Source organism: Homalodisca vitripennis, chromosome 4 (genome assembly GCF_021130785.1).
Source record: "Homalodisca vitripennis isolate AUS2020 chromosome 4, UT_GWSS_2.1, whole genome shotgun sequence".
Taxonomy (NCBI): Eukaryota; Metazoa; Arthropoda; class Insecta; order Hemiptera; family Cicadellidae; genus Homalodisca; species Homalodisca vitripennis.
The window spans coordinates 104,185,707-104,313,236 of record NC_060210.1 but is presented as its reverse complement, the minus strand read 5'-3'; the positions used below and the strand labels follow the sequence as shown (position 1 = coordinate 104,313,236).

The 127,530-nt window shown below is 34.8% G+C and overlaps 1 protein-coding gene across 1 annotated transcript; it reads right to left on the bottom strand.

Moving 5' to 3' along the window:
- Nucleotides 1–25,266: 25,266 nt before the first annotated feature.
- LOC124359865 (zinc finger protein ZIC 4) lies at nucleotides 25,267–112,688 on the bottom strand. Its single transcript, XM_046812971.1, has 3 exons — nucleotides 111,573–112,688; nucleotides 32,844–33,013; nucleotides 25,267–30,887 (listed from the first exon to the last, which is right to left on the bottom strand). The coding sequence occupies exons 1-3, from the start codon at nucleotides 112,330–112,332 to the stop codon at nucleotides 30,606–30,608; spliced, it is 1,212 nt and encodes a 403-aa protein (XP_046668927.1). The 5' UTR covers nucleotides 112,333–112,688; the 3' UTR covers nucleotides 25,267–30,605.
- Between the last annotated feature and the right edge of the window lie 14,842 nt (nucleotides 112,689–127,530).

Below are 127,530 nucleotides of genomic sequence, written 5' to 3'. Positions count from 1 at the left end.
CATACTAAATGATTAAGCGTGATAACAATTACTTGTAACTATAATTCGCTGGATTTTAATCATTCTATTATAATATTATAATAATTTACATTTTGCTATTAAATATTAATTGTAAGGTAGGCATAATAATAATTATATAATTTACAAATAATAACAATACATTATTTCCCAAATAACAATAATTAAATTCTAATCAGTTCACGCTACTATAAAGGCAATAATTAAATAATAAAATTGAAATCATGGATGTTGCCACCCAAATTTGCACGCAACACAAAACACGAGGTAACAAAAATTTGCAAAGTCTGTACCGTCTCGCTTACACTAAAAAAACAAGGTGTGTATACGGAATAAATAATTTCCGTTCGCCGAACGGATCAGTTAGAAAGCACTAGAGCAAAAATATAAACTTAACTTGCATAGTAAATAAATTAACAAATTTTAGAACGTACGAAAAACAGGAACGAACACTTTGCGACACGAACACGTACACGAGGAACACAAGTTACAAAATAAATATATATAAATTACTTATAACTAATCTACGATAATATATGTCTGGGTGGGAGAGAAAAACCGCCAACTAAATAAGTTAAGAGAGTGAAAAAGACAATTACCTGCCGAAAGTCGGTGAATTAGCCAGCCATGGAGAAACGGGAAGAACAGAGAACAGCCAGAACACAGTAAGCTTCTCCGAACGTGTCTGACCGCTCCGAACAGTAGCCAGAGCCAGTGCCGGTGCCGGTGAACAGCTGGTCGGTAAACTAGTCAAGGTCAACCAGCTGACCTCAACCAGGCAGAAAATCGATACTCTGACGGAGTGACTCCCCCACCGACTGACAAGAGTGGCCGAGGTGGGCAAAATAAAAGACAAAAATAAATTGTCCAAACTGAGCCCCGGCTCAATGCCGATCGGTGCATTTATCCTGTGACCAGTCTCAAAACCCGTTTCTGGTCAGGAGGAAAGTTCTTGAAGAGTTTCCACCTTCCATGCTAAGCCCCCGCATATCCTGGATCTGATTCTCCTAATAAGATCTCGAGGTTTAGATGGAGTTTCATAAAAGCCACTAGTGGGGGCTTAATATGAGTATTCAATCTTCCTATTATTATGTCTGACCAAGAAGGATAGTTTTTTTTCATATTAAGTATTAAAAAGTGCAATACCATAGTTAAATGGAAAGTACGGGATTCAGTGAAAGAAATACTAAGTATAAGTACGACAGACCACGTGTCGCGTTATAGTGTGCGCAAAATATAGTGTGAGTTAGATGCACCATCATCAAACAAACAAATAAAAAGCAAGTCTATTATAGCTGTGTATGTTCTCCAAATATCCAGTGCAAAAACAGAAAACACCAAGATACACAGTAACATTTCACCAGCCCTTCGCAAATACTCAGCAAATAACCCGTGTCAGGTCTTTATCGCAAACATTACTGTGGGAGTTTGTAGAGGACAATGGCTCAGTTGTTTTGATTGTTTCTTGGTATTACAAGACCTACATGTCTGCAAGAGTTCTTTTAACAGTCGAAGGCGCTTGTAAAATTTTTAAGGTTAGTATACCTTATTAGATTGTTGTATCTAATTATCGAATCATCAATGCAGTGCAGTTAACGATTTACTCTCGTAAAACATTCGCTATACAAATTTATATGGAGTAAATAAAGGATTGATGCTGATTCCACCGTAAGTAGTAGCTCTGACTACTGCTTGCGTGTCCTTACGACTGTTTACAGGAAACACTGATAATGGCTTCTAGTTCATTTTACCACTACACTCTCTAATGAATCCCTGTCAGGTCTGAATTCGGCAAATCAGCATATCGTGTGTAGAGAGCTACCGCACAATTGCCCTTCTAACTGTCTGTCATAACCTACCAGAGAGATTCATTTATAGTTGTACTGTCACTGAGGATTACATAAATCTGGAACTTAGCCTCGAACGCAGTTTCTACGCTAATCCGAGCTAGTATGCACATATGTTCTATTACATTTTTAAAATATCCTTAGCTTCGATTTTATTTTTTTTTCAATTTCATTACACTAAAAGTATGACAATGGAAAAATATCATTGGGTTATGGGTTTCTTCAAATACTCAGTGAAACAAGAACTCATAAGAATTTCTTTACTGGCAGAAATATTTTACTATAATGTTGTTATCGTACATATATATTCGATTATGAAAAATTAAGTCGAGAAATACTGCAATATGTAAGTAAACCTTTAAAGTAAATTAAAATAAAAACGTAACAATTGGATTTAAAATTAACTAAAAGCAATAAAATAAAATAACATTTTATAGTGGCAAGTTACAAAAATGGAATATAAATAATCAAATTAAATCCTAATCCTAATAATATTATGAATGAAAAAGTGCCTTTGTTTTTGTGTTTTGCTTTCGCGAGTAAATTATTAAACTGAAACTTTACATGGGCATACTTATGATCCATGGCAGGTATATTGGCATATTCTTATTTCGAAAATCCATCCGGACTACGTTTCACTAGTCTCTAAGGTGGCGAAAAATCCAATTTTTGTTTTTAAAGTTGTGAAATACTAATTGAAGAGCCTTTTAAATGTCTAAACTGAAGACATAGAGCAAGCTTGACAATAACAACATTTCTTATTTAAACTTTTCTATAAACAGTACATAGTAAGAAAAGATTCAGACAGTTTTGAGTAAAAATGTACTTTCAACTGTACATTTTATCAAATGTTAAGTATGCAGTGCTTGGCCAGTATTGCAATGCAGATACCAAAGACAAAATTTGTGTCTAACTATTACTATAAAATTAAAGACTGTTATGAAACCTATATTAGTTGTCTTCTGACAGAAGTATGTTTCTCATAAGTGTGTATGTATTTATATATGTTGTACATCGGGAAGCGAGACAAAATCAGCTGTATGACAAAACATACTAAGACAGATGTAAATTATGATGCCCATAAATGTACACTTTTCAACAGACTTTCGCGATCGTGGAAACAAGGTAAACTCAAACTCAACATTAGTGTCGGAAATATAATACACTCGAACGAAAAGTCCTCAGACACGTGCAATGCCTATGAAATTGTGTGCGGAGCCGCGGGTAACTGCTAGTTATTTTTGTAATAAAAATAATGACTCTACCAATGATAGCCATAAATAATGAATTTCCGCCGCGGAAAACTGCTAGTAATATTATGGATACGAGAGTGCCTTAGTTTGTTTGTTTTGTTTTCACACGTAAGATATTCAACCGATTTTTCTGAAATTTTACATGGGCAGTCTTAATTATATTATATAAGCTTATTCATATTTCAAAAATCCCTCCGGGCTACGCCTCTCTGTTATCTTAAGTAGCGAAAAATCCCATCTTGGTCATTAATGCATTGCAGCAAACAAATGTTATTAACTTATAGCCTGTTATATGTAATACTGTTATATGTTAACATTTTTGTATGTCGACAAAACCATATGTTTACTTAATTTAACCACTAGTTCAATTTGTTTACATTTATAGCCCTAAAAAAGTAAGCTTGATAGTAACAACATTTCTTATTTGATCCCATTCTGTAACCGCTGCTGAGCTCGTATTTAGAAATTCTTCAGATAAGAAAATTAAAAGTTTTTAGTAAAATCAAACCTATAAGTTCTCTTTTTTAAATAATAACCATGCAATGTTATTATGTTCGGCCAGTGCTGTAATGTATATATCAAAACAAAGTTACTATCTACCTTTTAATAATAAAAGTTAATAACACAATTAAAAAATTAAAGGCTGTAAAATCTTAGTTGTATTTTGACAGAAGTAGGCATTTCAGACCAGTGTTTCAAGTAAATTTTCTTGAACGGGAAACAAGGTAACACAACTATGGAACAAAAATACCAATACCGCCGCTGGTAACTGCTAGTAAAGGTATAAAGTTTACAAAAACATTAAGCAAAACCTTTCAGCTCAGGCGGAAAAAAGTAGGCACATTTTGGAACAGCAGAAGTAGTAATAATTTATTTCTTATCGGATTTGTATGTAAACATTATAAAAAAGAGCCGTTCGGTATAAACAAAAATAAATTTTAATCCAAAGAATGTTGGAAATGTTATAAATTATGTCCATAAATAATCACCATTTTCCAACAATCTAATATAAAGCCAAAGTTTGAATACAGTTAGTACTATAGTTTTTAAGAGTTATTTATAGGTGTACTCGAAGTCATAACTATTTGAATTTTTAGGTCTTACGAGTTTTAAATATCCTAAATGGCTATTTTAAACAAAATTGGAAATGTGCTGAAAAGTGACGACAACTGTATCATATTTTTAGAAAGAGTTCTTCCTTGGTAACCTCGGATAAACATTTGGATTTGCTAAACATTTGAACTAGGTAAGAGTAAAAAGACTGACATTTTGGGCACCCTGTATACAAGAATCGAAATCAATTAAAACTTCTTCAAAATTGTCAGTTAATAAACCCCTTTAAAATGAGGTACGGCTCGACCTAATTTTACATTTGTCAGTCTTTTAAAAACCACCCATGCTACCCCCCCCCCCTTCCCCAAGTGCCTTTTCGGTATTTTTGCTAGCTAAAACTATTTTCCCATATTAGAGTAATTTCTCGGTTCAGTCGCTATACATCGTGGACGGGTGGTTTGCCTCATCCTGTACATATTGCTCTCCAGTGCTCTACTTCACCTTTATGAATGGGAAACTGATGAAGAAGACTAGAAGAAAAACAGTCTCAGTGATGCCCATTTTATGACGTTTCTCAACGATTTTTTATTTTATTAAATCATTTTCTCAGCTCAAACAATCTTTTATCACTGCACCAATGTTTTTAGTTATAATTTTCACTATACCTTATTGTAAAACATACAATGAGAATGGTGTAAAGTACGGGGTGCTAGCATTTCTAAAATCTTTGTAAGAGATTTTAAACTACAAAATGAAAGAATTGCCAAGAATAATGAAACTTCTGAAAATAAGTCGATCTTTCTAACGCCAAGAAGAACATTCAGACGACAAAATAGATCCTCAAAACGATTTCCACTTCAAAATGAAACATAAAATCAGTTTTCTTCTTTGGACAGAGAAAATTCCCTAGCGCAAAAGGATCGCCAGGACTGTAAGGTTACTACCAAAGCGCAAGTCCATCGATCAGAAAATGCCCCACCACCATCTATGTGATCTAAAACACTGTAAAAACATCGTAGTGTTGACGGACAGCCAGGGAAGGATATACATTCAAGACCTTGTTGGAGACCTTGTTATGATGTTTTCGTCCGCTAAGTTAAAGGAAATCATCTCTGAGAGTAAGCCTTCTGTCAAAGACTTGTGCAAAGATGACTTTGAGATATTGTTAGCCGGCACAAACAACATTAGTGACCATGAAAAACTCATCCGAGAATACAAGGGTAAACTCAGCGTATGGTGCGCTGAACTGCATTCTCTACAGAAACCACTACACACGCAACGGACTCCATCTACACAAGCGTGGAAAGAACCTGTACATAGTGCTCTCCAGTGCTCTACTTCACCTTTATGAATAGAAACTGATGAAGAAGGCTAGAAGAAAAACAGTCTCAGTGATTCCCATTCTATGACGTTTCTCAACGATTTTTTATTTTATTAAATCATTTTCTCAGCTCAAAAAATCTTTTATCACTGCATTGGAAATATGCATTAGAAACTGTCTCCTCTGCACCAATGTTTTTAGTTATAATTTTCACTATACCTTATTGTAAAACATACAATGAGAATGGTGTAAAGTACGGGGTGCTAGCATTTCTAAAATCTTTGTAAGAGATTTTAAACTACAAAATGAAAGAATTGCCAAGAATAATGAAACTTCTGAAAATAAGTCGATCTTTCTAACGCCAAGAAGAACATTCAGACGACAAAATAGATCCTCAAAACGATTTCCACTTCAAAATGAAACATAAAATCAGTTTTCTTCTTTGGACAGAGAAAATTCCCTAGCGCAAAAGGATCGCCAGGACTGTAAGGTTACTACCAAAGCGCAAGTCCATCGATCAGAAAATGCCCCACCACCATCTATGTGATCTAAAACACTGTAAAAACATCGTAGTGTTGACGGACAGCCAGGGGAAGGATATACATCCCTACATTCAAGACCTTGTTGGAGACCTTGTTATGATGTTTTCGTGCACTCTAAGCCGGAAGCTAAGTTAAAGGAAATCATCTCTGAGAGTAAACCTTCTGTCAAAGACTTGTGCAAAGATGACTTTGAGATATTGTTAGCCGGCACAAACAACATTAGTGACCATGAAAAACTCATCCGAGAATACAAAGGTAAACTCAGCTTGACGTATGGTGCGCTGAACTGCATTCTCTACAGAAACCACTACACACGCAACGGTCTCCATCTACACAAGCGTGGAAAGAAGGTTCTGAGCTGTGCGATTGCTAAAAGTGTCCAGTCACAAGTCCAGTCTTCTGTGCACTCATCTTCAGGACTTTTTCCAGCCTTGCCTGCTGAGGCTTCAAAATCTACAAGCACGGCCACCTGCCGCGGAGAGACTGTGGCTCTCCACCGCATAGAGCCCTGCCCCGGCCCCAACCCAGTGAGATCGCCCGTTGCAACCCTGCCGCTGCCGATGGTCTCCGACTCTTCCGCTACGGTGTCAATAGATTCGCTTGTGGACTTTCCTCCTCTTGGCCTAAGTCCTGTACATGTGAATAGCTCTTTTACTCTAACAAAAAATACTCATCGTGTAACCAGCTTAATAATGAAAAAACTCATCTTTTTTAGACAATCTGTACCTAACAATATAACTTGACTTCATAAAAAAATGTATTTCTTATAAAAATCAGAATGATAATTTTAGCTTAATCCATTTCAATTCTTGGAGTATTTGTAATAAAATTTATCAAATAAATGTTTTTTTAACCGACACGAATCCCGATATAGTTTGCATCTCTGAAACATGGTTATATGACGATAACTTAAATAATGCTTTTTTCATAATTATAAATTAATTTCTTTTGAAAATAGAAGGAACCATGTATGTGGAGGCGTTGCAATTTTTTTTAAAACTTGCCTGTATGCACTGAAATAATGGAAAATGTAAAAAGCTTGAGTATGGAATCACATAAATAGATTTAACAGGTGTATCAATCTCTTTCCTTAGAATTAATGTTGTTGTTATCTACAGACCTCCAACTAGTAATTTTTCAATTTTTATAAATGAATTGAATTATTTCATTAAATAATATTAATTAATTCAATAATAAAGAAATGAATTATTTCTTTGTTTCGAGTCTTCTAGTTATAGCACAATAGTATGTGGAGATTTTAATATACCCTTTCACAATCTGACTAATCAAGAGTGTGTAACTGTTAATGACATGTTTCATTTATATAGATTTGTAGCTCTTATAAATGATTTCACAAGAATAACATCCACTGGTAACAGTATTATTGACAATATTGTGACTAATATGGACTCTAATCAAATCTTGCTGATAAAAAGTCTTGACGTATATGTTTCAGACCATAGAGCTCAAGTAGTTATATTTCAATATTTCACTAGGTGTGCCTTTTAAAAAAACACATCCGAATAAAAAAGCGTTATTTTACAGACAATGCTTTTGCTAAATTTTCAAATTTATTGCAGGTGGAGAGATGGGACAAAGTTTATAATGCTACTGACACAAATGAAAAATTTCCTATTTTCACAAGAATATTTAGGTATTATTTTGATATAGCTTTCCTGCTTAAAAAATCAATGTTAGAAAGAAACAGCCACAGAGATGGATAACTCCGGATTTAAAACGAGACCATGAGAACATTCGTTTTTTACCCTCCTTATCACGGACACCTGAAATAGAACAAACAATTACTGAGAGGAAACGTGAGTACAAAATTGAGGTTGACAAACCAAATCATAGATTAAAAAAATATTTCAAAATCAATCTGGAAAATAGTCAATGATACCTTTAAATTGAAACCACAAAAAAATAAGGAAAAAGTTTTAACTAAGTGTCGATGACAAACGAATAAGGAATTGTACTGATGTTGCTGAGTATTTTAACACTTTTTTCAGGACCGGGGCTGCAACCCCTATCACAGCCTAGCGGGGCTTACAACCCTGTGGATGCTATCGCCGCACGCTTGAATAGTATGTATCTTTCCGAGGTGTCAGTTTCAGAGGTTGAGACGGCGGTAGGGCGGTAGGGCAGCTGAGGAGTACAAATGCTGCTGGAGTGGATGAGATTCCTTGCGCCGTGTTAAAGAAAGATTTTCCTTCTTTATAGAATACTACACTTATGTGCAGTATTCTCTCACATTTATTTTTTATTTATTTATTAGTAATTCCAGTTTATCTTCTTAAAAATCAGTAAAATCATTCCAGTCTGCAAATCTCAGAGTAAACAACTACCTGAAAACTATAGATCGATTTCAATTCTATCGTCATTCTCAAAGATTCTTGAATCAATAGTCTGTCAAAAACTTGTGGCTTTTCTAGAAATCAACAACATTCTCAGCAGCCATGAGGGAAATCCACTATATCAGCCTTCTTCAATTTTATAAATGAACTATCGCTTTCTTTGGACAATAGACTTCATTCTCTTGGTGTTTTCTGTGATTTAAGAACAAAGCGTTCGATTCCGTTGATCATAATATTCTCCTTGGAAAACTAGAAAAATATGGAGTTAGAGGTCACTCTTTTCAATTCATAAAGTCGTATTTGTTTGATAGGAATCAAACCGTCCAAATCCACGATGGTCAAAATAAAGTTTCCTCATCGTATAGAGCCATGACTTGTGGTGTTCCTCAAGGCTCTACTCTTGGTCCTGTATTATTTCTCATTTATGTAAATGATCTTCCAAAAATTTCAACAGACCTCAAAGTTACGATGTTTGCTGACGATTGTTAATTTCTTGTGTCCAATAAATCCCCCACATTTGACCATATCGAATTCAAACATACAGTTGCAAAGTTTAAATCAGTGGTTCATTATAAATAAACTAAATTTAAACATCAGCAAAACTGATATCATCCAGTTTCATCTAGGGAACACAAACCAGTTTAATATTCAGAGTTTTATCAAACTAGGAAGCGAGGAAGTCAAGCAAGAAACCTCAGTTTGGGTATATATAGCGATAATAGGCTCAAATGGAGCGGCCACGTGTCCATAACCTAACCTAACCTAACCCTAACCTTTTGTCTGCAAAAGGCTTCGAACCATGGGATTTGCTCTCAACCGTCTTGCCAAGGCCTGTAGCCAAGATGTTCTACGGACAGTATATTTTTATTACGTTGAATCGATTTTGAGGTACGGGTTGATATTCTGGGGTCACCCAGCGTGGTAAATTTCAATAGAGTATTTGTCCTCCATAAATGGTGTCTGCAGATCATTTCACGACATATGAGATTCGAGACTTGTGAACCTCTTTTCGGTGAATTAAAAATACTGACTCTGGCGGGTCTGGTGAGGTACAAGCTATGCTCTTCTGTTAAGGGCAATCCAAAGCTTTTTGTAAGCAATGGATACTACTATCAGTATCCGACCAGATCAAGAGAGCTGATATATGTAGCTGCACATAGTACCAGCTCATTTGAGAGGGGTCCTTACCACTTGGGTGCAAAAGCTTTCAATGCATTGCCATAGGATATTAAAAATGAGCAAAATCTACGTTTATTTAAACAAAAACTAAAGACACACTTTCTTGATAAGTGTTGTTACTGCGTAAAAGATTTTTTTGGTTAGATATAGTTCTTAGTATTTGACGTGTAATGTAAATATGTATTTTCCATTTACGAATAAAGATCTCGAATCTTGAGATGTTCTTTTAATACTATACGAGTAACAACAGATACTCGTAGACAGGGCCTCGCAAGATTACGTAAATTAGTTATGTAACCACTTTTTCTATCCCTGCCTGTAAACTTATAATGGTTTTGAAACTTGCGTATCATTATAAATTACTGTGAATCATATCATAAAGACTGTAATAGTTAGCATGCTCAACTGCCGAGGATATACAATACTAGACAGAGACGTATCACAAGTGAGTCATATAAAGTTATAGATAAAATTATACGAGATCTCTGCATATTTACGTGCAATTATTCATGTAGTATTAACAATATCCGTATTTTCATTTGAGTAAATAGCATTTCTGGTTATCTTTGGTTTAAAAACTTCAGCTAAGTTTTTTAATAGTTTTGCAGTAACAGCCCTGATAAGTCCTAAAAGAACTAACTACCAAAGTTTAGTGTAGTAAAAAGCTTTAAACTGTGTTTATTAAATCAGACAGCAAAAGTCATTTCAATTATTAATCTGGTGGTTCACAGTCACATTGGAATATAAAGTTACTCAACACGATACATTGCTATCGAATTAGAACTTATAGAACTCTATTGGAACTAATAGAGGTAGTAACAAAATGTAACAAAAAAGCAAAAAATACAGTGCCTGAATACCGTATTTTGGTTCTAGAGAAACATGTGTGAGAAATGTTGTAGTGAACACTTGGCACCCCTAAATCGGCCAAAAATTATTGTTTGCGTGTTTTTAGGTTTTTACAGATTATCGTTCTCTGGAACTTCCTCTTTCCAATGATATATAACACATAATATGAAAAAATAGGAGGTTACTTTAAAAAAAAATATGTAACATCTTTAACCTTATTTCAGACGATTTTTGGGAGAATGTGTGGCTTGTGGCACCTGTACTGTTTATATAGTACAAGTGTATGTACTAGTTTATATAGTACTCCATGTACCAGAAGTAATAATAATGAAGATAAAACCTATATTCCGGAGCCTTGCTGACCCTCAGTTGTTTGGGAAATGCCTCAAATGGAAATCACACAACCAAACGAGTCCTTCAATACTCTTATTTGGGCTCGCATTCCCAAAAGGTCTTTTGTCACTCTTTCAAAATTAACATTTGGTACATTTGAAGCAGTATACCAATATTTAAAATAAAAATAATAAACCGTTAAATGGAACTCGGGGTGCCCTTAAAATTTAACAACTCTTGTTTGTATCTGAAGAGTTTTTATACCAAATTAATTTTTTGTGACTGGGTATGATTAGTTCACACACCGGGAGCATGGCGTATAGTATACATTTGCTTACATCATTCGTTGGAAGCTAAATAATTCAAATCTAGTCATCATATTGGAAATCAATTATCTTTAAACCTCGTAATCTAAAATGATTTTGTCGTTGAGTTTGCCAGTGGATCAATACCAGTATCGTTGCATGCCGCCTTATGAAAGACATTAACACGAGATGTAAGAGATTAACGAAATTATTAATAATTTGTCAGCAAACAATTGAATGACAAGCATGTGATATATAGGTGACTAGAATGAAGTAATAAGATCACTCGCTGATGCACATGCGGGGAGGAGGGGGCATTCATGATTACGATATAATCCTTTCCCGTCAAGAAGTTTGCACAAACAATCAGATTAAACACTATCTTTGAAAAACACTTTGAAACGCATATCTTTAAAGTATTCACTGATTGTATTGAAAAATCCTACTTGATGGACACGGCTGTTGAAAGTTATGAAACTGATTAAACAAGTCGGCTGACATTATGTATCACAGAGCAACTGTCTCCTAAATACATTTTAAACCAATATTCTGACCCATTAAAACAATTCTAAAGACTTCCCTAAACTTCAAACCATAATTTCTTCAAACCATTACGAGTAAAAGATATACATTTTCACCTCGATCCAAAGTATTAAATAGCATTATGTGCATTGCAGTTTATTATAGAGCAGTATTGTTTAGACATTCCAGACCAGTTCATCTGATTTAAAACTGTTTTGATTAAAAGCAGTAGAATAACAATTGCAACCGAAACTTTACACAAACCTTTCATGTGGAAAAGTTCTTTCACTAAAATTTAAGTCAAATCACATTGCTCATTAAACCAGTAAACCGCTGAAAAAGTCAAATAGGTACTTATTTTTATTACAAGGTAGACTTGTAAAAGTGGAAGTAGTGAATGGTAAAACATAAAAAGGCTAAAACTATCTCACGTGTTAAACACAACCAACCAAATAATTTTTTTTTAAATTTTGATTAGAATAAAAGTGCCTCCCTTTTCCTTCCCTTAGTTATGCCACCGAGGACTGAATAAGGGTTTACCGAGCTTAACAATAACACATAAGAGTAAGACCGTTTTAAGTGATGGTTAAGTGATAGCTGTGGCTGCGAAATGCTGTTGCTATTATTACTAGCCTTGAATTGTGCTTAACAATACCAACTTTCAAAGGCCTCCCTGTTTCGTTTATCTGATCCGTGCCGGTAGCATTGGAAACCAAATCGGCAACATTATTTTACAAGTTTTAGTGAAACTGAGAACTAACTGGCTAATCTGACACATAAGTCTTGTATTATAAATACGAGACTACTCGTACCTCGGTGGTAATCCTATATTATCATACTTAAGAAAGTTTTCAGTGTCTTCCCCAAACACCATATATTGTCTTTTTTGGTTGGGGGGACGAATCTAGAGAGCATACCATACCGGGTGTATGGAATTATTAAATTTCAATCAATTATTTCAAGATTCAAACAAAATATTTAACTGCAGTATTTCAAACAAGTTGAACTGCTGATTTACGTATATTGTTTTATATTAGAGCTTTTAGGGGGTTTCTACCTCCCTCACCCCGCCCTTACCTCTCCCTCACCCTCTCTCAGTTATGCCACCGAGGACTGAACAGTTTTCCCGAGTCTCACAATACCCCTACTAACGGTAAGATAGTGATGGTTAAGTGATAGCTGTGGCTGTCCAAAAGGGTGGCTACTGTCTTTCTCCACGCAACAGGGCGCGTCGTGGTGATGAATCAGTTAACCCCTATTTGGCACATTACCTTTGATTTGATGCTTAGCAGTCTGCAAATCAAAAGTTTTAATTTCCATTAATTTAACAGTTTTTCCTCCCAATTGGGTTAGTAGCAAATAGCTTTGGGCTCGAAATACTGGACAATGGAGGGCGGGTATTTACCGAGTACCTGCAGAAGAAGTGGTGGACCAGACAACTTCGACGTAAGGTCTTGGACTTAAGAACTGTCCACCTCTACAGCCTAACGTTAAGATTGTCCTGGATGAAATGAATTACACCCTAGAAGAATATTAACTACGAGGAAACATTCGAGATTTAAATGTCCAGAATCGTGCCTGTTGTCATTTGGATAAGACTGCTGCGAGTTTCCTCAGTGATTTCATTAAGCATCATGAATCTGTGGTAGCGGTAGTAGCAGCTTTCTTCGAAACACCGTCCTATGCTTTTGAGCACGGTAGCTCTCTCTGCCTCTAGTTTCATCTGAATGAATGTCACCCACTACCCTATATAAGAACTCATTTTGATCTATGATAAATGCAACTTCCAATAGATAGATGTAGAGCAGAGTCAAACAATTCAAGCTCCCTGAAAGCATCCCTACACGACTGTCTGATGTTTAGTTGGGAAATTGTTCTGTCTGCAGATTTTTTTAGTCTAAATACTCTTTCTAAATTCTTTTAGCACAGCTTTCCCAAGGTCTTAACCCTTACGTCAAGTATGGATAAATCAGGCTAAAACAAGACATCCTTAAGACTTTTTGTGAACAATAACGGACAAGATTACGCATGGATGTCTATAGTAACAAGAGCACAGCTAATTGCAACATGATTGTTTAAGGTTACAACTTTGTCGAGGTACATCTTTAGGAACTTGGTGGAGTCAGTATTCTCTAAGAGCTCATCTTCCACAAAAACTGCTGGTCTTCTTCAATCTTCATATTGTCAGAGATAAAAGTTGAAGATATTAGATTTTGTACTGTCTGTTCTTAAAATTATCTCAAAAAAATTTCGAATGCAGCAGTTAACAGCAATGAAGGATTCAATTTCAAGATTTATTTTCGAAGTTGGTTTTTTCAGAGAGTCGTATCATTGGAATATTGGAATTCCATAAGCTAATTCAATTACACTCGAGATCTGCACACACTGGTATCGGCCTTTGAAATAAGACGAGATCCATTTATGAGGAAGACCCTGAATGTCACAGAGCTCTAACTGGTGAACGCAGTCAATTGCCTTAGTCTGGTCTAAAATAGTCTGAGCATGTGTTCTCCCCTCTCCAATCCATCGACAACCTTTTTCCAACAAGCGAGTCAATTGCATCGTTTGTGGATTTGCTTTTTGCATCCAAACTAATTTGGACTTAGAATCTCTAGACGTTCCAAAAATGTATTTAGCCGTGAACTCATTAGTTCACAATATTTTCTGGCAGTGTAAAAAGGTTTGTCTCCAATAACAATTTCCGAATATTTTAAACTTAATTTGGTGGTTTGGTTAGTAATTTTTCTAGCGGTTTCTTAAAGGTTACCACAGTTCATTAGTTGTTCATCAATTTTGTAAGCATTAGCCGCTCTAATTACTTTTTTTGTAGATTCTTTTATAATTTCTAAAAACATTTCAACTCCTCACCACAAAATTTGAATGATAACATTTCATACACATTGCAATAGTTACATTATGACAGTTCTCGCCCCTATGTAAAGATACCGTACATGATACAGTAAGATATATGTTCTTGCTCCCCAATATCATACCATTGTTCGCAATATGATACTATTTCCTCAATTCAGTGTAGGAATTATACATACCTGATCAATACTACAAACTCTACCTCGTCAGTGAGTAATGGATGCGATGTCCCCTCGACGTTTTTCTGTCATAAAAATTGCATTTATTGTTTCGAGTATTACTTTGTGATTCCACTTACTATAATCACGGTCTCACTGCGCTCGCTCGTTTCCTTAAATAGTAATCACGAAGGAAATTGTATTTTGAATCAAGCTAATGCCCAGTCCTCGGTTTTAGTGTCCTTGAGGTACTGAAATGTGCCGTACCACAATGTCTTTGGAAACCAAATTCAATACATTATATGTACACATTCTCAATTTAGTTCATTAATTAAAATGAATAAAAAAAATAAATACATTGGTTTGCATGTTGCCAAGATGATTAAAAGAAGTGTTGCTATTTCTGTTATACTCTCACACTATAAATGTAAAAAATTAACATGTTGGTTACATCAATTAACACATGATTGTGCTCTCGAGATGCATAGTTTACACAGAACAGTTGATTACATTTAAGAGGCTCGATTTATATTACACAGCTTTACAGACTAATATTGGATTTTATGCTGCTATAGAGATCAATACAGATGAACAATACAGTAACCTAGGTGTTTTAAATAGGAATTGGCATATATTCGTCCCAGGAGCCCTGAGAATGTCCATGTAAAATTGTAGTATATTCCGTTGAATAGTTTGTGCGTAAAAGAAACCAAAAAAGCGAAGGCACTTTTTCATTTACAATATTAATAGGAGTAGGATTGTCAAAAAGGGTATGTGACAGGGTATTAATGTTATTGTGCTATGTAAAAGAATGTTTTAAAAACAATTTTAGACAGTGAGAGATAAAAAATATCACAAGATTCTTTTAATGTTCATTCACAAAGCCGTTCCCCATCCTTAAAATCGTTTTAAGACTCTTTTAAACAATAACTACAGCATGTACAACGGAACCGTAATTGTGAAACTTTATTAATGTTCACTTAAATTATTATTTTATTTTTATAACACGTGTTATCAGACAACAATTTTTATCAGAGTTGTCAATTTTTTTAAATAATAATTTCTTTGTAATAATAATGAGATTTACAACGTAGTGTGATTCTACTGGATTACATTTTTGTATAAGATCGAAATTGCTCACTTATTCTAAAAACATTTTCACCCGGTTCAGGAGGTGAACAGTTTTAGTACAGAACAACAATGAAACTGTTGAGACATGAAGTGGGCAAAAGGTAGTCATTTATAAACTAAGCCGTCATGGCGTGATGGACAATCATAAATTTGAGTTCTTTAATTGGAGATGATAAAAATGTATTACAAGATGATCAAGCTTGGTGAACTGTAATGGTCTTAGGTGACGTAACGTTGTTAGCACTCGAGAACTTTATCGAGCACACGTTCGGCTAATCCGTACTCTTAATCTTATCTGCCGGCCTCCTGACTATGACAACTCTAGATGTACCCTTCAGGTTCTTGAGGTTTACCCTACATCTCCTCAGTCTTACTTGTCATCTAGTGAGATACTAATTTGTTGTGACCTACTTCGTTTCTTACTACGAGATGAATGGTTTGTGTAGGGCCTAAAACAAGTTCGTAATTAATCTTTTGAACCATAGATTAAAATCTATTGAGCTTCTCCTTTCCTAACCTCGATCAAAACCCTTATTCCACATTATGCTTAACTACAGTTACTTTTGATGTAACAAAATAATAGGTAATCACGTTACCTAACAATTCAAAATATATGTTACATTTTAAATTTGTATGTGATTTTACACAAGGTTATTAACCCTCCCACTGATGACCGACGCCACAGACTTTCATCAATACCGCTTGTGAACTGATAAAAACGCCACAGCTGTCGGTCAACTTTCCGCTATTATTACGCGAAAACCGTTTAAGTTATAAAGACTTGCCTCAATCGAATCCTCTACTCATAAATACCAATTCATTTTATATATTTTATATTCGTAATATTACTCGTTGTCATCTGATAACGATCCAAATGCCGTATGGCATACAGCTGGTGACGCGCTGCACGGCCTTGACGTTCTTTGTTACTACCGATGCTAGTTATTATGGAGGCTAGTTGTTTATAATTGATTGTTATGTTGTGAAATGGGTGATCCTCGTAGTTCAAATTATTTACGTGAACTATTGGATAATGAAAATTTTAGTTCTGATATAAAGTATAGAATATAAGTATCTTACTATCTCATACATTAAAGTTAAATGGAGTAAAACTTAGAAAATAAAAAAAATTACAATGCACATTTTTCAATTTATGTACAAATAAAAAAACAATGCTCTAGTAAGTGCATATTTGTATTATTTTACGTTTTTCTCTGGTTTATAATAAAAAATTATTTATAACCCTTATCAATTAGCATTTAACATATATATTTTTTATATCAGAAAAAATATACTGCGCAAAGACAAAAATCGGTGTATTATTCTGGGAGTTTCTTATTATCAGTCGGAAGGATAAATTTACACCGTGTTTCTGTGTTTAAGGTAACAGCAAGACTCTGTAAGAACTGTAAGGGCTTTCAATAAATAACATCATGAGTTATGAAATAACATAGACGGCCGCAACAAGCAATGTTGATTTGGCTGTTGACGGTGCTTTTAGAGCACAGAGGACTTCAGCCTGTCCTCTGTACAGGACCAATAACCCGTGCCGCAGCGATGCTTCCCTCCCTGACGCCTCGGGCGTCAATAAAGCACAAATCCGCTAAGCCGACTGCTTAATAAAACACTCATAATGACTGCGACACGCGCCCCGCCACGATCATTGAGATTTGTGCCCTCTGCCACACTGTCACTGCCGCTGACTCAACTCTGATCTGTGACTCAACACTGGCTGCATTAAATGGGTATTGTAACCGACCTTCGTTGTGGTTTAGGTTGTGGTCAAAAAACTGTACAGGTCCCAAATCCTATTTAAATAAATATATAACTCCGTTCATTTGCACGACACGACGTCGGCACACTCTTGTAAGATGTACTCTAGAAAGATCGCCTCTTTTTTGTAATGAAGTTTAGCCTACTACTAAAGAGAGGAAATCTAGAGACGTGGGTCTCTAGGATTTAAGTTAATACATGTACTCTTAAGTCAAACAATAGCTGATAAGATTGGAGATCCTCGTTTGTCGAGGCAGGCCGGGTTAGGAATTTTATTCAGGGGTTTGCTCACCGTTAACGATAAATATTGATATTTATTACTTTTCTGATAAAAATATTTTAAATTTAAATCAGCGCCCATTTTCTCCTGACTTGAGATAGCAACTTCTAATTATAACTGGTAATTTTTCGTTATTGTGGGTTTAGATCACATTCAAACAATAAATATTGATATTTATTACTTCTCCAATATAAATTGATATTTCCTTCGTAAAACCTTTAAAACGACGTGTAACTAACTTGACGGTGATTTACTTTTTAAATCTTTAAGATAGCTAAAAACTTGGTATTTTGGGAGCAGGGGCAATCTTGTGATACTAATCGAAAAGTGCAAGTTTTTGTCCTATAGAGATATGTCGAGTTTGGTATTTCTAGGTGCGGTCGTTAAAAATTTAATGTGGGCCTATCCATACTTTTTATTCCCTCTCTCCTTCTTTATTTTTCCTTTATAATACAATTTGTTAAGTATTGTAAGACTTTTACTGCTTTATATTACAATTATATAATTAACACAGAATATACTCTAATGAAATAGTAATTAATTTAACGAATTATTAATTAAATCTAATTGTTGATTGTTTTCTTCCGTTTTATAATGTAGAATACTATCATGACTCTATGAGTTTTCAAATTAATATAGAGTAGTAGTTATGGACAAATTCGTAACAAAGTCACATGTTGCAGAGATCTTCTGTCCAATAAATTGTTTTACACACTTGAGAATTCCTTTTTGAGAAATAAAATCTATTACGTTATCAATATATTTACAATAGAATGAAGTTTGTACGTTCATAGAGACTGTTTACAGTAAACCCGGTATTTCCATTTCGTTACTTTCTAAAAATGCTAAATAAAAATAAGTAAAACATGATATTTGGATGTACATACATTTTATGAACGAGTGCTGTACAGTAGTAATATCAATTTTGGTACTGTTAAATCTCTGTATATATCAGAACACCTAAAAATTTCAATTTCACAATTTTTTATTTTTTTATTATTTAAGTGTTAAGGATTTAGGACGTAATAATGCAACGTTTCAGCTTAGACCTTCACACGTCACAACTTTATAATGGACGAGAGCTTTTGAGCACTAAACTGCCGAAAATTCAAAGAGATTTACGCCTAATGTAGAGTAATGGCATTTAAGTTATGTGCCATCGTTATAAGGTACACAAATGTATAACGCTACGTTTCGAGTATTGACATACACCCTCTTCTTCAGGAGTATAAAAGATCCTAAGACATTAAAAACTAAAACATGCGGATCTGCAAAGTTTTAAATATGTATTAAGTGGTACCAGACGAACTACACAAAGTCTAGACTGGACGGCAATGGGCAGCTGCCTCCGTCTTTATAATTATCATGGTGTGTGAATTTAGTTGGTTGAGGTTTGTTTGGTTGTTAAAATCTTTTAAAGCTTCCTAGTTAATTCTTTTTATTATATTAGTCGCGTATTTTTAGATTTATTGCGTTGGCTTCACCTATTGCATGTGATGATTTTCAGACCAGCAGTGTTGAGCAATTTTAAACTTTTCCATCCATTTTCTTTAATTTTTACATTTATAGGTCTTTTTATCTTGCCTATGTATTCCCTATTATGAAAACATAAAATAAAAAATGTTAAACAAAGGTTCTTGAGTAATATGTAGCTTTTTTGCTTTGGTAAGAGTTTTTGTGTAAGAGTGTTTTGTGTTCTAAAGGCGATTTTGTTTCCATTTCCTGAATCCGCAGGACATCTCAAGAATAAACGAGCTACATACTATAAGTTTTACATACAACCTCAGCGAAGCCTGTTACGGAACAAGCGATATGGCGTCACATTATGTAACACTGATTAGGATAGTCACTTCTCGTTCCAAAGTAAAAATTTAGGTAGAATTCTAAATTAAATGGCTTTATTGACACAAATCAAGGAATTCAATGTTTTACTGAAAGCAATCCCAAAGATCACTGTGCCGTGTTTACTTCGGTTTATGTCAGTAGGTGGATTATCTACTTGATTGATGGATGGATGGCGTCTTCCTAAGAGATAGTGTTATTCCACTCAATGCTTTGGGTCTAGCCTGAGACTTGATCGTGGTTGTTTAAAGATTTCATTCTGAATTTATGTCAATAGTGACATAACTAAACATGTGGCTTGAGAATAGTCTATTACCTACACATAAACAATCTAACTCTGAGATTTCTGTGCCAATTAAATCTCTTAAATGCCTTAGACGAGCTCACGAATTGTGGACATAATTTATCGCCATCCTATACAGATTATACCATTTAAGTACATGTTTAAACATTCACATTCAACGCCCAAAAATGGGCATAAACATTGTACAAGTATACATAATAAGATGATTGCATAATTTTTAAACACCCTTTATATGAGTAGGATTTAATTACCTTCCGTAAATTATACACCACCCACAAGACGGCAATCAAAATCAGGGTGTTAAAATGCTGGAGTATAAAAAAGATTTTTGCAGTGGAAAAACTCAAGGCCATTTCCCTAAGCTAGGTCTTAAGCCATAAGTTTACCTTAAAACAACTGTACTTACAAAATTGGTATTGTACACTTTCTAGGAAGTTCTAAAAAATCTATAAATAAAATCAATAAAATTTTACTATTTAAGCTAGTAACACAAATAAAATGTATAGGAATAAAAAATTTGTAATGTTTAGTTTAGTACCACCAGCATACCTTAATATAGCTAGTCTACACATAAACTACAATAAAGCAATAAAAATGTATTAACAATATACACCAAAATACGACTAGTTATAGCAATAATAAAACAACTAATCATATATACATTTAATTATAAACATAGTATACTCAAGTTACAGCACAATTAATTGCAAAATAGTCTTATTTGACCAATTATTCCAAGCGCTCAAACGCCTGATGGAAACTGAAGATGACGGAAGGTCTGGCAAGTATTGCAATGGCGATGGATATATTGTAGGCGCAGTCATAACCAGCTATAGTGGATTTAAAGCCTACCAGTAGTTTTCATTTAGACAGTAATTATTACAGTTACTTACCGGTTCATGATGAAAAGTTATAAACTTTTTTGGGTGTGCGGGGGGAATCATATTTGACCAGCTTAAGAATTTAATCAACTCATTCAAATAACAATCTCGAGCATAAAAAAGACACATTTATTACAATAAAAAAAGCATTCGAACAAAAATGTGTCTTTTTGCCTGCTGAAAAGCCCTAAATATCTGGCTAAGTAAAACGATTACTTCGACAAATAAATTTTGAGACGAAAAAAATTAAGACAGCATTGTATAAATTAATATCCCGTTCTGTTCTAGTTTATCAATATATAAAATGAATTTAGAAATGCCATCAATTATGGATGTTATGTCGTTTGCGGTAAACGTCGTCCTAAAACTAGCATGTTGGTGCCTCGCTTACATCGAGCACGCCGATCACTGCACTTTCAGGGTTAATTGTTTTTGGATTTAAAAACCCTGTACAAGTAGCTATGGCAACAATATCGGAAATTCGAGCAAGAAATATGCTGTGATCGTGTATCAATTAGTAAAATAGGGTACTATAAAATATTAATAGTACTGAGCAATTAAAAGCCTCTAACAACGGATGCGGTATAACAAAATAGCCTGGCAGGGATTTGAAACAAATCTGTAGCAATTTAGTACTGAATATATGAAAGAGAAAACATAAAAAAACGATATATCCTGATTGACAGTGATTTGTCAACAGCGGTTGCCTTAACTCTTATTAGTAATATCGTAATACAACCTATTTATAAGAATCCTTATTCAGAATAATGCTGTAATACAGAAAATTATTAGGCGATCCATAATTAATACTAGAATGTACTCATACCTGTTATTGGTACAGAAAACAGCTTCAGAGTCGACCTCTTATTTCCTACCAAGTACGAAGGAATTATTACCCACACTCCACCTGATTCCAAACAAGACTTCATGGATCACTCGCTGATTTCTCTCGTTGTCGATGAGAAAGCTAGTACTAAACAAGTACTTCTCATGAAATCCTGTATGTTGTCGCTGGAATAATCTAGCTTCTGGAATCCCACAGTAACTGCTACCTTATCGTTATTAAGACTAAATCAAAAGTATTGCTCCTCATGTGCTTTAACACCGTATATGTGCTAGAGGCTGGAGGGACCGAATCATTCGGTGAATCGAAGAGCTACTTAATAATTGCATAACTGTGACAAATGTCTAGGAATATCTATGTGGTTCAACAAGGTCTCATCAACTTTCACAATTTCCAATGCATATCTTCTAGCAAATCAATGAATCTGGTACTAAAAGCTCCCGAACTTTTGGGAACCAGTGGGTATTGAGGAATCAACCACTGGAGGATACCAGCCTCTGTGTTACTGCTAGCTCCTGCCTCTTCTCTCTCTCTCTCTCTCTCTCTCTCTCTCTCTCTCTCTCTCTCTCTCTCTCTCTCTCTCTCCTCTCTCTCTCTCTCTCTCTCTCTCTCTCTCTCTCTCTCTCTCTCTCTCTCTCTCTCTCTCTCTCTCTCTCTCTCTCTCTCTCTCTCCCTCTCTCTCTCTCTCTCTCTCTCTCTCTCTCCCCTCCTCTCTCTCTCTCTCTCTCTCATGGGATTCCCCATGCAAATCAAAAATTGCATAAAAAAATGCATGAGTCATGAATAAATACGCTGAACTTTTTTGTATATTGAATCTGATACAGACCATTTCTACGACTGCAGTAAAGAAATATTTAAAAGGGGTTTCGTCCTTTCTGCTTTAATCAGTTCAATAACGATTATCAGCTAAGAATATTATATTAATATTATATTATATTTCTCATTATGTCTCATATATAATTTGTCTTTCATTTCTGAGCTTCTTATTCCATTTTCTGTTTCTTGTTTTATTCATCTCGATTCGAAGTTTACATGTAATCAATTACATTAATTACTTGTTTAAGTTTGTTATATTTTGGAAAACGGCATTACCGTTGGGACAATAAATAAATAAATTCTTCGTAGTTCTTTTCTTACAAAATATTCAACTTTTATTTTTTAGTCACTTTTAATATTTATATTATTCCTTATTAAAAAATTACGCTTCTTTATGGAATGTTAACAGTTTTGTTTTTAAGTACTATCATTTTCTACTTTTTATATCAATTGTGTATAATTCGTGTTCATAACTTCTTATTAAGCGTATTTCTCTGAATGTCTCTTGAACTCAAATCAAAATAATATTTTAAAGTTTTTATTTCTTGTTTTTTATGAGAAATGTCTACATTTTACACGATTTTTTACTCCGAAGGTTATTAAAATAGAGTGAAAAACACTAAAGCAAACACCGCACCTGTCGCATCATGTCCGGAATAAAAAAACGAGCTTGAAAGTGTCAGGAATCCTCCCAGAACTGGACAACTATTCCTATTGTGGTATATTTGAGTTTAAATAGTACAATATATTTTAGCCTATAAATGAAAGTAAAAATACTCAAGATAATTTACGCTGGTTATGAATTATTACATTGAGTTCTTAAAACGTTTGAAAAACACAAGTTATATTGACACATGATTTTATTTGCCATATCATTGTTTGCTAGCTTATCGAAAATACGGGAAATATAGGTCTTTATAAATCAAAAGAACATTCGTACTTACCTTATAAACTGGTTTACTTATTCTGTATTTAAAGTATTTGAAAATTTTGGACTGTGCAAATTTAATTATTACTCTACATTATTCTTTGTTGAAACTTTCTTTTGACCATCGATGGTTGAAAAGAACAATAGGAACTGTACGTTTGACCTCGCTATTGTTATAAAAAAGTATAACACTTTTTGTTGTAGAGAGGAATATTTTTTGTTGATTTGAGTTTTTAAAGTTTAAATATTTTCTTTAATTCTACCTAAATCTGAAATTTTTTACATCTACTTTGTATACTGTGAAAAATGTAGTCAAATTCGTGTTATACTTTTCTGAAACACATAAAAAAAAGTAAAGTAAAGTAAAGAATGTCTTATTTTACCAGGCGAAGTTAGGGCTAAGAAGCCTTCTCTAACACTTAACCTGGGGACCAACGGCTTAAAGGTGACTTCCGAACCACCATAACGATGACAAACGTCTAAAAGCCTATTGCATTGTTACTAAATGTTGTAAACTGTTCAACTATTTGGTATTCTGGGAAAGCTCTCCCGAATGTATTTGACTTACTCAATGGAAAGTTAGCATTCACTGTTGTAAATTAGTTGTAGTTTCACGGAGAAAAATTATTCTTACATCTTTAGCACATATAACATATTTATTATTAAACTATAAAAAAATTATTTAAATGAGTGTAAATATATTAAACTAACATTAATTATTTTAAATTAACATTATATATATATATATATATATATATATATATATATATATATAAAAACATATAAAACAGTGTTTTTTATGGATTAAAATTCATTTTATGGAACAGTAAACATTAGTACCAATTTAAATTTCACCCTGTATTTAACGCAACTAACCGAACTCACATTTAGTAGCACGAATACAGAGGAGAACTGGTGGTTAAAGGAAGTAATAAAAGACAAAGTATTCATTTACCGCTTTATTTTCGATCAGCAGAGCAGAGTAAATTACGAGAGATACAGAGGAAGACAGAAGGCACTCATGTCTGATAGGAGGTGTGTGGGAGAGAGCAGATATAGAGATAACAGTTTGTGTCAAAAGAATACAGACAGTAGCAGGCAGTAGTGACAGGATTGTTACAGTATCAGCTTCACACTTGAGCCGAGTTACAGTCTTGGAGCTGAGCTTTCAATTTTATAAGCACACAACCTGGGTTTTCTTGAAATGGTAGAGAAATTACCGCTAACAAAAACATGCAATACAATATACCTTTATTGCCAGAAACAATTTTAACATTGCATAGCATGAGTCATATAATAATAATTTTATATTCATTAAAATAATAAAATGTCTTATGCTAACGATTTAATTATTAAAATATCGCAAACATTATTGTTTTTAGTTAACAATAAAAGTTGTCAAGCAGTAAAATTAATATATAATAAAAAATAACTTTGGATGTCAACGCCCCCGTACTATCTATCGCACATTGAAGCTAGTGAGATGGTCCATGAAATCACCAACTGTATAAAATGAATGAGACACTAAAAGGTGTCGCAATGCACTTTTGAGCCGATTTACATCATTTATTGAATTTATTTCTTCAGGGAGCCCATTTAAAAACTTTATGCCTGCTTGAGAAGGAAGTTGCTCGTATCTTCGTATTGGAAAAATGTTTAAATAGTACTAAATATTAATGAAACAATACTTTTCAAGTAGTTTATTTTTTGGACAAGACCTTTCGAAACCAAAGGTTTCATCATCAGGTGACTCCACAAATAAACATTTACATTATTATTTTTATTATAATTAACTAATTAACATTAATATAATATATAATATAAATATGGAACATAATATAAATACACCAAGCATTTAAGTTCATTGGTTTTGTTACTCCTTTTAGATTTTTAATTGATGTACTGTGTCCTGATTCAATTCAGTGCTTGGCTACAGCATGTTTTTTCAACTCTACCATTATTTATTTGTGGAGTCGCCTGATGATGAAACCTTTGGCTTCGAAAGGCCTCTTCCAAAAAATAAACCATTTGGAAAAGTATTGTTTTGTTAACACTTAGAGATGTGTAACTTAAAAAATCTGGTGTGAAAAGAATGTTGTTTAGAATTTTTAACTCATTTTATACTCTCACATTTCGACCTCTGCCAAAAATAGAGCGGCTGAAGATCGATTTCTTTCTGGGAAGAAATTCCTTATCGAGTTTGAGAAAAATCAGGTTGTGTGATTATGTACTACAAGTTGCTTCTCGACTCCTAGACTATTTATCAGCTTATATTCAATTATAAGCTATAGGAAAATTGTGTATTTTTGACTTGTTTTCGAGATTATCGCCATTCAAACACAATATATATATCTTAAATATAATTTAATAAAACAGTTAATCTAGTTTACAGTTTTATACGATAAAAGGTCTACATGCTTAAAAATGGTAATTTAACTGGTAACATGCAATTTACTTCTTCTTAAAAGCTTCTTTATACATACTACATTGGAATTAATTGACCGATACGGACGAGTGAGTCCCAACAATTCTGTCAGTAGTCCCTGCTTCCTAGCGTGGTCTATTGCAAATTGGCAGAACACGGACAATTGATACAAGCTATGCGGTGGCTGTATTAGTGGTATGTTCGGCACATTAAGTAATAGATACTCAATCACTATATTCCACACGCTTAAACAAAAATGTTTTTTCTGAACAATATTAAATCCAGATTCCGAGTTGATAAATAGTTTCCGACATTTATGAAAACTGGTTACAATTTAATGGTATACATAATTTAGTACTGATTTGTCTTTTTGAAAAAATTGTGCATTCCAATCTAAACAGAGTGATAAATTGTTGAGTTCTAGGACCGCTCTTCAAGAAACCATCAATTTTAAGATTTAAGAGGCTACTGTAAAATGCAATAAAAACTATCTTTAGATACGCCATTTAATTTTTAATTTTTTGAAGTACTGCAATGAAAAGCCAAATATTTTTTAGTATTTATGACAGAATTTGCATTGTAGATTTTAAAACTGAGCTGAGATGCAGTTACAATCTTAGTAAAGCTTAATTTTTTTAAATATTACAAAATATTTTTTACATACACTATGAAGTACTGTTTAAAAAGCCTTTTAGAGAAAATGAAAAAATGGGTTAGGAATAGACAAAAACCGACCCATTTAAGTAGTACACATTTTCCTCTACTAATTATCTTCTAATGCTATATCTTCAGTTTTTATTTAAGTGTTCCACTAATTCCGTTATTCGCTAATTATTTTGAATTAAAATTCCATTGTAAGAACTAAACCATTAATACATCCACCGCTTCAGTTAACACGACATTTGTAGATAGTAGTTAGATTATCCAACAATTGTAAAAGTTGTGGTGTCACAAATTACTGTACATAAAGCTTATAATCGTTTCTTATATTTAAATGATGTTTAAAAATATATAACTTACATAATATAATACAATAATGTAGGTACGTTTAAAGCTCATCAGTTTCAGTAACAAAGTAAGTTGACTACACTTAAAATTATCTACAATTACTGTAAAGATTTCACATTAGAAGAACAAATATTTGTTCCCTTAATTCTAAAGAGAAAACCTAGCAGCAACTGTATACAATCCAGGGTTTTGTTAATTAACGTTTCATTAAAAACTACAAAAATATATATTTTTTAATTTACAAACAATTATAATATTATAAAAATACAATAAATAAAAGAGGTATATTTCTCGGTTTTTTTAGTTCAGAAGATCTGATCTAGAAGTTGTCCCTTAAAGTGACTAAGTCGAGGTTCATATATATATGGAGGCAGAGCCTTTTTTTGCATTTACATGATTCCTTTTCCAAGTATACTACAATGTCTTCCATATTTTCCTAGAAACGTTGATAGTAAAATGACTTTATGATGTAACATCTTGATGGTTGGTGCCTTTAGTAATCTAGGAATACTAGATAGTATTTTCTTCAACTAGTTATGGATTATTTAAAAATCTGGTCGAACACCATTGCGGTTAGGGGATCCTTGACCTTATCCTTAATCACTGCGATCAAGTTAAGTTTTGACATGGCAGCACCTTTCAGGTAAACAAGGTCTATCCTCCTCTTGAGATCTGTATCCATTTTGTTAATCAACTGAAGTGTTTTTGTGACGTCTTCATTACCCATCCCGTAGCCAAATACAGCCATATTTGTATTATCTACTGTACTGATATGTTCTTCCCCTTTTCCTTAACAGTGCAACTGAAGCTTTTAACTCAACGACTATTCCTTCTATGTTAATAAACAAATTAAAAGAAAGAATATAGCTGCCCTTCTTGTGCATTCTACTTACAGTCAGAAAAAATGGGGGGTCCAGACAACTGATATTTTCTCTTAGTGGAGTGAGAGTAAGGCCCCATTTATTTCCTTTAAAAGTTCTTGACCCGTTTCTTTGTTGAGAACGATCTTTCAGCATTACATAACATTAATACTGAATTATTTGAATAATAATAATCGTTTACTAAAAACGTAATTCAAAAGTTGGGAGGGTCCCCGGACCCCCTAGTCTCCCCCGCTAGCTACGTCCTTGCTTGCAGAACATTTAAGTGGGCTGGAATTATAGATTACAGTGCAATTAATTGACTGAGAAGAGTTGAGAAAGTGGAACTGGACCAGCGCAGAAGGATTTTTAGGAATGTCGAAAACGGCTTGAAGACTAAACTGGTAACATTTTAGAAATACACTAAAAGTTTCAGGGATTGTCTATTTGTTCCAGGCGTTTATGACAATGTCATAAATGATTGAGCTGTTTTCAAACAATGTTTAGAGTATTTTAATACCTTACATAGATCTTTTGATGAAGAACAGTTGCGAGATGGATCTGAGATGGTGAAAATATTTGATTAAAGCGTGAAATTGTAGCGTGTCGATTGATGAAGAATAAACAATATATTTACTCATCCTGTTGTATTGACGGTATTTCTGTGTTCATTAACAAAGGTACAGTATACTGTTGCTCCTGTTGTTATTTTGTACACAATCCTTGCTTGAGATTAGAGACAGTATGACTGAGAGAAAGCACATCGTTCAGGGTTTTGGTATTCTCATAGATACTTAATCGTTCCTTCCATGAGTGGCCTGGAAGTTTCCTGAGCTGGTCAGAGGAAATGTACAAAAGGAGCTAGGACTTCCTAATCTTTCTCTTCATCACACTGTGGTACACTTGTCTTCTATTGAGTTCTCCATAGTCATGATCTATCAGATGAAATATAGATATGAGTTTCGGTGTGTATATCCTTCGTCTGAGACCACCGTTTTTTCACTGCTTTGGAGTATGTCTTCCGATAAATAGATTCACTGGGTCGTCAAAATCTTTTTTTCGATAGTAATTTCGACAATTATTTTCTTAAAGTGAAAATGACTGAACTGTACTCTTTACTTAGCCTACTTATCGCTTTCAGCTTGTTTTCATTAAGGCCTTATTTCCTCAAAGTTTTCATGATTGAGCTTCAGAGCTGTTTCGAAATTTTTTTTAGTTCCACTGATTGGGTGTCCTAGACCAGCGGAAGTATCGGTGGGAGGTTGAGATAAGTGAGAGCCTCACTTTTAAGCAAACCAACCATCTCCTAACCAATTTATAAGCTTCTTTTCCTAATAGAACAAAACAAAACCAACCCCTAGGAACCCCTAAAAGAAAGAATATTCTTACAGACAGAATATTGTATTAATTTATCATAGTCATTACAAGTTAACATCCATTATACACCTCACTCAGGAACAACAGAAAGACAAAAAGTAAGTCGCCTGGCCAGTGTAGAATATATTAGAAGAACATTACAAACGTTCTTGAATAACCTTAACATTCTTAACTCAGAGAATCACTATACTACTGTATGTACTAGTAATTTGTGAGACCCGTGAAAACAAACATAGGAAAATAAACTACTTTGCTTCAGTTTTGTATCAATGTCTTGAAACCTATAAATAGTGTGAAGGAATACTTGAAGCGTCACATTTAAGTCTACAATACTCAAACTAGCTATTTACTGTATATTACAAACTAGCAATTTACATTGTATCGCTATTAAAGTTAATTTTGATCAAACCAATCATCGGAGCAGTAAGTTTAGCACTGAATGAGCAACGATGACAGACAGTCATTGCTGAGCTGTATTTGTTGTATAAACAAGTTTTGTCAGGAGTGTATGGAAAATTGTGCCATTATAATCATCTTTTGCTACTAATTAATACATCTTCCAAGTATGGCCTGGGTTAATACTGAGTAGACATTATTACTTGAAACTGACACCCTAAGTGAGTGCAGGTTACGGATACTAGAACTTTTAATCACCACTCCAATTTTAAAATTACATTTTAATCTACAAAAAAATTTTAATGTTATGAGTTCAATTATGTTATTATTAGGAATTGTACTTTTTCAAATACCACAGTATTATACTTTGTTCATTATTATAACATAATATTACAAATTTTTCCAAACATAGTTTTGAATCTTAATATTTCGCTTTTAAGGAAGGTTTGACTATAATGTGTTCATAATACAACATCGTTTCACATAGTTGTGGTTTTACCTTTCGCTTTTCTCTGAAATATTATTTTTGAACAACACACAATTAAAACACCTGTTTTGCAACAGACTACCCGTTTAACAGAGGAACACTTTTAAACGATTCTGATCAAACGTACACAAAACAAAATGGACTAGTAAACCACAAAAAGCAGCAGACGTTGAAACTCTATACACACACAAATAGACATTAAATTCGATAAGTTTACATATATACATTTAATTCGATACATAACTACACTATTAGAGTCCCCCACTTCGGCTATTGGGTCCAGCCAGCTTTTTAGACCTCGACAGCCGTATCGATAGACACTAACTTGGGCGCTTCGGACAAGAATACGCGGTGCAATTTGGCAATTCTCTGCTGTCAGTGCTGCTCCCTTCCGTTTGTGACATTTGAATGAAATAAATACCACTTTTGCATATCGTCCGGGGAAAAAAAGTGACTAATACTAAAACGTTTTTGAAGATCCGAAATAAAATGAGCGAGGGTGGTCAGCACCACTCGGGCGAGTCTCGGAACGAACGCAGTCCTGACTAGATTACGAAGGCAGCTCCCGGGGACGAGGGGGCCGAGCCCGAGGTGCCGAGGTCATAGCGGCAACCACGGCAACCCGAGGATGTGCGAAGTGGGGGGTTGCTCTCAGTAGGCGGCCTGGTGGTTGAGATGGTGGTGGTGATGGTGCGGGTGGTGGTGATGGTTGAAGTGGTTGACGGGAGAGTGGTCGTTGCTGGGCGGAGTGGGCATGCCCCCACTGGCCACGTACCACTCGGACAGATTGCCGGACAAGAGAGTGGTGCCCCCGCCGTGGTGAGGGGAGGCCGCCGTAGTCGTGTGCTCTGTCACACTGATGGACTCGGCAGAGGAACTGTTGCTCTCCTCACTGTCGTAGCCGGGCGGCGGGCTCTTGCCGTTCCCGTGGACCTGTGGACAGTGAAGACGTGATGATCACAGGAATTGAAGTGACCTCTGACGGTAATGTTAGTTATTTGCAGACTTTAACACGCTAAGCAATTAACGCCGATAAGGAAATTTAAGAGTACATATTACTAATACTGGTCCTTTATGGTGGTTCAATCAATTTTTTCATGGGAAAGTATTTTTGTATTAAAGTAATAGCCCTTTGAGACAATTTCACTGGTAACACAAAAGGTCAAAACACTTTTCGATCACCCAAGAGGAATTAAAGGCATTTAAAGTAGGAAATAAGAGTCAATTTTGTAACCAAGCATCAAAACTTACTAGAGGTAAATAAAAATGTGAATTGTACCGTATGCACATACATATAGAAAGAGACATGTGTATTTTTTTTTAAGGAGAGGCAGGCCGATACCCGTTTAAGCCTTATTCTGTCCGTCCTCATGGGCCACTGGCCTGTGCGAGGTTATATCCTGGCTTCAATAATTTTTATTTGGGTCTGATTATAATATACTCATAAATTATGCTTCAAATGCTTCCCACTCCTCTTAGATTCATCACACAACTTTTTCTTCTTGTGTTGTCTTCAGAAAGGGTATGTTAAAGGGCTGTGACCAAAAATGTCTTTAAAAATTCAAATTATCTAACCGAGAACCGATAGAACCACCTCAACACCATTTCTTCAATATAGTAACGCTTGCTTTTTATTTTTAACTAAATTTCTTGAGATAAATGAAAGGTAAATTCTATCAAAATTCAAAACTGAAGGAATTCACTTATTAGGAAAGAGTGTAAAGAAAAGGTTAGAGGTGATAAATACAGCAATATATTCACATTTTAAAAGTCTGCGTTACTTGTATTAGAAACATTGTTATTGCTAAGCAAGTATGGTTATGAGTAACACTAATGGTGCTGGACAAGTCTGGTTACGATCAACATTGTTATTGCTAAGTCTGTCTGGCGTACTAGTTTGACCAGTGTCTCGACCTGTGATTGTTACGGCACTGGACTAAACCCCAGTCGCACAATAACCCGACAATTTTCGATATAAACTAAAATACTGCTCGACATTGCTATTTTGTCAGCCCACAAAAACACCTTGCAGAATGTTAAATAAGAATCCATTATAATTTTATCGTTATTAATAAGCTTTAATATTCTGCGGAAATATGCCTTGTGAAGGAAACAGGATTTTTCCAGACATTTGCCATCATTCAGTGAAACAAAAAATCAGTAACACTACGATTCGAGACCTGCAATCTGATCTATTCTTCAGGTAAATAACTAACCTAATACACAATTACAACTAATGATTAGTGTTGTGTATAGTTCTTTATTAAGTGCATGTTTAGAGTTAGTGAAGTTGACACACAACATGCTGGTTGTGATTCCTGACTTAAGCGTCTCACAACGACTTGTCAACGTGGTATGATTTGTTTATTTTAACCAGTTAGGTTATGTATTAACAGGTAATGTAATTATGTATTAGGTTAATTATTTACCTGAAGAAGAGATCAGATTGCAGATCTCGAAACGTAGTGTTACTGATTATTTGTTTCACTGAACGATGGCAAATGTCTGGAAAAAATCCTGTTTCCTTCACAATCCTTCCATCGTCAAAAATAAACTTCAAACAAAGAATAAAATACCTTGTTTTACAAGAATTTACTAATGCCTCTGGAGGTGAAAGTAAAAAAACATCCCTTGAGATACTCCCTACCACAATAGAATAAAATTCTAGGCGATATTATCTGATAGAGAAATATAATATCAGATTGTATAGATACACACTTACAGGAAAGTTTGAGTGTGAACTAACAAAAAATAATCATGAATTTCAATAAGTTTTTCAGGGAGATTTACCAGAATGTTGTCATCTCCTTCCTGTTGTCAAGAAGTTGTGTAGATCTGTAAACAAGAACATACTCTAGATAGATACTGGCTGTTTAAGTAAGTAAGAACCTTCATGTGTTTCCGGAGCGAGCTGGGGTGGGTGTAGGATTTGTCGCAGCCAGACACTCGACAGTTGTAGGGCTTGTCCGAGGTGTGGACGTGTGAGTGTTTCTTGCGGTCCGAGCTGTTGGCAAACCTGCGATCACAGCCCGCGTACTCGCACTTGAACGGCTTCTCGCCTGCAACAGAACAGCCCGAACACTATTATTTATTTATTTATTATGAATTTTGAACGTATGATTGTAGTTATTAATGTTCACTTCATGTACACACATTTTAAAAATGATTGAGGTAATATCCATAACTGCGTATGAAATGAAATGAAAAATGCCTTTATTGAATACAACGAAAACATACTGAATTGGCGAGGTTAGAGCTATCAAGTCCTCTCTTACGCCTAACCATAAATTAATAAACTATACTATTAGTGTAAAACAAGAGCCACAATATAGTCTACATTACTGTTTTACATTCAAAAATGACAATCTATATTTATATAAAATAATAAAATAAAAAGAAGGACATTCACCTATCACTATTCATAGAAAGTCATCGTCCCATACCCTATGCCACGATATTGTCAACCCGACGAGGCCCGAAACAGATGGTCCTTAGGCACCTCCCGAAACCGCTCCCGACTAAGAATACCTCTGATATGATCCGGGAGATTATTCCAGAGTCGACAAGCGGAGACTGTAAATGATTTACTGTAAGTAGAAGATCTATGAACAGGAATAGACAACAAAAGAGGCTCCACGTCGAGTATTCCAACTACTTGTTTCAGAAATGAAAGAAAAGCGTTCAGACAAATAATAAGGGGAATAATCGTTATACAAAATAGAATGTAGCATGCTAAGAAATAATTCAAATTTCATTTATGTATCCAAGCTGACTGTATTTTTATCCATTTACTTGATCACATCGAACTAAAATGTATGAGGAAGTTAACAATTAAAACTAGGTTTAGTTGAAAAAATATTCATTTGTTGCCTATTATAAATGTACTATATGGTATGTTACGTTGACGTTTTCACTAATCACTATGTGAAACGCATAACAGTGACAACCTGTTTGAAATGAAGTATTGTCATGGATAGGCCAAATAAGACGATACTAGACTTTCGAGAAGATGTAACCATAAATTTCCTTTCTACAACATGACATCAAAAGAACAAATAATGACCGAGCTCGGCCGCTCTTTAATTCGATTCAAACAACATAATCGCACGACACGAAGCAAAAGCTCAGGTAAGAACTGCAGTTTTTCCTCAATAACAGTTAATGACAAATAGGGTAGTGACCACTTCAGAGCCACTGTCCGATTACGTGACATTCCACCTGTTGCCTCGACACCTTTATAGGAATTCCTAAGCAATATATCTTAACCTTATGAGGAGTCTACGATGAACAAGGCTCGGAAAAAAGATTGCAGTCATTGCTTATTCTTGTACGATAAGCCATTATCTGCGGACAATAGTGCACATTAAACAGGTGCTTGTGGACGATGTGCGGAGCTTGCACCGATTGAACGACTCTTCCGTGAGTTACCAATCCTCGATAGTTGATCAGATTCATTCATTAGATGCCGATTCTTTACAACTGCGTGCAACAGTTTTAGTGTCTGCATGCATGACGTCACGGCACACTCCTCTTATTGTAACTAATCTTAACATAGGCGGCATAGAGACTACAGTCGTTTGCAAGAACTTATAGGGTTAGAAACAAAAAGCCAATTTAAATTTTATACACTCCCACGTTGGTTTTTCTGGAAAGCAATGGAAAGCAAGCTAAGATAAAAACCGATTGCTTTCCGGCTAGTTTTTGTGAAGATACTAATGAAATGATAAGCCAATGGAAACGACTAAAGATATTAAACGATAATTTTGTTCTGAGATCATATTTGTATTAATTTGATATCTTTTTATCTGTCCATCATATACAATAGTCATATCACCGTCAAATATGTGACACATAAAACTGTCACCACTTTCAGCCAAATAATATAGTATACGCTTATCTAATATTTATTAACGAGTTTGACGGTTGCTTTTATGTGTCAATCTGAAAAAAGGGATCTGAGGATCAATTATTATTTCTTATTTTTACCCTTTCGACACACTCCTATCTTAATTGCAACCAAAACTATCGCGCTGACAATTAATTACTTTTCTTGGGGAACTTCCTCTGTCGGTTTCAAGAAAAATCAACCAGATCGTGTGCTTATAATAAGGCAAATTGGCTATTCGCTCCTGGACTAATATTTCATACGTTCGATGAACTGATTACAAACAAAGGTCCATATCAATCAACCATTGTCTTTCAAACATGTGTGATTAAATTAATCAGTGAAAACACTATCACTTTTGGATCTGAATAAAAAAAGTTAGGAAATGACTCTGACTTGTGCTCGGGTAGCGGGAGCGGTTTGACACCTTCAATCCAATTTGGAGGGTAGCGCGGTCCAGCAGATTTAGATGACTGCGAGATAGTGAGGCCACACTGACACCCGGATTAGTGGCTGGGACAAATGTAGATGTCGCGATAGTCGAGATGTTATCTTGACACCTCCGACCCTAGACGTCGCTTCGCTCTCGCTTACACTGCACTCTTGTGGGGTAATGTTTGCATCCAAGATAGAGTTACCAGCTGTGGAATCACGTAGGGCCTTGTAGATTTCCTGTATACGTAACAAAATTTAAAATTTATTGTGAGTAAAAATTAATTTGTTGGATCATTATGATTGTTAAGAAAATGTACATACTTTGTTAAATACGAAATAAAACTACAATTATTATTCACAGCGAAAAAGTAAAAGATATGAATTATGTCGAATGATAAAAGAGATGAAACTTTTAGGAAGGCTTTTTTGATCAATTGAATTGTCTATTGTACTTACATTGTAAAATTAAATCGGAAAGTGGTGAATTGTAATACATATACTCTTGACAATAAACCATATGCATGACCAAGTAGTTAGTAATAAATTACGATTTAAATCGACAAAGCTGGTTAATATCACCTCTGTTTGTCTTTTTCGGAGAGAGTTAATAATAAATGTGTTAATTACTTTGACATCGTAATCTGTAATATTTTTTTGATAATGAAATGTTGGAAACAACATTTATTAATTGCACAGTGAACTACTCAGGGAACCAAGGTCAAGCGAGTCATTATTGTACCGATGCCAGAGTGCAGTAACATATTTTGCAGGTTAGATAAGACTTGCAGTAGCCGAACTTTACGATTATTTATCATCTGTTGTGTCCTTTGACAGTTAAAATATATGGGAAACAGATATTGCCGAAACCGACCAAATTAGGATGGCGCCGTAGTTAGTGCTGAGGCACGGTTTGGTCGTTAGTCACCGGGTCGTATCCTATGTTGTGTGCAAGATGACATTTCATTTCAGCCCATAATCGCAAACCACAATCTTCAGATCGACACCACTCTGTTTTTTTTATCAGGATTTGGCTATTTAAAAGATAAAGAACAAATCTAGATTACTTTCTTGATTCCTATACGTGGAAATTATATTTCATTTCAGCCCATAATCGCAAACCACAATCTTCAGATCACTCTACTACTCTCATCATGATTTGACCATTTAAATAAACGATAAAGAACAAATCTAGATTACTTTCTTGATTCCTAGACGTGGAAATTATATTTCATTTCAGCCCATAATCGCAAACCACAATCTTCAGATCACTCTACTACTCTCATCATGATTTGACCATTTAAATAAACGATAAAGAATAAATATAGATTATCTTCTTGATTCCTATACGTGGAAATTATATTTCATTTCAGCCCATAATCGCAAACCACTATCTTCAGATCACTCTACTACTCTCATCAGGATTTGACCATTTAAATAAACGATAAAGAACAAATCTAGATTACTTTCTTGATTCCTATACGTGGAAATTATATTTCATTTCAGCCTATAATCGCAAACCACAGTGTTTAGATCAACACCATTCTAATACTCTTATCAGGATTTGGCCATTTAAAGGATAAAGAACAAATCTAGATTATATTCCTGATTCCTGACGAAGAAATGACATTTCATTTTCAACCAGTAGATGTCTACAACTTAAAAGTACATTCCGGACTCAAATTCTGTTCTTTCATTTCTCGCCTGAGCATGCAACCATCACATTACATCACCGTACTTTTAATATTTAAGCTACCTGATTCTTTGATGCTCATAAGAGCTCTAAAAATTCTAAATTGATTGCAGTTCGATGTAAACATTAAGATTTCTTTCACGAGTACTGTTATATACTCTTGTATGATGGAGCTATTATCGAAGAAAAACAACTGAAACACTGCGTTTAAATTTTAGCCGCCTTTGAAAAATGGATTTTTTATTACAGAATAATCCCAGTATAATGGTAAAGCTACCGATAACTTACTATACTGATTATAGATGTATGTCCCGGGATGAGCGGTGCCGCCGGTCCCTTATATTCCGCTTGGAACGAACAGTTTTTTAGCAAATGGTCTGGTTTGTTGAAGTACGACCACTCCGGCCTAATGGCCACTTACGGCGTTGAGCTGAATAAGAAACGAACTTGTACTTCCATTATAAGGGGTCGAGACTATTAATGTCAGATCAGCCGACTTTTTATCAAGTAAGAAGCGCTCCTCAAAAACATCCTAGGCTGGTAAAAAGCTGCGGTTTTTGCGCGCGGTCACAGACAGACGGACCAATAAATCAATAACAATTAAGGTGTAAAAAAGTAGACAATTAGATTTGTAAAGAGTGAGTGATGGGGGACGTGTAGCGCTGTCAGAGGAGTGAGCGGCTCTGCTGCTGACCGCTTGAGCTGCCCAGGTCACACTACAGCCTCACTACTTGTCCGAACCAGTTGCTGTTATATAAACAAACCGAAATGTGTTTGTACTTCGTTTTGAGAAACTTCATTTTCTTGCAGGGTTTAATTACATTCTGTTATGCGATCACATATTCTGACTCATGTATAATCGTTTTAAAATTCAAATAGCTATAACTACTGAATGAATCCACCTTTTTAAGTCCGGTTTGCGGAATTGTACTCTGCTAAGTAAGACCTTTAATTTGATACCAAACTTGACCTATGCTGCTATTTAAGAATTTTGTCTGACTCCTTGTGGACCGTCCCCCAAAGGGATTGTCTGGTCGGTAATTGGGCAGATATGTGCGTTACTATCACCAGTAAGCACGTGTGAACTTTGGAATTTCTTTCTATTATGGTTCAAAAATTAAAAAAGAGGTTCCAGACTTAATTGACCACCCTGTTTTATATATATATATATATATATATATATATATATATATATATATATATATATATATATATATATATATATATAACTCGGCTTATGTCAACAAAGACTGTCCCACAAAAAGGCCCAAATAATTTGACACATGGTAAAAGATTGATCTTACGAATATCTCGGCTAAGTTCGTTGGTCAGCTTGGTACACCACTTCATTTCAATATGGTGGCCTCGTTTAAAATGTAATAGAATTCACACCTCCGTTACTTATGAGCCTAGAGAAAAAACAAAGGATGTTTCTAGAGAATACATATAAAATTTACTAAACATATTATTGTGAAAACCTAAACGATTTTCTAGATATTGATTATAAACAAATCCCAAAAGAACATTTCTATCACCAAGGACTTGGCTATAGGAATGTTGGAAATAATTCAAACTTGGTACAAAAATTGACCTTTTAAATGCCTCTACTGAGTTAATTGTCAGTTTGGTACTCAATTTCTTTTCATTGTGGCAGCACTTTAAACATTTTAAATACTTCACTCCGTTATCTGCTAACCCATAAAAACAAAAACTGTTCTGGAATGCTTATAACATGTCTATACTTTGTGTTATAATATTTTTTAACGTTTTTTTTTAGATATTGAGTACGTGTAAATCCCATGAGAATACAATTTAATAATCAGCTGCAACAAAATCTACCGACTCCCCCGACTGAACCGCCAGGATTGTTTTAATGAACAACTGCAGATTTTACATAGACAATAGATTGTATTCGAAACAGTAAAACAAAATAAGATTTTAATTAAACCGGTGTCCCGACTACGGTCCAGATTACATTTCACAGCAACTAATCCGGCGCTGATCCGGTGCGGCGCGGGTGACGGGCGTGTGTCGTGATTGCGGCCATCCGTCAACCCGGTCAATCAGCGTATGTTTTGGCCGGATTACAACGGGCAGTCGGTAATTATGATTTGTTGGCGAGGGGTGCGATGATCCCCGTCTTGGGACTGGGACCTTCCACATCACGCCCTATTATCATATTATTGGATCAGTGCACACATTCACATTGATTATCTCCTCCGGTCTTCCATAATGGTATTTACTATTTGGATCATTGAGCACATGTCGTTTCTAAGCGGGGGTTGCTTATTAATCAATGTTGGCCTTACTTAAAGAATTTATTAAACTAGTTCTATTCGGCAGTAACAACTCTTTTCAATTTGGAATGTTGAATTTAGCTCCAGTTCACCTTCCTTTTTTGCAGCGGCTGCTATCTCTAACTCTTAGAATCTGGAGTCATGTTCGTCTGAAGAGATCCAAAGAAAGTCGGCGACGAAGATACCAGACAGAGAAAGGTGAACTGGAGCTAAATTCAACATTGCTCTTCCTACCATAGCTACGTTATTTGTGGTAAACTCGGTTGCTCTTTTCCAATATTATTTTGGGACGACGCCTTTTCACACTTTATGGAGTCACCTGACAATGAAACATTTGGTTTCGAAAGGCCTGTTCCAAAAAAGTGGCTACAACCAGTTATAAATTATTTTCTTTCACTCCAATAGTCTTGAAATCCAGTAGACTGGTGTGTTCGTAAGGAAAAATCAGTCCTTTCTTGAAATCGTGTCCTATGTGCGATAATAAAAGTGCTAGAGGCTTGAAACTTTTCAGGTTGATCGTTTAAATTATGCACAAACAATTTGTAGTAAATAACTGATATCTGATGGGGACACAAGTAATGAGAAGAATGTTATGTTAAATTACCGACTGCCACTATACAATCCTGGGATGAACACTACTAGAATAGGTTTGTACAATGAAAGGTTCCTCTTCACGCAATAGAAACCCTCACAATTGATAACAAAGACGGTGAGGGTCGAGGGAGGACCGCGGCTAGACTCACCTGGACAGACTCTCCAGCTCTCCAGCCCTCCAGTGTTCCACGCTTCCAGGAGACTGCGTCCATTCTGCGGACAGCCGCCCGTGATAATGTTATCCTAATAAACCACTGGGCTCAGTCCGCTGGCATCCAGGCGGCAAATCTGACATAACCGCGGGATTGGCAGTCAGATATGGGCCGGACTCACGGTCCAGGGCCCTGCATTCCGCTATATTATGGCTGACCTACAGAAGGGTCTGACCTCCTTGTTAGACCACTCTGCCACTCTGCCCTTCGATATTACTTTTTCATTAGTGGTCAAAGAATAAGATTCTTACAGGATGCTCCAATTCACAATACCCCAGATTTTACAAACTGCCAATCATCATCCAAATAGGAGAAGCTCTCAAAGATTCTTCTGTCTAATACATTTACGTACTAACATAGAATATAGGACGCAACAAGCTCGATGTATACAGACCTGACATGTGTTTAAAATAATTGACATGTGTTTAAGAACGTACAAAGTTGCAGTTACCAGGATGCTTGTGAAACAGTTGAAATATTTTGTTTAGATTTTTCAGTAGGATGTTAAAAGATATATTCCTTTTGATTCTGGAAATGTTTACAGTTTAATGAAACGCTATTCAGTATGATATTGCCACTGTAATGATCTGCCGTACAAATTATGCCTAATAGTAGTGAAAAATCAAATGATTAATGGGTTATGATTTAAAGTCATTCTGAAAGTTTTGGATTTTGAAAACGTAACATGATGTAAAAGTAAAGCAGAGTCTTCAATTGTAAAAGTATCGTGAATGAATTTAACTTCTGCAATATTCTCTTGTATCTAGATAAAAACTACTGATTTTGAGTTATCAATAACGCAGCAAAATAAAATTTTACCATTTTAGAGTAAAAAAATGTTATTATTAGAAATAACAACACAAAACTGGGTATTAAAACTTTTTTTATAAAATTGATCATTAATTAGTAGTAGTAAATTGCTTTGAAATTAGGTCATGTACGAAGCTTCCTAGACTCGTGATAACGCAATTTTCTGACCATATTGAATTATATGCAGTCCTAACTTTTGTTTTCAGCTAAAGATTTATACTAATCAAGCTAAAATATAGTGGCATTATTTATCGGTGACCCTAAAAAAAATAAAGTTGAAACCGTTAAGAGAGTAATTACATGTACTGAGCGTTAACAAATCCCACAACAAACATTAAACACACAAATATTTTTTTGAACAATTTACATAACTGTGTAGGTTTATGAGTGTAGATTGTGCGTCATACCTGTGACGTGTATTGCCAATAAATTAAGGAATTAAATTGAAACAACAGAAATTTTATAGAGGAATTGGTTCGATATGTATGTCACTGTTACTGAAATAGTCTACAGTTATTAGACTACAGTACGAAATTATGTACATTCATGTTCAGGGAGGGCGAACGGTAAATATGTACATGAACCCGGATAAATAGTACAAATGAAATGTGACGATAAAGATTGTATAAACATAAATTGATAGACATTTGTAATTGATTACAATTAAATACATTATTATTGGTATTACTGGTTGACTTACAACGTAACTATATTAGTGAAAAGATCATTAGCTTACTAAAAAATAGTATACTTACTGTTGTCTTATCCAAAAGTAAAACTTTAATTCGTCAAGATTAAAAATGTAGAGTAATTAATATCTAATTATTATTCTCATAATAAAAAGTAATGACTCTATCAATGATGGCCATACATAATGGGTTGTTTTGTTCCCTAATCACTATTAAACAAGCTAATAGAGGTAATCAGTAGGGTTCCCGGGTTTTAGTTTCCAGATACAATAGACCCATGACTCGCTCGGAAACTTCAATGACTTGCTCCTTTACCTCCCAATAAAGGCCTTGTTGTTGGCAAACAATCAGCGCCTACATGATGAAATTAGACGCGGCTCCTCAAGCTGATTGTGTGCGATAAAGATCGTGAAATCGGGGCGCAAAACGATTATTCTTACAAGTTAATACAAATTGTAGCATTCTTATTTAGCCAGTAACTGTAATAAATACAACGTTTTTTTATATTACTAAATATAGATATAAATAAATCAAATCTCTTCAGGTAGATAGAAAACCAAATATGGTTGAACTATTTATACAATGAACGTGTACATAGAGTACCATAAATTATGCTATCAATCTTGACCAATATATTTATTACGTCAAAATAAGTAAGAAATGTAATGTAAAATGTATAGTCTTATACTGCATCGTTTATTTACCATACGTCTGTGTGGTTGTATTTTTAGGAACAAATATATACTTTAACTGAATAAAGTTATAAAGTTCAAACTTTGTAGAATTTTTATTATGATCTTTTTAAAGTCCTGTTTTCAAAAAGATGGTTACAAGAAACAAAGAAATGAATTCGGAAAACAACGTGTAATGCATAAAAAAGGTTGTACCTAAATAGATTTTATAGTCTTAATTAAAGTAATAAATATTTTGTAAATGTTAACGTTATACTTTTATTCAATACAAATATATTTTTCTTACAGACACAGACATACAGACACACAATAAACTATGCAAGATAGCACTTATACTTTATATACTTCTGAATTATTTTGACCTTACAATTTAAATAGTGAAGCTTTATAGAACAATTTATGAACACCATTTATATTAAATGGTGGTTTTGTAAAATAAGAATTGAATGAGTCATAAAAGTAATGTGTCTTTTGTCAGATCTTTCGAGCACATGTTAGTTTGTTTATTTTATCAGTAAAAGAAACAGCCAAATAAAATGCTCGAATCACAAAATGTGAAGGCTCGTTTAAGTTATCTATTACACGATTGGAATGCTATCGGACATAATATAAGTATATAAGAAAATACAGGGAAGACAGGTAGTATAAGTGAAAACAATTTGCCGATTTATTATAAAATACAGAAGCATAAGATAAACAACGATATTACAACAGTTTTACTTGGTGTATGCTTAGTTTGATTTTAATGTGTAGTAGCTATTATAATTTTAAATTACTAATACACTTAATATCAAGTACAAAAATGTTGTAAATTACTGGCAAAATTTAAATGTTAAAATATTGCTACATAATGAAACACTAACAGATGGATTGGACACATAACAGATCAGTGCGTCATACGTGTCCCGGTTTAAATATTACACGTTGTGACGTAGTTAACAACTAATTATTGTATACGATCAGATTTTGTAACAGATTATAAATAGTGGCAGCAGGGTCGATTTGCAGACAGTCACACAAAGAAGGGGTAACCTCGCCTTAAATGCTTGATTCGATTATTTTTAATAACCCCCATTCCAATATTCTATTAATATTATGTAGTACGTATTAATTCATCAATAGCGTGTTATACCAGACAATGAGAATTTAACTTAAATTTATGTTTTCTTTATATTTGTAGATGGGTTATTTATAGAAGTGCTAACAGCTTCTTATCAAATAAGGCTTACATTTCAGTTTTTATTCTGTTTTAAGTATTCCAGAACTAGTTTGGCACGATGATAACTCCACTGGTAATTACTTTAAATTAGCATGAATCCTTTGTCCTACAACTAATAACTTTTGTTGATTTTGAGATAATCCTCTTACTCCACTATTAATTCCACTATTATAATCCGCCATGTAATTACACCAATTATATTATACACATTTAAGTAATTATGTAATAACGTTTTCACACCAAGATTTAGCATAATAATTTACGATGAAAAGGTGTTACTACCACGTTAAAATAATTTTGGTTTATGAGATAAATGCTTTCCTACATTCAAAGAATCGTGTTAATGAGGATTTAATTTGTCTGGTACGGAAACTTAAAGTTATGGAAACTCGAGATAGACAAAAGGCTTTTCGTTCACCATCGTTTAGACCGAAGAGCTCGTTTCAAAATAACTCGCTTTCAGATTCATAGCAGACATAAAATGAGAGCATAAATCAAGAAGGGATCTATCTCCACATCCGTTCGCTCGGTGCAGCCTCAGACTCAGTCCTGGGAATGTGTTTGTGAAGTGTATTTTCAGATGTTTTTATTCCCACACACTTAGTGTCTTATTATCAGGCTACATCGACTTTGATACTCCAGAATCGTGATGAGGGGTCTACGTGTATCACAAAAACTTTCGCTCTAGTTTATAATTTGTATATAGTCTTTATGGCAGGGTGTTAACATATAATACGAGAGTGTTAATACGGTGTAAACTTTATATATACATGGACGTTACGAACACTTTAATTTTTCTCCACAAGAAAATAAAATAAAGCATTTTGATGAAGTAAGGTTTCCTTAACAGACATTAGTTTGTGGATAATTGTTATGAAATAACTCCTTCTTTGTTAAGTGAATTAGGTACTCTAGTTTTTCATTACCTAACAATCTTTGGCTGCCACGGAATATTTTACTGAACAGAAAGTGTAGTTTTATTTACAATAGATAATGTATTAAGAAAGATCTTAAGCAAATAATAAGAGCTAACTAAAGATATACATTTAATGCAGGCAGTTAGCAACGAAAAACAACTTTTGTATATTTATGTACATTACAGAGAATATACAGTACATGAAAGCATACATTCCGAGTGGAATGCAAACTGAAACAAAATTTTTGTCAGCAATCAGAATAACACAGTTGATTCTTTGTTTGAAACTTGTTTTGTTTTTAACGATGGAAGGATTGTGAAGAAAGCAGGATTTTTTTCCGGACATAGGTCCAGTGATACAAAAAATAAGTAATACTACATTTCAAGATCTACAAACAAAACACAACACCAATTACAAAAATTATCAGTCGTAGGTGGTTGGTTGGCGAATACAGACTTATTTTAAGCTGCATTCTGTAGTTCAGTTTTAATAATTAGTGTTGTGTTTTGTTTTTTATTAAGCGCAGTTTTAGAGTTGGTGAGGTTAACATACAAGAAGGCAAGAAGGTGGTTGTGATTTCTGACACGCGTGTCACAACGCTCTGGTATGAATTGTTTATTTTAACCTAGTTTGTAACTATGTGTTAGATTAGTTATTTACCTGAAGAAGAGATCACATTGTGGATCTCAAAACGTAGTGTTATTGATATTTTTGTATCACTGAACGATGGCAAATGTTTCCTTAACACAGTCGATAATGTTTTCCAGATGTACAAATTGAGTACGTTATAATCAACTAATATCGAGTATACAACAATGTCCTTCAACAACAACAAACAACACACTGCGAACACCGGGTCCACAAAGGGATGAGTATTTCCAATTTGGACCGGACCACATTAATCATTTCCCTGTGAAAGCTCTGATTGATAGAGAAACTGTCTCGCTCGCCGCAGAGATAATGATGAAGCGCATTTTTCTAACTTTTCGCCACTGTGGGAAACGATTTGGTAAGGCCGAGCTTAGTTTGTGGGGGAATAACAAATTACACGGAGGCATCTTGACCCTGGGTCTCCTCACAAAGCTCGGGGCCAGGTAGCGCTGCGCAGGGGCGACAATTTTTTCTGGCTCGAGTTGTTGTGATATGTGGGTATTTGCCCCACAAAGCCTCCCCTCTCTCCCCTCCACCCAATAATCGCTTGCCATTTTTTCTATAGCCTCTACCGTTTCTAAGAAGGATGATTATCGCCTTCAAGAATTTATTACACAATATTCCACACCACTGTCGCGAGTTCTTTGCGTGATAAATCGGAGTTTGATGTGTTATAAGATAGCTGTTGATAGGATCACTCACCTACAAGATTGAAACCGTTTGCTGGAATGTCTCTTCTCAAACAAGGAATAAATTAATAATTATGAACGTAGCTCAACGAAAGTGCAATCTATAATGCAGAAATAATCTTATAAAGTGTATTCAAAGTATAAAGTGAATAAGAATAATTAAATATTGAGATCAGTAAAACAAAAATAATGAATTAAGCTAATTATAAGCTACAATACTCAAAGTAAATAAAACGAGTTTATTCCATAGTAAGTTGTTTTGTACAAAAGATGTTATCAAAATATAAAGTGACGTTTCAAACGAAACTTTTGAATCATGTTTGATAAAATGTACTACAAAACCCAAAAGTTTAAGCGGCTATGCACTGCAAAGACACTAGCACACAAGTACACCTATAAATTTTAATTACACTTGTGTTGTTTTGTCTCCAAATTGTGCCAGCGAGAAAAGTCTTAGAAATCTATTAAATTTTAAAACTAATATACTGTAATACAATAATCAGGTAGGGTACGATAAGCGGACCCGGTTTTTTATATCGTAGAATGTAATCATCGATATCTAATATTCGTATCTCAAATCCTAGACTATCAATCGATATAAAAGTATCTATAGTCCTCAATAACAATCATAGTTTTAAATTGAAATATGAATTTAATATTTACAGTGATCAAACAAACTATTATAACCAAAATTAGGAAAACTGAAGTCGACCATATTTTTGCTCCTCTCACTGTTACAGTTGTTTCTATCCGACAAATTTCACATAATGGGTTTTTTCTGTACTAGTCCAACATGTTGAAGCCACGAAAAACGTGTCTTATCATCTTTCAAAGCAATGTCGATTAGTTTTCTAAAATAGACTACCATATTTAATAATCAAAATGTTATTTATGTAAAATTGAAATATTACCCTGCGTTATTTGAAAGTATTTACAGCTGTTGATATATATATATATATATATATATATATATATATATATATATATAAGTTAATTGTTCAATATAATTAATCACTATCGATTGGTTATATCGATGGTTATGAATAAGTAATATCGTTTGCCAATTGCGATATAAAAAACCGGGTCGGCTTATCGTACCCTACCCCAATAATCATAAAACTTGTCTTTGATGTGACATACAATGTTATTCCAAACTTAGATTTAAAAAATTAATGGTCCAACACTTTTACTATATAAAATGTTAGTAAGGTATTTTTGGATAGGTTTGGATTAGCAATCTTAAAAACGTGAGGAAAACGACAAAAATAACTCGTGTTCTATGTATGTGTCTTTCAATAATATTGAATATATTTCTTGTATGGTTTACATCTTTTACCATATTATATCTTAAAGTCCGAAATGGATTGACCATAAATATAATTTCCAATTCGATGAGAGTACACTCGAGTATTTATTTTGGAAGGCTCTCCCTAAATGTGTATTGCATTTATTTATCAATCTCCTTTTCTACTTCCTTTTTCTGATAAACTGATTGTTGTAAAGCTAGTATAACTTCCATCATTGTTTACGCTTGACTTCCTAGTCTTTTACCTGCAATACCTGTAATAATAGATAATAAAATGTAATTTAGACCATTTTAGTTGTGAACTTGCTGGATTTACTGTACACAATGTCTGATATTATCAAATTGGCTTTAGATAAAAAAGCAGTCATCATATTGTTTCAACCCGAATGTCAGCATTATTAGCAATACAAAATTAAATGTATAAACGAATAAATGAATGGTCAGTTCGTAAATTGAAAAAACAATAAATACACATTTATGAGAGTCTAGCATCTTAGATTACTTTAAGCTACCATTTGGGTATCTACTAAAGTTTTTATGCAATATTAGAATTCAGAAAATAAGTTATATACAATAAACAAATATACAAAATAAATAAATAATACACCACAAATACATACACAAATATAAATAACAATAAATGTTAATAAATATCAATAAATACCAATAAACAATGATAAGAAGCAATCAATATACAAGATATACTAACTAAGACCATGAAACTTTATCAAAGTACCTTACACCTTATGACATCACAGTTCTTAAATAGCCTTAAATGTCTTAAATGTCTTGCCGCAAAGTAAGCCAAATAATTATTTGTTGACAACTTTTTTTAATTTGGAATATTTTTAATGTGTAATGGAATATGATTAAAAAACTGTGGTCCCAAATACTGAAAAGAATAGCGAAAAATAGATTTATTTACCTTGGGTAGTCTAAAAAGATTTCTATTTATATATCTAGTAACATGTATAGAAATAAAAATCTAGAAATGTATAGAACTATTTTATGTTTATTCACAATTTAACTAATTCAAAAGATTTTAGGCTATATAAAACCAAAAGTGGTAAAATGTAATTAATTTGACAAAATACAATTAATCATTTTCAGTATCTTTCTAATCTCCATACCTTTCCCGTGATGGGATTTCATGAGTTTTCATGATTTGTAGCACGTTATATGTATTCTTTTGGTCTCTCGTTCACAGTTAACACTAGTTTCCCGTGGAAAGAGTGACCGCGCAGCCCCTGTAGCTCTGAGGCAACCACGATGTGACGCCTATGACACGCTATCTCGAGGCCGTGGCCTGATAATCTGATCGGTTCCGCCGAGCCAAGAGCCTCTCTCCTAACTGTCACCCACCCCTTAAATCAACTCCCTATCTGCCATTTGTCAAGTATTGTCCGCACCGCACCCATTGTACCGTCTGGCCTTTGTACTAATAGAAAGTTAATGCTTTTGGAAAATAGTTTGGGGCTCGCGCCGTAAATATTTTGTTAGCTCTCGTTCCGTTTTTTATGGGTTCTCTTAATCTTGCCTTCTCACCCCACGCAATTTTCAGGATCGAAACGCGAATGAATTGTGGTAAGATTTCAATGGAAAGTTATTATGGAAATTATTTGTTATCATGTTATGAATTTTAAAAGTCTACATTCAAGTGTTTCTCAGTTTGAGGCGTTACAACAAGCAAAACAAATAAGAAACTCCGTTGAGAAGCAAACTAATAATACCTTAATATATTAGGTTAAAATTACCAATTATTCAGTTTTAATCACGAAAGTTCATAAATACATTTACAGTAAAGAAGATACAAAAACTGTAAAGCATTAATTTGACAGTTAAATATTCAACATTATTAGTAAATCAAGTACGAATAATGAAAATCAAAACATTTACAGCAAAGTTAAATATACCCAACAATAGTCCACATGTGAAAATACTCATCGTGACATCGGATTCGGAGTCGGCTTAAAACAATATTTTGGGTAGAAATCTGTACGAAAAATAGAAATAAAAATATAAAAAAATATTGACGAATTATAAAAATCATAACAATTTCATTGTAAATGCTAACTTGCATCAATGCTTCCATGTACTTCTTCATTTCACTCAGTAAAACAACATATCAGTTTAAAAATGTCATATTTTTAATAAATTTTTGCTAGAACATTATTTTCTACAATAAATACAATCAAAATGAACAATACATGTGGAGTTTGAATGAACCGTGAAATTGCCGTTTCAACTACTAGAAATTGTATTTTCGTCCGCCCAACTCGAGTAAGCGTAAAATTGCCGAATTAGTTCACAAAAAAGTTGCCAATACTTGACAAAGTTCGAGAGTAACTCAACTTTCAAAGTGTTGACTGAGCCAGGCCTCACTGAGACGAGCGTGAGAATAATTAGTAAGCAAGTTCGGGCCTGGACTGTACAAAGGGCCTGCCAAGCACAAAGCTGGCGGTCGGCAATGATCAGAAAGAACTCAAAGGGTTGTGCTGGCAGTCTGGCAGGTGGATCCACACTCTCTTCTGTCACACTCGCCACCATACAACTAATTCAATTTATCTCTATCGTTACCGTAGCCTGTGCATTTATTCAGTATTTTACGATAATTGAAGTAATTGTTTAAATTAAAGTATAATATATCCAAATACTAAACTACTCAGTATTAATCTTTAAATTGACACCATCCTATCTGGTTAACCACAGTAATATTAAAAACTCTATTTTTAAAGATCTTCAAGATCTTTTAATTTTTAATTTAATTTAAACTGTAATGGACAACTTCATTACGATAACAAATAAATTTAGTAAATGTGTTAATCGTTTAACTTTTAAGAAACATAAAAAGGTCCTGATACTACCTAAAAGTTGAGTTGTCTGCTTGTGTTAAGTGGTGCGTATATTGTTATATTCACCCTCTCACGCACAGCTGGCCGACGCACGCGTCTCTCTTTGTGTACATAAAGTACTTTTTAATGCTTTAAAATCGTTTAAAGAAATATGTAACCCCCATTTGAAAATCAATAATATGGTCTAAACTCGCAATAAATGTATTACATTAAAGTCGCGAATTTACACAGCACACTATACATTTAAATGTCAAATTTACTATTTCTCAATGCACATCTAACCTTTGACCTGTAACACCACTTTGGTGGAAAAACGTCCGTAATACATCAGGGGCCACGGCCCTCTGGCCAGATTGTTGCAGTTTATACACGATGTTGTATGCCAGCTAAAGGTAAATCTGATCAACCAATATTAATTTTAAGATTTAAATATATATGAAAATCCCTTTAAATTGTACATTCTAAAAAAAATAAAAGATGAAATAACCGTAACTAGCAAAGAGGCATATTGTCGCTAGTAACGCGACCTTTGATGTTATAATGCAGTTTCTTCATATTTTTAGCGTATAGTTTTCCACCAAACAGGTTTCACGATCCGATACATGGATAGACCAAGCAAGTATAACCATATCAAATTTGAACAATTTATTGACGTGACAACGTCTAATTAGGTTGCGGCTCGGAGTCACTCATGAAAAAGTGTAACGCCCGGTAACGTTACGATGCCCGTCCAGTGGGTCCGCCGCACGGGATCCGCACGGGATAAAGCAGATAACTGTGGGTCCGCCGCACGGGATAAAGCAGATAACTATGTTTATTCGTGAAAATGTGGAGTGCTTAGATTCGTCATTTACAACAACTACAACAATAAAATAAAGGTAAATAATTGTACACTGATATTTCATTATCGTAAACTATGATTGATTGATTAATTGTTAGATTAACACAAAAGTTGAGAAACTGAGTTTATAGGTTATGTCATACTATTGACAAATGTTGATAGTGTTAAGTAAATTATTAGTTTAAATCACTCTGCAATCAATCGTAATTCAGTCGATTGAGAAGAAACAGCGCGTATTGCTAGTCAAACATTTAAAATAACAAATTATAACCTCTAACCTGTCATAACAGTGCGACCAAACAAACGAACTAAACCGACCAATCACCACGCGCGGAGTTAGAATTTAACTGTGTTTAGCAAGAATTTCAAATTCCAATTTTAGTAAATGTTTTTATTCAACTTTACCATTTACAATAACAAATTTTAATTAATTTCAAATTATGTACAATGTTTTAGTAAACAAAATATATTTCTATAGTTAAAATTTGTGCAATTCTTATTTTCATTCAATTCCTTGTTCCTATTGTGCAATTTAATAATATTCATATCAATAAATATTCTACCGAGAAAAAGACGTTGTCACGTAAAATCTTCGCCCGTAAAACCGACTTTACAGGCAACCATAATGTTTTTTTTTAACTCTCGTCATTAAATGGTGAGTTCTTACTATAAGCGGTACAATCGGGCTCAGTGACAAGTCAATGTTTTGGTTACGACGTATGTTTCTACTCCACCCCCCCCCCCCACCACCACCACCACTATACGACCGTGCTAGTTAGAGTGAGGTAGGCCAAACAGTGCCATTTACTGTAGAAGTTTACATCTAGAGCATCAGTCACTGCCAGGAGATAGTTGTATACGTTTTTTTAAATAAACTTATAATTAGACATAGTTTACATTATAGATATTCTAGTTATTTTTTAAAATAATGTACATAAATAATCTACGACATTATAATGCGACCTTTTATAGTTGTATTGTTAACAAAATTGTATTTTAATATATTACTCACTCTTTACTATTTCCTACTATTACCTACTATTTCCCGGCATATTTCTGAATAAAAGCAACTGATAATTTAAAGTTCTAAAACGTATAAATAGTTGAGCGGTCAGAAAGAATTATCTGAGCTCGGAGAGCAGAGCAGAAAGTCGACAAACGATGGCGAGGGCGCGGGGGACAGGCATGCTGGAGGGACTAGCAATAAAGGATTCATTGGATTTAGAAGACAAACGTTTAGTCCTGAGACAGGCGAGGCAAAAACCGCCTCTGTGTGGCGTATATGGTTCTCTACGGAGAAAAAACACCTTCCCAGCCACACTGTGACGGACACGGGACTCGCCGGACGCCTTCGCGGAACTCGCGGCTGCCGTGCCTTACGGCTTTTGTCCAGTCGTTGTTTTCAAAAGTCGACCGAAACTGACGATTCCTGCCCTGACAGGGACATCATTAGTTGTCCGCTCTGAAAGGGAGCCAATAACAAAAACGTAATAAATTCTCTCCCTCCCGAACAATACCGAACTAGAGCACATAAACGACTTTTCTTTCGGCTTTTTGAGGGCACCTATTATAAGATACTAATAGATGTTTAAGACGCTTTTGTTCAGTACCGATATATTAGACGGTCGATTTCATCTCGGTCAATTTGCAAGAGAAAACTATTTCTCATTTTAAATTTTTCGCTTAATTAGCTTTATTGTATAATTTAAATGTAATGCCGACAATGACTGATTTGAAGAGTAGGATTTCGGACATTTACCATTGTTACACATGATTCAAAAATAGAACACTATACGCTTTTGTATGAACGTAGTAGTTCTTTATTTTTGTGAAACATAACAATGGGAAATGTCCGAAATTCTATTATACTTTCGAGTGATTTTAATGACTGAGATTCATATACCTGTATGTTTCGAATCTGTTCTTTCGTCGTATTCGTCTTCAGTCCCTTTTTCATAGATATCTTTATATGGCAATCATCTGATTTTCTACTATTTCAACGTGTGTTCACTCTTATATTTATTACAGTTGTGATGTATAAACAGAGTAGCGGCATGATTGTTCGCCACACTTGACGCATTGTAAGAGTACGTTAATTTTGTCAACTAACTTAAGATTCATTTTGTTATTTATTTGAGTTCCTACAGTGTCATCGTCACCTGTTGATACTACACAGAAAACGTTTGTGTTAGTTTTCCCAGCAAATAAACAAGTAGTAGTGGTTGTTTTTGTTTGGTACTTTCGTATAGTCATGTAGTTATTTAATGCCGTGCTTCTACTTGATTATACTTTCATGTCTACGTTGTGTGCAAGCAGTCTGTGGTCTGTAGATTGTAGTGAACACAAGTGAAAGATTCCAAAAATATACATTTTGTATTATTTGATTTAGGTGTAAACTATAATACTATATGTTTTACTATTGAAATATTATCTGGCAATTACTATATATCAAACATGATTAATTTTATATGTTTCATTTAATTTACGATTGAATTATTATCGGTAGATAAATTTAGACTTAACTATAAATTGTTTTGGTCTTATTTTCAGGCAAATTTTATCATCAACTGAGTACTACATATTTCAAAAAAAAATAAGTAGAAGCTTCCTAACATTTTTCATGTAATAGTTAACTAAATTTGCTTCTTCGTAGTTACTGTATAATTCAGTTTTGCTTTATATTTCTAATAGAAACAATTCGTATATTATTGAAGCTTTCATATTTAAAACGAATCGAAATAATGCACTCATGAAATTGAAAAATGAATCTGAAAATGCGTAGAATTGATAAGCTTGTGTGTGACAACGATGGCTAACAAGATTTCGGACATTTACCATCGTTAGAGGTTATAAAAGATATACACAACCTTTCGAAAATTGGGATCCATGCTCTTCGTGAGGTGGGGAAGATATTGATACATACAAATGTTTTTATGTATAAATACTTCCCCACCTGACGAAGAGGATAGATTGCAATCTTCGAAACGTTGTGTTATACCTTTTATAACCTATAACGATGGCAAATGTCCGAAATCCTGTTATCCTTTTAACCCTTCTATCGTCAATAACAAACATTAAACAAATAACGATGGCTAAATGTGACAATTATTAAATGCTGTGAATTGGTGTATCACATAAGCAAAATGTCGGTTAAAGATGTTCCCTGTAAATGCGAGGTAGAGTAGACCTATCGTGACGCAGGGTGCAACATGTGGCTGAAGGACAATAACCAATTAGAGGGTAGTTATGTAAATGTTGGCACCCTCACCGATAGAGATATACAAGGAGGGGTTCGCTCATTTCTATGCAGGCTGCCAGATGTAAGCCCCCATCCTAGCGCGCTGTGTTTGGTGATATTTGATACTATAATGTTGGCAATAAATAATACCCTTTATAGTTCACATTAGCATTTAAACCCGCTTGTTTTGGTTTATTTTTCAAATGTCAGCGCTTTATCGGCGCTTGTCACGGCAGCTGCCGGTCGGACGGTAACAAGAATGGATGGTAGCAAGTAGTGCACTTGGTAGCACTGACTACAATCATACCAACCTTACAACATACGAGTACCTTCGAGAAATATAGCTGACCTACCCTGGCCAATATACACGAAACTAAAAGCTTGAATTATAATGAAACATTTGGAAACACTTTTATGTTACAATGTCAAAAAAACTTTACATTATTAAACCGAATTATATATTTCATAGCAAAAGTGAGATATGAGAAGCTTCTTACGCCCGAACATGAAATTGAAATAACTCCTCCTTTAATTGATTAATCATCAAATGTCTATAAATTTAAATATACTTCTCCCCATTTGTTTCTGTTTGTCAAAGACCTTTTAGCTTAAAATATAATTATGTTTTTGCGTTGGATGTTTTTAAATGAATATTTATTTGTGGTTAAAATATTAGCACTGTAAAACTTTTAATAACAATTGTATTCCGGTGCCCACGAATGTTATCTTTTTGAAAATCATATTAAACAAATATGTTATTGGCAAATTTAATGTGTTTATATGTATAATATGTACTCTAAATTTTGTTTACAAGTCAATATTTGCAATAGTTATATAATTCGACACACTTTTCAATTATTTATATCCACTACTCTGAACTGATAAATGAACGAGCTACTGATTGATTAATAGCAGCGCGTCTATTGGGCTACAAGCCTCAAATACGTTTAAATCTAATCAACATTATCAGTCTTACTGCTCGATTACATAGCAAACAAGTAATGTCCATCTAATTTTAGGGACAGCCGATCACATATTTAGCTGTAGACTTTGTTTACAATATAAGTTTCATGTTATGTTATGTTCACATCAATTTATGTTACATTACATTTTTCAATGCAAGGAAACCATAATGGTCCAATTATTTATTTACTATTGGTCCATGTATGTGCCATTAGAAAAGCAAAAATAAATATGCATTGTTTGCCAATTATGTTGTGTTTTTTTGCCATTTCTTAATAACAATGTTTTATTATTTCAGTACATTACCTGACTGGTCTGTCATATAATCAAGGCTGGTAGCCTACATCTAAAACTGACGCCTACCGCAACAAAGGGTCACGTTACTCAACTCGAATTCGACATATTATATTCATATATATATATATATATATATATATATATATATATATATATATATATATATATGAATATATATATATGTGTGTGTGTGTGTGTGTGTGTGTGTGTGTGTGTGTGTGTGTGTGTGTGTGTGTGTGTGTGTGTGTGTGTGTGTGTGTGTGTGTGTGTGTGTGTGTGTGTGTGTGTGTGTGTGTGTGTGTGTGTGTGTGTGTGTGTGTGTGTGTGTGTGTGAATAAAAAATAAAATAAAAAAGTATTTCTTTTTACAAGTAAAATATCATTAAACTATATAAATGTATTTATTTAAATACGACTTTATATTGCTGATGATAAAGTTAATATATATTACATTGTTTGTTAATTTGGACGTTAAAATATAGCCTACATATCCGCTCAGAAAGGGTGGTTAGCTTGTTCTGGAACACTACAAGTACTGTCTGGTAGACGGCCACTATGGACCTAGACCTGTGCTTTACCTGAGGTATTGACCACTACACTAGTAGGTAGAAATTTCTGTTATTATTTTATTTATGTTTTTACTACGATTTCTTCTTGAGATTTTACTGAAAATAACTTCAGGCAGGATACAATTACACGTTTTGTTACATAATTAATGCAAGTATGATAACTGAACTTAATAAAGTTTAAATTAATATTAGTCTTATTTCTGTTAGAAAACAGAGGTAGCTCCGTTCTGATTAGCCGTATTCTATAAAATACTATAAAATGGTAATGCCTTATCCACAACGGAATGCCAGGACTCGATGTTTACGCCACATCTGCAGGCGAGATCGGTTAGCTGGCCGTAACGAGCCTATAATATATATGACAGTGAGGCTGGAAGGGCGAGTAGCTAGGGGTGAGTGAGTGACAAAGCCAGTACACCTGGCCACCCCTGTCACGGAGATAAACGACGATGACCTCTGGGTGGCCACCCCCACCCACCCTATTGTCTCCTCCTTCTAAGAACCGGAGCATAACTCCTACAGGACCCGGGGTGGGCGGGACTGTCATTTCCATAAAAGGTAAATGGCAAAAGGCCACTCACGGACTGCAGATGAACAGTCACCTTTAACTGTGAACCTGTCAGTTACTTCGCTCCTGGTAATCTCTATAATTAGATTTAACGATTTTGGCACCCTTCCGCGTTCTATATATGGATATGTAGTTAAATTGTTAATTTTCAAAATGTAAAGTATAGATGATGCTAATTTACAACGCATACCCAACAAGCATTAGTGTTTCGGTATCTCCAAAATAACGTAACTTAATTATTTTATATTTAACAAGGACTACATCATCTTCAATAGTTACTGGTACCCATATTAATGAATCTTTCCCATTATATTCCCATTCTCTTTTTGAACGTAAAATCACTTTTAGTATAAAATAAAAGATAAATATTTGTAACCACCTATGATCAAAAGTGCTGAATTGAGCGTTAAAAAGAACTAAAATGCATGTTTACAAACTTTAATTGGGTATGTAATTTGAGGTAACTTTTCTTTGGATTTGAAAGGCTTTATAAATTAGTTATCCTGTGCCAAAATGTTTTGAAGTATTTTGGAAAAAGTCCATGTATTTTATATTTTACAAAGTCAGGGTATCAAATTACTCTTTAAAAGCAAGTGTCCTTTTTTAATTAAAAAATCTTTACGTTTGACGAAAAATCTAAAGTTTTGGGTAGAAGACTCTCAATAATCTAAAATACGTGCAATGTTTCTGAAAATTTAAAGTATTTACCAATGTTCTTTCAATGTAGTATTAAATTATACGCATGTTTTTTCTAAATCTGAAAAACTATTTTTCTGTAAAATTCGTAAAACATGATTCGATTACTGGTAACCAAAAGAGTTACACGAAGGTAAAACATTTTGAATGCTTATTTTATAAGTAAGCACATGCAGCACTTGCACGTTATGTGAAGTTGACGTTATTTTTATTAAACGTGAACAAGATCTTAAAACGTATAATACTATCAATACGACAGATTTTTTTACTATGTCATGCTTTTCTGAAATTTACTTAAGAATAATGCACTTTACGAAGGACAATACGTATCTGAAGCCTCGAGTGTGTCTGGTACCACCATTTTATCAGTTGCTAAATATTGTATCACTCTAAGTACCATTTTCACAACGACAGGCCCTTACATTGGTCAATAAACTTTTCGGGTTTTTTTAAACTCAAAAGCCACTTAATATTCGTCACGCACAGCATTAACCAAGTAATCGCTTAAAAACCAGTATAACGAATTCCTACCCATGTTTTTTGGACGGGTAGTACACGTTTTCGTTGAATTATGTTAAAACATGTCTTACAAACCTTTTTTCCACTGTCAAAATTTACGAGTGACTCTGAGGAATGTGGGAGAAGAGGAGGAGGAGGAGGGGGGAGCGCCACAAACAGGTAGCACCGTCTATCCTTGTCGTATCTCCGTCTCTGTCTCACACACGGCAGATGGCTATCTGCGCTCTTCGTCCCACCCACAGGCTTCACACAACAATCTCGGGAATCTGTCAGGGCGTTTAACGATTTTCTAATTATTTCTGGTCCTCGTCCAACTCAAGCGTCAGTGAGCGGCATGAGTGTGGTGGTGGTGAGGGAGGAGGATGAGGGGAGGGGGGGGGTGATCACTCCAAGACCGTCCCAGATAAGCTAATTCCCTGAGAACGGCTCCTATCTTGTATCTGAGTAGATTTGAGACACGCGCGAGGGATAAGCCGCTGATGTCTCATAGTTAAGAGGCTATTATGGAGCTCTGCTCACCTCACGAGTGTTTAGATTATATTGATGACTTTCATTATAATATCTGATTACTTAATTACTGCATTGTTATAGCCTGCCTTCAAACATAATTAATTAGTTTCAATAAAAACGTGCAACGCCTACTAAATTGTGTGCAAAGGAACGGGTAACTCGTAGCAGTGCAGATATAAGAGACAATGTAGTCTAACTTTTACTGTACATTTAAGGACTGTTATGAAACCTATCTAAATTGTTTTTTCACAAAAGTAGGCTTCTCAGAGCTGTGTATGTATATATATCTTCTTGATCGGGAGAGAGTCAAAATCAACTTTGGAGCAAAGAATACTACGTAAGATTGGAGTAGGTTAAAATGACATAAATATACACGTTTTAACATGCATTCTTGATCGTGTCAACAAGGCAAACTAATCGGATATTAATTAACTTGAACCAGAAGTGCTCATACAGGTGCAAACCCTACGAAATTACGAGCGAAGCCGCGGTTAACTGCTACTTTTAATTTTCAAAACTACTTTAATTTTTGGATTGTCCTTCGAAATCAATAATTTCAATTTGTGGAGTCGTCTGATGAAGTGATTGATTCCACCAGCTCTCGTCCAAATCACGCTATACAGAGTGTCCCATAACTCTCTGGCTGGACAAAAGGTATGTAACATTATTGCTCAGGTCAAGACAAACATATTTCATCATATGCATAAGGATCTCTCCAATGCTTAGGGTCCCATCTGGCTGTCTGTATATGTTTTTGTTTACAAAAGATAAATGTACAGGTGGTTTTTTATCTTAAAACGTATTAAATTAAATGCGACCAAATGTTGGTCTAATTTGTATGATAATGAGGAAAGTTACTACAAAAACTATTATGATATTATATTTAATACTTACAAAGTGGCAACCAGTAAATCTTTTATCACCCCGTGTACATATTTCGGACATACAGGTAATAGAAAGTATTAGACCGATCAGTTATCAATTCAAATAATTTGTTAAAATTTCAAGAAATTTAAGAATTAAATTGGCCTATTTCAATAGCCCCTTCATAGTTATCCGGGCGTTTGCAACTATAATTGACAATCACATTATAGTCATTTAAAGCGAACATTGTATTTGGAATTAAAGCCTGTATAGGAAGATAATTATTTTATAGAAAGAAGTGCACATTATGTGCGTAAATAGAGAACAGTGATCACACCAAGTGCTACCATCTTCATTCTTGTTACATGTTAGCACTTTTGACTTGTAAATATATTAATAATTATTTGAAAGAACTTGTATTTTTTGTGTTCTGAGAAGTATATTTTTATTGTATAAATGTTCAAGACTAAACTATCTTAAAAATGGAGGGTTTGTGTGTATGCGAGTTTCCGAATTTGTATTTATGAATTATAAGGAATGGCTAGTAAAAATGTAACGTGACTTATAAATGTATAACTTTTAAATAAACTGTACTAGCTTATTTTTCTGTTTTGAGTTTGATAAGAACATTTTTAGTTTATCCATTCGCAAGACAATAAATCATTTACAAGACGTCGTAAAAACTGTCATTGAAACATTATTATAAATATATCTACACGGTAGTTTTTATTAGTTCAGATATAGATTGTGTACCTACCTATAGACTAATTGTGGATTCAGTATTCTTTTAGATGTAAAAATAACAAAAAGTAATAAATTTAAAATATAAATGTAATGCCAGTTTTTTTATGTATTTCTCAAGTTATAACTTAAAACATTTTATACTAATTTAGTAATACTGGTGTTTTGTAGATAAAAGTCGACGCAAATTCTAGTTTTATAGTTATCAATGGTCATTAATAAAGACGATTTATTGTGAAAAATTTCTAAAACTATGGTGAAATGCTGGGCAGTTTTGAAACGTGCTGATCAAATCACATTGCATCAGAAGAGTTAGAATTGGATTTGCGACGGCCAAAGTAGCGGTGTGTTCGATGCGCCGGAATACTGTATTACTCGTACAACTTGAGATGAGGGTTGCAGCAGACAGGTGTATCAGAGACTGTGGCTGAGGCAGCCTTTGAGCCGTCAACCCCAGCAGACTGCTGTCCGGGCCTTCTTGTCTTTGATGGCACGGCACATAATTAAACCCGTTCGCCATTCAGCCTCTCTATGGACACGTCTCGGCTCGGGCACCGGGACGGTTCCGGGGCGTTCAGTTTTAAATTTTGATTTAATTATGAAGTTTATATTTAAGTGGAATGTTAAATCCGGAATACAAATGTCTAAGATACTGACTACACGTTTGCACCTTGACTTTACGATTACAAAATTCGGCCCTTCTTTGCTGACCTTACCGATTCACTCTCTTCCTTATCCTTATCCTGAAAAAATAAAATAGCAACCCCTTTCATGAAATCTTCTGAATTTCTACAATTCTGTAGAGTAATCATTTAGCTTTATATAAAATATATTATTTAATACACTTTAACCACAGAGTATTTGGTCCTAGGGTATGTACTTCACCAATACCTGACAGTACTAAAACACAATTGTATTGTTTGGTCAGCCGGAGATAGATAAATTGTGTTACAGTAAAACCTATGATATTCTGACAAATGTCCTAGGGTATGTACTTCACCAATACTTGACAGTACTAAAACAATATTGTATTGTTTGGTCAGCCGGAGATAGATAAATTGTGTTACAGTAAAACCTATGATATTCTGACAAATGTCCTAGGGTATGTACTTCACCAATACCTGACAGTACTAAAACAATATTGTATTGTTTGGTCAGCCGGAGATAGATAAATTGTGTTACAGTAAAACCTATGATATTCTGACAAATGTCCTAGGGTATGTACTTCACCAATACCTGACAGTACTAAAACACAATTGTATTGTTTGGTCAGCCGGAGATAGATAAATTGTGTTACAGTAAAACCTATGATATTCTGACAAATGTCCTAGGGTATGTACTTCACCAATACTTGACAGTACTAAAACAAAATTGTATTGTTTGGTCAGCCGGAGATAGATAAATTGTGTTACAGTAAAACCTATGATATTCTGACAAATGTCCTAGGGTATGTACTTCACCAATACCTGACAGTACTAAAACACAATTGTATTGTTTGGTCAGCCGGAGATAGATAAATTGTGTTACAGTAAAACCTATGATATTCTGACAAATGTCCTAGGGTATGTACTTCACCAATACCTGACAGTACTAAAACAATATTGTATTGTTTGGTCAGCCGGAGATAGATAAATTGTGTTACAGTAAAACCTATGATATTCTGACAAATGTCCTAGGGTATGTACTTCACCAATACCTGACAGTACTAAAACACAAATTGTATTGTTTGGTCAGCCGGAGATAGATGAATTGTGTTACAGTAAAACCTATGATATTCTGACAAATGTCCTAGGGTATGTACTTCACCAATACCTGACAGTACTAAAACAATATTGTATTGTTTGGTCAGCCGGAGATAGATAAATTGTGTTACAGTAAAACCTATGATATTCTGACAAATGTCCTAGGGTATGTACTTCACCAATACCTGACAGTACTAAAACAATATTGTATTGTTTGGTCAGCCGGAGATAGATGAATTGTGTTACAGTAAAACCTATGATATTCTGACAAATGTCCTAGGGTATGTACTTCACCAATACCTGACAGTACTAAAACAATATTGCAGCCGGAGATAGATGAATTGTGTTACAGTAAAACCTATGATATTCTGACAAATGTCCTAGGGTATGTACTTCACCAATACCTGACAGTACTAAAACAATATTGTATTGTTTGGTCAGCCGGAGATAGATAAATTGTGTTAAAGTAAAACCTATGATATTCTGACAAATGTCCTAGGGTATGTACTTCACCAATACCTGACAGTACTAAAACAAAATTGTATTGTTTGGTCAGCCGGAGATAGATGAATTGTGTTACAGTAAAACCTATGATATTCTGACAAATGTCCTAGGGTATGTACTTCACCAATACTTGACAGTACTAAAACAATATTGTATTGTTTGGTCAGCCGGAGATAGATAAATTGTGTTAAAGTAAAACCTATGATATTCTGACAAATGTCCTAGGGTATGTACTTCACCAATACCTGACAGTACTAAAACAATATTGTATTGTTTGGTCAGCCGGAGATAGATGAAATTGTGTTACAGTAAAACCTATGATATTCTGACAAATGTCCTAGGGTATGTACTTCACCAATACTGACAGTACTAAAACAAAATATTGTATTGTTTGGTCAGCCGGAGATAGATAAATTGTGTTAAAGTAAAACCTATGATATTCTGACAAATGTCCTAGGGTATGTACTTCACCAATACTTGACAGTACTAAAACAAAATTGTATTGTTTGGTCAGCCGGAGATAGATAAATTGTGTTACAGTAAAACCTATGATATTCTGACAAATGTCCTAGGGTATGTACTTCACCAATACTTGACAGTACTAAAACAAAATTGTATTGTTTGGTCAGCCGGAGATAGATAAATTGTGTTACAGTAAAACCTATGATATTCTGACAAATGTCCTAGGGTATGTACTTCACCAATACCTTGACAGTACTAAAACAAAATTGTATTGTTTGGTCAGCCGGAGATAGATAAATTGTGTTACAGTAAAACCTATGATATTCTGACAAATGTCCTAGGGTATGTACTTCACCAATACCTGACAGTACTAAAACAAAATTGTATTGTTTGGTCAGCCGGAGATAGATAAATTGTGTTACAGTAAAACCTATGATATTCTGACAAATGTCCTAGGGTATGTACTTCACCAATACCTGACAGTACTAAAACACAATTGTATTGTTTGGTCAGCCGGAGATAGATAAATTGTGTTACAGTAAAACCTATGATATTCTGACAAATGTCCTAGGGTATGTACTTCACCAATACCTGACAGTACTAAAACAAAATTGTATTGTTTGGTCAGCCGGAGATAGATAAATTGTGTTACAGTAAAACCTATGATATTCTGACAAATGTCCTAGGGTATGTACTTCACCAATACCTGACAGTACTAAAACACAATTGTATTGTTTGGTCAGCCGGAGATAGATAAATTGTGTTACAGTAAAACCTATGATATTCTGACAAATGTCCTAGGGTATGTACTTCACCAATACCTGACAGTACTAAAACACAATTGTATTGTTTGGTCAGCCGGAGATAGATAAATTGTGTTACAGTAAAACCTATGATATTCTGACAAATGTCCTAGGGTATGTACTTCACCAATACCTGACAGTACTAAAACACAATTGTATTGTTTGGTCAGCCGGAGATAGATAAATTGTGTTACAGTAAAACCTATGATATTCTGACAAATGTCCTAGGGTATGTACTTCACCAATACCTGACAGTACTAAAACACAATTGTATTGTTTGGTCAGCCGGAGATAGATAAATTGTGTTACAGTAAAACCTATGATATTCTGATATACAGCGGAGATAAACAGGGTATGTACTTCACCAATACTTGACAGTACTAAAACACAATTGTATTGTTTGGTCATAGTACAGTAAATCCTATGATATTCTGACAAATGTCTAGGGTATGTACTTCACCAATACTTGACAGTACTAAAACACAATTGTATTGTTTGGTCAGCCGGGAGATGTGTTACAGTAAAACCTATGATATTCTGACAAATGCCTAGGGTATGTACTTCACCAATATTGACAGTACTAAAACACAATTGTATTGTTTGGTCAGCCGGAGATAGATAAATTGTGTTACAGTAAAACCTATGATATTCTGACAAATGTCCTAGGGTAATGTACTTCACCAATACTTGACAGTACTAAAACACAATTGTATTGTTTGGTCAGCGGAGATAGATAAATTGTGTTACAGTAAAACCTATGATATTCTGACAAATGTCCTAGGGTATGTACTTCACCAATACTTGACAGTACTAAAACACAATTGTATTGTTTGGTCAGCCGGAGATAGATAAATTGTGTTACAGTAAAACCTATGATATTCTGACAAATGTCCTAGGGTATGTACTTCACAATACTTGACAGTACTAAAACACAATTGTATTGTTTGGTCAGCCGGAGATAGATAAATTGTGTTACAGTAAAACCTATGATATTCTGACAAATGTCCTAGGGTATGTACTTCACCAATACTTGACAGTACTAAAACACAATTGTATTGTTTGGTCAGCCGGAGATAGATAAATTGTGTTAAAGTAAAACCTATGATATTCTGACAAATGTCCTAGGGTATGTACTTCACCAATACCTGACAGTACTAAAACAATATTGTATTGTTTGGTCAGCCGGAGATAGATAAATTGTGTTACAGTAAAACCTATGATATTCTGACAAATGTCCTAGGGTATGTAGGTACTCCACCAATACTTGACAGTACTAAAACAATATTGTATTGTTTGGTCAGCCGGAGATAGATGAATTGTGTTACAGTAAAAACCCATGATATTCTGACAAAATGTCCTAGGATATGGACTCCACCAATACTTGACAGTACTAAAACAATATTGTATTGTTTGGTCAGCCGGAGATAGATAAATTGTGTTACAGTAAAACCTATGATATTCTGACAAATGTCCTAGGATATGGACTCCACCAATACCTGACAGTACTAAAACAATATTGTATTGTTTGGTCAGCCGGAGATAGATAAATTGTGTTACAGTAAAACCTATGATATTCTGACAAATGTCCTAGGGTATGTAGGTACTCCACCAATACTTGACAGTACTAAAACAATATTGTATTGTTTGGTCTGCCGGAGATAGATGAATTGTGTTACAGTAAAACCCATGATATTCTGACAAATGTCCTAGGATATGGACTCCACCAATACTTGACAGTACTAAAACAATATTGTATTGTTTGGTCAGCCGGAGATAGATAAATTGTGTTACAGTAAAAACCTATGATATTCTGACAAATGTCCTAGGATATGGACTCCACCAATACCTGACAGTACTAAAACAATATTGTATTGTTTTGGTCAGCCGGAGATAGATAAATTGTGTTACAGTAAAACCTATGATATTCTGACAAATGTCCTAGGGTATGTAGGTACTCCACCAATACTTGACAGTACTAAAACAATATTGTATTGTTTGGTCAGCCGGAGATAGATGAATTGTGTTACAGTAAAAACCCATGATATTCTGACAAATGTCTCCTAGGATATGGACTCCACCAATACTTGACAGTACTAAAACAATATTGTATTGTTTGGTCAGCCGGAGATAGATAAATTGTGTTACAGTAAAACCTATGATATTCTGACAAATGTCCTAGGGTATGTAGGTACTCCACCAATACTTGACAGTACTAAAACAATATTGTATTGTTTGGTCAGCCGGAGATAGATGAATTGTGTTACAGTAAAACCCATGATATTCTGACAAATGTCCTAGGATATGGACTCCACCAATACCTGACAGTACTAAAACAATATTGTATTGTTTGGTCAGCCGGAGATAGATGAATTGTGTTACAGTAAAACCGATGGTATGCTGACAAATGTCCTGGAGTGTGTACAGTAATTCTCCCCATTTAAACTTGACAACAATAGAACAATATTGTATTGTTTGTATTGTATCTACATATCAGTGTAGGTTTGTAAGTGGCTAGTAAAAATGTCAAAACGATGATATCATATTAAATTTTGTTGAATTTATTTCATATTAAATACAGGAGATCGTGTAAATACTGAATACAATGCCATCGGCTATTTGTAGTAAAATAAATGGTAGGAACGTAATTAACTACATTTGCTGCAAACCTAGAGGATGATTATTTGGGCCCAACACGAACTATAATGTTGTTAATTACCCTGTATTGTCTGGACCGTACGATCTTAGTAGCCCTCACCTCTGACCCCAATATCCCGCTGCATTATCCTCTCCACGCCATTGTTCTCTCCCCCGAATCTGTCTACACATCACCCACTCTCGCTCGCATCCAGTCCACCACTTCACAGCTCATCGCGTCCCGGCCCTCTAGTTAGGTTTATTTATCGGTTAGACGGCTCCATAACAACAGACAGTTCTGCGTGGAAAATTATTTCTAAAGTTATACTGACTTACTAAGAAAGTAAACATGGAATAGTAGTATTAAAATTAAGATGTGCTGGCTTCTACAGTAAACAAAAATTGTGATTTAATTAATAACATCAAATTAGAGATGTGTACACAGTAACAGATGGATTCTCCTTCGAAGTAATAATAAAAAATTACATAGTGTAATAGTAATAATAACTAATGACGTCATCGATCATAGTACTGAGTCATACGTCCTTTACACACCATATACCGTGGTTTGAGACTACCATAGGTATAAGTTAGAATGTCCCGCGTCGAGAAAGGAGGAATAGTGACAGGCGGCGACTAAAATGTAGAGAGTTGCTCCGTGAAATTAATACAATAATTCTGAATATGAATTCTCTAAATTTGAAATGTACACAGCACGACTAAAAAGTATAAAAGTGTTATAGGTGGTTTATATTTCGTCAATTTTGGAGGCTACACTACTAATAAAATGTTGGTTGACCAAAACCAATTAATGTACATACCGCATCGCAGGATGTCTATACATTAATCAATCAATATGTCTTACATTTACATTATATCAATTTTAAAATCACAGTATTAAAAAAATAAATAATACTTCGGACAACAGGAATGGGTTAGACTATGATATAGTCGAAAGGAATGAAATCAAAACTAAGAGCGGGCATGTACAAGTGTTAATCTAACATATTCAAGTCACGGAAAGGTAAATTTATCGTTACAAATATCGTACGACAGACGACTGTCAGGCTGTGTCAAAATAACTATCAGAAAGAGGTGATAAAGCCGGAAGGCAGTCGTGTTTCCGGCGTCGCCACCCGCATGTCCCTGCCAGAATACCAATCACTCGCGCCGTAAATTACCAGGGCTCGCCACATATGTGTGTCGGCATTCAGGTACTATCGCGGTAATTAGAGTCCGCCACACCGGCAATCTGACATCGTTCGTCTATTGAGGAATTTCTTTACGTTATAAATAATACGCTGACGAGTCCAGTCACTTGAGGAGTACCGAGAATAAACACCTTTTAGATAAAATGTTGCTTGAGACAGAACGCTAGTCAGCTGTCAGCAGAGTATCTGCAGACAATTTAAATCTACGTTATAAATAAATAACTCGTAAATGTTTCACTTCAGACACTTGGATATTTGTGTCTCAATGATAATGAATTGTTAAAGATACAATTACGTGCCAGACTATTCGTTTACAATTTACTTTCAATCACATTTGAATTCAATTATCCAACATTTATTATTCTTAGTGGAAAATCCATACTGAATTCATAAAACAATTAATATTAAAAGACGGTATTTTTAGCATCGAGATACTAAAAGTTCTCATTTAAAAACATTATGGGGTTGGTTGAGACGAAGACGAGAAGTTTGAGATTTATAACGCAGTGTGTACTTCATACGTAGTCTCAAACGTGGAGGGGAGGGGGGTGGCAGCTCGTAAACGTATCCCCTCTATAGTGGAGCTACTCTTTACCTTTACCCCATAAGAACAGTGATGTAAAAGTGTTAAATTGAAACACTTTTACATCACTTTTTGGTCGTAGTACTATCGGAGATGTATTATTTTAAAATCTTATTAATACGCATGCACTCGCTTTTTAATTTTTCTTGTTAAGTTTATACTTTTAGAATATCAGTGATGTATACAATAAACGTTTATAGTTTTGTTCTAAATAACCAATTAAAAAACTAAAATGCGTTTGGATGCGTGTTTTATCTTTTAAACGAATTATTTCCCACAATTCTACGACAAACAATAAGGGGATAAAAGTATGTTAGGTTTAATATTGTTCTCGAGGGGTTGTGAAGAACATGGCCACAGTTATCTCTTAAAATTAAAGTAATGAACATTAAAAATGCCATAAAATACCAAAAATTAATTTCTGAATTTCCATATTCTTTTGTATATGTGTTCATAATATCTGATAAAAATATGAGTAGCCATACTCGGTACGTTTTACTTTATAAACGTAAAAATGTAAAATAACAACGGAATATTGCTAAACGAATATAACCTTGGAAAGTGCAAGTAATTACAATTAATTAACTGCAAAAGCCTGGACACTCGCATATATAACAGTTTCGCTACAATGTTGTACATTTAGATCTAATTACAACGTGTGCTGCTGCTCGTAATAAGAAAAGTCAATTTGAAATGTTAATTCTGATAATGCATTTCACTATTTTATGCGCTCAAATACTACTCGTAATTAATTAAAAACAAACAAGACGGTGTAATTAGTACGTAAAATACAGAACAGAGCTGGTATAAAACACTAGCGTAATTAGACAGTTGTAAAAACAAACTGAGATAATGTTTTGAGACAGGCATAATTTTTCGATAATGAGCTCAGATATACTTGAGGAATAAGGCCGCTACGGCAAGGAGGAGGTGGAGCGAGAAACAAAGGATGCTCCTGACCATGATCATAGCGACGTTGTTTATCGTTGTACCCCAAGACGCGGTCTGTTTATCCCTACAATACGAGGGAAGGCTAAGTGGCTGTCACGTCGCGGTGTATACGAGCCACTGGTAGCTCGCGTGACCGTGTCCATTCACCCCCCCCCCCCCACCCACTCGGCCGAGTTCTACAATAAAACCCACCATTACGTTTCCAATTTAAAATTAATTTTTAGCTCACTGCGAAGTACGCTCTGCATTGTTCTCTGTCGAGCCGTGTTCAGTACACATCGACGCCGGTAAGGACCTGTGCAGGACATTCCTCTGTGCCACGGAGGAAGGGAGAGTCTCGTGCCCTCCAACATTGTGGACACTGCTAGATCCTATCGGACTGGCAGCTTAATAAACCTGAGCAGGGCAGGATGAATAGCGGACGAAACCTGACACCGCGGTGGTAGCACCTTTATTGTGCCTCTGCTACTGCTCGCGCTCGCACTCGCACTTACGACCAGATAAATCTTTCCCTTTATTTATTTCAGAGGGTTTATTTCGGTAAAGGACATGTCTCGTCATTGTTATTCTTCACTGTACGCCTTTGCGCGTCTTCATGGGAAAGGATTGATAATATAAGCTAGCAGATAATAGCATATTTTTAAAGCATGAAAATATTGTAAAAATCAACTCTGTAAAAATCTATGATTGGAGACACGGCAAGTTTTGAGACAACGTATTTTATAAACCCAAGTCGTGGTTTTAACAAGTTACCTCACTGTCAATATTACCGTTAGCCCCGCAGCAAAGCTGTTAACAACCTAATTATTATACAACACAGTTATTATAATTTAAAGCTTTGGTTATGGTAGCAGTACCACCTAGTTACTACTGTCTCACCCTCTTAAAGGCGGTACAATACTGGAATACAAATGTTACAAAACTGCAGAAAAACTGTTGATAACAATCAGATCGAGTGTAGACAACAATCAGATTACACGGTACTACACGTAACAGTGTAACTTAAAGCTAGGTTTGAACGTGTGCTGTTTAGAGCTGGATTGAAAGCAGGTGCTTCGCTACAGCCCACATAGCATATCTGCTACCTCACATTTAAATGTAAGTAAGCTGATTTCATTATTCACTTTTCTCTAAATGATGTTTAAAGGCTGGTATTTATAGTTTCGTTACTTTTGCAACTTTTTTGGTTTTGGCCCATTTTGAACAGAATTAAAACCAACGCTCGTTTAACACGTGTGTCCACAACAATCATTTTTCAATTTTTACGGTAATAGGGTAATAATTTGTTGAGGACGTGTCAATTATACATTAATAGTGAAACATAGAAAATGGCGAATGGGTAAACTGAGTAGCATATCAAAACTAAAATCAAACTATATGTAAAATCTGAATATTTGCAACCACAACGTTTGTTTGCAGTCAGTACATGCTCATTTTTATTCTACTACAGCTTTGTTGTCATTATGTTGTAGTATTAAGAATGTAGGAAATAATAGGATAACATAAAAAGTTTAGTATTTGACAGTAAAAAAAATTATTCAATCATAAATATTTGAATTAATGAATGTGCTCTACGACATTGAAATATTCATTATTAAATACATTGAGATTAATAATGTGTGCGCTATAACCATATTTATCTCCATAGACGAAATGTATCAAGCAGATCTTTAATGTACTCAGACACAGAAAGTGACAGAACATAATGGGATCATAAGAGAGATCTGTTGTAGACCGGCTAAGGACGAAAATTTTAATTACCTTCTGCTCGGCGGCCACGAGACGGACAACAATGCAGGGGACAATATCGAGGAGGCCGCGGCTCAGGTTACCCTGACCCCGTGACCCTCCGTGATGAACGGCCATGAGAACGCACCGGCAACCACATATTTTTAAAAGCAAAATTAAATTCCACATGGTCCATAAAAATAATTAAAAATCGTTAATATCAATCGCAACTTGTGAGTAGGTCTGACCCGGGTCGCTTCGCTCGCCCGTATGTCTGCCCATACATCACCGGTATGTACTACAAGACTAACTGTGGAGTTCCGCCATGGTAGGAACTGTACAAGATTAAATGCTCCATAAAACAAGATAAACAAGATACTGTTAGCTTGATCGTGCAGGATGTCACGCATGAAAGAGTTCACTGTCCAATTTCACTTCATAACAATCAAGAGCCGGTTGTACTGGAGAACACCTCGGTGTTAACCCCATAAGAACAGTTTTAAACCCCACTCAATCTAAGCCCATAAAATGTATGACAGAAATTTGGATATGATCCGTTCAAAAGATGTAATTGATACGCATAGAAATTGTTCTGTACTTGAATTTTCAAAAAATATAAAACATAACAGGCCAAACAAAAATCGTTTGCACGCGTATTAATATGACCTTTAAATGAGATATCTCCAATAATTCTGCGCTCAGACATAAGGGCGTCAAATTGATTGAAGTTTAACATGGTTCTTATGGGTAAACCCGAGGTTGTTTTACTGCAGCCGGCAAGTTTTAAATCATATGACAAAATTAGTTACACTATAATGTAAAATGAACACTAATGAGAAAACACATGACTCACTGGATCGACTTTGACAGCGCACTCCGACGTGACGGTAATGTACTAGCGTTGGACGCGAGTCTGAGTCCGGAGTGTCGTCACTGGTGATGGCGGGGGACAACTGTTTATAAGTATCTGGGGAAGGGTGATGCCGATGGTGAGAATCTCAATGCTGCCGCCTCAACTGCATACGTGCACTCTAATTCCGTAGGATCACGGCTTGACCTAATTAACACAAATGTGACAGAAAATAAGCTGAGAGAGGGTTTATGTTTGGTACTGATCGATCAAAAGAAAGGGGTGACACTGACTATCCTTTCCCTTGGTTACAAAATACGAATCCATCGTTCGAATCTCATGATTTCTTTCTTCTCAATTCTCAGTATTTTCATTTTTGTTGTTTGCTGATAACGTTAAACATTTATAATGAGAAACTATTACGCAAGAGAAGCAGTATGACTATTTCATACTGATACCTGTTATCATTTCTACTTTTACATAAAAAATACCCCAATCAAAACATATCTTTCGTTGGGAAGTGAAGAGTTTTAATTTTTCTTTGAATACCTTTTAAAAGTTCAGTAATTACTTAAACGAGTAATACAAATAAAATAATATGCACAAAATACTAGCCTTCAACTGGATGAAAATGTGACTTCGATGTGCCCAATTATACTTTGACAAATCATTCAAGTAAGATCAAGTTTAACTTTTTATTTGCTTTTCATCTTAATGAAACACATACAAAAGTAAACGAGTAGCTAAAGAGTTTATTTTAATACTGAACTATTACTATATTATAATACGTTACAGTGCATATATAGTAAAACGCTGTGCAATAGTTTTAACATTAAAATATACCTTCCGACACATACTAATTTTATTTCTAGGTTATTACCTTTCACGTTTACTACTAGCCGAATATAATCCATAAAATGTTGTAATCTAACTTGTAATAAAGTCTCAGACGTGCGTTAATATAGTGTAATCAATTATCTCAATTAATCAAGTTAAGCTACCATGAAATTCCGCAGTAATACATAGAACCTGACACTTAATATTCGATTTAATACTGTTGGGCTAATTTATTAGGAAAAGGAGTAGCGTCTTGTTAATAAAATTACAAATATTTATAAGACACACACAACTGCTTTATATTAACAGTTAACAAACAAATTGCCACTAACAATTGAATTAGGACCACAATAAAACAGAAACGACATTTTAACGAGGTGATAATAAAACTGACAAATATCACGATCTGAGATAGCCACTAGGAAGGAATTTTAAGAACTCGGTTTCTAATCTGTTTTCGGAACGAAACTAGACTGAATTTCATGGCAAACGATTTAGTCACTAAAGTGCCCCTATAAATCAGAACGGCCAGTTGAGATCGTTTCATACCGGGGCAGTTTCATAATTTGTCTCGAACCCGGGCTCAGTTAGCTACCTAACAAATAGTCCAGGTGAATCGGACAGACGAAAATTCCATAAAAGTGGTGCCAGACCCAGCGCCCACTACGTTTATTTAATTTATGACGGTAAAAAAACAAAATATGTATATTAGATGTTTATGCTGGAGCCGGACAATAAAAAGGCTTGTGTCAGAGTACGCTTATTAATGAGGCCCGGCCAGCGCCATTACTTCCTTGCTTTTATTTGTCAGCTGATATAGTGACGTCATCATAGTCCTGATGTGTGAGCTGGGGACCACAAGGTTCCGTCTTTGGACCTTTTCATTTTCGTTGTCGTTGCTCAGTGTGTACGGTTTTAGTTTGATTGCAAGTCTATGAATGCGAGATGTAGTTTTGGTTTTAACTCACGTTACATGGCTTGGACATTTTGTTATTATATTTTAATCTTTGGCTAGTCTAAAACTGCCTCTTACTGATTAATTTTCCTAACTATCAAAGATCGCTAACTACTATAGCTACTACAGCTACTATAGAATGCGGTATAAAATATTGACTGTAAGACATTAGACCATACCAGCCATCTCCAGACCTAATGTACCTATTATATAGTTGGTATTATGGGTAACTAAAATGTATGTTAATCTTTTATTCATTTAATTTAAACAAACTAGTTCTAAAAAAATTGTTAAAAGGGCGTAAGTCAAATGTTTGTAGAAATTAAGTTATATATGAATTTATTGTGGAAGATGATAGACTCATTGATTTGTGATAAAAGGGAGTAAGTCAATCATTGATTTTTGTTGAAACGGCGTGAGTCAGCTGGAAATGCCACACCAGTTCGGCTGTTGACTCCCGCCATTTTAACAAAAAAATAGGGTTGCTCTAATGCAGTCCTGTACTAGATTCTGATTGTGGAATTAAGTAACATAACCTCACTTTGTTGTTTAATTTGTGTTGTTTGTAAGCGTGTTATTTTATTAAATTTAGTGAACACCTTGAAGAAGTGAAAAACTGAAAAGGTAATTGGAAGTCATCGAAAGAGAAAAGGACGCAACTACTTTGATTAGGCGAAGTCTATAATCTTAGAGGCTAGGCCAAAAGGACAGGCCTATGTAAGCCATCGCAGTAATCTAGTAGGCTACCAGCAAAAAATCTAGGATTTTACTGCAAGATTGTTTTTAATTTAATATATATCTTCTACTACTATTAATTTTTTCCAAAAGCTCTTTGAGCATGCATAAATAAATATTATAGTCATTTTCAAACAAACTATACCATTTTAAAGTGTTTATTATCTCATTTAGACTTTAACGAATTTGACAAAAGCTTAAACTGGCTGGTAATAATATATCTTGGCAGTATTAAACCTAAAAATAGCTGATTTAAAACACAATAATTAACTACATTGTGCGAATAAGGTCAATGCCGTCTTGCTTCGACACAATTGCGTTTCTGTAGTGTCAAAGGGCTTCTAATAGCCGTGGTTTATTTTCAGATGTCCCAAGAAGTGCCTACAATCAATGGGGGAAGTAAATTGCTTTGCCATATTCACCGGGTTTCACAATATGACATAAAAATTAATTTATTCTTACAAGGATTTATTTATTGGCGTTATCCATGTTCAACAACGGCGGTCCACAGATAGCGTGGACAAACGCTGTCTCTTTCAGATAACAAGTGTTGGTGGTAACTGACAGAAATGAGGTATGTTCCAGTGATTTTTGTTTGTATGTTCAATAAGAGAAAATTTATTATCTATTCCTTGCCACATGAGATTTGTAAATTGAGTAAGTGAACACATAAAGTCATTTTCCCTGAAGTGGAAAACAGCGTATTATTAAATTTATCAACAAGGCTCAATCTGTAGCGGATGTGAAAACTGTTATGACGTAATTTCCACCCTCAAAGTCAGAAAACTCTTTTATCGGAAGTTAAGACAATTTTAACTACAGATTGTTCCACAAATAAAGTAGCTATGGTGAAAAGGGCTCCAACGTGCTTTGGGATCGTGTCAGTCAACAACGTAGTGCGCTCAATTGTGCACCTGATGAGACAAAGAGAATACTTCTTCACCTAGATTGCACTACTTTTTGCAGTCTGGGTGTCTGTGATATCGAAACGATTGGGGGAAGTTTGTGTTGAATGTCTTCGTTCTTAGTCACCGACAATTTTGTGTTCCAGACGAACATGACTCCAAATTTCAGGAGTCAAGTCTGCAACAGCATCAGATTTCAGATGCAGCACATAAGAGGAAGAGGGACTGGGGCTAAATTCAACATTCATATAGATTATTACACCCACAGGTGAGGCTTTAAAAAATAAAATTTGACTCCTCGCCTCAAGCCGGTTGCTAAACGAGCCGCTGAAGCTTAGCTTGCTGCTCACAACAGAAAAAGCTAAAAGGTCTACGCAGCTCTAAGGTATAGTATAGTCATCCAAAGATGCTAAAGCAGAAACTCATGTTTTATCGTTAGCATTTGATTATACGAAAACAAGTCGCTGTTAAGAATGTCCGTACAAGGGCTTTACCATGTACAGCAGCTGTCTGTTTTGTGTATACACAACATTAAAGCTAACGCTTCCAATCTTTATTTGTATCACGAGAGAGTAGTTAAAAAATACTCAGTAAGGATTGCTCAATGTGGTACAGTATTTAAATACAGTAATTGAAGGAGATTATGCAGACTGATAATAGTATATATTATTTTATTACAAACAATAACAGTGCTATTCACAGAGTTTTAATATATGTACTCATACAATTATTTGAACTGGATATAAATTTCTCATAAGATATAAAAGGAGTTTTCTCTTTTTCGAACTACAATCATTAATGCCTGCATGACAAACCTTAGACTAACTAGAAGTCCTCTACAGTAATCAAATTTATTTTCTGAAAGATACTTTGTCATTTTCTCAGAATCACTTTCACGCGCATCGAAAATATAGAGCTGACCATTGCTCGCCTGATAAAGATTTACAGTCGAACTCATGGTAGACACATCGAAGTTCTGTATGCTCACGGAGGCTTCAGTTCTTTTTGAACTGGGAGGCTTCAAGCGTAGTAGTTGACGCTGAAAAAATATTTCGTAAATTAATATTATCTATAAAAGAGGCGATTATTTTTGTAACATAAACAAGTAGTAAGTGGACCGTAGAGTATTGTAGAGTGTTCACATGCAATGCAAGTGGCTGAGTACAAAGATAATCAGCTCCTCTGTCTTAGAAGTACAATGTTGAGGTAAACAAAACCGTCGTTTCATCGTGCACGGACACAGAGCGTTGAATACGTTCATTGATACGTTCGAGTGTCATTGCCTAGAGGTATCACCACAACGAGATTCCGAGACAACATCGTGAAGTTTTAGATGTATGAAGATGACCCCTAGACCAATACATCGGGGTTCAATAAATGTGGGAGTTGGAGAACTAAAAGGGGACAGTAACATAGGTGCTCTTCTTACCAACCCTTTCGTCTTCTATTGTTCTCCCTTTCATTTATGTTTAATGTATTTTGAACTCAATAATTGACGTCATCCATGCATAAACTAATCATACGTGTACTCTTGTATGTCCAATTTAAAAATGAAAAAGACAGAATGACTAAAAAAACATTTACGATACCTATATTTATTAAATTTCCTACAATTTTATTTTACTATTTTTACAATTTTTAATCCCAAAAGCTCTTTCCCGTTACCAAAAAAGAAAGTTTTTTTAATGGTTTTTAAATATAATTCCATATTTATATCTAATGTGCTTTATTACATTAAATAAAAAGGATGTTGGAATTTAAAAACTATTCATATACTAGCCATATCTCCAGTCCTACATGTCAAATTTAGAAATGGAAAATGTGGGGAAAAGGTATAAAAGCTGTAAATCTTACACAATTTTCAAAAGTTTAATCGATTACAGTAGCTCATTTTCTCAAAGAAAAAAAGAATGATTTTCAAGGCGTTTTAATTATTTCTTACTTACACCTAATGAGATCTACTAGATTTAATAAAAGATGTTTGAATCTCCAAACCAACATATGCCTACTCAAGAGTACGTGGTTGAAAACTAGTTTTTAAAGCAATCGTTAGCAACAAAAGGAGAAGCTGGCGCTCACGAAACCAGTAATTCTCGGCGGCGCGGCGGTGCGGTGCGGTGCGGCTCAGCTGCGGTAAAGGAAAGTTCAGAGCCATCAGCGTCTAGCGTGAAGAAGAAGCGGCCGCCGTCCGCGCTGCAACTTGAAGGCCCAGGTACGTTTTGAAATACAGGAACCTCACGACCCCGCGAGATCGTGAGCTCTGTGAGAAATCAATTATAATCACAAAAATGGCTGCCGCTCTGGTAGCGGCCGGTTTCAAAATGGATGAATTGTCTTAGCAACATGATTGGAGCGAGATTCAGTATAGTAGCGAGAACCTGCCTTCCGGCAAGCACTACTGTGCTTGTCCGAGGCTCTCGTCTAGAGTTTAGAATGCTATTATGACATCTGAAAAAAGATAAGACGTTGTTGAAAATTCTTCCTTCTGCTACTCCTTCCAACCGAGTTGTCTTCACGAATCTTGTTGTAAATATTACTGCAAGGTTATTAATGTGTTACAAATATCACGGGAGACAGAACAATATATTTTCTTTCATAAACTGTGTCTGAGGCAATCCAATTTTGGCAGTTCAGCTAGAAGAAATCTAGTGTAAAAAGTATTCTCCTAATGATTCTCACTGATCTCAGAAATGCTTCATGATATTACACTGCCCGAGAAAAAGCATCCAAGAATAAACCTCCTAAGGTTTCCAAATCTTTTATAGTGAAACAGAATACTCACCTCACATTAACAATCTCCTACATCATGAATAGTTTTAAAGTCTCCCTTGAAATATCATCGTTCAGGCCTTGAACTTTTAAACAATGCAGTAAAGACTACAGAGATACAGTAGGCATTTACCAATATTAATCAGTGATATTTGAGATCAGGTTCCAGAACTGTTTGGACCTGTTCAAGGTCATAAGATCCAGGACATGCTACTGAACGGGTTTTCGATAATAAATAGTTTACAACAATAACTTATATTAAATACCTGAGCATTGTTATACTATGATTATTCTTTACATCATTTGTTGTCCTAATTGTACCTCTTTTCTGTAAATAACACGAGTTGAATGAGCGCGAAAATATGATATGGTAAATTATATATATATATATATATATCTCAAATTTCTATCTATATGCTTTTGGACCGTATTACAAAAATTAAGTCTCTCTTCCAGTAACGTTAGAGTATAGCCCAGAGTTATAGTTTTCCAAAGTCAAAGTACATTGATATCTTTTCTCATGAACTCCAAACCAAAGCATTTGCAAATGCTTCTCGCAGAACGATAAATTTACTAGGTTATCAGCAAGGTTAACTGAACGATACATTGAAGCCTCATATCATCGAAACAAAGATCGGTCGGTTTACTAGCCATTAATAACTTTAACTGAACAATACTTTGATGCCTCAAATCATCGACTCCCAGAACGGTCGGTTAGCTAGCCTCAGCAAGGTTAATTGAACAATACTTTGATGCCTCAGATAATTGACTCCCAGAACGGTCGGTTTACTATCCATCAGCTAGGTTAACTGAGCAATACTTTGATGCCTCAGATTCTTGTCTCCCTGAACGGTCGGTTTACTAGCCTCAACAAGGTTAATTTAACAATACTTTGATGCCTCAGATAATTGACTCCAGAACTGTCGGTTTACTAGTCATCTGTTAGGTTAACTGAGCGATACATTGAAGCCTCAGATCATCGACACGCAGAACGGTCAGTTAGCTAGCCTCAGCAAGGTTAACTGATGATATAATTTTGATGCCTCAGATTCTTGTCTCCCTGAACGGTCGGTTAGCTAGCCTCAGCAAGGTTAATTGAACAATACTTTGATGCCTCAGATAATTGACTCCAGAACTGTCGGTTTACTAGTCATCTGTTAGGTTAACTGAGCGATACATTGAAGCCTCAGATCATCGACACGCAGAACGGTCAGTTAGCTAGCCTCAGCTAGGTTAACTGAGCAATACTTTGATGCCTCAGATTCTTGTCTCCCTGAACGGTCGGTTAGCTAGCCTCAGCAAGGTTAATTGAACAATACTTTGATGCCTCAGATAATTGACTCCAGAACTGACGGTTTACTAGTCATCTGTTAGGTTAACTGAGCGATACATTGAAGCCTCAGATCATCGACACGCAGAACGGTCGGTTTGCCTGCCATCAACAAGGTTACCTGAACGATACTTGATAACCACCAATTTGGAAGATTCAGATCGCGGTTTGCAGCGATGAAAGGCTGGGAACGATTGGGTGTATCAGTGGGCAGACCGCAAGAGCCGCAGCCACCCCAGTAGCCCGCTGTCAATCACACCCGCCCCGCCCATCCCTGCCCTGCCTGCCCTACGAGTGTGAGGGATTACAAGCTCTCAACCGCTAGCCAAATATTGCTCCAGGCTCTCTTCAAACACTGTCAGTTGTCTGCCGTTACTGAACAGCTGGATTAGCCTGTTGAACACCAACACTCGGAGATAGAGTCATCGGAAATCGTTACTCCATTGGTGAATGCAGAAGGTACCGAGTAGATGTTGACTATTATGGCATCATTGATATAAAAAGGGGCTTGTTTAGTTACGATAAGTCTCAAAGAGGCCACTATTGGTGGTGGAGGTCAGTGTTTGTAGTGGAGGTCAATATTGGTGGTGGAGGCCAGTGTTGGTGGTGGAGGTCGGTGATGGTGTATTAACGTTCTGCCCATATGGAAATCTTCTGTTTCCAATATCTGAAACTGAACTTCCCACTACAGTCGACTCTCGATAACTCGAATTTCAAGGGAACGGATTTTTTCTTCGAGTTACGTATAGTTCGACTTAAGAATAGTTCGAGTTATAGAGGTAATATTTCACTAAATTCGACTTACAGAGGTAATTCGACTTACAGAGGTAAACAAAATAAAATTCGAGTTATAGAGGTACAAATAAACTATGTTTTTTATTCCCTACATCCTTTACAAAACTAATGTATGTACTGTAACTACATACATCATTTGTACTTACTGTCACACTGCAATGTGTGCCTACAATTCATACGTACTTACAATTCAAATTTGAAAATAATCCGTAATCTTCGTCTGCCTAAGGCTTTTTTCAGAATTTAAGTCTATAATGTTCTCAATAACAACAACAGCAGAGAACACGTTGTCTGGTACGTCACTTGATTGTTCTAAGTAGCTACGTAAAGTGTTCACTGCGGCCTTGGCTTCCTTGGTTGTGATGTCCGGTGGCTGCTCCATGCCGTCGTCATTGTCATCATCAGAGAGGACGTCTTCACTTGTTACAGTTGCGATGATGTCTTGGTCCGATAATGATCCGTAGACTGAAACACCCTCGTCGACATTTGCAAAATCATCAAAGTCTAAATTCGGGAGCTCGTTATTTATCACGGTCCACTCAGCTTCAGCGTTAGGAAGTCTTGGTTCTAGTTCATGGGTTAGTTCTAGTTCAGCTTCGAGTTAGCGAGGGTTGATCTGAAAATTTCGAGTTGTAGAGGTAATGTATTTAAAGATTTCATGAATAGTACCCACTTATGATATCATCATAAGCATGATACTTATCATGTAGTGATAAGTATCTACTGAACTTCGAGTTATAGAGGTAATTTTTCTATTACTTCGAGTTATTGAGGTAAAATTCGGGTGCAAAATTAATTCGAGTTACGCATGGTTTTTTTTCGACTTAGGCAGGTTTTCTCAAGGGAACGGAAAAAAATTCGAGTTATCAAAGAATTCGACTTATTGAGGTTCGAGTTATCGAGAGTCGACTGTATTTTGACATTGAACAATCGTTGTTATCATAATGATGATATTGTTATTGTAATATTAAATATAATGTGTGGCTACACCATGCAAAAGCTACACAGCCGCAGTTAATTGCACCTATATGTGGTATCAAGATTAGAGTTTTCTGCCATAGAATGTTACAAAGACCCATATTAAGAGGTCAGGATTTCGGCTTTGGGACCAAGGGACTTAAAATTACCCGGAGTTACGGGGCTTCCCAAATGATTATGACAGGTACGGCTAGGAACATGTTGTTCATGTATGTTCTAAAAACCTTCCTAAGTCTCTAAGTATGGCCCAGTGAGGCGGGTAGCGTACGGAGACCAGGTGCCTGGCACAGTAACACGTTTTTGGGGTGAGAGAATTGGGATTTCCCCAAATAAACAACAAAATTGTAATCTCAGCGGTGTTTGCAGACATCGTGCTCACCCGAAAAGGATTTGTGTCGTCGAGTTTGGATTTGGCATTTTTTTTTTTTTTTTTTTTTTTTTTTTTTTTTTTTGAAGGAACGACTAAAAGGAATGCAAATTTCTACTTCTTGGCCATAATTGATCATGTATGTATCGTCTTTTGTTGAATGCATTATAGTGAGGTTAAGTGAGGTGGACCTTCAAACCTAACTTACCTCTCAATGAACTAATTTTTCATTTCAACTTTGAGGCACTATACAGCCAAAGCATAAAATGTAGTGTTTACTTTCTTGGTAAAAATGTTATGAAATTTTACACTTACTGTATTTAAATAAAAAAATCCAAAGCCGCGAGTAGTAAATGGTATTCTGCAACATTTATTACAGTGCTTGCTTTGAACAAGCATTGATGGCTTTCTACATTATTAATATTGTGAGGCACAAACTATGGTATGGAAAAAAGAGGATATTACAATACGAGAAGAGTACAAAAACTGTTGAATTGCGGTAATTTGAATTATGTACAAACATTATCAATAATTGAAAATAACTGGGACACAAACAGATGATTTGAAACAGTTCACATATGGAATAGAAATGTTACTGACGCAATCAAATCAACCCTCTACTGAGAATAGACAACAAATCGATGCACTGTGCGGTTTTTCACTAGACTGTAGATTTGATAGCGTTGCCGTATCGTGATTGATCAGAGGATAGGGGCGATGTCGGACACAATGCAGATTGATGACCGCTTCCCTTACAGCTGCTTTGTGCAGCTTTCGTCCAATCTCACCAGCGATTTGATAAGATCTGTGCGAACAGAGGTGTCACTTTAGCCGGAACAATTCGTTGCTAATGAGAATCATATGAGAATATCATAAGTTCAATTCTTTGTAATTGTTGTAAAAAAGTTTTTTATGAATAGACACTGAGACACCGTTACAGGAAGCCTCTCACCCCTCGACATCCAGAGTCCGTCCTAAGCCTCCTGACAATGTGTCCGTGGCTCAAGCAAGCCATTGGGCACCGACAATAGGAGACCTTGTCATAACAACATGGCGGTCGATGTCAAAGAGGAGGAAGTGGTAACACCTGGGAGAGCTTAGGGCTCGAGTGCTGCCTCTTGTCCACAATTAGGCCGACTCTGGCCATTCATGCCGCCACAAGAGGTTGTTATTTACTCACCTACAGAATGTTCCCACTTTCCTCAATGGGAACCTCCAGCTCCTGTTGAAGTAGGCCATCTACGCTCTAACAGTTCAGAGTCTACAGGTACAAGCATCCAGAGAGTTAATAATAGCATTTAACCGGTTCGAAGTAAATACTGGATTCATTACTCTATGTGAGAAAATGTTATAAAAATAACTATAGTAATTTTCTTAACATACTATATATTATACAACTTTAATTCCGGGTACATTGTACGTAATTATTCACACAAAGTTAACTCAACCAACGAATCATTTGATAAATAAATAAATAAAAACATGGTAACTAATATATAGCTACTAAATGTATAGTTATTAAATAAATATTTAATTTGCAGAGGACATAAAATCAGCCACTAACTGTATTCTTTTTGTTAATTGAATATAAAATCATAAACTTGTATTTTTTAGATGACTTGATAGACATATGAGGGAATCTGGCTTAAAATTTAAAAAAATATTGACTTTAAAGTTCAACATTCATTTGATATGTAACTAACTATTGTGGTTAGAAACTTTTCGTATATTTTACTCATTAATTGACTTTGTTATGGACAAGTGGCTTGTATTCGACAGTAATAGTACACAGGCGATAACCTCACAGTTGACTGGAACTGGTTTCACATTAAAATATAAGAATTTTAATAAAATGTTTTAGTGGCATTTATGTTGTAATTTAGCCATAGTTTATACAACACTCGACACGTAAAAAGGAACACCACTTCACCGGAGACACTGAATCGATATTGAGTGAACACAAAACCTATTCTTCGGCATCCACAAGGGGCGTTATTGTGGACGAGAGCGGCGTTCATTCATACCAAAACTGTGCGAAACCAATATCTAGCACATTCCTGGCTGTTTCCGGATAGATTGTATCAGGGGTGTCTCCGCCCCCCCCCCCTTTCAACCCCGAGACTGCGCCAACCGACAGTGGTTATGGGACAAGAGTGGAATTGGTCTCACAAACTTTATCTTTGACGGATAGTCACTTCAAAGGGTTAATTTGTAGTTGTTACTAAATATATTCCAATAGCTCAGATACTTAAAAATAACACTATAACGAGAACCATAATCACATTGTTACTTTATTTGTTACATACATTCTACTGATTGATAGATGTGTAATGATTCTCACTATGCTTAAAATCTCATCAATAAATAACTGGAAATAGCATGGTGCATAAACTGATTAATTTTAAACACAGCTCAATAATAAAGACGTTTTAGTGACATGAGCTAAATGGCCATATACCAAGAATAGGCAAGAAATAGGAAAAAAGGGTTCGATCATTTCACAAGGAATGAAAAATATTACATTTTAAGTAATAATTTTGGGTTGTCTTTAAATAAGGCGAATAGCAAATCAGGTGTAGATATGGACGAGATGTACGTAAATGTAAAATAATTGTTTGTATGACAATTCGTAATTTCTTCAAGTCATATTTCTTAAAATAATCTAATTTTCTTCAGACTCGTTTAATTTAAAACGGTAATTCCTAAAGTCATATATGTAATGTAAAATATGATGTTTTGCTAATCAATTCCTTTTCCTTGATTTTGGTTACCAGAAACCATGTAAACTCATAAAATAGAATATATCGGACATACATAAGGGACTCATACTTATGGACATATACGCAGCAAAAATACAGAAGAAAATCAGAAATTGCAATTTTACGACTTCTTAGCTAATTTGTGGTTTTTAATTAATTAATGATTTGTAACCTTTTTACAACTAATCTCTAACCATTCCCCCCACATCTCTCTCTCTCTCTCTCTCTCTCTCTCTCTCTCTCTTCTCTCTCTCTCTCTCTCTCTCTCTCTCACCTCTCTCTGTCTCCCCCTCAGAACTCCCATATTCCATCCTCCATGGCCAATGGAATGGGATGTAGAATACAGAAAACTGTCTAAGACAAAATGGACCAATTTTAATCCCTTCAGTTCACACATGCAAATAATGATGACTCGTCTACATCCTCTTATGTATTTTGGTGGCTTCCTTGAGATAGCTACAGATAGGGTAACATATTTTGAATGTTTGGATCATAACCCTCTAGTTGGACAGCTTCTGGAGGGTTATATTGCCACATGTTTACACTGATCGCTAGTAGACGACGCTGGGTCTACAGTGTGGTGATGGATACGATGCAGGTCTCGTCGACCTCACCTCTTACGACCCTAACCTCAACCTCTTTCATCATAACAATAGATGTAGTCTGTTAAGTGACAGTTATCATCTAATGTTAATACGTAAACAAATGGCAATTCTATAGAATAACCCAATGGTCCAGTTGACGTTGATGTTACTTCTAATGCAGTACCACTAAGTCGAGCGTGTGTTGATGATAGGTCGATACTCAAATGATTTGGAAAAAATTAAAAGAGGAAGCTGTAATAGCGGCATTGGTTTTGTTACAGATATCTCTGTTATGTTTGTAATTCTGTCAAATGACAGCTTTGATGCCGGTGAAATAACATTTACCTCTCAGCGGACTCTCAGCTGTTTACTGTATCACCTGTTTCCCGCCTCTGATCAGCTGTCAATCATCTGCTCTAGAGTCAACATGTTCCCGCCATGTGCTGTCTGTCAGTCACACTCACACACACTGCTGCTGCGCCTGGCGCGGTGCGGCGTCCCGCCACGGCGCGGCGCGCGGCGCTCACTCGAATCGTCCAATTGCATTCACAAACCGTGACTGATAAACACAATTCGAATAATGATAATTCTCATGACTTTATTAATAACTGGTTAAATGCATTTCATACAGTAAATCTTTAATAGCAAGTTCACACTGTTCCATAATAAACTGTGTTTTATCTTCTGCACTATATTCATTTCTTAGTACAGTTGGAGGCTTTGAGATGTCAATTTACCAGTTTCAATAACTGCATTATCGTATCTAGTTTTTTCTCGTAGTTAATCCGGAATGCTAGAGTCATAGCTTTGACCGTGTCACCGTCCATAAAGATAAACATCTATCTTTTCTTGTTGCAGAAGTTGTAATCAGAACAAGAAATGTAACCCACGTATACAATGACGGCATATTATTTTACAAATTACTTTGTTATAAAACTTGAACACCATTACAACCCCACACAGTTCTTTGAATTTATAAATTGATGTAATAGTTTGACAAACTTAGATGTGTTACTAATAAATATGAATTAGAGCACGTTCATAAAGAGTTTTTGAACTAGTAGACTATTGTTGAACAATTGCTTTTTATTAAGTGTATAGCTTAATTATATTCTTATCCATTATGAGTGTATCATCAGCTCATAAGAACTGACAATTTTAGCGATATATTGCTACAATAAGAAATAGTTTTCAACTTACTAAACTGGCCGAATAGAAACCAATCAGAGCTCATACCTGAAATTGAAAATTACATTAGTGAACAACAGGAGATAATTTTCAATAAAAATCATTAAAAATAATATTATACTAACTCTTAGTCAAAATACTCAAGTATGATATTGAACGTTTTGTATATTACCATTCAACTAATATTAATATCTAAAAATAAACTTAACTGAACGCAAAATGTAGAATTTTGTGATATATTACAAATGTTAGACAAATCGCATGGTGTTTACTTTTTATTGTTTATGAAGGTAATTTATTTTTGATGATAAACGCATTCATCGATTTTGATTGAAAATGAAACGAAAAGTACGTTTCTCAAGTAAAAGTTTTATTCACATGTAATGCAATAATTAATAAACCGATGATACTATTTAAAATTAAGTCACGAATTATTTCTGATAGTCTTTTTAACAATGTCTACTCGAATCACAGGGGGTGTTGTTGCTTCCCCCATGGCGGACATTCATATTTGTGCATGTTTTCATGACCTACAAAACATTTATAATTTTATATTACATAGTTTTTGAATGAGTGTAACTAATTTCTTAAATAACCCTTCAGCAATTTATTTGATAACTAAATCTGAAATTCCACACGGTGGGCAAGGTTTGAAACAACTAAATGTTAAAAGGTTTCAATATGGAGCAAATTAATTCTGTTGAATCACATATTCCATTCAATCTCCTCTCGACTTGCTACTTCCCACTTACTGTCAGAATACTCAATTCCTCAATGACCTTTGACCGATGCCACTAATAAAACTCGTATTGTCCATTCATTATACGGACCAAAACAATAGTTCAGTATTTCTGAATAGCAACCATATGCATTTTAAAGTGAAACACTAAATACTCACGCATTGTAAATTAAGTATTTGTTTTAATAAATTAATTTGAAATATCTCCAGATATACCATTCCATTTCTAAACATTACTAACATTACATACTGAAATAGTAATGAGACACAAAATTAGAATTTCCCTGATAGTTTATGGGTCAAGTGCTAAATGAGGGCCACTTTCATGTGTAATTGGAAACATTAATTAATTGCCATAACTTAGATCTTTTGTATGGCGTTTTGAGTGTAACTTATTAGAGAATTAACTAGCTTAGTTTTAAACTGTCTTGGACTAAAGCTTTTTGTTGTTAATGCTTATTTCGTACAATTTACTCTGGATTAAGGAAATCCTTACACCAACCTACAACCCATGGGGATGGACAAAATAAATCTAAAAATATTATTAAATTTCTGGTCCGCCGAGCAGTTCTTCAATACTGTAACAGTCACAAATATACTTTGTCAATCAATGAGTTTGTGATAGGTGTTGTGAAACTTTATAACATATGATTAAGATCCCCGGCTTGATACCTTTGGGACAGGCATTAATATATCATATTTATTAATTTATCTTTGATTGCGAAGAATGATTTGGAGAAGTCATAAAATGGAGTGAACAAAGGGTTGCCGGCGTGCCTCAAGGCTCAGTCTGGGACCAGTACTGTTCCATCATTTGCCGGGTTAAGGTAATACTCGTGTTAAGCAGTTATAGCTGTCATAAAGGTGTCTGCCCGGGGTCGCCATAGATCATTTTTCTAATTACATTTAAAACCAATAAGGATGGGTTTCAGCCCCTCCCACGACCCCAGTCGCCTCGGGCTTCGCTAATAGAATCCTCGGCCGCGACCCTTCCAACACTTCCTACATCACTCCGGTCTGTTCGCCCTCAGGCAGGCTTCTAAATTAAATGAAATCTCTATCAATTTAAACCGTGTTTAGGCTATATTAGTCTGAGTCTGTCTTTCTTTCCGGATCCCAAGACTTAATTATTCTTAAATGGTTGGCATTGAGTGTTTTACATGGAGATAAAGTAGTCTACACGAGTGAATTCACCGATCACTTCAATAATTTTCATCCAACTGAGCAGATTATATTTATATCACCGCATTACTTATTTTGCATTGCCTTTATGTGAAAACTACTCTTACCTATTTTTTCTTTGGTAGGCGATTTTGTTTTGACTAACGACAGCTACTAGTCAATAAAAAATACTTTCCGTCTTATTTTTCATGTGCGATTAAAAACAATTATTTTAAGCAAAATATATTCGCATTAAAAGGCAATCGTTAAATGCAACTACATGTAAACACAATTTACTTCTTACTGGAAAAGTGTAATAAAATATTTTAAGACACATATTATATAACCGACTCGTTGTTATCGTCTGAAAAAGAGTAAACCACTGAGTCCAATGAGGCTCAGTATAGAAGACTATAGAAAGTTTAGATTTCTTCCTATCTCTTACCGAAGTTATACAAAGGCCAACATTCGTCGGTTACATTTGGAGTGGTGGTTAGTCTACTTATACGAGTAAGTAACCCATACCTATACGAGTATTACTGCACATATCGACAACGTAGAAGCAACGGCCAAGCGTCCTCTGCACACATCAATGGCCCGGACAGTGGACACGGCAAAACGAAAAAAATGGTGTGTCACGAAATTATTTATTAATAATACCCGCACGAGAAACAGGTTTGCAGGAGTGGGCGCGCTTGATTTAACCCCTAGCCCAAATATACACGACCATCGCCCGACATACTTTATGGCGATTCTGATAGCTGCTATATTTTTTATTTGTTGTTTGTTTCTTGCTAATTTATTTATCCTGCTCGGTATGCAGTAAATTTCTTTTCCTCGGCTGTTGTCAAGTTATTGTTTTAGGCAAACGTGTGTAGTCGTAAATACACGTTTGCTAGAAAGTGTGGGTATGTTGGCCGCTATGTTTTCATGACATTTTATGACAATCCATTGATTGACACATGGAACTGTAAGTATGTGACAAGTGTGTGAAAATAAAAGTAAAAATAGTAATATATTAGTTTTTTTAAAGTTTTTAAAATGTACAACTAGACATTTGCTTTTAAAACAGTGCCAAAATGCACCACCACCTTTTAGACACTAACAATTTTATAAAATACCGTCTCCATAAAAGCAGACTGTTTCCCTGAAGTGTTTGTACCTATTTTCTTGTTACCATGCTTTCATGACATTTTCGCTTTGAATACAATATGTATTAGAATAAACATAATACCTATTTTGAGTGGAGAAAAATAGAAAATTGCAGCATCACGAATACATTGAAATGAAAAACAAATGTTATTTTAACTGTTTATAGTATGTCTACTTACGTTTACAATATCATATACTTTGCAGATAGATACATTTCATTAAGTCAGTTTTTATATTTTTACAAAATTACCTAAGGGGAAATCTGAGAAAAATATGGAATATTTAATTGTGAATTACTAAATGTTCCTATAGACGATTATCCGGAATGCAGTTATCCGATTACTGTCTTATACGAAATGCTTTATAAGAACTACGCTCAGTACTATATCTGCAGTATTAGTGTGCATTAGTAGACCATAAATCGCGAACGATAACTCTCACTGTAGGTGTGCGTGCGTGTTTGCGTGCTTGATGTCGCTGCTTACTTTTAAAACATGAATAACAAGTGGAAGCAATTTTCTAAGGGCATTCTGTCTTCTCCAAAATGTTGATTACAGAAAATAGGCTTTGTCCAATGGACTTCGAATAATCAAATCGCAAGTGTATTTACAAATTTACTTGGTATTTAGCAATCCTAACTTTGAATAAAATTGATAGAATGGAATCAGAGGAGAGGTCCATCAGTATTTGACCACCACAAGATCTACAGTGTACGAGTATAACTGGTGTGTAAAGGAAGTCCACCATATTTCCCAGTCAGCCAGGCACCTTCTGCCACACGTTAATACACACGTATAAAAAACGGTCTTCCACACTATTACAACTTAAACTTGCATGTTACCGGTAGTTTCGATGGGTATTCCAACACAGTTGTCAGTTATTTTCTAAACTGAAACAAAATCGTACGAACGATTACCCTTGCCAGTCCACCAGGCCGGTGAGACTAGAAGCGTTACACCCAGTATCCTCCGGCGGAGATAAGCGGGCACCAGGCACCCTTGTCCGCCATTGGAGGTACTTAGCGGCAGCTGCATATATTACACCAGCGTGAGAGAGGGAGGGGGGGCAGGTGAGACAGCCGGCGCCGCCATATTGCACTAATAAACCGGCTATTAGCAGCTTCACCAGCCGGACAGAGGGAGACAACAATCGGAGGATGCGAGAAGGGAAACAGGGAATCGTGACATCATTTGTTACTAGCAAGGTCTCATTCAACAACAGCAGAGAGAGCAAACGTGTGCACCAAATCTTGGGTTTCTACTTAACAAGAGAGACCAAAACTGATAGGACACAACGAAAACACACGAAATATTAATGGAATGGTTGTGCAATAATGAGTTAAGTGGAGTTAACTGATATTCAGGTTCCAAAAGAAAGCAGTGAGAGCCAACTTTAAAAAGTCCCAGCGTACTTCATGGAAAACCTCCGTATAAGGAAAATAAAATAACCTACCCACCCATTTATATTGTTCATGTTGTTAAATTTTTCCACAATTTATCCAAACCAGGCCTATAGGAACACAATTACAATCTCCTGGAAAATTGCAAAATTCCCATCCCCAAACACAGCTACTACACAGCAGGACGCTACTTTCTTTGAGCATCATCTTCATTTTAATGGAATTAGGCTTTACAATACGCTGCAGGAAGAAATTAAGGTTGTGGAAGTCCTATCAGTCATTTGTAAAGAGACATATTTTGCAGCGATGTTGTTACAGTATTAGGGATTTTTTACACAGTTAAGAACAAAGAGAGATATTTGTATAGTTTGTAAGATGAGGAGGACAACTAAATTGTATCTGTATTATAATTAAAAACTACTAATTAAGGAACGTTTATTTTACCTTCTAGGATATGTTCTGTTATGCCCATTACTAATTGTATTTCTTGACATTATTATATGGTTTTTGTAAACTGTAACAATAAAGATATTTTGAGTTTGACTTTGAGTTAACCCATCTACCATAAACAAGTGCGGCTGAGGCAGCGTGCTCTATTAATTACTGTTTTACTAGCATCACGTTTGTAACCTACTGGCAATCCTTTCTTTAACGAGTTTATATCAGACTAGTGTTTACGTCAACATTCAGTTGCTGAACAGTTACCGCATAAACATTGTAAAAAACAAACAAAATTGTTTTTTCTATTTACTAAATTCAAATTTAGAACAATAAGTTGGGGAGAGGGATAAGAGGGATATTTTTGATCCATACCACCGGCCTAATAATCCTCTTTTTCCAATGGTTATATAGTATTTTGTCTTGTAAGTAGGTTTCCTTCTTATTGCTCCACAGAAAAGTCTAGTGCCTGCTTTCATTGAAGTCTGACCTGAGGAAACTATTTACAATATATTGTTCAGATCAAATTTTGGTATCTAATTTAATGCCAAGAGAACGTAAATTATGTTGTAACTAATAAAGAAGAAATTCATAAAGTCGATAAACAGCATTCTTTTTTATTTAAGTGGGTAGTCACCACTTCATCAGAGGACTGATTTGTTCCATGGGTGGTCGTTATGAACTCTTTTACATACTGGATACTCCCAGAAATATGAACTGGGATATCTATCCTGGGATTCCATCCTTTTAAACAGGATACGTTTTCGGAGGCTCTCACAAAATTTCAATGTCATTCAGATCGCGGTTAGTCTTACTAAATCCAATTGATTCAGATTCAATTCAAAATATTAATTAGTCCACAGTTTCGACCATTATAAATTCACACAAATGGGTGTATTTGTTGTGTATTTGAGTCAGTTATAACTACCATCCGATGTAACACTAGCGAATGATATTGCGAAATAATGTTAGCTTTATCAGATATTTGAGTAAGCGAAGTTTAGCATATTTCTCTTATTCACTTCGTCTGATTGTAATACCTGTATTACAAGCCCATGTGTTCAGAAAAAAACACGAATAAAATTTTACTTCATAACTTATGCTATAGAAAACTTATGCTGCCTCAGAAAATCCGTACTCTGTCTTAAAAAGTTACTGGGAACAACTGGACTGCTGATGAAGACAGCATTATAGAAACTTTGCAAGTTTCCCAAATCTAAATCGACTGGAAAACTGGAAATACATTAACCGGTTTCTGGAGGATTCTGCCACGGTCCCAGCGGATTAATGGTGGGGTAGTTACTGATGGTGACTATGCTTTAGCTTGAAGAGTTGAACACATTTTAACTTAGAAGTTTTTTTGAACTTTCTTGCTTTTTCTGTAGGATCATCAACAACCCATACATTCGGTCAGTTTATCGGTTTGGTATATTCTTGGGGGTTTTATGGTATTATAGAAGATATAACTGATATCGACTCTCCTCTTCTTTTGTCACTGTTCAGATGAGGTTATAGATGATTGTCATGCATATGGAAGACATTCAGTAGTGCTGATTCAAAAAGATCGTTTAACTGTTCTGTTACAGGCGTACTACTTCACTCTATGTTCGTGGCTTAGTGGAGTATCATCTTCTACAGAAGGTAAATTGGAAAGGAACTTGGTGTTCTCACTGATTCAAAGTTTTTCATTGTGAGCACTAAAGCTGTGTTGTTTCGAAGCTATGATGAGTTTGGGTTTCGTTATGTTGATAATCCCATTTACCAACAACAAGGATTCTTCCTTGGTGCTTATTCCTAAACCAACCATTTTGATCATGCTAAAGTTCATCAAAAGTACATCTAAAATGAAAATGTAATTCCAATTATTAAAAGCATTTTTAATACCATACTAATTAAATTGAGTTAGATTTCGCAGAATTTATGTCTTATCTTGTCAAATACTCAATAATTTATCGCCGTCATTAACTTAAAGTAACTAACTTATCAAAAAAGGACCAACGAAAACATTAAACCTTTAAAGAGGATATTTCGTATTAATTTTAAATAGTTAGCAGCTTATTAGTCTTTACAAGCCAATGAAGCTTATCTGAAAACAATGATCAAACCTCTGTAGAATGAGAGAAAGGCAGGGGAGAACTTGAAGTGGGCGCAACACCTGTACTTGACAACATTGCCGATCCCAGTTCTCTAAAACAGTAGCTTAACTGAGAGTGGGCCCTTCAGTCAAGTGGTGAAGGAGGAAGCGAGACAAAGCAGTAATTGAGCGGTCGTGTTGTCGGTATGGAGGGTGCGGAACTGGGACTGGGCTCTCGAAACTGCCCTAAGTAAACAGTTCGGCTCGGCTTTGGTGCCAAAGGGCTTTTTCAACATGACTGATTTCCAAATGGCATAACATTTCTTCATGATCCATCAACTGATTACTTCGGTTACACCTCTTCTTCTGATGTGGGAAATATAAATGATGTTTTGTCGATATGATCCGGCTGAGCTGTAAAATATGAGTGTCCGCCACCTGCAAGGGATCTCGAATCCAGGGCCTAGTATCAAAATGGTGCAGCCCTTGATACTAGGCCCTGTCTCGAATCATGGATCCTCTGTCAACCAACAAATTAATGGAGTAATTTTGTTGAGGGTTTGGTGATATTATTCGTTGATAATTTTCCAAGTTGTCTTTGTTTTGTTAGAAGCTTTCTGTATTTTACTTAGAACTGCGTCCGACTTTATCTTGCTGATCTCCTTTTTGTATTTTCCGCGAAACTGTCGGTATTGAGACCGAAGAGGGTGGAAAGCGTCAAGATAATAAGTCTCTTATAGATAATAAGTTCTGGGTAAGGTGGGGTCTTAGAACTGAATGTCTTGCCTTCATGTTTCTCTTAATTAGAGGAAAGGAAACGTCAAAATAATACCTCACCGTACTCATGAATAAATGAAACCTATCATCCAGATTATCAAGCTCAAAGATTCCATTCCTAGACTCCTTTTTTTAGGTAGTTGTGATAGGTGTGAATATTTTCTGGATTGAAGTGACGAGGTATATTATGTTAAGGAACCAGAAGATCAATAGTGGCCAGTTGGACATGATGGTCAGATAATGCCGTCAAAAGTACCTCACTAGAAATTTGAAGGTCGCTTCTGTTGGTGAAGATGTTGTCTTGTATTTCTTAACCTCTCTGGTGTAATCAGTAATAGTGTGCCGCAGATCAAAAGACGCCATTGTGTAGATAAAACTGGTACAAGACAAAGAATCGGTCGACAAGTCGGTAAATAAAGTCACCGACAACCACAATGTATTATTCCTGGTGAAAGATACTGTTTAGGAAGACAACTAAGTTGCATCTGTATTATAATTATTAAGTGGTAAATAAGGGATATTTATTTTACCTTCTAGGGAATGTTCTGTTATGCCTATCACGAATTGTATTCCTTGATACTATTATAAGATTTTTGTAAGCTGTCACAATAAAAATGTTTTAAGTTGAGTTCGGAGTAAGACTACGTTCTAACGGGCTGCACGCTTCGGCAAGTTATTGAGTTGGGCACTTGTTAGGTTGCAAAATACCACAGTGGTCTTCTTTTGAAGAGGTTACTCAGTAAAAAAGAGGTCAACGAACATTAAATTAGGACGGTATTTTAACGTTATTTGAAAGTTTTAAATATTCTACACGAATTAGACAATGCATTTCATATCTGGGACTGCTTATATGAACAGAATACTTTCGATATGGAACACATGGATTTGCATTTTTGAGTTGTATTACATTTCACTAGTTTTATCCATATTTGCCGATTGTAGAAGCCTGTAATGGCAAGGAGCAGCAATGTAGAATATAGCTTTAACCCTACCAGTAGGCTGTAAGCCTTATTCCTTAAGGTTGCACTGTATTTAAAATCTTCATTGGACTACCAAATTTGAAGAACTAAGCTTCGCAATAATCATTTTACAAAGTTGTATCGGAATAATTAATGTGTCCAGTGAACCGACTATAGAGGTGTGCCGGCGGAACCATGCCTAATAATTACCGTGGTCCGCAACCGGCACCGGGAGTGCCGTGATAGGACAAATCCAGTCACGACTAGACTACCGCTCAAAATGGCCGCCTCATTCTCAATTGGCCTGTTTTACATCTGGACTGATCATCACACCACGTTCTCATCAGGAAAACATCAGAGGCTATTCTTCCTTGAAGGAAGCATTGGAACATAGATTTCTTTTTTTATAAAACAGAAGCAAATTCGTTTTAATGGCCTTCGTTACTAACTTCGGTGAAGTACCTGGGGTTTGATTGTGTTTGGTTTGGTAGTGACAGGCGTGAGTGAGAAGAACCGTTCTTAAAGCACGCACTACAGAAGGAGTCTCTAAGATATAGATTTTGTGATTTTTGTAATACACACCTAAATGTTTTCCGGTTTCTTAGGGAGATAGGGTAGGAGTTCGTTCAATGTCTTTGGATCTTAAAGTGAGGCATTGCAAATTTTTCATTTGCCCTGCCCTAAATTCATTTGAAAATTTGTGTTGCCTTCCCGGGAGTTGAACTCTTGACCTCTCAGTCAGAGATCCTGAGAGTAGTACCACGGGGTTTCTATACTGACTATTTATCTCCAAGGTGCGTCCTAAAACATTGATATGTTTAGCCTAATAAATCAGAAATCCCGCCGTGGCCCAGCGAAAGTCTGGGATCGGAGCACAATACCACGACAAGGCTAAAAGGATCAGGGAAGTGTTTAAGAGATCTAATCCGCGGATCCGACAAAGATGGGGCCGGAGCCGATTACCCAGGCCGGGAGTTTCGCGGGTGTTTAGTTCCATAGAGGTCGATAATCAGCGAGACCGTCTAATGAAGTATTGAACCCAAACAAACAGGGGCTGACAATGTCTGGTGGTGACGTCACCAGGGGCGGGCACGGTGCCGCTTATATCCCCATCCTTTGTCGCCGTGTATCGGGAGAGCGTGCTCCGTTTACTGGGAACAGTAAAAACTGTCCGTCATTTCAGAACTAGTTCCGCCGAGTGAGCTACTACCGTATCTGGAATATTACACTTTCTCGCATAAAAACGCCGGATCAATGTTAAATAATACAGAATTGCGGCGGAAGCCGAGTTGTACACGATCGGACTATATATAAACCCTAATGTGGCCCTATACTGTGACCGACAGACGGCGGAACGATAACCGGCATGCGTAATGGTGTACTTGCTCACTTCTTTCCCTCTTTCTTAGGTTATATTTTCTGACGATATGGCCTAAAGTAGAAATTGTAAAAGAAACTGTACGAGAGTCTTTTGTTACAAATTAATCACGTATAACTCGAGCAAGACTTCTGGTCTAGTTATAACTTAATGTTAATGGATCTGGAAAAACTTAGAAGTTTATGTATAAAAACGAGCGTAGAAACTATCGCGATCTTTATGCATTAAGTAATAGTTTTTTGTACTTACATAAATTACGATAATCTACGTACGCATTAAAGAAATAAAGCAAAATTTCATGACAGTCGTATATGTCACTAATACCGTATACTTGATGAGGCATCGAAGCAGAAATATTATTACCTGTATTCTGTAAATAAATTTTAATAATTAGTGCTATGTTTTGTTTTTATTAAGTGCATATTTTAGAGTTAGCGAAGTTGACACACATCATGGTAGTTGTGATTCCTGATTACGCGTGTCAAAATGTTCTGGTAAGCGTTTGCCTTATTTTATCCTGGATTGTAACTGTGTTAGGTTAGTTATTTAGCTGAAGAAGAGATCGGATTGCAGATCTCGAAACGTAGAGTTAATGTTTATTGTATCACTGAACGGCAGAAAATGTCCTGAAAACAACATGTTTCTCGCAGAACAAACACTTATTTCCAACTGTAGTTCTTTCATAAAAATGGAATTGTGAGAATAGTGATAACTTACGGTGTTACTGCCCAATCAAAAAGACTGCGGCAAAAACACAAAATTCCACGATCTACCTGCTTTTGAAACTGATATTTTTCCCTATCTGAGTTTGCAACCACCCCTACTTTTCCCACTACCTAAATGAAAGAAATATACCAGGTATTACATGTTTTAGTCTGTAATCATGTAGATCTAAATACATAAGGGCCAAACCTATAATAACCTTAAAATTTAAAATAATTAACTTACTGATTTTAAAACTGGATAACTTAATTGGTGGACTACGCAAAATACAAAACTTACATAAAAATAGATTAGAAATAGCTAACGCACCATATTTTACACATACCATACAAATATGAGTAATTATTTACGCTAAGTAAACCAGTCTTATTCGACAAAGAGATGCTATTTGTAAGGCAGTGAAGTGAATCCCATCAGCTGTACGATGCAGCAACTGTGTCATGAAAAATGTTTATTACTTAATGAGGATAGCAATTGATACCTTGAGGGATAAACCTGAACCTACGAAAATACAGATCAATAAGTTTAAAATTACAATTAACTATTAACATGTTACTGAAGTCTCATACACACAACGATGCCATGGGAAAAAATAACGTAGAGCATAATGGTATCATTGTTTTTAATACAATTCGAAGATATTTTGGAACAGATGTGATATTAACCTTAATGAAGCGTTCGAAAACACATATTTGAGATCAAACCTAAGATTAAGTGACAGATACGAGCTAATTTAGGGCCTATAGGATACGGTGTGAGGCGTAAAACGGCCGTGAAAGAATGCATATTTATCCCACTAATGTTGTAAATCTTACTGTTTTTACTTAATCTTAAATATATATATATATATATATATATATATATATATATATATATATATATAAAACACTCTCAATTGGGTATACCATTACTCCGCGTGGTAACGTATTTACCTTTAAAACGTATCAATTCTTACTCTCTTACTGCGGACGAGTTACTCTTTAAACGATGGCGCCAATTTATCTGCTACCTTCTTTAGCTTAAGATTACTCCTTTCTTTGTTTAAAGTTTGTTATTGACTATGGAAGGTTTGAAAGGATAACAAGATTTTGGACATTTTCCATCGTTATAGTTTATAAAACGTATAACACAACGTACGCATTAATACCTCCCCCACCTGACGAAGAGGATAGATTCCAATCCTTGAAACGTTGTGTCATTACTCCTTTATTACTACATTGTGTGGTTGTACGTTGAATTAAAGAAAACCTTCCAAGCTCAAAGACCGATAAATGTAAGTTTCGTTTCATAAGATGTATTGAACATAATTTAACAATTACAAATCACCGAGCATTAAATCTAATGCAATAATAATAATAATAATAATAATAATAATAATACAAAAAAATGTAAAGTATGTAAACTACGCTATCCTAATATCGTCATGAAATTAAAAACATACGAACAAACGTATTATCACCAATTATTTTGATTTTATTTATTTTTCGGTATGCTAATTTTCATAATTGGACCCGAATAAGAACATGTACGCATTATGAAACGTCATGGTACACGCTATACGCGTCCCTAGGAAAGATACAAGGATCGAGACAAAAGTGCTTTGTATGTCTCACTGTTAGCGACAACGATCCATCATTATCGGCTTCTAAAGCTTTCTCTGGCAACAATTAAACGATTGCAGACAGATGATTAGCTGCCATATGTTGACAATACAACATTGTTCTAGTCGGCTACAGGGCGTGTCCTCTAATTAAGGACAAGCCATTAGTTCGACTTATAAGGTAATCGTACCCGTACTACATACTGTACTGTAGTCACCGTGCACCATGCACTAAGTGAGAATCAAGTCAGATTCATGTACGTTTATACAGCGCTAGTTAGGACTTTTTTGTTTGCACAGCATATTCACTAAGAATAGCAATAGCATGGTATAGATGTTAGGTGTATCTCAGTAAAACTCTGCTATTATTTTAGCCTACGTCACTAACCTACGTTATTGTTAAATATAGGTGCAACAATAACACTAACTTGCTGTAGGATATGACTAGTAAAATATTGAACCTTTTATAGATATATAGGCGTTTTAGACCTAGAATACATAAGATGCTTATTAAACTCATACGATGATTAGGATAAAAGCCATTGTGCCTACTGTAGTTTCTTAATTCCAACTATCACGTCTTTAGATGACGGAGCAAGCCGTTCATTGTACGGTTCAAAAGCTAGAGAATTCTCTTCTATAATTTTCAGTCTCACAATTGTAAAAGTCTGGCTACACGGTGGCGACCTTTATGTGTATCTGCTCTAAAATATTTCAATGAAATATATTCGTTCCTTTTCTTCTGATGAGTCTTGTATTCTTATGAGATAAAGACTTGAAGTAAACATCGTTAAATGCCAATTTTATTACTAGCATCGAATAAACCTTGAATTTGGAACTCAAAGTTAGGTACTTTTATTAATATTAAATATAAAACATACAAAGCAGTGATGAACTATTGGTTACAACTCACATATTTACATTTAAAACAAATAAGAGACACAAGGCCAGAAAATATTATACTCCTAAACGCCTTCCTTTCCAAAGAAAAGTGGAATTTTCGAAATGCGACACAACCGGTAGAACAGGAGTTCAAAACTTTTAACGATTATTTTAATTTCAATATCTGCTATCCCATTAAAATAATTAAAAATTGTACACTTGGGGAAATCATGTTTTTTCAGAAATTAATAGAACTACAACGACTTAGAGTTTATAACTTCGTTACGAGTTTAAAAGAGAACATACAGAATCGCGATACTTGCTGCAAAAGCGTGTGATGTTTCAAAACCACCACTTTTTTCCAAAAATATATAAAAAACTGGGTGGAATATTATAAATGATAATAACCGTAACAGTAAACAAATAAAAGTCCGAAATGAGGATAGACTTGTGACTGAAGCCTCTGAGGTCGCTAACGAGTTTAATAGATTTCCCGCAGTAACTGCTCGTGGGCAAGTTCATCACTTTCATAAGGAACCTCCAAGCATAGACGGAGTCCAGCAGCCTCATGAATTAAAAATGTAATGAATTAATCTGATGTCGATGTGCTACTTACCAAATTAGTTAATGTATCTTTTCAAACAGTAGTCTGTTCCTCTCCCTTAAAAGTTGCTAAAGTGAATAAAAGTATAATAATGAAAGTCCTTATTCAATAAATAATTTTCTACCTTTCTCTACTTGCTCATTCTGAGCTATATATACGAAAAACGTTTTTATTGAGAATGCTAAACTTTTTGAACAAACACAACCAGCTTTCAAAGGACCAATTTGGGTTTAGAAAGACAAAATCTACAATTGATGCGATGGTAAATCTTGACGATATGGTTGTAGAGGGAATAGAGATTCATTAAGTGTGTTTCTTGATCTTTATAAAGCATTTTAATGAGTTGACCACAAATTAGAAAAATTAGAGATTCGCGGCAGTTGAGGCATGGATTAGTTCGTTTCTAAGTCACAGACAAAAGGTAGTGCAAAAATTCGAATCAAATTTATAAACCAACTGCACTGAACTATGGTGTCCCACAGGGATCAACACCAGTCCAATTCCTTTCCTGGCATGTGTCAATGACATTGAATCATCGCTACTGCACGTGTGCATTACGATGATGACACGACTATCTGTTTTATAGGAAAATCAAAACACATGTAGTTGGAAACTACAGGTTTTTTCTTACCTTAAGATTTTTGTTTGGCATTTCAACAGCATCAAACTTCAAATAAACTCATCAAAATCAAATGTCCTGGACTTCGGTCTACTCTTTCAAGTTTCTTCGAATACACCTTGATCGGGGAATAATCATATTGTTTATGTTTGTGCCAAATTATCCTCAGGAATTTTATGTCTTAAGAATTTTAGTAAAATATTGCCCGAGTCATGTACTGATTTCGGCGTATTATGGCTCAATTAATCCACCCTCCTTTCATATGGATCATTATTGTGGGAAGCCTGTGAACACAACCACGTTACAATAGTTTTTAAATTTAAATAAGTTAACATTATCGTAAATTTGAATTTCGGAGGGTAGTGCAGAAAATTTTTTAAATTAGCAACTGTCAACTTTACTTTATCATGTCTCTACAGTTTAGAAACAGCCTCGTTTTGTTTCGTAGCTTAAAACCAAAGGACGATAAATACATGATAAAAGAGGCAGAGATAACTAACTAATGTACGTAGAAACACAAAACGGTGCTCTTTGAACGTTTGCCTGCACAGGAAGTTGTTAATTTTACAAACAGATTGCCAGACTCAATTAAAAAATTCCTCAATGCCCAATGTGTAAAGATCGCCCCAAACTCTACTTGGCGTCAAAGGCTTTTTCAATTTTGACAAGTTTCTATCATTTGACTGAGAGACCACGCAATGAGGAAACTGATACAAGCGTTGAAAGTGTGTTGTGTGTGTTGAAGTGTGTCTTATGAATGTAACAATTTTAGATTTAATGATTGACGTTTGCAAATAAACAATTTGATATGATTTGACCTAAATCGAGAGAGACACTAATATAATCTGTTCAATGAGATCCAAAATTAGAATTATGATTAGATAATAAATTGTCACACATAAAACGGATGATTGCAAACAAAGAGAGCCATCTCAGTGCAGATTTGCTCGCTGCGCTCGGGCGAGACGTGGTGCGGTGCTCGGCGCGGGGCACGCAGGCGGGTGGCGTGCCTACCTCGCGTGCGCGTGCCCCACACAATAGCCTATAACTATAGCCCTGTCTTGTCTTGAAGGACATTTTTCTGTCTCTTTAGTGAAAAGAGCATATAAATTAACCCTGCATGAGCGCTCGCGGCCCGGATATACCCCCTCTCCCCCGCGCAATATTGTTTTCATCAGGTCTTATGAATTTATGGAGGAAAATTAATAGTAGAGGAAATGATAACAGGATTTCGGACTTTTGTCATCGTTATAGGTTATAAAAGATATAACACAACGTATCGAGCAGCTTTTGGATATGTTTGAACCCTTTTCTTTCCCTTCTTTACTTCTTTCTGTTCGTTATTTTTGTATGTTATACCTCCCCCACCTGACGAAGAAGATAGATTCCAATCCTCGAAACGTTGTGTTATACCTTTTATAACCTATAACGATGGCAAATATTCGAAATCCTTTTATCCTTTCAAACCTTCCATCCTCAATAACAAACTTTACACAAAGGAGTACCTAGAGGATAGCTTTACTCAAGAGCCGTAAGTACAGTTATTGTAATAATTGAGAAATTAATAAGTATAGCCTACCTTGTTTTATATGTCATATTATTAAAATCTTGTATAACCCCGTATTATACACAAATATTGTGTTTTACCCGTCAATAATATTTTTATTGCAGGCTTACATACAGACAAGAACATTTAACATTTTACGAAAGGAAATTTAATAGTTTGTACATAATTGAATATGTAACATTAATTATTGAACTAAATTTCATTATTTAAACTAAAATAAATCGTCTGTACATTTATAAAGTTTATGAAACATATTTGCCTTCTGCACATTCGATTTAAAACTCTTGTATTCATAAAATGTGTTTATGTTTCTCAATGATAGGATTGTGTTTCGTATATGTTTGCTACACATATTAACTTTCATATTACGTTAATTAAAATGTGAAATGCAGGAATTGATTTATGTACTAGCACGAATACTTTCTTTCTTGAGTTTCTCCACACATTCTCTCATTACTGAGGGCTTTACAGGCTTATTGAAATCGTGTCATTTTCCGTCCGTCCGCCCGTGCGATAATTCTCTAATTCTCGATAGAAAGGACCTAGAGAATTTAAACTTGGTATATAACTTCCTCTTGGTCTAAGGAGGAAGAACTCTACTCGTTTCGGGGTCAAAGGGTCAAGCGTTAGCTCGACCAGTGCCGTTCGTTTTGTTCTTAACTCATTCGTTTTGTTCAAATGCTCTGTAGGGTTCTACGATATTCCCTTATAATGTTATAAATTTCTGTACGTTAATACTACTTTAACTGCCCACTTTTTTGTTATAATTAATTCTATATTATTATAAAAATACTGTTACCTAAAAAAACACTATTTCAACATTCAGCTGACAAACTGTTTACCAATGGTAAGTAATATATATTGTAATAATTAATTATGACAATTTTCTAAAATAGAAATATTGTAAATAGTATTTTAACTACATGAACACAAGTAATCATAATTTATAACATATTAATGCATCCGTAGCTGGATACTATATGTCGAAATTTATGAGTTTATACACTATTTTTCACAAATTGTATAAACAATTAAACAAAAGTAATAAATCTTATTGATCGTTGAGATTTTAACATTTAAGTTGAAATAAAAATTAGGTTATGTTTACTCTAGTTTGTGTTGAAAACCTAGCCAATTACCTTTCAAGTCTGTTCTTGTCTGTACTCTTATACAAGGTAGTTTATTCCCTATAATGGACTTTTCTTTTTAATTAAAGAAAAAGAGAGGATAGAACCACATATAAAACTATTAAACTTTTCTTTGGAATAAAGTAAGCGAACAAGATTATAAGTCAATAACCAATGCACATGCCAATTCATAAATTTTTTCTAAATAGCATTTTTTTAAAGTGAAAAGTATAAATATAATAAATCGTTTGTGTTAGCAAAAGATGTCACATGCCTGTACACATACAAAGACAGAGGCTTCATCATTCAAGATGATTCTTTAATGATTTGATCAACTTTTGATCAATCATTTGGGTGGCTTAATGGACACTGATAATGAACTCAGGAACCAGGTGTTTAAATTAATCTTATTAATGGGGTAAGAAAATATAAGTTGGAGTTAGAAAAAAATAATGGATCTAATTCCATTAATGATTTATGAGTAAGAATATATTTACGTATAAACATAGTATTAGTTCACAATGCATATGACTGACATAAGAAAAAAAAACTATGAATGTCAATAGATTCAGAGAGATCTGAATCTAAGTCGTAGAACTAGAAGTACAGGTCTGGGCTCAAGAGGCATCGGAATACAAATACTGAAAACCAAAAGTCTAAAGACACAGGCTCCTGAGGCTTGACAGATTTCTAACCCAATTTGCGCACATGCAAATAAAAAACCTAAAGTTCTCTTGGATATGCATAGACTAACGAGGTAAAGAAACAGGTTCTTGATATGTTAGATTGATCCAGAAACTTCTATTACTAGATCTTATGATAAGAAAATTGAATCGTAAGCTCTGTATAAATCAAATGAACATTCAAAAACAAATGAAACACAAGGAAAGAATTCGAGAGATATTTATTAAATCTGAGGGATGTAAGAACTAGAAGACACTAACAGTACTGGATAATGCAAGTATCCCCCTCCTTTAAAGAACATTTAAGTTAAGCATTAAGATTAGAGATAGAGTTAGTTTATAAAAGGGGGAAATTGAATTATTTAAATATCAATTACAATTTACTCATAAAGGAAGACGTTATTTCCTTAGTAGAACGTCGTATAACACTTTTTAAATAGTACTGCACACTTTTCAGTTCAGACAATCTGTGCTCATTTCTTCTTTATCAGTTTATCAAATTTAGAAGCGTGACCAACGAACCGTACACATCTTTGTTCTACTGCCAAGGAAGGGTGGCTTAGGGGCGTTTTTAAACTTTGGTCTATCTTATCTAGTCACGTTCCTAATATTTATGTACACTTATCCCAGCGGGAATCAATATCCATCTGTGCCAAGTAAATGTTTGGGTTGAAATGGGATGTCAGGATTGTTCTACACTTTTATTTTATTTAGCACATCACGTGAAGAGTTGGAGCATGAAGAACACCCAGAGAATTTGGGAGATCCTAGATTAATTATAGCGTAACATCGTATTTCCACTGGAATATTTTGAAGTGGATTATATTTTTGAACTTCGAGTTATAATATTTACATTTATTGCTTGCATTGGTTGTTTTTATAGTTTTTTTTCTTTGTTGGTACCTATATTTATTTTACTCTTGTTATTCATTTACAGTATCTTTTCCATTGTTGTTTACTTTATATAGTTTATTTGCACTGTTATTATTTATCTCTTTTGTTTCTCCATATGGTGTCACATCTTTTACAGTAGTGTATTTAAGTTAATACTATCACTAATTTTTACTATAATTTTTACTTTCTTATTACATTAATTATACGTTAATTATGCCTAGATTTGATTTAGAGTCCAGTTGCATGTTTGGTTTGGCCATTTTCTTTAAGTAGCCTATTATTTAATCATCTACCATAAGTTTATAAATGTAAATTGGTTTTTGACCGTTGAAAGAAAATAAATAAATAATCGAGCCCTTACAAAAATAGTCGTATTCGTGCTGGTCATATGAAAAACCGAATCGTCGGAATTTTTTTAACTATTTACATAGGACATACCAAGCCTCGAGGCTTCAAAAAAGGAATAGTTAGACCCTTACTGAATGCGAGTTGAAATGAGATAACACGATTGATAAAGTTTCTTCCCCATAATGCATTTAGTTCCAACGGGCAGTCGTAACTATACATGGCCATTGAATGAAATTGCCCATATCCTACACCGGACCTGTGTTGCCAGGTGTCTTCTAGCACCTCTGATACCCGCAATGGTAATCGGTAAAATCCCACCACCCCAATAAATACCACCAAGCGCCTACAACCACATACACTTGAGTGGATGTTGGCATGTATCCAATTCAAGCAACCTGGTAGTCCAAGATTTAGTGAAAGCTCCGCATGTGGACCCAATACCGTGCCCGTAAGAGCATGGAAAAACATCCTTGCCTCCATCCGAGACGTCCTCGAGGACACCTTTGGTCAGTAATGGTCAACAAATGAAATTCCTTCTTCCATCTCACAGGGCTCGGCACAGTTTAATCATTCGAACCATTCAATTAACCGGCTGAGTTTCGAAATAATCATTAGGATAAATCACCTTCATTCACCTCCTGTCCTTTTAAATCAGGTCCGGGAGTGCCAGCAACACGTACGCTTTTACATTGATTCCTCCAAGCATCTATGTGATCATTAGTATAAATGAAAACGTTTGGATTTACCTTAAAATTCGAGTTACGACTGGAAGTTGACTTAAAGAATCTACTCCAGCATTTAAAAATAGTATCTCATTTCCACTTGATTATTTTTTTATTGCATTCCAGTCAGTAGGAATATATTTTCAGGTAGGAAATCTCGGAATAAAGTGGTTGCGTCATTTTATGTTGTAGAGGTGCGGCCCGGCGACGCAACGTTTAAACCCTAATTACGATCCCCTTAATTAGACAGCGTTAAAATAGCGCAGCTACTTATTGAATACATTATTTTTTAATTGAGGGGCCTCCAACGATACATAAATGCATTTAAAACTGTTCTAATAAATCATTCTTACGTATACCTCTAAAATGAATCTTATAAAACAGTTCATAAAACCCTGCATATTTCGATTACTGTATTCTATATTTGGATAACGTAAATATGCATAATTAATACTCAATGATAATACAAATAATAAAAATAATTAGAACGTTTTTTAACAAAATAAGTTTGATAGTATTATTTATAATTTTTATATTAAAAAAAAAACATTGTCTTTTTCGTAACATATTCAGTCTACATTCTTTAAAATTTAGTGCAATACATTTGTTGTTGTGAAAGAAAACAGTATTGTCAACATGGGAAATGTTCATAATAGAGATATAAAAGGAGAGTTAGTCGTATTGCACGTGGAAGGATCTTAGGCTAATATAACTCGTAATATATGATCGTTATAGCTCTCATGAACGATAATTATACAACTTACAATCTGAAAACTTAATTTATTTCTTATTTATAAATAAGGGAAGCATTATTCCCTACATAAAATTTCCTAATTTCTTAACAACTAATTTGAAAATATTCCTAAGAATAAACATAATTTTGAAGATTCTGTAGAACAGTATAATTTCCAATTCAAAGTTATTCTGTTGGAGCAAAATATTTGTATTTTATTCATCCCAAAGAGCAAACCCTAAAAGAGTATAGGGCGCCAACATAAAGACGCGTAGCACATTTTTCAAAACTTGTTTTTGAACTTATGTTTCAACATTACAACTTAACATTGAATCCAAACAATATATTAACTCGAATAGCAAGGGCTATCAATGTAGGACAGTACAAATGTGTTTTAAACTATTTTCGATGAAACTGCTATAATTTTGTGAGTATGAAAAATATCCCATCGAGCTTATTTTTACTGTATTTTACTGGAAGTATGGAATGTAGCTTTAATATTTCATTTTATTTTACTTATAATATACATATTGAGTCAATAAAATATGAAGGCAATGTCCACTACGTGGACATCGGCTCTAAACGTGTTGGCGTGTACGGCCGATGTGTAACAAACATAACGCCGTTACGTCACAATGAATATTTGTTACCATTGTCACTAATTGACGTTTAAAATACGTTTTTATTTGTATCAAGTTACTTATAATTCGTAGTTTAATAATTACTTAAATATTGTTAATTTTAATCTAACAAAAAATGGTTTTAAATGCTATAAAATTAATGTTAAATCAAACTCTTTTCGATTAAGCTTTGCAAATCTTACAGTCGAGAGGTATGTCAAACGTTTAGCCAGGTAGTAAAAATGGTTTTAACAAAAAATGGCATGATAGACTGATGAAGAGGTAAACAAACAGCCTAACATATTTGAATTTAAAAGAGAATATATTTACATCCATATGAGGATGATTTGTCAGAAGTTTTGTGCCTTGAAGCTGGTTGAGCGCCGAGTTGTAGATGAAGCTGTCGTTTAGAGCGGGAATCGATTTAAATCTTCTTGTAGTTGCCCTATTTTTACGAATTAAATAAGAATGTCGTGTATTTATTATAATTGCATACAATAGAGACACCTTAAGTAATAAGGTGGTTGCCTTTTCATCCCGGTCTTGACTTCTTCACCCTCTGAATCATCATTTGATTGCATATAATTGTTTATTATATTTACGTTTGTTATTATTATATTTATTTACTGTTACTGTTTTTCTAGCTATTTACTTACTGTTATTATTATCGTTAAACTGATGTATCTATTTCTGTTATTGCTTCATTTAAAGATTTATTATTGTTGTTTTCAATATTTAAATTTATGCTCAAGTCCTACTTACTCATCATTGATTATATTATTTTTATACATATTTATTAAAGCTAATAATTACAATTATTATGATATAATTTGTATTCACGTTGTTTTCAAATGTTTAAAAAAGCATTGCCGTTGGTCGACTAATAAATAAATTGTTAGAAAATTCTCAAATGAAAATGATTAGATCCTTTCTGAAGGGGTAACTTAAAATTCTTACAAATCATCAAACCAACAAATTTAAATAGTATACTTTTTAAAAAATTAACAGTTTGTAAAATAACAAATAGTTTATATCAGTCTATACGTTGCCTACAGCAACAGTTAGTATCATATCACAAATTAGGACTTGCTAAACTACTGCACTCGAAATAGCCTATGTTATAACGATTAGACTATCCGTAGGCTATCTAACGAAATACTATACCAAAAACAGGGGCATCACACAGTAGGCGTTAGTTTTGGTGCGATGTGAAAAATTACGAAGAACTCATATTCTGAACTAAGTTCTGTATCTTTTATTACACGTCTTTGATCTTTGCCCGTAGACTATTAATAGTTTACTAATGCAATAAACTATTAGTTTCAGTATATATTTCCTCCATATTAGTCAACTGCATCTGTAATAACTTTTTAACAACAATAATTGGCTACACTCATTTCTTAACATAGTATTGTATTAATCATCTTAGGATTTCCGTGTATGTATACGAAGGCAGGCTACATAATTATTTGTACCGATATTCCACATCAACAAATATAGTGTTCTTACATACATAGCCAATCCAATATATGTCTAGGCCTACATGTTTCATACGCCTAGAATTACACATACAATCTGGGATCTCATTTTGGAGCAGGAATCCGTCCGTCATTGGCCCATTTTCTTCATCAAAATCCGATTGTTAAATCTCTTACAGAGTAAAAAAATTCTTAATATTAATTACATTATACTCGGTACATATTATTAGGTAGACTTAGTCATGTTAGGTTAGATTATAAAACAACTATTCAGCTAATATACTCAAAATACTAATATAAAGGTGAGAGCTTTCATATTACGTATGTGCTAATATTTGCTTCTTTTTGGCTGTTTTATGTACAACTTTGAAATTCAAGGAAAATTCTCGAAACAAATTTACGTGTTGTACGTTCTGATATTATAATCAATATTTACCCGCAGATTCGCAACGCAATTCCGTAGGTTTGCATTATATTTCTATAAGTACTTTTGGTTCAAGTGAATTATATTTCTGACTCCAATTCTCAGCTTGACTTGTTGACATGATCAAGGAAATACGTCAAAAAGTGTATATTTATGGCCATTCTAATGTAGTTCATTCCTAGTATAGCCTACTTTGTGCCAGACCCACATAACTGAATAAAAGTGGTTACAATAATAATATAAACAATTTTATACTAAATAAAAACATATGTCATTAAAAATGCAAGGAGACAATATTCTATGACAGGACAGAATGTCTATGTATATATACAAAAATTAAGTTGATATTTAGTTAGATCAAATAAAGTAACGGTGAATTTTGATAAGGCCCAGGTTCGTTATTTATTACATTATTTTGGTTCTTCTTTATAAAAATTCTTTCGTATGCATCGAAAATTATTTTTATTTTGGACTTCTATAATAATTTTGCATTTGAAAAAGAGTGTCCAGTTTGAAGTGCATGTTTTGTCATGGCTGATTTTTCTTCTTGTTGGTATTTTAAACATGCTCTATGTTCCTTAGCTCTCTTTTTGTTCGGCCAATGTATTTTAAATCACAATTGTTACAAAAGAACAGATCAGAACAGAGCTTCTAGAATGTATTCTAAGTTGAATCTATTCAAGATATTTATAACTTGTAAAATAATTAATTTTACATGTTATCTATACCAAAGTTGAATAAGTTAACCCTTTTTTTATATATGTCAGGTCAGGTCTCAGTTTGCTCTGCGCGTGAATGTGTGTGTACAGCGCTGGCAGGATCCGGAAGTGGGAGTGTAAAGCGAGGGAAGCCGCTGTACTGTTGGGGGGTTCCTTCTGATCGTTTAACGTGGGAATATTACAAAACAATATAATTATTTGAATCCCGGACAATTATGCCCTAAAGGATTTCGAAATATCACTTATATTACCTGATAGATTAGTTTATAGTGAATACTACATTAGAATTCGACCAAAACAAAATTATAATAAGTGTAAAGTATAGGACTATGTTATTAGACTATTCACTTCAATACGTTTTAAAATTTATTTGCTGCAGAAAATACAAATGTAGAATTATTCTAAGGAAAATTTGAAATGAGTTTAAATTGTAACATTTAAATAGAAAGTGAACATTTGTGCAGCTCATTCTCTGGTGAATATTATTTGAATCCCGACGCTTTGATTCATTGCTTGCCTTTTTAGTAAACTTAAGTAGCCGCTTAGAAAAATAGAAGTCACGTAGTGGTTTTGTTTCTAGAATGTAAAAATTTGTATTTAAGTTATGTTCAATATGTAGTAGCCTATTTCATAATTTAAAGCTCTCATGTTAATCTGATCCTCTTAAAAATTTGAACGATTTTTAAAGTTTTTTAAGTGGTTTTTAATATACTCTTGGAAAGCTTATTTGATTTTAAATAATTGTGGTTCATGTGTTTCACCTTTTGTGTTATAAAGAAAAGAAATTTTTTCATATATGTCAACAATTTTTTTTGGTCGGTTGTAAAAGCACATCTTTCAAAAACTTTTAGCATTTGATTGGAGTTTAAGATTTTAAGGACTACACATAATTTAAGTCATTTTTACTACTGAAACTTGATTATTAGAGCTGTGATACAAATTTCTTGCATAATTTGAAGGCGGGAAGCAAGCAAGTGTAAGTAAATTTCAGTTTGTTCCATTAACAGTTCCATGAATTGAATACATTCATAAGTAAACATTTTTACAATGCCCTATATAAATCAACATTAACTCAAAGACATGAAAAGATGATTAAGAAATGCTGTGATCTACAAGAAATACGTCAATATTCAAACCACTTTTTATATTTATATTGTCATTTATGTAAAATCTAATATTGCAAAACCTTGCACGAAACACTTCTAGTTTTAGCTGTGTCGGGTGCCTAATCTATTAAAGTTTCTAACGATATAAAAAAATTAAATTGGTTTGGAGGCTTTTCCTTTATAAATAAATATTTATTACGGTGTCACTTATTAAAACTGCATTAACGTAGAGAGACCCTATAACAAAATAAAATAAATATCTTGAACAGTTGGTAATACTGAGCCATACTGGCCAAAGTTTAAGCCGGTGCCAATGTGAATAATGCAGATCTGAAATTTGTTCTTTTATTTCATATTTAGTACACGCTCAATGTCATTATTTATTTAGACCATTAATTCCTTACCGGTATTCTATCATTGTTTACAGTTCATTTTGTATCTTTGTCTTTACTTTTGATAACACTGTAATTCTGTTTCTGGCCGTAAACTATGGAAGTTTATTGACGGTCATCTTTACAAGAGATTATTGTCTTAATCCAGTGTTCGTAGGAGTTCCCTTACTATTAATTGCATCATAACTTTTTTTAATATTGAGGACGTGCTTATAATATTTTTATAGAATTAGTTTATTTGTTATATTATATTTATTTATATGTTATTGTATTTAACTATTATTATTATTTGTTTTAACGTATGTTAAATTACTTGGAAGTTATTAAGCAAACAATCTAACTCGGCAAGAGGATCCTAAGACTTAAGGCTTTCAGATTTCCTAAGGTAGTAATTTTAATTAGGAAATATTGCTCATAGTATTTGCTTGCTAGGCTAATATTTGTACAAAATACAGCCAAGCTCATACGAATTTGAATTTAAGGAAATGACTTTTTTGATAAAATTTATATTTCATATAAGAAAATAGTGCTTTACAATTTTGTAAATTAAATATTAGTATAAAAACATAATATTATTAATTCATATTCGTGTAGCCTATAATGTAAAAATTCAAATTGTCTAACAGAATTAAAAACATGTGTTTTCTTCAGGAAAGGCATACATGGCTGCTGAATTATTGTAAATAAGTTTGATGAAACTAACTTAATACCGTTTTCAACTGCGATTCTCATTTTGAAATTTACGTTAGCGACATTCCTGCTGTTCACTCAACGCCCCATCCACTAAAGATGAGTGATTCTATGCATAGCCAAGCCACGTTATTCCGTTAGAATGGGAATGAAGTGTAGTGTAATTAGTCTATGAATCCAGATGATTGGTCTCCTACCTGTATGTGTCCTCTTGTGGATCTTGAGGTTCTCGCTACGGGCGAACACCTTCCCGCAGCCGGGGAACGGGCAGGGGAAGGGTTTCTCGCCGGTGTGGACGCGGATGTGGTTGACCAGCTTGTACTTGGCCTTGAAGGGACGGCCACTGCGCGAACAGCCGTGCCAGAAGCACGCGTGAGTGGTACACTCGGGCCCGCCGACGTGCTCCACAGTCAGGTGTGTCACTATCTCGTGCATCGAGTTGAAGGCCTTCCCACAGGGCTTGCGCGGCCCCGGCCGGTCCACCCACAGGCACCTCAGGTCCTTCACGGGCTTCACGTACCTGAAGAACGCCCCCGGCTGCTCCATGTAGTTGCCGTACGGGCCCTGCAGGGGTTGGTAACCCTCGGGCCGCGGATGGTACACGTCCAGCCGCATGCCGGGGTGGTGTTGGTGGTGCACGGGGTCCGGGTGGTGCAGAGTCGACCCGAACCCCAGCACCTCTCCCGTGGGCGCGGGCGGTGCGAATTCCTGGTGATCCCTCCTGAGCAAGAAATCCCTGGTAGCGTATCCCGAGTGGTGGTTGAGGTGGTGGCCCCCCACGGGATGGTGGTACCCGGGATTGCCCCCTTGGTGGAAGTGGTGCTGAGGTTCCTGCACGGGACCCATCATCTGCCCGGGACCCGGTGGTGCGGCGTGGTGCGGGGGGCTCATCTTCAGACCCATGGGCGCCGCCAGCCCGTGTGGGTGATGAGAAGTTTCCATGAACGGGTTGATCATCCTTCTAGTCCTACGTCAAGTCCGACATGACATTCGACTAAACCTAAATCACGAACATTACCAGTTGTCACATATTGACCGTAGGTGGGTCCCTGTCACACGAATCCCGCGGGTCAACAGTAATATCAGTCACAACAGGAAAACACACTACGAGGACATAAAGCATTTTCAAATGAGATGCTACAATATCTTAACCCTCTTAAGGTTTTAGAAAAGTTGACTCCAGTAAAATCATCGCTACGGAGATGGTAACACTTAATTTTTTAAAATGTTTGCACATTCATACACTCCGATTCACAAAATAAAAACAAAAACAAATCACGGATTTGGAAGCACGTAGTAGTGCAAGACCCGGCTCTCACAGCATGACTGTGTGAACCCACTGAGATCTCAGCTGGAGTTGGAGCATTGTTGGCTGATTGGCGGGGCGGGGCACGCGCAACCAATGGCAGCTCGGTGCGCGCGCAGACTCCGCCCCTCCCCCCTCCACCTCGGGACTAGCTGGACAGTGCCTCAGCATCCCTTATCAGTATTACTGACCCCAGTACTGTGTTTGTGTCAACAGTTACGCCAACCTAGTCAATTTAATTATGATAAGCACTAGTGCTGGATGGAGTAAATTGAAACTGATGTTAAAGTGTCTGAATAAAAAGGGGCCTAAGAATTTAGACGTCCAATATAATAAAACTTGTTCTATATTTTCTATGTTAACTGAAAATGTAGCATGGGTTTTAAACTCGTTCTATTTTTTGAGCCTTCTAATTTAAGTTAAGAGATAATTCAGGTTCAGTATCTTGAGAATTTTCTTTACACAAGTTTAGTAAACGGTTATGTTTGATACTGAATTAATATGTTATTGATCAATATTTGCATTTATCTAATTAAAATAAAATCATACGGTAACAAAAATGTCCTCATGAGTTTAACAGAATCCATATAGTGAGATATTGACTGATTATAGAATCAATACGAGTAGGCTTAGGCTATTTCCAGGATTTAAATTCCTCTGACAAGTATAAAATAAAATGGGATATCAATACTTCCTTTCCTGAACTCTCTTCCAACTCTACCAAGCCTATTTTCAATATATAAAAAGAAGTGGGAGTGATCTATGATTAGTATTTCAAAACAAATCTACCCACAATTTCCTATCGCACCACAATTTTCATGGAAATTTAACCACAAGGTAGAATTTTGAACACAAAATGTATTAAAATAATTGTCTAAATAGTACAACTAATAAATTAGCACACTGTTCCAATGTGAAGTAATCACCATTGGATTTCGATGTTAATCCTCTTATATGGATAATTTAATCATCATTTATTATCTTTTTTGCCTAATCTTATGGGAGTTTACATATGTAGTCTACATTTTTGGGAAAATAACATACGAACTTTCATCAAATATCGTAGCCTATGATCATTTCAATAACCCGTTTCTTTACCTTTGTCCTAATAAGTTATATAAAGAAACGGGTTTAGCTTAATACCTTTCTATCCACTCCACAACAAAAAAATAAGAAACATTTACAAAATTCTATACATTTAGGTTGATTTTTAGATGTCAAATAGTAATTTATGCTAATCACACAAGCTTTATGTAGGCTACATCCTAATTTTTGAGTTGAGTATTTTAATGTAAATTAGTAGTTGTTGACTACTATTATTTATGAAATTCTGTAACTTGTAAACGTGGTTGTTAAGAGACGGTTTATCCGTAATTCTCTATCATGAGAAATAAAAATAAATTGTTGCCTCAAATTTCAACATAAAACTGAAATTTACTAAATAGTTCTCTTGCTGTTAAAAGTATGTAGGCTACATATTCCTTTGCGAATAGTGATTTTCACAATTCTTTATAATAGCGAATGTCTTTAGGGTGTGTTAGATTTTGTTAGAATTGTGGTTTCACTTTTTTGAGAAGACTTTTTTCGTGTTATCTTATTACAATTTATAATGGCTAATAGTTCTTTTAGAATGGTGTTTGAGAATGTTTGCTTAGCCGGACACGGAATAATAAGCATAGGCTACTTACTCCTAGCTATCACACAAAGAGTAAAGGGACAGGCCAACAATTGATTACTCAGGCCTTCGCTATAATTGACTAATTTAGCCTTAGTTACTTTGAAGATCTAGACTGAATATACTGGGTACAATTTAATGGTAAACATTGGAAACTTCCGTAAGGACCTCTCAATGCCGTAGCCAGGAAAGGTTTTTGGATGGGAGGGCGGGGATCAAGAAAACTGATATTTTCCCAAAGTGGACAGACAGTAGGCTAAGGCCTCATTTTGTTCCTTAAAAGGTTCTTGACCCGAAACTGCGTCGAGAACGATCTTTCAGCAGTACGTGTCAACAATACAGAATTATATATGTAAATAATAATTACAGGTTACTTAGAAGGTAATGGAGACAATTGAAAATTGGGGAGGGGGTCCGGAATCCCTGGATCCCCTCGCTGGCTACTTCCTTGGGGCTCCTCAAATTATTCAATTAAAATATAAGGAATTTAAACCAAATATTTAGAGTAAAACTTGTGGTTTATAGAACCATATTATGGAAGGATAAATCTTAATAACATTTTAATATTTTGTATACTATTATTTTATTTACTTTAACCTAGTACCTGAAGATGAATTCTCTGATTTTTAAATGCACATAGTACGAATAAGAAACAATAAAAGTATTACAGGTAACGGAACTTGACCTATTCTTCTTACTTGTAATAAACCTTTTTTTGAGGCTACACTAGTAATATTATCATTTATTCTGATCACATAATACTGTTACTACGTTGGGTTTAATTAATTAGTTTTTGTGTAGGGTCTACCTTAAAAATCACAGTCATATTTCTGTAATCCCATACTACCTGACGCCCATGTATGTGAGTTGTACGATATTTTTTACAAGTTTAATATAACTCACGCTATCTCTCAATCTCATATTTAGTCTAATAGGACGTAACGGCCCAACAGGAACTTTAAAATTTACCTTATCGGTGATATCATACTACACTATGCCATCAATGAATGGCTAATGGCACTTTCACCGCAACCATCAGCTGGACAAGGCCGGTGGGCCGGCTGTGTCCGTTGGACATCCGGACCAGATTTATGGTCGAGTGACCCTGACAAGTTTTGGGAAACGGAAACAAAAACTCTTCCCGAACGTTTCCTCAAGACAAAAGGGACTGCTTAAGTTACATAATGCACAACACAAGTGACTAGGAGAGATGCCGTGTGTACAAAACATTAGTGGCTTGTGGTGAAAAAATACAACAATAAATTATGGTAACAATGAACACGGAAAACAATAGGCTACTAACAACAAAGCCAGTTGAAAGCTGTAGTATTCTTACAGTGGGAATTCTAAAGATAGAGAAAGATGTGTTCCAGTAAATTGTAGAACAATAATATAAAATGCAATGAAGTGAACTGAAGTGAAATGTAAACATTCGATATTAAAAAAAACAAACTATTACACTTATAGCCTTCGCCGAATTTTGATTATTTAAAAGTAAAACTTGTGGTTTATAACATAGATAAACCTACATAGTTAAATTAAGTTGAATCGTGTCATTACGACCATAAAAGTGTGTTTTCGTACTTGTTTATGAAAGGCTATATTATATTCTTGATTCCCAGAAAACCTTGTAATAAATGTGTTTATTATAAAATGCTATACAGTTCAAAGATGAAACAGTGTAAATTAAATAAACTAACAGATTCAGAAGAATTGTTAGCTGTTACTTGTTCAATCGTCAATCTTATTGTGAACAAATGTTAGTATGGAAATACATTAGTTGGACTAAACTTGCAATAATAAGTTTGTATGTTATTCGATTTCAATAGGTAACGTGTAATTGGATTCATTAATAAATATACTACAAAAAGTTAATTATATCTTTTTCTTTAAAAATTAGTACTTTTAAGATCTTTTAGTTTCAACACTTTAAATGACTGCCATTTTCAAATCTATTTCGCTGTTTCGACCAAACTTTTTATTTATAGAACCTATGAAAATAAATTACTTTACAAATGGTTTAATAAACGTTAGTTAAAATTAGTTTCTTAGCTTTTAAAATGGAAGTGACGATAGCCATGCGGTCTGAGATGTTCGACTAAGAGTTTGAGTTATAGATAGCGCAGGTTCGAATACTATCTGTGACCTCTGCACTTTTTATCAGTACCATCGACCTTGTACTGTATCGACTCTCCAACTTATTCTGTTTAAAAAGATCCTCGCACAGGCCAATGGCCCATGAGGATGGGCAGAATAATGCATAACAGGGGATCGGCTTCTCCTTAAAAAAGGTTTTTTAAATTTTAATGTGAATTTTTTAATAGAGAACATAGACCGACATACAAACGATAAACGGAAAGATGTAGACCCGTTGCAGTTGATTATTTACTTCATTTCATCCAAGGGACAAGGTCGTAAGATTTGTGTAGATAGTTTTGTATCACCCTGTATAGCTAGGGAAGAGTTGCTATCTAACAATGCAAACATTTTTTCATTTTTAACGTCCATTATTCGCGTAACCATAAGTGTTTACCTATCTGTTACTGGAATTCTACTTCCACAAACTTAACATCATCGAAAGCGTCCAAATCTAAAATCTAGGACACCAATGATAATTTCACAAAATGGACTCAATTCCGCAATTATCAAAATTTCCTTATCCAAACTAGAACTAAACTTAACTAAACTAGAAACATCAATTCAAATCTTGATTTTCGTACTTTCTTTACAACCAAAATTCACAGACAATCATTCCCTTTACCTACATAACACTGAAACCTGCAACACCTGTTACAGCTGTTCTTCCTGTTTCATTTTGCATGTACAAATAAAGTCATTCGTTCATTCCCTTATCACATCTAGCTTTAATAGCACACCGAAAACGTCCGAAACCCTAACGTGAACACACCCTAAGGGCATTAACCCAATATACAGTACATTTTTTACCCTAAGGTGGCAATATTGTCCCTCATGTCCACACTAACTAACATTATGTGCAGTATGCCGGCGATACGAATACCTTGATTCGAGCTTATTCCTCAAATTCTCTCGATTTATTGATTACCTCTTCTTTAAACCAATTCAGCACTTGGTTTTCCGAGAATTACCTTTCTTTAAACGTATTGTAAACAAACAATATGCACTTCAAACCTGAAGAGACCGGACGGATATTGCCGCTATGCTAGGTGATGTAACAATCTTTGAATCGGGCTCGGTAAACTTTCTTGGATATTAAGTTCAAATAGTGATCTTATATCGAAGCCTTCCAAATCATCTTTCACTGAGATACCTGTCTACCTTTTTGAATAAGGAAATTCTTAGACTGGTGGTTTCGGCTACTTATTTTGTATACTTACATATGGGTTGTTGGCTTAGGAAACGACTCTAAAGTCATCTTTTAAGAGAGTCTTTAGATTCCAAAAAATTGCAATTAGGATCATCTGTGGTCTGAGAGGCCACGAAAGTTGCCTGGGTACCTTTTGTAAGGTAGGGTTCTTAAGCCTTCCGTCTCTATTTATTGATGAAATATTGGGGTTATATCGCATTGCTCGAGACTCATACCCACAACTATCAAACAAAAATTGAAGGCACCTCGTTGTTCCAACCCATAATAATAATCTCTTCAGAAGAAGCATTAAGTACCTTGGTCCTAAAGTTTTTAATGATCTTCCGGTTAATGTTAAACTGTCAGACAGCCTGGCATGTTTTGAAAATATACTTATCAATATCTTACGATAAAACGTTTTCGATTGAAGAAGGGTTTTTTTAATCGGTTATAGTAGTTACGAGTACATATTATATAGCTTTTGTTAATTTGGGAAGTTTTGGCTGGACGTATATCTTGATATGACTTTGATTCAAAAAGCATTTTTTAACAATAATGACTAATTGATTGATTGTTTTCTGTTCGACAAAATCCGTTTATTTTGTCATCCTAATACTCAACATTGACTTTAATACAAATTTATAAACTTTAAATGCAATAAATTTGTCGACTGCTTTCGTGAACCGTAGCTAGCTCACACACATTATTAATTAGTTAAGTGAAATTGTAAGGAATGTCCAAAAAATGCATGTACGAAAACACATGTTTCTCACAGAAAAATTAAGCAACACTAAGATTTAGCTCTCTTAAATGTTTATTATTCTGTCCTGCTATTTAATAGAACTTGAAAATAAAACTAAATCACGATAATACTCTATTTTACTACAAAAATGTTTGAATACGAATATTTAAAAAATATGTTTACTTCATATAATTATAACAGTTTTGAGTCGCTACTACGTAAGAATGTGGAAGTAGTTAGCAGTCTACTTACTCGTATATACACACATCATATTAAATAGACTTTCGGAAACCTATAAAAATCCATTACGGTTAATTTTTAATTACAGTTAATTTAATATAATGGATCTGAGGACTAAAGTGTATAAAAATACAGCAAAAACAACGAAAACTATACTAAGACGAATGATAAACGAGCGCTTTACTGAAAAGCTATACGATTGATAGGCAGCTATAATATACTATTTAATTTGCAATATAAAGTTCATGTATCAAAGTAATATACAGACGTGGTTTATTTTTGCGCCCCCTTCCTCTCTCCACAGCGTGACTGATGATCAAGAGAATCACATGATCAATGATGAGCTAAATACGATATGGATATATATTAACGAAGTTATGTTGTTGCAGTTATAAATCATTTAGAATTGTCATGACGAATAATTTCCGAAATATATTATGTACAGTAGAAGTCAGGGAAGAGAAAAATATAAGTAAATATAAACATGCCTTATGTTGTAAGTTACTTTCAATGTTACTTACCTGACCGGGTGATTTCCACACGGTTTCAGGATTTTTGTTAATGACAAAAATTTGTTATTTTTATGTAGTGAATTGAAAGCGAGGCTCATTTCAATACATATATTCACTATTAACTGTTTATATACTGTTGTTATCATAGTTAAGTAGAAAATAACCTAATAATAGTAGCCTATTTGCAAGTGTTATAAGTCTAACTTTGACGTTACTTATAGTAATAAAAATAATAGTACAAAAAATGTATAGTAATCATTATTCCCAAAATGAAGACAATAAATACGAAATACAGTAAAATGAAAAAAAACAGTAAATAACTTTTTAAACGTATCAACTTGACACTGCCATCAGCATCTCACTCACAAAACGTACATAGAGTCTGGTGGTGTGTATATTTTATATTCTATTGAGTTTCAAAGCAAAGAAAGACATCAAAGAATGCACGCTTTGTGTTTTTGAAAGAAAACAAGTGTTACTGTCCCCTCTCGAAAAACACAACTATACTCGTAATTGTCACACTATCGAATTGTCGTACAAACCAGAAAACAGGAATGCACAGTTAAAATTATTTCAAGTCTGGAATTCGGAAGAAATGTTTTAATTCAATTTTGAACCTTCTCCATACTCATATAGGAATTTGTCTATGGACGAAAATATGACATTAAATAATATATTTATTTCATCCTGAACATATCGTAGATAGTATAACGTAGCTTTTAATTCATACATTACATGAAGGATAGTGGGAGGTGTCCTGTCTGAAAACAAAACAGCTATAGATAGTCTGGAAGCTCTTAAGTATCTGAGGGTTTCAAAGCACGGGAACACTCAAAACTCGGGATATGGCCCTTAGTACACGAAACTTTTCAAAGAGCAGAAGCTTCTATAAGCTGAATCCTTATGAATGGTCGGGATTTCAGACTTAAGGAATCCACAAATGCAGGGGGCACCCATTGGCCGGAATCTCTATAATTTCCGAGATTCCCAGAAGCTTCTATAAGCTGAATCCTTATGAATGGTCGGGATTTCAGACTTTTTTTCTTTCGAGATGGGGGAAAAACCTTACATAGGCACCACCTAGCCCGTAGTAGGTGGTAGTGTGAGATTCTTAATCACTAAAAAAACCCCTTTCTCCGCTTCACTCTGGGATCACCTTGTTGGTATTGCTTCAAAATGAAGGGACTGTTTCTTCTACTCCTCTGTATCAATCGGGCATCTCATCATACTATATTTCTCTTTTTCCTTGCATTATTTTTCTTATGTAGTTGTTAACCTCATATTTCAGCCTTAAGGAACCCACAAATGCAGGGGCACCCATTAGCCGAAATCTCTAGTTTCTGAGATTCCCAGAACCTTCTATGGACCAGGAGTTTATTTCAAAGCAAGAATCTTCCAGGTGTCAGAAGCTCTCACAGTTCTGAAAGTCCCAGAGACTGAAAGTTGAAATGAAGAGAGCTCCAACAAGCCGATATACGAGTATGCCTTATACTGGAAGCTATTAGGCGAAGGCTCGAAAATGTACAAATAAACCAAGTATTATATATATATATATATATATATATATATATATATATATATATATATATATATATATATATATATATATCAGGTTGGTCAGATTTCCTGAAGACTGAGATTAAGAATGTACCGATTTCAATCAATATATACTCTCTCCGATGGATGATTTTAGTATCAAAATTTAATTATAACTGAGTTATCGTAATAATCAGAATAGGCTGCAAGATTCCAGATTTTAGTTTGTTCCAGAGAGGCTGTAAATACTGTAAAGTAGCCTACATTGTAGAGGATTTCAGGAGCAGTGTGATGTTAATTTCTAAAGGCTGTCTTATAATCTAGAATAAAAATCTACCTGAATCTTGTGTCTTGCGAGCAAAAAACTATTTTTATTATTATATTTTACACGACAATCGCATATAAAATCCATGTTTCCTCCTACTGGGCGGGAAGGAATATTGTAATATAGGGGTGTGCCTCTCTTATACTTTATTAGATCCTTTACTAAAAGATATTTGTTCCTTATATCTTTTTTCTTATTGCCCTTCTTATTCGGTATTGTTCCCTTTCCCATTAAGAGTGTTTTGAGTACAGATTTATAATATTAATAATAGCTGCTTTTACGGTCGGTGATTTACTATGTGCTAAATCAATGAACAAACGTTTTTTGTAGTTTTTTACTCAACATATATTAATAACGAATTTTAATCTTAACTTGTGTTATAAATTAAAACTCTAGAGTATACTACCCTCATATACCAGAAATAACAAAGCAATAATAAGTTATTGATTTTTCTTGTTACATATATATTTACTAAGCACACTATACGAAACAAAATATTACTTTTTCGTATAAGTAAATAAAAAAAAAGAATTTTCGGTGGAAGTTACCACCAATACGTACTAGAACATATTCAACTGAAGGTTATTATCAGAAAGAACAAGAAGAGAGGTCTTGAATATGAAAGTGGTGGTTTCCCTAATTCATTCCCTACTTCAATGTAGACTACTGTAAGTAGGCTTTTGTACACTAATAGCCTAATTGCAGAGTTTTGGTTTTTGTCCATTTTCCGGAAGTAAGTTTCTCAAGTTCTATAAACGATAGATGGATTATTTTTTTACATACAATTAAGGTCTATCATGCAGTATGGGTTAAAAAAATGACATTAAGATATTAAAAACAATTTGGAAAAACATATTTTTACATGTTAACAAAAATATTGCAAATTATGATTTTTAATATTTTGTAAAATCAATACTACAGTTGAAGCACAATATCTAGTTTAACATAAAATAGTTTTAAAATATACCTCTATTTACTTATTCCACTCAATTTTAGAAATTTGATTCCTCGTAAACCCCTTACAAAACGCTTAAAAGCCTCCTTCCCCCCTCGAGATTGGTGACGAAAAAACCACTTTCTTTCAAAAATGTATCGAAACATACACATTAGAGTGTAGTTTGAAAAAATTGGTCAGTAAATAAAAAAACTTAAAATTCAACTTTCCCCTTTAAATCAAAATTATCCTAATCAACTGTATAAAACTAAATATAAAAAATCACATTACCTAACTAAGGAAGCTACAACTACTATTTGTGTAATGGGGCTACAATAGCAGTGATAACTCTCTTTTTAGAATAACAGGAAGAGAGGTATTTGAGAATATACATACCTGTACTACCACATCAACTGTAGAAGAGTTTCGAGAGTCCCTAGTGAAGTGTTTATTTGGTTCGGATATAGGAATACTAGTCTATAACAGTAATCCCTGCAAGTATATTTTTCACTACATCTATGTCAGATATAATTGGATGCCTACTTTGTTGTTGTTACTGCTACATTAGATCCATATGTTTGTACATTTTTAAAAGCCTGTTCTTCTTGTAGCATCCTGCCATTGTCATAAGCGAGTGTCTTGTAAAAAGTAATTAATACTGGGGAAAATCGTTACAGTACAAGGACAGGGAAGGTACTGATACAGTCACAGACAACATTTTAACTTACGCTAGCTATAAGTCGACAAATACAAATATAGGCCTACATAACTCATCCGGAATAAAAATATGTAAGGAGGCAGATTAAGGGAGTTCATAAAAGAGGTGTTTTGGGACAGAGAGTAAAAGAGGTTATGTGTGCGAGGAAGAGAGACTAATACAAGAAATCTCTGTGCAAGTAGATTGCTATATAGGTAGCTGCGAACCTAACCGTATCTAGGTGATGAATCAGACTGTCGTTCTTTAATAATCCTCTCAGAAACACTAACCGCTTATGAACATAGACGTGAGATTGAAGTAAATAAACAGTTCATTTCGTATCACGGTTTGGTTATATTAGGCTATACTTGTTAGTTTACTGTTTATACACATGGAGGTCAAGATTACTACTTGAAAACAAAAAAAAAAAAAAAAAAAAAAAAAAAAAACCACGAAATGTTGAATGTACGATTGAGAATAATTAACAAATGTACATGCGGTTTCAATTTATTGTTTGTTGTTCCTGTAAAAATAACATTGACACCACTTACCTTTACGTATGACAGGGAACATTGTCGCTGTTTCGAGTGACGTCAATATCGGAAAATATATTAAAGTGATCCTCCATTAGCAGCAAAACTATAATTAAGTACAAGCATTCTTGAAGGCATTCAAAACAAGGCACGATACGAAATAAGTTGCCGAGATTCAGTGTTCTACCTTTCGCCATCACTTCGTATCGGTTTTGAAAAAATTAACCTTGTTACGAACTCCGTAACATTAAGCCGGAACTGAAAATAAATTTGCTTTGCATACAAACACAATTTAGTTTTTCGTGCAATTAATAGAGGAGTTTGCTATTAGGGGGGATGGAAAATCGGTAAGGTCTCGAGGATACAAGTACGTCGAGTTTACAAACATATCCAGGAAAATAAATTAAAAATGATATATGAACAAATCCAAATTCAATACACAAAGCATTATGACTCTTACTGCCATATGCACAGTTTTTAGCTTTTTCTTCTAAACCACATAACCAAACTACCAAATATGGCACATAGAAATTGACTACTTCAAATGGTAACTATTGTTTTAGAATTGCAAAAGTTTATAGCAATCAGTTAGGCTACAGTTTTGCAACTGTTTTCAACTTGATACACGTTTACAGTGAAGACTTCTAAAACAATGTAAAACGTAATTTTATATTTACCGTTTTTTATCAACTTTTAAGATTTTATTAGGCTACATTAAAGTTGACATATTTTTAAAATCATTACTATAAGTGTTGTTCAATCTTTTCGTGGACTATGTATTGCCCCAGTGATCTGAGAAGCCTCTCCTCAGTCCCTGATGAACGAATCCTGTTTCTGTATATCCATACGAGCATGATAACTGTTGAACGAGCTGACCAAGAGAGTTGAACTTTGTGGTGTAACTTTATCTCTAGTCTCTACTACCTTTACATCAGCATTGAAAACTGTAAACATTAATAAATTAGGAGTCTCAATTATTGTCGTTCAAAGAGTTACTCTAGTTTTATCGGTCTTATAGGTTGTCGATTGCAATACTAATTCTGCCGCTGCCGCCAATACGTCGAAAAGTCGGTTTGAAATACTGAACTCTTTTCCTCTGGAGAACAACTACAGTAAGTTTATTACTGCCTCGAAGAAGAAATAATCGAAACAACGAACCTCCGCACCGAAATCTTGAATTAATTACCTCGCAGAGAAATAAAAGCAGCCTTCCACGATTCAGGGGCTATAAAATACAAAATAAACACATAGGTGGCGCCACCAATATAAAACCCATTTCCATATAGTTAGGATGAATGAATGTTAGATAGAGTAGCGGGTACATTTATCACTGAAGGGAGAGAGACAGAAAACAAGATGGCCGACGCAAGATGGCGTGTGATAGCATCTATCGCGTGTGCCTCGCCGCACAGACCTTTGTTTATGTCATATGTTTATCCGAGGTGAAGGCGGAGTGGTGGAGGGGGGCATTTTTTAATTAGACCGTTGTAGCTGTGCATCTGATTTGAGTATTGTCCGGTTGTTTACGGGGCAGTGTTATCGCGGGAGTATCCTTGCGTTTTAACACCTACAGCGACGTGCCAGCCGTCTTGATGGGTGACTTGCTTCCTCCTGCCTTGTCGTGGCCGCGGGGCGGTGTAGTAGACTACTCAGAGTAGCCCGAGCCCACGAGGATACTCCCTACTCATCCACGCACTACACTACATGACCGTTCAACTGGAAAACTATTTATTCCCATAAATGAAGTCACACACATCACTCTATGTATTTCTCTATGTAAAATGTATTAACGACGATATTTGAGATGTTTACAAAATTCGTCTATCCTTGCAGACGTTATTTGGCTTGAACTGAATACCTTAATGTACTCTTTAAATTTTTCATCTGAAGTGACTTCGTTCTTAGTGACTTTATTTCTTGACACCATTAAAAATAAGATAAAAGTAATGTTAATTGAGAAAAAGAAGGTAGTAAGACTAATTAAAATTATATTCCCAACCACAATTAGTTCTTCCTCCCAACAACTAAATATTGCATCGAGAGTTCTTCTACCCCCAAAAACCCACTAATATAAAAAAATGGTTAAAAATTTTAGCAGTTCTAGACATATACGACTATTTATAAACGTTTTTGAAAACGTTAGATACTATATTATACAGGGTGAGTCAGAAATATGGTAAAATATTTTAAGACGTGATTTTAGAGCTAAAAATAAGAAAAAATGTTATATAAATGTAGGTCCGGAAACGCTCCATTTGTGAGTAATGGCTGGTGAAAGATTTTGCTTTGTTGTCAGTTTACCTGGTGAAATTAAGTGGTTCTGAAATGTTTTGTTCTTACTTTTTAACTCAAATAAGGTGGATTTATAAGGAAAATCACCTGAAGAATCAAATAAATCCACTCTAGAGGTTGTAGTGTGGACAGTTTTTGAGAAAAAGTATAAACTTTGCCAAAAATGTATAACAAAAATACCGTCTTAAATGTTTGATGTCCAATAACGTTGTTAAATGACCTATAAACAAATTGTTTTTCCTAATACAGATTGTAGAGAATTTAATTCTGAAAACAACCATAATAAGCAAAGTTAACTAAATGTGTAAAAAAGTTATGACATGACTCCTCACGTATTACACTACACAGCAAACTTTTGCTGTTTTATACAGTAAAATGTCCTACAAAATTTGGGATTTTGTTATAAAAAATAAATAAACGCTTATTTAATTCATTAAATCATTGTACATTGATTATTATATCAAGTACAGATACAACATAATTTATAAGTAATGCAAAACAAAATTACGTATACATTTTATATATCTACATCGAAATATTCTATTATGTTTAAATGTAAATGTAACTAATGTATTTCAGTCAGTTTCAATGTAATTTATACGAATCAAGTTAATTATAAGATAATTAAATAAGCTTTGGAAAGATGTTTCAAATAAACAAATTGAATATTGAAAGTTTGATTTTTATCAATTATCACCCGGAAATCACAGTTTGTAGACATTCCTTTAAATGTGAGATTTAAAATTAATTTGGCTCTAAGTTTTTTGTTCAGTTGTTCAGATTATGAGGTTATGTTACCATCTATTTGATTTCATCGCTAACAACAAAATACACCTATTTTGTTGTTAATATGAATATCAAGGTAACCATACGTAAACTTATGTTTGTAGAGGATTTATTCCTGGAAGCTACCCTGTTAAAACATTTACTAAACGATGTTCTAGTTTTTGTTATATTAAAATCAAATCCTTAGAAGACTGGGCCATTAATGATGTTAATTTTAACAATTGTTAAGGGTATTAATATTTTTAGGATTACAAATCCAATATTACTGGTTTACTATAAGAATAGATTTAGATTTCTACAAAACTAAAACTAAAAATTAAAACATGAAGTGCGAACTGAAATGTACATAGAATCGTAATCTTATTGAACGTTTTGTAACATCCTGTTGTATAGTAAGGTTATTGAGATTTTCATAAAACCTGTGTTGTTGTCGTCTTGAAAGGATAAACGTTAATCTTAGTATATGTTGTATATGAGCCATTTATTATTCTTTCTAACTCTTTCTCAATGAAACCCCCCTACACAGGGTCAGTTTCTTCTGTGAGATTGGCTGTTAAAGGTCACAATGTTTTATTTGTTTTTGTTTTTGCCTGTATCATCATATTATGATAGGGTAAATCTGAACATTTTAAAATATGCATTTTTTATCATGGTGCACAAATTCGCTGTTAAACCCGTTGTTTGTACTTAAGTTAGCCCATGAAATAACTACTATTCGTTATTTTATAGCTGGAGGTTTTTTAATCAACTGGCACAGAAGTTAAACTTTTGTACGCTAACGTCAAACTTTGTTATTGTATCAATACACGTAAATACAAGTTGTTTTTTTATATGTAAACAGTATGACTATATTGGGTTGCTTAGTAAGAAAAATTATATAAAACATGCATTTTTATCCGTATTATAAGAAATGGAGCAAATGGGGTTTTTTGTGCTTAATCGTATTTCCGATCTCTGCTTCTTCTAGCTTGTAAAACATAGTCTCCTACTCTGGCTGGGATTGTATTCGAAGAACGTGCGAAATGCAACATTCTGCTGCACAATGTTCAACTGACAACGCCGTAACAGTGAGAGCTGAAATCTGCTGACTATCTGTGTCCGAAGAAACGAAACAACATCAACTTTGCTCAAACTTGGTTTCTCAAGCAAGCCAGGTGCATAGGGGAAGGAGGCATATGACAGCAGCCAAAATAGTTGGCGGGCGGCATAGTTTTCTATAATCGGAACAATCGGTTTTGACTCTGAGGAGCTA

What these genes read in the sequence shown, in the direction of transcription:
- LOC124359865 (XM_046812971.1), bottom strand. Translation starts at nt 112,332, where the DNA reads ATGATCAACCCGTTCATGGAAACTTCTCATCACCCACACGGGCTGGCG. An exon ending in CCACAAGAGGACACATACAG is followed by an intron (nt 33,014 to 111,572) that starts GTAGGAGACCAA and finishes GTTCTGTTGCAG; the next exon opens with GCGAGAAGCCGTTCAAGTGC. An exon ending in CGCTCCGGAAACACATGAAG is followed by an intron (nt 30,888 to 32,843) that starts GTTCTTACTTAC and finishes CACTGTCCACAG; the next exon opens with GTCCACGGGAACGGCAAGAG.